At 52.0% G+C, this 125,666-nt stretch overlaps 3 protein-coding genes across 8 annotated transcripts; 2 read left to right on the forward strand and 1 right to left on the reverse strand.

The window, feature by feature from the left end:
• The first annotated feature begins 11,464 nt into the window (after positions 1-11,464).
• ARRB1 (arrestin beta 1) lies at positions 11,465-90,793 on the forward strand. 6 transcript variants are annotated; one of them, XM_036860320.1, is made up of 16 exons: positions 11,472-11,878; positions 63,940-63,970; positions 65,713-65,773; positions 68,823-68,867; positions 69,618-69,814; positions 71,174-71,233; positions 72,025-72,092; positions 74,277-74,412; positions 75,279-75,363; positions 75,792-75,864; positions 76,881-77,018; positions 78,209-78,292; positions 79,529-79,552; positions 82,269-82,339; positions 83,136-83,187; positions 84,538-90,793. In XM_036860320.1, exons 1-16 carry the CDS (start codon positions 11,859-11,861, stop codon positions 84,647-84,649), a joined length of 1,257 nt encoding a protein of 418 aa, XP_036716215.1. In that variant the 5' UTR covers positions 11,472-11,858; the 3' UTR covers positions 84,650-90,793. The 6 variants fall into 6 exon arrangements, with proteins under 6 accessions (XP_036716221.1, XP_036716219.1, XP_036716215.1 ...); XM_036860325.1 differs by having other exon boundaries at positions 69,659-69,814; XM_036860323.1 differs by lacking the exon at positions 11,472-11,878 and adding an exon at positions 49,169-49,265.
• A 7,624-nt stretch (positions 90,794-98,417) lies between these two features.
• On the reverse strand, positions 98,418-103,695 carry TPBGL (trophoblast glycoprotein like). Its single transcript, XM_036859784.1, has one exon. It carries the CDS (start codon positions 102,681-102,683, stop codon positions 101,505-101,507), a length of 1,179 nt encoding a protein of 392 aa, XP_036715679.1. The 5' UTR covers positions 102,684-103,695; the 3' UTR covers positions 98,418-101,504.
• On the forward strand, positions 99,656-112,958 carry LOC118899509. Its single transcript, XM_036861292.1, has 6 exons — positions 99,656-99,670; positions 101,910-102,461; positions 102,592-102,727; positions 112,068-112,286; positions 112,444-112,501; positions 112,589-112,958. The coding sequence occupies exons 1-6, from the start codon at positions 99,656-99,658 to the stop codon at positions 112,854-112,856; spliced, it is 1,248 nt and encodes a 415-aa protein (XP_036717187.1). The 3' UTR covers positions 112,857-112,958.
• Positions 112,959-125,666: the final 12,708 nt, after the last annotated feature.

The raw sequence follows: 125,666 nt of genomic DNA on the forward strand, positions 1-125,666 counted from the left end.
GATTTGAGTCCTCTCCCTCTTTTTCTTGATGAGTCTGGCTAATGGTTTATCAATTTTGTTTATCTTCTCAAAGAACCAGCTTTTAGTTTTATTGATCTTTGCTATTGTTTTCTTTGTTTCTATTTCATTTATTTCTGCTCTGATCTTTATGATTTCTTTCCTTCTGCTAACTTTGGGTTTTGTTTGTTCTTCTTTCTCTAGTTCCTTTAGGTGTAAGTTTAGATTGTTTATTTGAGATTTTTCTTGTTTCTTGAGGTAGGCTTGTATAGCTATAAACTTCCCTCTTAGAACTGCTTTTGCTGCACCCCATAGGTTTAGGATCATCCTGTTTTCATCATCATTTGTCTCTATGTATTTTTTTATTTACTCTTTGATTTCTTCAGTGATCTCTTGGTTATTTAGTAACGTATTGTTTAGCCTCCATGTGTTTGTGTATTTTACATTTTTTTCCTTGTAATTCATTTCTAATCTCATAGCGTTGTGGTCAGAAAAGATGCTTGATATGATTTCAATTTTCTTAAATTTACTGAGGCTTGATTTGTGACCTAGGATGTGATCTATCCTGGAGAATGTTCCATGCACACTTGAGAAGAAAGTGTAATCTGCTGTTTTTGGATGGAATGTCCTATAAATATCAATTAAATCTATCTGGTCTATTGTGCCATTTAAAGCTTGTGTTTCCTTATTAATTTTCTGTTTGGATGATCTGTCCATTGGTGTAAGTGAGATGTTAAAGTCCCCCACTATTATTGTGTTACTGTCGGTTTCCTCTTTTATAGCTGTTAGCAGTTGCCTTATGTATTGAGGTGCTCCTATGTTGGGTGCATATATATTTTAATTGTTATCTTCTTCTTGGATTGATCCCTTGATCATTATGTAGTGTCCTTCCTTGTCTCTTGTAACATTCTTTATTTTAAAGTCTATTTTATCTGATATGAGTATTGCTACTCCAGCTTTCTTTTGATTTCCATTTGCATGGAATATCTTTTTCCATCCCCTCACTTTCAGTCTGTATGTGTCCCTACGTCTGAAGCGGGTCTCTTGTAGACAGCATATATATGGATCTTGTTTTTGTATCCATTCAGCAAGCCTGTGTCTTTTGGTTGGAGCATTTAATCCATTCACGTTTAAGGTAATTATTGATATATATGTTCCTATGACCATTTTCTTAATTGTTCTGGGTTTGTTTTTGTAGGTCCTTTTCTTCTCTTGTGTTTCCCACTTAGAGAAGTTCCTTTAGCATTTGTTGTAGAGCTGGTTTTGTGGTGCTGAATTCTCTTAGCTTTTGCTTGTCTGTAAGCTTTTGATTTCTCCATGGAATCTGAATGAGATCCTTGCTGAGTAGAGTAATCTTGGTTGTAGGTTCTTCCCTTTCATCACTTTAAGTATATCATGCCACTCCCTTCTGGCTTGTAGAATTTCTGCTGAGAAAGCAGCTGTTAATCTTATGGGAGTTCCCCTGTATGTTATTTGTCTTTTTTCCCTTGCTGCTTTCAATAATTTTTCTTTGTCTTTAATTTTTGCCAATTTGATTACTATGTGTCTCGACGTGTTTCTCCTTGGGTTTATCCTGTATGAGACTTTCTGTGCTTCCTGGACTTGGGTGGCTATTTCCTTTCCCATGTTAGGGAAGTTTTCAACTATAATCTCTTCAAATATTTTCTCTGGTCCTCTTTTTCTCTCTTCTCCTTCTGGGACCCTTATAATGTGAATGTTGTTGCATATAATGTTGTTCCAGAGGTCTCTTAGGCTGTCTTCATTTCTTTTCATTCTTTTTTCTTTATTCTGTTCCACAACAGTGAATTCCACCATTCTGTCTTCCAGGTTACTTATCCGTTCTTCTGTCTCAGTTATTCTGTTATTGATGCCTTCTAGTGTAGTTTTCATTTCAGTTATTGTGCTGTTCATCTCTGTTTGTTTGTTCTGTAATTCTTCTAGGTCTTTGTTAAACATTCCTTGCATCTTCTCGATCTTTGCCTCCATTCTTTTTCCGAGGTCCTGGATCATCTTCACTATCATTATTCTGAATTGTTTTTCTGGAAAGTTGCCTATCTCCACTTCATTTAGTTGTTTTTCTGGGGTTTTATCTTGTTTCTCATCTGGTACATAGTAGCCCTCTGCCTTTTCATCTTGTCTATCTTTCTGTGAATGTGGTTTTTGTTCCACAGGCTGCAGGATTGTAGTTCTTCTTGCTTCTGCTGTCTGCTCTCTGGTGGATGAGGTTATCTAAGAGGCTTGTGCAAGTTTCCTGATGGGAGGGACTGGTGGTGGGTAGAGCTGGCTGTTGCTCTGGTGGGCAGAGCTCAGTAAAACTTTAATCTGCTTGACTGCTGATGGGTAGGGCTGGGTTCCCTCCCTGTTGGTTGTTTGGCCTGAGGCAACCCAACACTGGAGCCTACCTGGGCTCTTTGGTGGGGCTAATGGCGGACTCTGGGAGGGCTCACGCCAAGGAGTACTTCCCAGAACTTCTGCTGCCAGTGTCCTTGTCCTCACAGTGAGACAGAGCCACCCCCCACCTCTTCAGGAGACCCTCCAACACTAGCAGGTAGGTCTGGTTCAGTCTCCCTAGGGTCACTGCTCTTTCCCCTGGGTCCCGATGCACACACTACTTTGTGTGTGCCCTCCAAGAGTGGAGTCTCTGTTTCCCCCAGTCCTGTTGAAGTCCTACAATCAAATCCCGCTAGCCTTCAAAGTATGATTATCTAGCAATTCTTCCTCCCATTGCTGGACCCTCAGGTTGGGAAGCCTGAGGTGGGGCTCAGAATCTTCACTCCACTGGGTGGACTTCTGTGGTATAAGTGTTATCCAGTTTGTGAGTCACCCACCCAGCAGTTATGGGATTTGATTTTATTGTGATTGCGCTCCTCCTACCTTCTCATTGAGGCTTCTCCTTTGTCTTTGGATGTGGAGTATTTGTTTTGGTGAGTTCCAGTGTCTTCCTGTTGATGATTGTTCAGCAGTTAGTTGTGATTCTGGTGTTCTCACAAGAGGGAGTGAGAGCACGTCCTTCTACTCCACCGTCTTTGTCTTTTTCTTTCCTGTTTTCTGATTGATTCTTTTTACCAGGAGTCCTTTCTTGTTGTATGGATCCAATATAATGTCAAATTAGAATTTATTTCTAATCATAAGGTTGTAAATGCTGTTTATTGGATTTAAATGATCAGAATTACTCTCTAAATAAAGCACAAAAGACTTAATTACGGTTACAGAGTATATGTAAATATTAGAACTCTTGGCAATGTAAAAGTAACAGTATAGCTGTCAGAGTCAGAAGGTTGGGGTGGAGGAGAGATGGAACAGAGTACAGGGGCTAATTTCTTCATTTTATACAGTAGAAATCACAAGATATTGCTAAAGCAGATGAAAGTGGAAATAAAGGTTCATTGAGCTTGAAGTAGTAATGAACAGAATAAACTAACACTATAACTACCACAATGTGGAAGAAATTGGAAGATGAGCAGTAGTGTAAGTGAGCAGATGTCTTCATTTTTTTCATGAGGGGAGTCACTAAATATTAATCCAGTTGATAAATCAAGAAATGGAGGTATATGCATATTCGCCAGATTTGATCAATCTGATGATGGTAAAAGCCATCACATCTCAAATCAGAAAAGCTTACTGGTTTCCTTTAAAGAGGGGGCCTAGAGCAGGGTGGGATGGGGTGGAGTAAGACTGACTTTTTCCTTAGTAACATTCTGTATTAAAGCATTTAAAAATATATATTACGTTTTTAAAGTAATATTTTATAAAAATAATTTAAATGTATGTAAATGTTGAACACTGGTTCAAAAGCTAGTGCTTGATAGAATGCGCAAGGTGGGAATGGCAATGACAGGGCTGGATGAGGCTGAGGGTGTGTAAGCTTGTGGCTGCAGAACACAGCCCTGCTTGGGTTAGAGGTGTTCCCAGAGGCAGGGCCCCTTCCCTCTGCTCCTTTAGCATGTTCATTCATCCAACAGCTTACCTAGCACTTGCTGAGCTTCAGATCCTGTTTTGGAGCTGGGGATAGGGAGCCATCTTTGCCCTTGAAATTGAAATCAATCCCTTACAAAAGACTGCTCACCTTAGAGCTGGCACTCCCCACCATGGGAAGGGTCTAGTCCATTTGACTTTCCTTTTCAGGACAAGGGAGGTGGAGGTAGGATTCCTGGGAGGTATGGTGATCAACCCTCCTGGTTTGCCCGCCATTATACTGGTTTTATAACTGAAAGTCCTTTATCTCAGGAAACCCCTCTGTCCTGGGCAAACCTGGGCACTTGGTCACCCTTTCTGAGGGGACAATTGCTAGCTCCATCTGTCACTTCTCCTCAGTCTTTGTTCTGCTGGAGGAGATCAAGGAACCCACGGCTCGTGGGAGTCATCTCTAGAGTTGACAGCATGCTCTGCTTTCTGAATTTTGGAGGGTCTGCAGTAGTAGGGTAGTCAGGGTGAAGATCAGGGAGCTGGTGATTCTGATTTCTGGATGGCTAAGGTGAAGGGAGAGAGGACTCCAAGGAATGGAGCTAGGAGAGGTGGCGTGGGGTAGATTAAGGTAGGGTGGTTTCTTTGCCTCTAAAATTGCGTGTCTGAGGGGCATACAGTTTCTTGTTTTGTTTTTTTCTTGAATTTTTGAATTTTATTTTATTTATTTTTTATACAGCAGGTTCTTATTATTTATCTATTCTATACATATTAGTGTATATATGTCAATCCCAATCTCCCAATTCATCCCATCACCTCCCACCCCCCACCCCCCGCCACTTTCCACCCTTGGTGTCCATACGTTTGTTCTCTACATCTATGTCTCTATTTCTGCTGAGGGGCATACAGTTTGACCTTGGGAGGAGACCAGATTGTTAGGCCCACTTCATTCCTTAAAATGCACTTATTTAATAAGTATTTATTGGGCACCTACTATGTACTGCGCACTTGATTATTGTTACATTACACTTCTTCATTAATTCAGCCCTGTTTAGACTCTGGGGATGCAGCAAGGGACCAAACAGATTCACATACAAAAATGGAGTTTACAATATAGAAGGGAATGTTGACAATTGACCTGTGGGCCTCTTTCCCTTCCATTAATCTATTTGTCTATTCTTACACCAGTACTGTTCTGTCTTCTTCTTTTTTAAAAAAAAAATATTTATTTATTTATTTATTTTGGGTGCCAGGTCTTAGTTGCAGCACGCAGGATCTCCGTTGAGGCATGAGGGATCTTTTAGCTGCAGCGTAAGGACTTCTTAGTTGCAGCATGCATGCGGGATCTAGTTTCCCGACCAGGGATCGAACCCGGCACCCCTGCATTGGGAATGTGGAGACTTACCCACTGGACCACCAGGGAAGTCCCTGTCTTCATTATTATAGCTTGATTTTATGTTTTTAAATCATGTAGTGTGGGTTCTCCAACTTTGTCTCTTTTTTTCCCCAAGATTGATTTAGCTTTTTCCACATAAATTTCTCATATAAAGGTCTACTAAAGAAAAAGCTTATTGGGATTTTGATTGGGATTGTATTGAATTTACAGATTGATTTTTTAAAAGTAATTAATTTATTTTTGGCTGTGTTAGGTCTTTGTTGCTGTGCGAGGGCTTTCTCTAGTTGTGGTGAGCGGGGGCTACTCTTCGTTGCTGTGCACGGGCTTCTCATTGTGGTGGCTTCTCTTGTTGCGGAGCCCAGGCTCTAGGCATGCGAGCTTCAGTAGTTGTGGCACATGGGCTCAGCAGTTGTGGCTCGTGGGCTCTAGAGAGCGGGCTCTGTAGTTATGGTGCACGGGCTTAGTTGCTCCACAGCATGTGGGATCTTCCTGGACCAGGGCTCGAACCCATGTCCCCTGCATTGGCAGGCGGATTCTTAACCACTGAGCCACCAGGGAAGCCCTATAGAATGATTTTTTTGGAAAATAACAGCCTAATACTGAGTCTTCTAAACCATAAATTTGGTATATGTCTTCATTTATTTAGATCTCCTTTGATTTCTCTCAACATTTTGTAATTTTCAGTGTGTAAAGCAAAGGTCTTGCATGTCTTGTTAAATTTATTCCTAAGGATTTTATGTTTTTTGATGCTCTTGTAAACAGAATTTTAAATTTCATTTTCAGTTCTTTTCTGCAAGTATTATATATGGAAACGCAACTGATTTTTACATATTGACTTCATTTATTAATTCTAGTAGTTGTTTGTACATTCCTTAGTATTTTCTGTGTTAACAATCATGTCATCTGCAAATATAGACAGCTCCACTTATTTCCTTCCAATCTTTGTGCCTTTTATTTCTTTTTATTTCTTATTGCAATGGCTAGGATCTCTTGTATCAAATTAAATATAAGTGGTGGGGCTTCCCTGGTGGTGCAGTGGTTAAGAATCCACCTGCCATTGCAGGGGACATGGGTTCAAGCCCTGGTCTGGGAAGATCCCACATGCCATGGAGCAACTAAGCCCATGCGCCACAACTACTGAGCCTGCTCTCAAGAGCCCACAAGCCACAACTACTGAGCCCACGTGCCACAGCTACTGAAGCCTGCGTGCCTACAGCCCATGCTCCGCAACAAGAGAAGCCACTGCAATGAGAAACCCGCGCACCGCAATGAAGAGTAGCCCCCACTCACCACAACTAGAGAAAGCCCGCACACAGCAACGATGACCCAACACAGCCAAAAAACAAAAAACAAAACAAACAAATAAATAAATTTATTAAAAAAAAATAAATATAAGTGGTGAGGACTGAAAGCCTGGCCTTATTCCTGATCTTACGGGGAAATCATTCAGTACTTCAACTTTAAGTGTCATGTTAGCTGTAGGCTTTTTATAGTTTCTCTTTATTAAGTTGAGGAAGTTCCCTTCTACTGCATTTCACAGTAAAGGGGATATTTGTCTTTTTTTTTTTTTGCTACTCAGCCTTTAAACTCCTTACTCATGTTTGGGGAATCCTCCACCCTTTGAGTCTTGGAGTAAGTTAAAGCCTGCCTTGCAGTATGGTAATCACAAATGCCAACCACACAGATTCTCAGTGTCCTTGCAGCACATGGACACTGAGAATCTGTGTGGTTGGCATTTGTGATTCCATACTGCAAGGGTAGGATCACATGACCTAGGGCAAGGGCACATGACTAGGCTCAGCCAATCAGATGCATAGGGGACTTTGACTCAAAGATGTAGAGCCAGCAAAGAATCCATTCTGGTGACAGAGGTGACAGTGGCCATATCTTGTTTCTGGGGTAGCAATAGGGCTAGGTTTGGTTCTGGCAATAGTGGGGGTATGAGTTGTGGTATCCATCGTTCAGCAGTAGTAGCTACATGACTATCTTGCCAATACGTTCTTTGTATGATTAAGTCAGCCAGAACTGGTTTCTGTTGATTACAAATAAGAACCTTGAATTGTCCACCTAGTTAAATACCAGTAAGCCCACCATAAAGAAATCTTGTTAGACAAACTGGAGATCTTGTTAGACAAATGTAAAACAGCCCCTGCCATACTGGGGAGCTGACCCATCTGTGAGCCTTCTTCCTCAGGATATGGCTCTCATCCTCCTTTCCAGCTCCTCCCCTCCCCTCTCTGTGCTTTGGCCACAGATCCATCTGAATCCTTCCGAAGTGTCATGCCCTTTCCTTCCTCCCTGGCTTTGCAGCTGTTGAGTATCTTCTCCCTGGAATGCAGTTACCATCCCTCCCTAAACTGCTGACACTGCCTCCTAATTGGTCTCCCCCTCCACACCCCCTCAGGCCCATGTCCAGTCCACATTTCATACAACGGCCAGAGCTGTCTTCCCAAAATATATGTCTGAGCATGTCACCACTCTGTTTAAAATCTTTCAAAGCTTCTTTATTGATCTTTGGATAAAGACTAAATTCCTTAACACGACCCTCCAGGCTCAGCATGGTCTGGTTCCTACCTACCTCTCCAGCTTACTGGAAGACACTTAGAGGCAGAAGCAGGGGACTGGATTGAGATGGAATGAGGGGGGCAAAGGAGGAGTCAAGGAGGACACCCAGATTTCTGGTTGGGGCAGAGGCAGGGAAGCTCCTTAGTTTATTCACCTTTAAGATCTCAAAGGTGTGTACTAGTCAGCCTCACATCTTTTGCTGAACAGGGAGCTGAAAACTCATCCACCCACCCACCCACTCACTCACACTTCAGTCTGACAGTCAACTACCTGAGCAGCCAAGCAGAGGCTTTAGGAGTGAGCTGCAGCTCTTTTATTTTTATGTCTTTGGCTTAGGCACTTTCCCTCCCAGTGTCTTCCTTTTCTCATCTATAAAGCAGGAATAATATCAGTAACTTTCTCTCTTCCCTTCCCTTCCCTTTCCTTCTCTCTCCTTCCCTCCCTCTCTCCTTGATAAAAAATTACTGTAAGTGGTAAATTTCAGGCATGTGACTGGCCCAAGTTGGGACATAGCTGGAGATGACCATCTCCTATGGGCCTCAGTAATAGAATCTATTTGTCTTTTAGAAAAATCACTCTGGTTTTCAGGTGGAGGATGTATTGCAATTAAGTTGAGACAGGAAAGAAGGGGTCTCCAGTCTTCTCAACCCTTGGAGAAATGTGTGGGGATGTGGGCTGCATGGAGGGTGGAACAAACAGACCTGCCCCAAAACCCAGGGTAATCCTGGATCCTCCACTGTGCACAGTCCGTCCCTCAGCACGTGCTGTCGGCTCTACCTCCAAATATAGATGAACCCCTTTACTTCTCTTATTTTTTTTGGCCATGCTACATGGCTTGTGGGATCTTAGTTCCCCGACCAGGGATCGAACCTGGGCCTCCTGCAGTGGAAGTGTGGAATCCTAACCACTGGACCACCAGGGAAGTCCCACACCTTTACTTCTCTTCATTTCTGCTGCCATCACCTTAGTCCAACCACCATCCGTTCTCTCTGACCTACTCCAATAATGGGATGCCCCGCCTCTGCTCCTGTCTCGCTCCAAAACAACTCCATCCAACAGCCAGTGACCTTTAAAAATGTAAAGTAGGTACTGTTACTCATTTCCTAAGTCCTCCGCCGGCTCCCCAAACTCCTCAGCCTTAGCCACAAGCCTGCACGGTCCGCACCACTCCTTCCCTGTTCACCCAAACCCAGGCACCCTGTCCTTCCTTGCTCCTGTGCTTCAGGAAGGCCCAGCTTCTGTCCTCGCCGCCCCCTCTGCCTGGGTGGCCCTTCCCCTGGCTCTCCCCGCACACCGCACACCGCACATCGCTGAGTCCTCCCCTGCAGGTCTCTGCCCAGAGGTCGTCTCCTTGAAGAGCCTCTTTCTAAGTACACTTGCCCCCATCACTCTTTGTTCCATCACTTTTATTTCCTTCATAACACTTATCACTGCCTGAAATTAGACTTTTTATATTTATAGAGGTCTCCTCAACATTACTACTTTTACATTTTTATTAATTTTAATTCTACTAGGAATACATAACTATGTTGCCCAAAGAGCCTGACAGGTAAACTCCTCTTCTCCCAGTGAGATCCCTCACTGAAATGACAGCTCCATTTGTCCTATTGACCATGATTTGTAAGTTCCTAGAACCATGCATGCATGGCACATTCCACAAACAGTTAATGAATGAAGAGTGAATCAAGGGCCACACTCTCGCTCTACCACATATTAGCTTCCCTTTGGGGAGGGCTGGAGGAGGAGGAATCAGAGGCCAAAGTCCAGAGGAGGCAACGGATTTGGGCAAACTACTTAGTTTCTCCAACTATCAGTTTGCTCATTTATTTAAAAAAAAAAAGGGAAAAGAGCATTTATCTCATAGAATTGTGAGCATCAAGTAGTGCCAGGCACACCATACACCCCCTCATGAAGTTTATAGTCTAGTGGGGGGGGGCAGTGGGGACGTACTTGAAATGCTGCATGTTGATTCCGTAGTTTACCAATCTGTTCAGTGGCCCTAGAATGTTAGAGCCTCGCTTTCCAAACTGGGCTGGAAAGAGGTATGTGGGAACAGGGGTTACCCTGAAACCATCTGATGCATCTTCCTGGACTGTTTGTTTTACTTGAAAGTAATTTACAGCATTATGTTTTATAGTAAACTAAACACAAAGACTTATTGAGTCAAATGCAGAATTTGCCTGAATTTTAAAATCCAGGTGCTTTGGGCATCATCATGAGGAGAGGCACTGGAGATCATGTGGGAGGGTTGAACCCCTGTTTTCTAGGTGGGGAAATGGATGCAGAGAGTGGCCAGATCCGGCCTCTCCATCCTGGTTAGCGTCCTCTCCGGCTCACTCGGTAAGCCTCCTGTCATCATGCAGGACGCTGGTGTGCTCCTCTCAAGTCCCTGACCTCAGCAGAAACAGCAGGTAGCTTCCTCTCCTTCCCCTGTGGGAGTGAGGGTGAAGCCCAGAGGCCAAGGCCAGGAGGAAGGTTCTGGGCCCTAATCCAACTCTCCTAATTCCTAACATTGTCCAGACCTTGGACCACCCTGCCTGCCCATCAACACTTCCTCTTCTCAACCATCCACCGATCTGGACATAATTATAGTAATTATACTGGGATATCCTTTCCCAATTATGTAAAACCAGCGTAGGTAACTGCTTCTGAGCATAATTACAGGAGATGTTTACAGACTCACAATCACATCAGAGTAAATGACAGCTTCCTTTCCTCCCATTAATACACCAATATTAGGGCCCTATCAGGGCCAATTAGTCAAATCCCAGCAGTGAGGGGGTGGGAAAGACCTCACACTCTCCCACCACCTGCAAAGCAGGAAGGGATCTCAGGGTCCCAGCCAGGATTTTACAGGACACCCAGAAGCCTGCAGAAGTATGGGCTAACATTCACTGGACACCTACTGTGTGTCAGGCACTCAGGGTAGGCCAGCAAACACCTAGGAACAATTCTGCACGCTGGTGTTAATATCCCACTTTACATGTTTGTAGACTGGTTCTGAGAGGGCTGGTGTCCAGGGTCACCCACAACAGACCATGAAGCTAGGAGGGGGCTTTTCCATTATGCAACTCAACCGGCCAGACTCCCAGGCCACAGCGCCGCCAGCTCTATGCCCCCTTCCTTATCTCCTCTTTTCAATGCTTCCTCTTCCGTGGCAGTCACCAAAGCTACCCCTGCTCGCCTCCGGTCCCCCTCCCACCCTCATCAGTTCCCCAGCGTTGACACTGCCTTCTCTGGCCCCCTCCGCCCCTTCTTCCTGTCCCTGTGGGGTTGTAATCTCTCCAGAAGGGCGGGGAGGTGGGGTGGGGATAGGGTGGGGCATAGGGCGAAGGCCACAGCTGGCACCCAAAGTTTCCCACCGACCCCCACCAGGGGCTCCGCCCGGAGCTCTGCCCTGGGGTCGCGGGCACACCTTCGGCGTCCATGCTCCCGCACACGCAAAGGCCGCCCCCCGGCGTGCGCAGGGGAGCGCGCCTGCACACACGCACACCGCACAAATACGTGCACCCCGCTCCAGCCAGGCAAACGCACCCCCAATCGGTAGAGCACGCAGCGGTGCACACGCACCCTCGCGTGCACACACGCGCACGTATACCCACCCCAGCGTGCGCCCTCACGTACACACACACACGCACGCACACACAAGCCGGACAGCATCCTTGTGGACCCCTAATGCCGACCTCAGGGCCCTGACGCGTCCGGGCCCTGCCCAGCGGCTGGCTCGGCGGCGCGCACACACGCGCACACGGGCCCACGCGCGCCCTCCCAGCTCGGCTGCTCGGCTCCCCAGCTCCCCGGCTCCCCGCCCCGGCCGCGGCGGTCGCTGTGCGGCGGGCGCTGTGCGGCGCGGCGGGACCGGGCGGGGGCGGCGGCCGGGAGCGCGGAGGAGGCGGAGCAGGAGCCGGGAACCGGCTGGCTCGCGCCCCTCCTGCCGGCCGGGGATTTTCCAGCCTGGGCGCTGACGCCGCGGACCTCCCTGCGGCCGCCGCGGACCATGGGCGACAAAGGGACGCGGTGAGTGCGGGCGGCGGCCGGTCCGCGGCGCGTGGGGCGACCCGGGCGAGGACGCGGGCAGGGGTTCTAGTCCGTGTCCCGGCTGTGCGTGCGCAGCCACCCCGGCACCGCCGGCGCCTGCTCCGCGGCGGCTCTCGGCTCTCCTCCACCCGAGGTCTCCCGTGTGGTCGCCAGCAGGGCCAGGGGCGCGGGGACGGAGCGATGAGGACCTGGCCGCGGAGACACACTCACACGCACTCACTCGCTGACACCCAGCACTGGCCAGCCGGCACAGGGACGCAGGGGGCACGTTGACACACAAAGGCACACGCTTATGTGGACACACGGGCACACTCATACATGGGCGCGCTCATGCTGGCACACACACTGACATTCACTGCCACATGTCAGCACATCCAGTGACACACTGTCACACACTCACTGGTACACATTCATCAACACGTTCTTGCTGACATTCATGTTGGCATACACAGGTCACACTTCAACACATACCAGTGCTAACGCACCTTCATGCTGGCGCACACATGTTGGCCGACCCTGATACATACACTGTCACTTGCACTGACCTTAACAAACACTCTCACTGAGACACACACGTTCTTACCCTTACCAATAGGAATGCTTATGTTGGCATGTCTCTCACCAACACAGTGTTCAACAGGCTACACCAACGCTGACCCCCACAGACACACATCAGACTAATGCCCACACCGACACCCCAGGTCACATGCCAACAGCCCCTGGCCGCTGATACACTCCAGGTCCCTGCAGGTGAAGAAGTGGAAACACACGCACCACACAGGGTGGGAGGCCCCCTGGAGCCTGGGAAAATGCCTCCCATCCACATTTCCTTTCCCTCTGACCTCCCCAAGGCCTGCGGTGGTGGCCGGGATCTGCTTGAGCTGGGGGTGGGGAGGGCCCTCCTGTCTCCTTAGGAGCCTGCCCTGCTCAGAAAGAGAGAGGGATGCCTCTGAAATGGGAAACTGGGACAGAAAGGGGAGGGGGCTGGGGCCCAAGACAAGCCCCGGTCAGGCACTCAGCTTTGTCACCCTAGTTCTACCCCGTCCCTCAGCCAACTCCCTTAAGTTCTGATACAAGCTTCTCCCTTAGCTCCTCTTACCCCTTCTGCAACCCCCTTATTCATTCTTTTCTTTCTTTACCCTCTTCTGTCCTTGTGCCCCACTTCCCCCTCCTCTCTTCCCTCTCTCCACCCTCCCTTACTCTCTCCTTGCTTCCAGTAATTATTTATTGAGTGCCTGGGGTGTACAAGGTATAGTGTGGGGATCAAAGATGTCCAAAACCTGTTCCTTCCCCAAAGGAGCTAATAGACTAGAGAGAAACGGCCCCCGTGGTCATCATGTTTCGGGACCACTGACAAAGCAACGTACCACTCACTGCCATCTGACACTGTCTCTCAACAACCTGAGAAAAGTCTTTTTTTTTTTTTTAACACATTTAAAAATTTTATTTATTTATTTTCGGCTGTGTTGGGCTTTGTTGCTGTGCACGGGCTTTCTTTAGTTGCGGCGAGCGGGGACTACTCTTCGTTGCGGTGCGTGGGCTTCTCATGGCGGTGGCTTCTTTTGTTGCAGAGCAAGGGCTCTAGACGCATGGCCTTCAGTAGTCGTGGCACATGGGCTCAGCAGTTGTGGCTCGTGGGCTCTAGAGCGCAGGCTCAGTAGTTGTGACGCGTGGGCTTAGTTGCTCCGCGGCATGCGAGATCTTCCGGGACCAGGGCTCAAACCCGTGTCCCCTGCATTGGCAGTGGATTCTTAGCCACTGTGCCACCAGGGAAGCCCCAACCTGAGAAAAGTCTTTCAGAGATTATTTCCATTTTCCAGAAGAAGAAACTGAGGCTCAGAGATAACTTGTGCTCCTAAGTTTTAGAAACTGCTTCCCAGCCATCCTCCTGACGGCTCTGCAAGGAGGTTAGCTTTCCTCTTCCTGTTTTCCAGAGGAGGAACCAGAGCTTAGAGAGGTTACCTGACTTGCTTAAGGTCAAGAGGGGTCAGAGACAGGACAGAGGCTGGAGTTTACTTGGTCCATTTCTCTGTGGCCCACCCTTGGGCACTGTCACGCCCCTCGTGGGCCCTGGCTTGAGGCCCAAGAGGGATGGCCTGCTCTGTGTGTGGAGGCCCAGCTGGTGGTGGAGGCTGCAGAAGATCGTGAGGCATCTGCATTCCCCTTGACGGCTAGTCCCCACTGCTGAGCTGGTGACTCATGTCTCTGTCCTCAGCAGGAGCATGTGTGACCCTCTCCTCCACCACATCCATGTCCCCCATTGCCAAGATCCTCCTGACGGCTGAGGTCAGACTCTTCTCCCTGCAGGGAGTCAGGAGCCCTTCTTCCTCTCTCATTCCTCACGTGCTACTTCACCATCAGGGTGACTCAGCCCCTCTTGGGCCTTGGTTAGCCTCACTGTGACTTGGGGGAAAGTGTCATTGTTCTCCTGCTGGCATAGGTTGTCAGCAGGATGGGACACCATGAGCAGCCGGGTACCTGTTGGAGACCCAATCTTTGGGGCCAAGCATTTTCCAAGACTCCCCCTTCTCTGCCTCTGGCTCACTGGGGCAGCTTGAGGACCTTGGACAATGGTCCTCACCTCTCTGGACCTTAGTGTTCCTGTCTGTAAACTGTAGCTATCAATACCTACCATTTTCAGGGCTCTCCCTGTGTTTTCTGAATATACTGGGCAGGGGAGGAAGCGCTGCCAGAAGGCTGGTGCCCAGGCCTGGCTATGGTCCATGTGACGGTGGCCCTGCTCTCTCTTCCGGTCTCCCCTGTAGTCCCAGGAGGCCTCCCTCTCCCTTCCAGACAGGTTTCCTGAGTAATTTGGAAGAGAAAGGCAAAATCAGTAATGGGCTGTACCTTGCCTTGTTCTGTAAACCATGGGATTCTACTTTATCTCTGACTTAAAAGAAGAGGCTTGCAAGTATCCAATACTCTAAGGATCAAGAGTCGTTGCGTCCATCCTGCACCTGGATTTTCAACCCCCACGTGAAAGTGACAATGAGAATTAATCAGAAACTGTCACTGCCCTCTAGGGAGTCCCAGGGTCAAGGGGGAAAGAGGGCATGAGACGAATACCTGGATAGGACTAATTACAGGTAGTGTGATGACTGCTCTAACAAGTGCTCTAGGAGCAATCATACAGCCATTCAACAAACGTTGACTGAGTGCCGGGGCTGGCGGTTCAGAGATGAATGGCTCTACTCTGTTTCCAAAAGACTGAGAGCAGAGCAGATGATTATGATGCAGGGTGACATGTGCTGTGGGAGGCTGAAGGAGGAGTCCCCCGCCCAGTCTTGGCAGGGGGCATGGTGAGGGAAGCTTTCCTGGGAAGGAGGTGGCATTGGAGCAAGGGGGTGGGACTGGGGACGTCATTCCTGGCCAGGGGTGCAGAATGTGACAAGGCTTGGAGGCATGAAGCAGCCTGCGGGTTGGGCTGGGGTGATGGGTGCGAGTGAACACGGGCCAGTTATCAACAGGCTGGGATGTCAAGCTAAGGAGAGAAGATTTTCTCCCTAACTCCCTGGTGACTCAGAGAGGACTGCGGGGAGGGGAGGGACGGGAGCAGATTTTTGTTTTAGAGGGATGCCTTTGGCAGTGGCAAGGAGGGGCAGGCCTGGATGCAGGGAGACCAGTGAGGAGGCTGAGGAGGAGCCTGAGAGAAGGCGAGATCCGAGCTAAGGCTTTGGCAAGGATGGAACCGAGAAAGATGAACAAGGAGCTGGAGTCCCTTAGCCTTACTGCCTGGATGCCTGGTATGTGTCAGGTTTACGTGCATGATCTCATTTGGTTCTCCCTATGATCCTATTAGCATAAGGATTGCTGTTCCCATTTTACAGACCAGGAAACAGACTAGGAGAGATTCAGTAATTTGTCCACTGCCATTCAGCCAACGAGCTTCTGAACCCAGGCCCGTCTGTCCTGCTGCTCCTTGCTTTCACTCAGAGGGACGGGGTTGTCTGGCTCATAGGTGGCCTCCCCCATCTCCCTGGCGGCCTCATTCTCAAGTTTTGCGTCCCTTCTGGTTCTTGCTGTTGCCACTAATTCAACTGGCAATATACAGGATCAAAGTTAAACAACAGGAGGGACTTCCTGAGAGGTGATGGGATGGAGTGGCATTTCGTTTCCTACAGATGTTTATGAACTCTTCTTTTTTGGCACAGAAGGAAGATGGGTGTGATGGGGACACGTAATCACCAGCTCTCTATGAACCTTGGCTGTTGTCTCTCTTGGTGGTTAAGCTCTGTGTGATCCATCTTGGCTGGAACATGGGGGAAGTCCTGTGGCTTTGGCCAGGGGTGCTTATGGGGCTGCTGGGAGTGGAAGCATTGAGCTTGACCCATCTTCTCTGATCCTTGACTCCGGGCTGGCCTCTGGGCTTCACACGTCTCCCCAGCTCTCTTCCTTCCGAGTCTGGGCCTCCTTGCCCAGGGTTGAAACCTCCCACTGGCATGGGTTCAGGGGTCCTGAGTCATGTGTGTGCCATACCTCGGGGCTGTGGCAATGGAAGAACAATAGCCTGGGAGTCAGCACGCCCCAAGTGGCCTCCTGGTCTCTGCCAGGCCATCCTCCACAGCGACCATGCTGACCATATCTTGAGGCCTGCAGGGGGTGGCAGCTTCACAGGGAGTCAGGCTGGAAGTTGAGGAAGATGTAGGGAGGCTTCTGCATAGATAGGTCCGGATCTTGGGGCAGGGATGGACGTGGGAGGCAGGGATTTGAAAGTCTTCCGGTTAGAGATGGTGTTTGACTTGGGGATTATGGATGACATGGTACAGGGAGAGGGAGAAGATAGAGCGTATGAAGAGAGGATGGCTGGGGGCATTTGAGGCTTTGGAGAGCACCCATGCCTGGGGGTGGAGAGAGGAGGAGGGAGAGAATAGGGGAGGCTGTGTCTTGGGAGCCAAAGGTCAGGGAAGGACCAACAGAGGATGAGCTTGGGAAAGACCCCTGGGATTTAGGCAGAAGGCAGTGGCTGGTGACTTGGTGAGAGGGGTTTTGATGGAGCCATGAGGGCAAAGCTGGGCTACAGCGGGCAGAGGAGAGAAGAGAAGGACCTTGATTTTCCCGTGCCTGGAGCTGGGGGGGGAGCCTCTCGGAAGAAGGGTATGAGGCCCTGGGCTGGGGGTGGTGGGGTTTCCGGGTGTGGGGACCTGGGGGGTGAGGCTCAGCTGGGGACTGGGGGGAACATTGCAGAGGCGTCAGCTGGTCACAGGGGGGCATGTCTGTGCTGGCTCCTGAAAGAGGGGCCGCTGACTCAGGCAGGGGGTCTTGAGAAAGGCTTCCTGGAGAAGGTGCCCCCTGAGCTGGGTCCTGGGGCACAAGGAAGGCTTAGGTGTTCTAGACAGAAGGAAGAGCCTAGGCCAACGTGCAGGTGCGCGAGTGTGAGGGGTGAGGCTGCCGAGGGAGGTGGCAGCCCTGGTGAGCAGGCTTTGGGTGCTGGGGTGGGTGGGTTTCAAGGTACTTTCTACTCAGGTATTCACACCTCAGGTGTCTTTGTTTCCCAGGTGGTGAGCTCCTTGTGATTTGGGGCTACCTCTGTTTCCTGTTTGCTGGTCCATTATCCAGCTCTGGGTCTGGTTCACAGGAGATGCCTGGCAGGGATTTGTTGACAGGACTGAACTCCTTCCTCCCTTCTTGCCTCTGCTGTCAGCCCAGGGCTCAGGGCTCCCTGAGTGCTGAAATTAGCTCTTTCCCATTAGGGAATCCTAAGGATGGAAGCCATGCTTCCCACATTAGACCGGCTGGTGGGGGTGGTCTCCTCCATCAGACTGGGAAGTCGTGAGGGAGAAGATTACCACCCCTATCAGAACGGGCTTCCTGCAAGTGAAGCCTGTTTCTCCCCCATCAGATAGGCTTCTGCAGGTGGGAGCCATGTCTCCTACATCAGGCGGGGGGCTCCTGGGGGTGGAGCATGTCTCCAGGACAAGCCCTGGAATTAGAACAGGGCACCCTTATGGTTCCTGGGCACCCTCCTTCCCTCCTGTGTGCAGGATGGGTCCTGCCCCAGGGGTGGCTTGAGTCCTAGTAGGGGGATATAGATCAGAGGGGGTGGGACAGGGCAGGGTGGCTGCTTTTGAGAGGGGAACAAAGGACACTGTTGTCCCAGCCCCCTCCCTCCCTCCCTCCCTCCCAAGGGGCCCTGGCAGGGTCATCACTCTGGAGACGCACCTCCTCCTTCCTGGGCCTGGCCCCATCTTTAGTCCCACTTGAGAGGAACTGCTTGTTCCTTCCCAAGAGACCCGGTGCCAGATGAGGCCCCCAGGGGGCCAGACCCCAGGGACCGGACCAGACAGGTCCCTGGAGTTCTGTGTGATTGAAGTCACCGCAACCACTGAGCTGCTTTCCCTCTGCCTGGGGCTGGGCCTGTCCTGGCTGAGACCATAGCCAGTGGGTCCTTCTGTAACTGGAGAGGGATCTGGAGCAGGTAGGGTGTTGTGGTCCATGTCAGGCCAGCGGGAGGCAGGACTCCTCACTCAAGGTCTGAGGGGTTCAGTGTCCGTGCAGGGTGCAGCCTCTCTCCAGGGTGTACTCAGAAGCCCAGAAGCTGAATGAGTATGGACCCACACAAGGCAGGGGCTCCCTCGCATCCTGGCCGTGGGCCTCTGGCCCCACAACTGGTTCTCCTGGTCCTTTTGCAGCCTCACCCCCTTCCCCCAGCCTGTGCAGTCAGTGGGCATGGATGCATTTTGGCAGAGGACCAGGGAGGGGGCGGGGAGTGGACTGCTGGGATGTGCCATCCCCGGAGGGTCCCAGAGATACGCTCTAATGCTTGCTCAGTGCTGGAGGGGAGAAATGGGGGATTGGGCAGCTCAGGCCTCTGCCCCACACTGGTGGGACTGAGACTGCTGGGTGGCTGAGGGTTGTGTTCTTTCCTGTGAGACCAGGTCCTCACCTGGGCAGCCTTCTGCCTCCCAAAGCACCTGCAGGAACCGGCAGGCAGGCAGGTCCTGGAAAGTTTCATTTTCTCTGCCCAGGCTGTGCCCTCCTTTAGGTGCTCCCAGTGCCCTCTGTGATCTGATTAGCATGTATTAGAGGCTGATTCGTATAGTGGTTAGGCTCTAGGAAGAACCAGGTTTCCTGGTTTCAAATGCCAGCTCTGCCACTTACCAGCCTGGCAACCTCTGCTGATTATTTAACCCATTCTCTGCTGCAGCTCCCTCATCTGTAAAATGGGTTAGCAATAGCGCCTGCATGATACGTTGTTTTGAGGATTAAATGAGTTAAAATAGGTACAGCTCGGGGACAAGTCCATGGAACAAGTGCCGTGTTACATGCGGTTAGTTCACGACACCCTTCCTGTCCTTCAAGACCTGGATCACACATGGCCTCCTTCTCTGGGAAGCCCTCACTGATCTCCAAGTGCCTTGTGACTTTTTTTTTTTCACCATATATTCATTCTCTCTCTCTTCTCTTTCTGTTGGCACTCATCCCTCTGTCTCTTCGTGGGTCCTGGTTATTTGCACACTTGTGATGTCCTCTGTGTGAGGCCAAGGGCACCTGTCCTGGGTCTGTTGTCCCTTTGCACCTGTGCAGACCTGGCATGGCACTGAGCTCCATAAATATTTGTTCAGTGAAGGAAGCTAATGTAGGTGTTTCACTGGGAAACAATATACTTGGGGATGGGCAGTGTGGTGGGTGAGGACAATGGGACACCATTGCTGATTCTGAAACGTCTACAAGTCACCCTGAGCCACAGGCATTAGATTATTCTCTGTGATCCAAAGGGCGGAGGTCACAGGATGACTTGCTTTACCTTTGCTAGGAGAATGTGTTTTCAGGCAACCAGAGCTACCTGGCGAGGGGCTTGGTGGCTCATTCCAGCCTCTGTGCCTTTGTTCTTCCTGCTCCCACCATCCAGAATGCCATCCTTTCTTCTCTCTGCTGGTCCAAATTCTACGTCCTAAATACGTGCCCAGCCATGGTGCCATCACTTCCTGGCCCCCAGAGGGTGGGCTCCATTCATCACACCCATCCTCAGACATCTACTGAGCCTTTCCTGGGTCTGGGCGGTGACATGGGAAAGTAGGGAGTTCCCCTTTGGGTTGGACATCTGGATCTGGCTATAGTATATCCAGTGTGGTTTGACCTGACCCGAGGAGGGGACCGTGGCTTCCGATGATCCACCGGTGATCAGGGAGCTCTTTATGCAGCTGGAGAGCCCTCCCTCGGCCTGCTGGCAGAGCACAGAACTCCCCAGTGGCTTCCCACTGGGCAAGTACTCAGAACCCACCTAATTACTGGGGACAGAGTTCTGGGCACTGGATCCAGCAGGCTGCGGTCCAGTAATAATCAGCTAATTAAACCACCCAAGAATTGCTCCTTGGCCCAGAGGAGTGGAGGGAAGGGGGTGGTGAGGCTCAGAAGAGTCGTGGGAAGGAGAGGGCTGCTATATGCAGGGAGAGTTCAGACGCTGGGCCTGCTGAGCAGAGCTGGGAAAGGGAAGCAGGAAATGGGGAGAGAGGGTGGAGGGGGGCAGGGCAGGGAGAGAGACAGCTGGATGAGAGAGGGTGTTATCTGGGGACAGCACTCAAGTGAGATGAATCAGGGCAAGGATCTGGTCTGGGAGGCAGGGACCCCGTTTGTTCACTGTCCCTGTGACATCATGGATGAACTGCTTTTCCTCTGTGGACCTCAGTTTCTGCACATGTCAAGCAGCACAGGGGAAAGGGGTTGGCCTGGGAGGTCCCTAGGACCCTTTGCTTTGGTTCAGCAGCTAGCAGGGGAGGGGGGCATGAACAGCAGGCTGTGTTTCCGCCCGATAGCTTGGCCTCTAGCAGCCCTGTCTTCTGGAAGCGGCAGACGGTGCTTGGGTCTGATCCAGCCTGAGATTGAGTTGCCGTAGGTTAATCAGAAGTGAAGACTGTAGGTGGCAGCAGGCACACCCTCGGCCTCTGGTGTGCCCTTAGCCCTGCCCTGTCCTCGTGACTGTCCTGTGGTTCCCAAACCAAGTGTCCTCAGCGAGTGACCGCTTAAGGCTCTGCAGTGTCTTTTCCACCAGTCTAGAAATTTCCCAAGTAGCATCCCCAGGTGTGTGGGGATGGGGTTCCCCGAAGGTAAAGCCACAAGGTTTGGAGTTTGGATTTCAGAATCACACAGACTCGGCTTTGCTGTCCAGCAATATTGCGCACTAGCTCCATTCCCTTGGCTGAGGGTCTTAAACTCTCTGGGCATCAGTTTTTGCATTTATGAACTAAGGATAATAATATCCCCTATTGCGTGTGGTTGCTATGGGCACAGAGGGTAGGGATTTGATAACAGTCATTGTTACTCTTCGGGACTGGCAGTGGACCTCAGCTTTTCTCTCCGCCCCCTCTCTCCTGCATCCCCTCCCTCCTCCCGTCCTGCCCAGGACCGTGTGCCCCGCTGGGTGTGTTGGGGTGGGAGCTGTGCTGGGCTGGAGGAGAAGGTCAGATGGTGGCTGGAAAGGGAAGTGAGATTGCCGGGGGAGGGGTGGGGCAGTTGGGGCTGGAGCAGCCGTGGCCCCTTCCCTTTGGGCCCCGCACTTATGGTGGGTTCTCTAGGAGGAAGTGAGGAGAGCGTGGGGGCAGGAAGCTGGGGACAGGGGTGGGCTTTGTGGAGGTCCCAGGCCTCTCTCCTTTAGCCCCCGCCCCCAGGTGCCGGGTGCGGAGCCCAGAGCCTGGTTTTCTGCCAGGGAAGCCAGCAGGCCGCTGTTTCACACACTCAGACAACAAACAGCCCTTCCTGGTTCTCAACCCCTAGTGGGAGGTGCCTGCTTGAAGCTGGGGCACTTGGAAGGCAGCGCCTGCCTGCCACGGAGGTCGGCCGAGGTCTGGAGGAGAGGCCGCAAAGGAGGGGACAAGAGCCGCCTCCCCCTCCCCCAGCCTCTCCCCGCAGTGCTGGGCTGTGGCATGCCAGGGTCTCTGACTCCAAGGAAGCTGATTACATAACGCAGCCGGACTCCCTACTGGCTGCTTCCATTCCTCCCCAGAGCGGCCTCAAAGGAGGTGCTGCTGTGCTTTGATTCCCGGGCCCAAGAGGTCATTGTGACCATCCCCCTGCTTAGGGCGCTGGTATGTGCTGCCCACACCATCTCGGGAGGAGAGCTGCATGCCCTGCGCTGCCTTCGTGCAGGCACTGGGGTTGCCTCTGCGCACTGACCCCCTTCCCACGCTCCTGGGAGCAGGGCTCCAAAGGGGAGAAGCCTCATTAGAGGAAACAGGCTATGTCCTGAGATAATTTGCCTGCAAAGTGCCCCAGAGGGAAGCTGGCCTCTCTGCAGCCAGAGGGACGGATAACCAGCATCTTCCAGTTTGTTCAACTCAGTTCCACAAACGTTTCTCAAGCACCTGCTGAGTGCCAGGCCCAGACCTCCACTCAAGGCACGTCGCCGAAGCCGGCTGGCTCACCCCCGTGGCGTCTCTCTCCTGGTGGGAAGCTGACTTAAGGAGCAGTTCTGCCCCCCGTCTCCCACCTAAGGCAATAGCCTTTCTCACAGGCAGGGGTCTGGCTGTCCTGTGTTCTGGGGTGGCAGGGACATCACGACAAGGAAGCATGGGGGTTCCTCTGGGCTAGGCTTTTTCAGGCTTGGCTTATACCCTTTCTATTCAGCCACCCTTGCCCTCCCAAGGAGGTTCCCGTGAACAAACCCCTGAGTGTCTGCAACATCGCAGGCCCTGGGCTGGGCACTTGAGGTGTGAAGAGGAAACAGGCAAGTCTCGGCCCTCGTGCTGCTTGTATCTTCTGGGGGAGAGGAAACAGATCATCCCAACATGGCGGGTAATGGGAATTCATTTATACGGGGCACAGAGCAATCCCAGTGGATAAGTGTCACAGGCACACCCTCAGAAGCGGGGGGCAGGGGGATCATTGCAGCAAGCTTTGGAAGGTGAGTTTGACATGAACCAGAGGTGACGCTTGTCTTGGCGGTGCCTGTGACCGATGTTCTCAGCGGGGACTGACTTCCTTCATCAGATACTTGAGAACCCACTATGTGCCAGGCACAGAGTCAGACACTCACTTCATCTGCTGTGAGTCAGGTGTGTCCTGGGACTGTTGGAGGACATAAAATCTAGGGTGAAAAGTGAAGGTTCTGCCACGTGGCATCACAGTGAGTGTTTGGGCCTGAACAGAAGTAATGGGGCAGGTGTAAGAGGAGACACCGGGCTCAGCAACCACTCCGTGGAAACCAGGGGCTGCCTGGGTCTCCCCTGGTGGAGGGCAGCGGGAGCAAAGGCTTCCCTCCAGCCAGGAAGACCTTGCGGAGGTCTGATGACTGTTCCCAGAAAAGTGATGGACATGAAAGAGCTGGGAAACCACGTCTTACGAGAAACAGCTCTAGGCTTGGGGCCGTGGGGCGGGGGTGGGATGAGGGCACACGTCTGCGGCTCCGAGGGCTGGGAACACCGAGGCCAGGCAGTGGCGTGGTAGAAAGAGGGAGCTCATCTGGGGTTCTCACCTCCCCTCTATCAGTAGTTTTGTGTCTGTGGGCTGAGTTTTTCAGCCTCTGGGCATAAAGTTTCCATCCTTTCTGTGTTGTATCTGTGCTAATGAAAGCACTCAGCACATTAGCAGGTTGATTTTATTATAGGTCTCTATAGCTCCAGGGCAGTGGAAGAAACCTGGAAGCATTTTTATACTCAGTAAGGAGAACTTCCTTTTTTCGCAACAGATTTTAATATCCTAAAAAGGACAAAGATGATCACACAGCATAATGGAGTGGTTAATATGCACATATTCATTTCTCGTATTATTTAGAGCGATCACTTCAGCAGCAGCGACTCCCTATGCATACTTGAAACAATCCAGCCATCTCTGATGTTCGCAACTTTGCAGAGTCGACTTTGCCAAAAAAATAAAAAGAAAGAAAGAAAGAAAAATTTTTTAGTAGAACTTTCAAACAAAAAACCACGACCCAGTCTTAGACTGAGCCCTGACCCCAATCAGCTTCCGTCGGATTGTAGAGCTGGGATGGGGGTGGGAGAGGTCCCAAACTCCAGGGAGAAAAGAAACCCTCACCTAACCCTCGGGGGGGCATTTAACCTGATGCTGATGGATACATGTCCCCATCACCAAAGTGCTTTTCTTCTCCCTATTCCACAGCCACCAGCTCAGTCCAGGCCCCACTTCTGGCCTGGACTTATTGCAGTAGTCTTCTGGCTGCTCAGTCTAAACCCCCCAAATCCTCCTCTTACTCTGAAATTCACATCTGACCCTGTCCTTCCGCAGCTTAAAAACTGATCAGTTTCCCCTGTTTCCTATGAGACAGTTCACATTCTTCTGGTGGCACTGGAGGCCCTTCCCTCCCATGCTCCTTTCCCAGTTCTCCCCACCACACAGCCAACATTCTGGCTCCACTGACTTTTTTGTATGTTCCTCCACAGTCTTCGTACTTTCCACACGTCTGTGTCTGTTCAAGCCAGTCTCTTTGTCCGGAATGCCTTCCTCCTCTGCCTGGTGAAATCTCCCTTGTATTTTAAGGTTGAACCTAAGCTCAGTGCAGTTCAATCGAACGCCACGCGGTTGAACTGCATTGGACACGTACTATGTGCTTGGGCATGACGCCTTCCCTTGACTCTGTGTTCCCTGCCCAGGCAGAGTCGATGCGCTCCTCCATGCTCCCTTGGCGCCTTGCAGGCTTCCGCGATGGCACGTTGTATCAGAATTGGCTGCTGTCATGTCAGTTTCCTGTGCTAGAGGGCAGGCGTGTGTATGGTACCTCTTGGATCCCCAGTTCCTGATAGGGGCTGGCCGAGCTGGGCGAGGTCCAGGTTTGCAGAAGTGCACTGAAGCAGGAGTACAAGCAGCGTGCACACACACACACACACAGCTGTTGTACTCAAATAAGCGGGGGCCAGAATTGGGTATTGTGTTGGGGAGTAAGTCAGGGAAGGTTCTCTGGAGGAAGTGAGGCCTGAGCTGCTGACCCAAAGGAGAAGCACTCTTTCCTTCTTCTCACTTGCTTCCTGGCCCTGGCTGAAAGAAAACAGCTGAAACTGACTGTGAAAAGGGAAATGTATACGTTTTGAACTGGGGGTTGGGATCTTCTAGCCTGGAGATGATTAAATAAGGCGTATACCTCCTCCCTCCCTTCCTTCCACACACATTTTCTGGACCTCTAGGACATGCCAAACACTGGGGCTACAAAAATTGATTAAATAAAACAGGTCTTAACATATTTTTCTGTCTTAATGTTCATGCTGGAACCTGCCCTTTCCTTTATTTGTCTCATTGGAGTCTAAGTCTTGGCATGTCTCTTACAGCTCTGTGACTTGGGATGGGTCATGTATACCATGGAGGTGATAATATGCTCCTCATAAGGTTGTGCTTGATAATGTGTGTGAGGTGCTGCACAGGTGCCTTTGACAGTGGGTCCCTCATGGAGTGAGAGCTCCTCTCAGACTGCAAGCTTCCTGAGGGGGGGCGGGGACCGTGTCCAATGTGTCCTCAGTGCCCAGTGCAGGGCCAGGCACACAGTACACTAGGGTGGTCAAGCGTCCCAGTTTTCCTGGTCTGTCTCAGTCCCACATTTTGGGAGAACCCTCCGTCCTGGGTGAATGGGGACAGTTAGTTGGTCACCCTACACCATGTTCTCCATAAGGGTTTGTAGAATGGATATATGGATGAATGAATCATGAGCGACAGACAGCAGTGGGACTTGGACGAGCAAGAGCCAGCGCTGGGCGGCTGGCTTGTGGGGTGAGAAGTGATCTTGTGAAGGGTCTGGAAGGCCCAGCAGGTAGAAGGCGGGAGGCAGGCATGGGGCCCTCTGCTCCTCGGCAGGGAAGACACGAGGCCCTGAGTCTTTAAGACTGTTGCTTTCAAGCAGGTTTCAGGCTTCCAAGGCCCATGTGCTCTTCCTCGGACTCATCCAGGGAGAAGGCAGTCATTGAGGTCCACTTTCGCTGGGAGGGCCTGTAATGAGCCCCCAGTTGCTCGTCTGCCTCGGAAGCTGGAGGCCTCTGGCCCCTCCACCTGCTATGTTCCGGCAAGCCTGCCCACTGCCTTCTGAGCTGTCCACTCCAGACGTGGTGGAGGCCTGGGCCGCGAGGTGGGAGAGCAGGGCTGCAGCCCAGGCCCAGAGACTGAGTGGAGCCTGTTTCCCCACCTGTTCCGTGGGGATACAGCCCCTCCTGCCAGGGCGTCTGTGAGATGCCACTGGTGGAAGTCTCCTTGGCATGTCTAGCACTAGTATGTGCATAACTAGTGTCATTTGTTGTCTGCTTCTGTAAATGGGGACAATAAAACTTGCTCTGCCTACCTCCAGGGGCTGTTGTGTGGGCCCAATGGGATGTGGGAACACATGGTCAGCCACGTCATAGCCTTCAAATATTTGGGGAGGGGGGCCTCAGAAGAGCTTCTCAGGCTGGCCCAAGGTTCCAGGCACAGGTAGAGGTGGACCCTGCCCACCAGGCGTGAAGGATCCTGTGGGGTGGGCTCCAGAACTGCTGTCCGTGAGAGCACGCAGACCCTATGAGCAGGCCCTGTGCTCAGGTGAGCTCTGCTGCTTCTGAAACCATGGCAAGAGAGAGACGTGAGAGGGTTTAGTAGCAGCAGGACACGTGACAAGAAGAAGGAATGTTCCAGAGCCTCGTCTGTCTGTTGGGCCGGAGGCAGGGCCTTTGTGAAGGCGGGTTGTGCTCAGATCGCCTCTGGGCCCTTCCTCCAGCTCAGAGGCGGATTCACCGGGAGGCTGGTGCCGCTTCAGCTTCAGGCCTTCACACTCCAGGGCCGTTTCCAAGGCCTAGCAGTGTGTCCACGGGCTCAGGGGGTTTGTGAAACGTGCAAAAGGAAGAAGATATTTTTGTACTCTTTTTTTCTTTTTTTTTTTTTTAAAAGAGGTTTTCCAAACTACATGAGTTTCAGGCCCATCCAAGCCTGGATCTGCCCCTGCTCTAACCAGGAGTCCTTTGTGCCAGGAGGTTGGTGCCATGTCGCTGCATGTCCTCAGGGAGTTCTCATCCCATCGTGGACCTGGTCATCAGTTAGAACCCTCCCTGTTGAGGCAGGAGCTGAAAGGCATCTAGGGGAGCGAGTTCTGGGCCAGGCCAAGCCCACAGTTCCTGCTTGCTGTGTCAGTAAGAGACTGGAAAGGCCTCTTTGCCCTCAGTCTTACTCATCCGTGAAAGGGACATAAAACCTACCTTAAAGGCTGTGGAAAGGTTTAAAAAATGTACCACTGCCTGGTGCTGCAGGTACCCAGTACCTGATGAAACTGCCTGGGAGAGCCCAAGGCTTGTCATGGGAGCTCAGTAAACGGTGGTGGAAGCTGGATGGACGTGGCGCAGGGACCCCACCCCTTCTTTTTTTTTAATTTATTTTTGGCTGTGTTGGGTCTTTGTTGCTGCGCGCGGGCTTTCTCTAGTTGCGGCGAGCGGGGGCTACTCTTCGTTGTGGTGCGCGGGCTTTTTATTGCGGTGGCTTCTCTTGTTGCGGAGCACAGGCTCTAGGTGTGTGGGCTTCAGTAGTTGTGCACGTGGGCTCAGTAGTTGTGGCTCGCGGGCTCTAGAGCGCAGGCTCAGTAGTTGTGGCGCACGGGCTTAGCTGCTCCGCAGCATGTGGGATCTTCCCAGACCAGGGCTCGAACCCGTGTCCCCTGCATTGGCAGGCGGATTCTTAACCACTGCGCCACCAGGGAAGTCCAGGGCGCACCCCTTCTGTTAGGATGGAGCCAGTTCTGCTGACTCTGATTCACCTGCACTGTGCTCTGCCTGATGCTGGGCGCTAGGGATGTGGGCTGCTGGGGTGGGGTGGTGGCAGTCAGATGAGCTAAGAGGGTGAAAGTGTTTATCAGCTGTGAAGTACAGCTCCCCGGGAAGGAGGGGCCGTTGTCAACGGAGTAGCCCTTTTGTGGGGAGGGGAAGGGTGGAAGTCTGGACTGTCCTTTCCTGCTCGTGGAGGGGAGGAGGTGGTGGTGGTGGTGAGGAGCCTGGCCGGGTTTGTGTCTGAGAAGAGCTGCCTGTGCGGGCTGGGCTGACCTTTCCTGCTCAGAAAGGAAGCCAGGCCGGCAGGGTGCGCTGCTTCCTCCTGCACCTTCGGGGAAGGGTGGCTTAGTGGTGGTTGCCTCCTGTGGCTCCCAACTTCAAACCACAGTGCCCTCTTCAGGGAGGGGAGGGAGGAGGAAACTAGGGCGGGGGCTATGAGGAAAGAACATGGGCTTTCGTGTCAGGCCACGTTTCAGATCCCACCTCTATTGCTTGTTAATGTCTATGACCTTGAGACAGTTATACATAATCTACCTTTTTTTTTTTTTGGCCTTGGCAGTGAAAGCGCGGAGTCCTAACCACTGGACCTCCAGGGAATTCCTTTTTTATATATATATATACATATACATTATATATATGTGTATATATAGTCTTTCTGAACCTCAGTTTTCTCATCTTCAAAATGGGGGTTTATCCAGGGAATTCCCTGGAGGTCCAGTGGTTGGGACTCTGCACTTTCACTGCTGGGGGCCGGGTTCGATCCCTGATTGGCGAACTAAGATCCCGCAAGTGGCGTGGTGCGGCCAAAAAATGAAAATGGGGGTGATAATATCTTCCCCCAACACCCCAGTGTTGTGGTAAGCTTAAATGAGATAACGTAGGGCTTAGCATAGTTCCTGGCACACAGTAGGTGCTCAGTAAATGCTGATTGTCCCTCTCTCCTGCCCCATGACCCTCATCAACCTGTCTTCCACTCCATCCTTTACCCATTTGTGAGTGCCCTCAGTTGGACTGCAAGCTCCCTGGCGGCAGGGGTTGTGTTTTGTTTGTCCATCATTATACTCCAGCCCTGGCACAGTACTTTCAATACACCTTGAATTGGTTGGCGAGAAGTTGCACTGGCCCAAAGAAAAGAGCACTAAGTTTTAGCCAGCAACTCACTGCGAACCTACTATGTGCTCCTGCCCGAGGCCTACTGTGTGGTCTCTGCCCTACAGAGCTTGAGCAGCCACTTATAACTTGCTGGGACCCTCTGCACCAGCGGCTTTGTTTTCTTTTCTTCCGAGCACTTAGCACTCATGTAATCAAATCACTCTTTGCTCAGCCTTTAAGATCCGCCTCTCCCCACTGGAACGCAAGGGCCACAGGAGCTGTGTCCCCAGGTCCCAGTGCCTGGCACAGGGCACACGCATACATTTTTGTTGGCTGTCCTTTTTTTTCCCTTCTCTGAGGTCAGGCCTGGTGTCCCTCCCAGCTCAGCCCCTTTCTAGCTGGGACAAATCACCCTGCCTCTGTCAGGTTCAGTTTCCTCATCTTTAAAGTGGGCATAATGTTGGTCCCAAATAATCAAGTGCTCAGCTGTGCCTGGAACAAGGTAAGCAGCCCATCATGTCAGCTCCTATTTTTTTTTTTTTTTAATTTTTTATTTTATTTTATTTATTTATTTTCTATGGCTGTATTGGGTCTTCGTTTATGTGTGAGGGCTTTCTCTAGTTGTGGCAAGCGGGGGCCACTCTTCATCGCGGTGCGCGGGCCTCTCACTATCGCGGCCTCTCTTGTTGCGAAGCACAGGCTCCAGACGCGCAGGCTCAGTTGTTGTGGCTCATGGGCCCAGTTGCTCCACGGCATGTGGGATCTTCCCAGACCAGGGCTCGAACCCGTGTCCCCTGCATTGGCAGGCAGATTCTCAACCACTGCGCCACCAGGGAAGCCCAGCTCCTATTTTTTAAATGATCTTCAAGGGTCCTTCTGGTTCTGACCTTCAGTGACCTCACTGCCTCTGGCTGGGAGGAGACTGGGGAGAACATTCCATTCCTCGCAGACCCTCTCTGCTGGTCTCACAATGGATTTGGAGCTCTGTGCAAATTGTTTATGTTTCCCGGCAGAGTTTATTACCCAACTGGGCCTTCTGCAATTAATTACAAGCAGAGCAAATAACTTGTCCCTGGGAGGCTGGGCTTGGCATAAACATTTACATCCAGCCAGGGGCCGGCCCAGGGGCTAGGCTCTTTCCTCCAGACTTTGGAACAGAGAAGGATTAGAGGATTAGGGCTGGGAGGGGTGGGATGGGGTGGGGGCCCAAAGAGAGAACTTTAATTCAACATCTTTTCCTGGACCCCTCCTTAGCCCCTGAGATGCTGGGCGTATCCTTTCTCTTTTACTCCTCCTCTGTACCCTGCCAGTAGAGTCCCTGTTTGCAGATGAGGAAATTGAGGCTCATCTAAATTAAGGAATTTGCCCAAGGACACACAGCTTGCAGGAGTGGCAGGATCTTAGGGTTCACATGGCAGCTGCGTAGAACAATAGACTAGAAAAGAGAGGACAGACGTTAGGAAATCACCGAGGGAGTGTTTGTTTGATCGTTCATTCATTCATCACGTATGTGTCAGGCCCCTGTTGTGTGAAGGGATCGCGAGGAGACAGTGATGACTGTTAGTGACTGAGCTGAGACTGTGTGTCTCCACACTGAATGCTGAGAACTCCCTCAGGATAGTCCCGTTTACAGGCTAACGTTGGCAGAAAGAGGTTTCCTGGAGGGCTAGGAAGGGGGCGGCTTTCTCTGGGTCTCTAGTGGTCATAACCATCTCATCTTACACAAAGAGGTGCCTCCAATGGAAGTAGTCTTCAACAGGAAGGGGCCTCTAAGGTCAGCCTACTCATCCCAACCTAGAATCTGGAATTCTAGGTCCTCGGGCCCCTGCCTTTGCGCTGAGAAGCCTCAGAGAAGGTTTGGCTCCAGGCTATGCAGCCGGAGGGCATAGTGGGGCCCCTGGCAAAGTGTTTCTTCTAATGCATTTATGTCTGAGAGGGAGGTGACTGGCAGGGGGAACCCTCACTGCTGTCCGGATGCCCCGCCCCTGCCCCGCTGCGGGGCTGTGAGTTTTCTGAAGGCCCTTCCAGCCCAGCAGTTCCTGCTCCCCTCCACAGTCCCGCTGTGCAGATCTCTGGAGCCTTCTGCTGGGGGCCATCTTCCGTCTTTGCAGAGAGAAAAGCTGAGACCAGGGAGGAAAGGGTACATGTTTTGGACATGGTGTGCCTGGATCCTGGAACACCTGGGCGAGGCAGGAGCTCAGGCCTGAGGCTTCAGGCCTTCTGGCTTCAGGCCCCAGGAGACTGGGGCTCAGCCTGAGCTGTCCACTCCGTGTTGCCAGCTCCCAGCCCAGAGCCTGGAGTGTGATAACTGATGCCCGAGAAAAGTGTGACCTGGGGGGAGGAGTGACTGGCTGATGGGACACATAGGAAGGACACTCTAGCCTGGGAGGCAGGGGGCTTCAGTCCAAGTCACTGTCTCTACCATGAATGGACCTTAGTGTTGCCTTCTGGGAACTGAGACAGAACAATAGTCCTCACCCACAGGGTCATGGTGAGGATCAAAAGGCAGCAAGTGACTATTCACAGTGGACAAAAAGTGGAAACAAATGGCCCAAATGTCTATCAATGGATGCATGGGTAAACAAATTGTGGTCTATCTATACGGTGGAGTATTATTCAGTCATAAAAAGGAGTGAAGTACTGACGCATGCTATGACATGGATGAACCTTAGGAACATTGTGTTAAGTGAAAGAAGCCAGACACACAGGTCATGTATTGTATGATTCCATTTATATGAAATGTCCAGAATAGATATGTCCATAGACCCAGAAAGCTGACACTGGTGGTTGCTGGGGGCTGGAAGGGAGGGGAGGGTGGGAGAAGAAACTGCTTAGGAGGAATGGATTTTATTTTATTTTATTATTTTTTTAATTTTAATTTTATTTATTTATTTATTTATTTGGTTGTGTTGGGTCTTCATTGCTACACGCGGGCTTTCTCTAGTTGCATCCAGCGGGGGCTACTCTTCGTTGTGGTGCACAGGCTTCTCATTGCAGTGGTTTCTCTTGTCGCGGAGCTCGGGCCTTAGGCACGCGGGCTCAGTAGTTGTGGCTCACGGGCTCTAGAGTGCAGGCTCAGTAGTTGTGGTGCACAGGCTTAGTTGCTCCGTGGCATGTGGGATCTTCCCGGACCAGGGCTCGAACCCGTGTTCCCTGCATTGGCAGGCGGATCCTTAACCACTGTGCCGCCAGGGAAGTCCCGAGGGACGGATTTTACTGTGGAGTGATGGAACTGTTTTGGATCTAGATAGATGTGGTGGTTTTGCGCAACATTGTGAATGTAATAAATGCTAATTGTTCACTTTAAACTGGTAAATTTTATGTTATGTGAATTTCACCTCAATAAATTATTTTTTTAATTGCTAATAAAAGAAGGCAGCATCGTGAGGAGGAGGTACTGGAAATGAGATACAGGTGCTGGGGTGAGGCTACTGGAGAAAGAACGAGCAGAGCGAGCAGCTCTGACAGGGTAAAGGTGTCCAGTGGGTGGCACTTTGGGAGCCTGGTTAAGACCAGGGGTTCTAGAACAATAATGCCTAGGGGGCAAAGCTGTGTGGCCTTGGGTAGATTATTCAACCCCTCTTTGTTTCAGTTTCCCCATCTGTAAAATGGGAATAGGAAAGTTTTTTATTATGGGAACCTAAATCTTTTGTGATGGAAATCTTAAAAGTTTTCTTGAGGATTAAGCGAGTTAATATTTGTAAAGGGCTTAGAATAGTGCTTGGCACAAAGTAAGTACTGCGTAAGTGTTAGCTACTGTTATTATCGCTCATTCACACTGTTATTTATTTGTTCATTTACTGAGCACCTCCTCTGAGCCAGGCCACGGGCTGCCTTCTGGGGACACAGCTGTGAGCGTGACTCAGGGCCGGCTCTCAGGAGCTCCCTCACATCCTGGTACCCCCCTCCCCTTGCCGCCCCTGCAGCTTCAGCTGTTAATGAAAATTGTTCATCGCCTTCTGCTTCTCCAGAGCTGCCTGAGCAGGCACCGTCTCCCCTGGGATCAGACAGGCCTCCTTTTGAAAACTCCCTGGGTTTGTGGGCTGGTGCCTTGGGCTTGGAGGGAGGGCATGCCTGGGTCTCAGTTTCCCTACCTGTCAAGGGAGAGGGCAGGCTGGCTGTGCCCTGGGGTCCTTCTCAGCCTTTTCTGGCCTCCAGACCTCTGAGCCACATAGTTCACTAGCCTATGTTTGGGATGGGCCTGAGGAGTCACATCTGCTGATATTTAATTTATAAAGAGCAGGCAGTTGGGCTTCCCTGGTGGCACAGTGGTTAAGAATCCGCCTGCCAATTCAGGGGACACGGGTTCGATCCCTGGCCCGGGAAGATCCCACATGCCACGGAGCAATTAAGCCTGTGCACCACAACTACTGAGCCTGCGCTCTAGAGCCCATGAGCCACAGCTACTGAGCCTGCGTGCCACAACTACTGAAGCCCGCATGCCTAGAGCCTGTGCTCCGCAACAAGAGAAGCCACCACAATGAGAAGCCTGCGCCCGGCAACGAAGAGTAGCCCCCGCTCACCTCAACTAGAGAAAGCCCGCGTGCAGCAACGAAGACCCGACACAGTGGGGGAAAAAAAAAAGTAAGCAGTCTTTTGGGGGCTGGCATTTGGGACAGTAGGGGTTGGGGGGATCCTGCCTGAGCTCCAGCCTTCAAGGACTGGGCTTCTCCCCTCTTTCGAGTACGGCCAGCCCCTGTCAGTCTCCCTGCCGACCAATAATCATTCAGGCTGAGTCTGACTGCAGCTCTCCTAGACTGAAACAATCGAATTCTAGCTGCTGCCCCTGCCCACTCTGTAACCCCCTCCATGTGAGCACCTCTTCCACTGCCATCCTCAGTCTGTCACCTCTGCACGGTCATATGCCCCACCCTCTCACTGTGACAACCAACACACACACACATTATCACCTGGCCACTTTCACTCCCATTCACACCCCAGCGAAGTCTTGCTGAGCTCTTGTACCCTCCTCCCACCCTCCAACACCTGCATTCCCCACCTCACACTCCAGCCACCTGCCCATCTCCCTGCCCTGCTCCCCTCCCTGACCCCCGCCCTGATCCCAGCTCAGTCTCCACCTGCTGGCTTCCCTCCCAGATGCTTGTCACAGAGGTTGTCCCAGGGTGAAAGGGCAGAGAAGTCTTTCCAGGAAGGAGCTTGCTGTCTCTCGTCTCCTTTTAAAAACAAACTTACGTCTTGAGTAGCTTGAGTCAGGCCTTCCAGACGTCCTCCCCGGTGGTGGTGGAAGGAGAGACCAAAGGGGCAGCTGAACAGGGAGGGCCTGAGGAGGCAGGGAGGGGCAGAGTCAGGCCAGGCCGGGCTCTCTGGGTTCTCAGAAAGCCCCGATATATTCACATCCCCCTTCTTTCTCGCAGACACAGGCACCTCGCTGTCACAGACACGGATCTTGGCCCTGGAGAGCTCGGCACACTGTGATCAGGGAGGCTTTCTTTGCCAGATATTCATTTATTCAGCCCTTCATTCATTCATCGGTCTTGGCTCTGTGCCAGGCCTTGTGCTGAACCCTGGGGACACAGAGTGGGGCGGGACCTGGTCCCTTCGCGAGGGCTGATGAGGGAGGTTGCCGTGTATTCACAGGGACACAGTACATCTGATATGCGCCATTCATTCATTCCCTCGTTCAGCACATGCTGGCTGAGCACCTGCCTTGTCCCAGACACCATTCTAGCATCGGGGCACCAGCTGTGACCAAAGCAGGTGACAAACCTTACCCTCGCCAGGCTGAATTCTAGTGCTGTCATCCTAGAGACAGGAGTGACCAAAGTTCTGAGGGGACATTTGAAAGAACTGACATTTATCATTCAATAATTATTTTAAAAACACAAAACCCTTCACATCTGGACAAGGAGAAGATAGCTCTCATCCATAATCTTATCACTTAGAAAGAACGTTAAAAAAATTTTTTGGGGGGTCTTTGCGCTCCTTGCTATTGTGTGTGTAAGTGGATGTGTGTGCATGCATGTGCCTGTGTATTCAAACACAACTGTGCTTAAACTGTTCGTGACATTTGGTTAACTGCTTTTTTCCTTCAGCATTTCCCATGTCATTAACTTATCCTAGTATCCGTGTTTGTTAATGACACATAAGAGTTCCTCGTGTGACTGCTCGGCAGTTTATTGAACCATCCACTTGTTTGGCATTTACGTTATTTCCAGTTTTTTGCTATTGTAAATAATGCTGGAATGATTGATTAGCTTTGAAGCCATCTGATCACTTCTGGAGGGCAGCATCCTAGAGGTCGCAGAGGTCCCAGGCTCGCACACCCCCCTGCCCCTTTCTTGCCCCTCAGGGGCACCTTCTTCCCTGTGGAGGAGAGGAGCTTCTCTCCAGGTAACTCTCAATATGAGCTGTTCGGTTACCTTTTGGGGCATAACCAATCACCCGATAACTTAGTAGCTCAAAACAACAAACATTCATCTCCTTATCTCCTGGTTTCCATGGGTCGGGAATGTGGGAAGAGGTCAGCTGGGCAGTTCTGGCTCAGGGCCTCTCCTGTGGTTGCAGCTGGCATGGGGCTGCAGCAGCTGGGTGCTTCCAACAAGCCCTGGTGATATTATCCCTGGCATCTGGACTCGTCCCTCTCTTTCTCTCTCATGGCCACCTCTCTAATCTGGGCCACCTTCATTTCTCACCGGGGTGAGTAATATCAGCTAAGCACACCGCACTCTCCACGGGCCAGGTATCGTCCCAGGCTCTTGACACACAAGAAGTTGCTCATTTAATCCTCACAGCAACCCAAGATGGCAGGTGCCGTCATGATCTCTCTTCTAGCAAATAAATGGCAGATCCTGGATCTGAACCCCAGGCAGCCTTGTTGTTAATCCTGCCCCTAACTGGTCTCCCTGTGTCCGCTGTAGCCTCTGCCCACCCATTCTCCAGCCAGCGGCCCAAGTGAGCGTATTAAAGTACAGCTACGTCTCATCCATTCCCCACTGTAACCCTGCCACCATCTCATCACAGTGACAGTAAAATCCGACTCCTGACCAAGGCTGCCTGGTGACCAGGGCCTGCTGCCTTGACCCTGCTGGCCTCGCCTACCCATCTCCCTCAGCGCCTTCCTCCCCCAGAGCCTTCCCACTGCAGGTTTTGTTTCCTTTTTGCTTCAATGCAGCATCCCCATCCCAGCCCCCTTCAGAGTCACGTTACTACCTCTTCTTCAGCTCCTAGCTCAGATGTCACTTCCTGGGGAAGCCTTGACTTTCTCAGGCTGGTCAGTCACCCATCGTGTGCTCGTGGAGCACTGCCCTTGACAGCCTGTAGCCTGAGAGTCACTGTGTAATGTTTGCTCACTTGTTTGCTGTCTGTCTTGCAGGGCTGTTGTGTTGCACACGTGCAGGGGACATGGTGGTGCCAGTGGGCACTGTGGTCTGTGCCATGCACCCGCCAGAGTTGGGCAACGCAAGGCCCTGCTGTCTTCCCCGCCGGAAGGGAAACTTCAGACAGGCAGGGGCCATCGCATGGATCTGCTCTGGTCGCCGTGTGTCCCTGGTGGCCAACAGCATGTGACACACGATAGGCACTTGATAAATATTTGTTGACTATTATAGAGCTAATATGTGTTCCTGGGTGGCCAGCACCACGCACGTTTATCCCTCAGAACAACCCTTTGGGGTAGGCTCTATTGTAGTCCCCTCTTTTTAGAAGAGGAAACAGGCTGAGGGAGGGGGGAGTCCCTTGACTGGTGTCCCCTAGCGAGTGGAGGTTTCATCTGAGGCAGACTGGTTCGCTGTGATAAAAAAAAAATGAATGAAAGAAGGACCCCTGTATTGCAGCAGCTTAGAGCCAATCATATGAGGGGAAGCTCAGACACAGGTCATCGCAGTGCTGGCAAGGATGTGTGTGGGGAGGGGGTTTTTCCTCCAGTCGGGAGAGAGGAAGGAGAGAAAAGGCCCCCAGACAGGAAGTGGATCTGCTCTGGGGCCACTCTCCCCCTTGGGTGCCAGGACTGGCTGCCTTCTCTCCTGACTGCAGCTTCTGTCTCCCAGGCTCTGTACCGTGATGGAGGCCTGAGGAACGAGGGTGCCCGCGGGGCAGGGATGGGGTGGGCATGGGAGTGGCGGTGAGATTCTCTCCCGTGTGCGAAAGTCATACCAGAGGACTTCGTTCTCACCTACTTGGAGGTCTGTCCTTCCTGTCATGCCTCCCCTGGGAGGAAGGTGGGCACAGGAGAGCCCCCACTGTACAGGTGAGGGAGTGGAGAAACCAGGAGACATCAAGGGATTTGTCCAAGTCCCAGAGCCTAGGTCCCTGGAAGCCCCTCAGCCCCCGGCGCTGAGTGTGTGTGTGTGTGTGTGTGTGTGTGTGTGTGTGTGTGTGTGTGTGTGTGTGTGTAATGGGGGTGGGGGATGCCCCCAGGAGAAGATGCCTCCCTCTTCCTCAATCCTGACTCCTGTCCCAGCAGCGTGTCCTGTTGAAACTGTGCACCTCAGATTGGGACTCGAACCCACGTCCCGGGACTCGAACCCGGCCAAAACCCTCATTGGGACTCGAACCCATGCTGCCGGGACTCGAACCCGGCCAAAACCCTTATTGGGACTCGAACCCACGCTGCCGGGACTCGAACCCGGCCAAAACCCTGCTTGGGACTTGAACCCACACGGCCAGGACTCAAACCCGGCCAGAACCCTGATTGGGACTCAAACCCACGCTGCCAGGACTCAAACCCGGCCAAAATCCAGTCTTCCAACTGAGATCACACACCTGGTTTCAGGACTTAATGAAGCTCAGGTTCTTGATGTCTCACCGCAGAAAGAATTCAGTGAGAGACAAAGTGATAGGTAAGAAGTGGAGTTATTTAGAGACAAACACTCCACAGACAGAGCGTGGGCCATCTCAGAAGGTGAGAAAGGCACCAGGGTATGGGGTTGTCAGTTTTTATAGGGGTGGGTAATTTCATAGGCTAATGAGTGGGAGGAGTATTCCAGCTATTTTGGGGAGGGGTGGGGATTTCCAGGAATTGGGCCACTGCCCACTTTTTGATCCTTATGGTTGGTCTTGGAACTGTCATGGCGCCTGTGGGTGTGTCATTTAGCTTGCTGATGCGTTACAGTGAGCATATACTGAGGCTCAAGGTCTAGTGGAAGTTGACTTGTCTGCCATCTTGGACCCATTTGGTTCTAATCAGTTTCTGTCGTGTCCTTGGGCTATGTCATTCTTTCAGAGATTGTGACCTGCCGCCTTCCCTCCTGTTCCACTATCAGAGGAAAATGCCTCCCGTGGGCTTTGTGGACTGGCCCCAAGTGCCTGCCAGTCCCTGGTTGTCGGGGAGTCCAGAGCCACCTCAGTGCCCGCGCTGCCTCCTTTGAATTCCTTGGGTTTCCCACCAGCCTGTGGGCTTTCTAAGGGCTGGGCCTGGACTCCCCCATCAGATCAGTTTTGCTGCACAGTATTTTCTGAGTTTGTGCTAACTCTGGTGTTGGAGCCCAGCCCAGCCCAGAGGTTGGGCCCAGGGGCTTGGGGAAGAGCTGGTACCTGAGTGGGTCTTGAAGGAGCTGTAGGAGTGACCATATGGAGTCCACATCCCCTGCCTCCCTGAGCCTCGGCCCCCGTGGGACAGAGCTGGGCGGGCCCCGGTGATGGATGGGGCCTCCCCACCACCCCCATGCCTGGCAGGGCTACCCAGCTTCCAGAGGCTCCAGCCCTGGGCTCCTTCCCAGCCACCCGCCCCTCTGAGGCCCCGGCTTCATTCCCTGTCTCCTTCCCCACAGGTCTCAGTCTGCTGGGGATTCTGTTTTGGTTGGAAAGAGGAGGCGGAGGTGTTTGCGTGTCTGGCTGTTTCCTCCTTTCTCATTCCTCCTCCCTGCCTCCCTCCTGCCTCTCAAGATGTTTCCTCTGCCAGCCTGGCTCCACTCCAGCCTCTCCCCTCCCAGGGCAGACAGCAGCCATCCTCTCCTGCCTGGGGCTTCTACGGGCTGTGGCTTTCCAGAGTGGGCTGTGGCTTTCCAGAGTGCGCTCTTAATGCCTTCCACCCCCGGGAGGGGTCCACAGGGCATGTACTTCAGGGTAGGGGCACACTGCCTCCTCCTTCCTCCACTGTTTAAATCTCCTGGGAGAGGAGGCCAAGGGCCCACTCCAGGGCTGCCTCCTGCTTGGGGTTCGTCCCTTTCCCCCTCTGGGCCTCGGTTTCATGGGGAGCCTACAGCCAGCACGGCCCCTTGGCACAGAGACACATAGTGTGTCTTGTGTTCATTTGGTAGTAGTTTTGTGTTACTTTGCCAAAGGCATTGGGGGGCTGCTCCCCACAACTTGGCAGGGCCCTGGAATGTAGAATTTGTACTACTACTCCTCACATCCCCACCTTTTCAAATATCCAGCTGAGGTCTCATCACTTCCTGGGGACCCTCCCTGGCCCCCCTCTCTGTCTGCCCTCCTGGCAGAGGCTCATAGGGTGAAGCAGACCCATACCCTGGCCTGATGGAGCTCGGTCTGGGCTTTGCCTCCCCATCACCTGCACTGTGCCTGCAGCAGGGCAGATGCTCAGTAAATATTTGTAGAATGAATGGTTGGAGAGCAGCTAGGGAAGCAGAGGTTGGCATGATGGAGCAATGAAGACAGACAAGGTGCTGAGGGAGGACTTCTCAGAGGAGGTAGAGCTGACCTGGGGTTTTGAAGGATGGAAAAGAGTTGGACAAATAGGCAGGGTAGGAAGGGCATTCCAGGAAGGAGGAACAGCCTGTGCAAACCCTGAAACAGATGGTGTGTGATCTGGGGCTTAGGGTATGTGTGAGTAAGTGGCTGGAGGGGAGGCTGTAGAGAAGGGCCAGGATATGGGAGGAACCTCCAGTCTGGGGGTGGGCACCCTGGCCTGCTGGAATGATGCCAGCAATTAGCCCCTTCAGTTGGGTCCCAGGTCTTTGGGCTGCAGGCCTGGCCTTGGAGGGCAGGCAGGCGGTGTGGGGAGGGCCCTGGAGGTTTGCCAAGGCTTGTCAGAGCTTGTCAGGGTTTGGGACTATGTGAATCCAACCCAAGGCTATGGCTCTGCTCCCCTGGGCCGAGCAGGTCGTGGGATTAGAACCTATCAGGGCCAGCTGGTTGAAGCAGGCTTTGTGACAACACGTAAGATAGAACCAGGTTCAGTTGTGGTCTCCGTAATTTCCTGGCTGTGATCCTGGGCAAATCATTGATTTATGCTGCGTTTTCCTCTACAGTAAAGATAATAGAAGCTACCTCTCAAGATTGTTCCAAAAATTAACAAGGTAACTTGTTGTACAGTTGTCCTTTTTCCTCCTTGCTTCCTCTCCCTGTCCTCCCCCACCCTCCTTTCCTTCTTAGCAGAGCTGGCCTTTTGCACTGAGGCCTGAGTATGATTTGAAGGATGCTGGGCATCCTCAGCCCTGATAGCCCACCTGCAATCTCTCCTTCCTGGAGGCCCTGGATTCAGAATGACCTGCTAAATATGCATTCCTTAGGGCAGTGGTTGTGTGTCTCAGCCCAAGGCACCAGTATCAGCATCACCTCTAGAAATGCAGCAGTTAGAAATGCAAATTCCCACTGGGTAGGTGAGAGGCCCACCTCTCACCTACTGAGTGGGAATTCTGGGGGTGGGTGCCCAGCAAGCTGGGTTTTAACAGGCCTCCTGGTGATTCTGACCTGGGCTTAAGTGTGAAAACCACTGCCTGAGGGGACCCGATGCTCAAGGGCCTCTCAGTGGGAGAAGCCTGGCTTTGGGCCTGGAGTCAGAGCACATGGGTGCCCAGGGGGCCGGCTTCAGGGGTGTGTAACCTGTGAAGTCACTCAGGGCCCCAAGTTCAGAAGGATTTGGTTTAATGCGCGTCTGTCTCTGTCTTGAATTCTGAACAAGGGGCCCCACGTTTTCATTTTGCACTTGGGCGCACAGATTATTATAGCTGGTCCTGGGTGCTGGTCCCAGCGTGTTCCCGGTTAGCTGGGTATCCTTGAGGAAGTCGCTTTCTCCTTGAGTCTCACTGTCCTCATCTGTGCAGGGGGGTGATAATCCCCACCTCCTAGAGGGATCGTGAAGATTAAATGTGATGAGTGGGTTCAGCAGCTGGAGTGGGGCCTGGCCCAGGCGAGTGTATAGTGGCTTCCAGAGGCCATGTGCCAGCACTGGGCACACCTCTGGGGATGCCATGGCAGCAGACAGACACTGTCCTTGGCTTAATGGGGCTTCTGGTCTGGAACAGGGACACAGATGGCAAGAGATGCACACTGTGAGAAGTGCTCTTAGGGCGCCTAATGGAGGGATCTGCCCTAGTTGGGGGTCACCAAAGACTTTCTGAGAAAGTGCCAAATGAGCAAAAATCTGAGCTGGAGTAAATGTGAACTTGGTGTGGGGCTGGACAGCATTGTCCAGATGGAGGCAACAGCATTACGGGTGGTATTTTCATAGTTATTTATTATTTATTTTTTTTAATAAATTTATTTATTTTATTTATTTTATTTTTGGCTGTGTTGGGTCTTTGTTGCTGCGTGCGGGCTTTCTCTAGTTGCGGCAAGCAGGGGCTACTCTTCGTTGCAGTGCGCAGGGTTCTCATTGTGGTGGCTTCTCTTGTTGCGGAGCATGGGCTCTAGGCATGTGGGCTCAGTAGTTGTGGCGTGCAGGCTCAGTAGTTGTGGCGCACGGGCTTAGTTGCTTCGTGGCATGTGGGATCTTCCCAGACCAGGGCTCGAACCTGTGACCCCTGCATTGGCAGGCAGATTCTTAACCACTGCGCCACCAGGGAAGTCCCTTCATAGTTATTAATAACAGATCTCTGGGAAGGCTGAGGTGAGGTGAGGTGCGAGGGCCTGGAGGGAGGAGATGGGCCACAGGGGCCGCAGGTGGGTCAGGAGGCTGCGTTGGGGCCTCAGCGTCCAGTCTGGGTTCCTTCCCTTCAAAAAGGCCTTAGACCGCAATAATTTGGAATAGAAACGGACCCTTGCCCAGAGGCCTCCTGGAGCAGGATAGGAACATGGCTTTGCCAGCTGGTGCCACAGGCAAGTTCTTCACCCTCTGGAAACCTTGGACTTCTCTTCAGCACATGGGCCTCCTAATCCCCTCTGGGTGGGCGGTGGTGACATTCAAGTGAGATGAGTGCATGGAAGCCCCAGCACAGTGCCACCTGCAGGAAGTGCTCGGTACGAAGAGTCGATTCCTGTTTCCCTCTGTTGAAGTGGGAGTGGGAGCCCAGATTTTGATCAGGAGTCCCTCTAGCCCAGGCTAGCTCCCTTGGGGGAATCCTTTCTTTAACTGTAAGGCAAATGAGGCTGACAAGCCCTTTCCTAGAGATGATCAAGGACTGACCAGCACTGGGGGCCCAGAAGCAGTGGCTTTGGAGACAGCTGAGTGCCCACCTCTCCAGGTGCTTCCCCAGGTTAAATTAAACCCACCAGCTATGTCACAGAGAGGGGGTGAACTCCCCCATGGGCGTCCTGAGTCCAGCCCCTGCTCTCTCAATGGTGAGAACAACTTTCATTTATCGCAGGCCTCACTGTACCGGGTGCTTCTCATGCATTCATGGAGAAAGGCACTATTATTCCTATTTTAGAGGTAAGGATCAGAACAACTCTCTCCTTGCCCAAGGTCACCCAGCTAGTGAGTGGCAGACCCCAAAGCCTTACCTACTGCCCCAAATTGGCTCCCATAGTGACACACCGTGGAGCCAGGGGCAAGTCCAGACCTTTCTGGGCCTCAGTATCACCATGTGTGCCCTGAGGGGCGGGACTCGACATTCTTCAAGGCCCCTTCAGCTCCAGTGTCGTAGGGTCTGTGTATCTGGGAGGGCCCGTCCCCTGGGGAGTTCCGCCACCACACCTCCAGGCTGCTATTGTCTTTACTGTGTAGAAAATGACCAGCTTACCCAGGCCCTCTCAGCTCCAGCCTCCCAGGCCTGCCATCTAGGGCTGACCCCTGGCCCTGCTCCCTCTCTCTTAACCCCCAAGTAGGAGCAGGAATGGCCAGGACCCATGGTTTCTGCACCACAAGTGGTCTGGGGCTGGGGTGGGGGGCAGTGAGGGCAGAACCCTGTGGGAGATTCCAAAGTGGGAAAGAGTTTGATGGCTCCAGGGAACTGACCAAGGTCAGTGTGGCTGGAAGATATGGAGGTGCAGGAGACTGTGGTGGAGGGGAGGTTGGAGGGGTGAGTAGGAGCCAGATTGCGAAGGGCTTGTGGGCAGCAGTTAAAGAGCTTGAGGCAGAGAAAGGACTTGATCAGGTCTGTCTAGAATGACTGAGAAAATGCCAGCGACAGTTAACACAGTGTCAGGCACGGAGCATTCAAAGCCGTTCATTATGGTTTGATGCTTTTCGTTATATCGATCATTATGAATACCCAGATTCCACTCTTACCAGCTGTGAGAACTTGGGCCAGTCACTAACCCCTGGGACCTCATTTTTCACACCAGTAATGCAGGAAGAAGGGTAAGGAGCCTTCCTCCCAGGGATTTTATCAGGATCAAAAAGAGAGAATGGGGGGATTTCATCTCATCTCCGTTAATCCTGAAAACACTCAGCCCCCTGAGCCCAGCTGTACAGCCAGGGCCCTTCCTCTGTGTCACATGCATCCCTGCTTCCCAGTTTGGGGCAGAGTAGGACTCAGCCACTGGCTCCAGAAGCCCCTAGCCACAATACAGCCCCTTTCAGGGAGGACTTCACCTTCCCCAGATCCCTTCTCTGTCCTCAACCTCGGTCCTACAAGCAGCAGACCTCTTCCTCCTCCTCAGACTCTCCCCTAGCCTTGAAGCCCTGGCCAAGGGGCTCCCAGCCTTAAGAACTCGTGGAGATTCCCAGTAAGCCAGTGTGGTGTGGAGGGGAGTGTGCAGAACCTGAGAACATCACGTGCCTTCTCTGAGCCTCACTTTCCTCATCTGCAAAATGGGAATGGAAATACCTACTTTATTAGTCTCCTATTGCTCCTGTAACAAATTACCACAAATTTAGTGGCCAAATACAACACACAATACATTTTCTTATAGTTCTGGATGTCAGAGTCCTAACATAGGTTGGCAGGGCTGCGTTCCTTCTGGAGGCTCTAAGGGAGAATCCATTCCTTTACCTTTTCTAGCTTCTGGAAGTTGCCTGCATTTCTTGGCTCCTGGCCCCATCCTCCATCTCAAAGCCGTCAGCACAACATCTTCCAATTTCTCTCTCAGTGCTTCCGTCGTCCTCACATCGCCTTTTCTCTCTCTGGCCCTCCTGCCTCCTGCTTATAAGGACCTTCGTGATTGCACTGGGTCCGCCCAGATAATGCAGGGTTATCTCCCCATCTCCAGATCCTTAACTAACATCGCAGCTGCAAAGTTCCTTTTACCACATAAGGTAACAGATTCACCGTTCCAAGGATTAGGATGTGAGCATCTCAGGGGGTCGTGATTCAGCCTGTCACACACTCTTTGCAGGGTGGTTGTGAGGATTAAATGAGACAAGAAATGTGAAAGCCTCAAACAGTACCTGGGACGTGGCAGTCAGTCCCTCGGCACATTTTCTTTTTGTCCTCTCTCTGGGCCTTTGTCTCCCCATCCATAAAAAGAGGCCTATTCTAGCTCTAGCAGTTGGATCCCACCTTATCTGGAGCGTGTCATATGGTCAGGCAGACCATGCCCTTAGCACGGAATTCATAGGAAGCAGCAGAATTGAGCCCAGGATGCCCCCAGCGGCCCTCGGAAAAGCCCCCCTTCTCCTCCTCCCTCTTGGGGGTAGGCCTCCTGTTAGTTCCTGGCCAGCCGAGCATTTCCCATCATTCCCAGGGATGGCTGATGGGAAAGGCTGAGCTCACTGCTCCCTGGGGAGGGCGAGGGGTGGAGGGAGGAGAGGGAGAGGCTGGCGGCAGCTGCTTCAAGAGGCGGGGAGAGGAGAGGCCAGGAGAGGAGATTTACAGTGGGAGAGGTGGAGGTTATCAGCGCTCAGGGTGAGTGGGAGGGGATGAGGCGGGGCCTCTAAGCTGGGCCTTGGAGAATGGTCAGCTCTTCCTTGGCATTCTCAGCCCAGCCCTGGCCATGCTGCTCTGTCCCTCTGTCCCTTCTGAGAGGCCCAGGGGTCTGGAAGAGTGTGTATGTGCGCTGGGGATGGGAGGGGGGTGTCACAGGCCAGCAGGGGCTGGAAGTGAGAGATTGCTGCCAGAGAGGAGTACCGTCCCCTTCGTGAGAAGAGAGCCATCTCAGCCAGCATACATGGCCCGCCCAGGAACCAGTCACCATGTGCCCTTTGGCTCATCATCTGCCTTCACTGTACCCTACTTTTCTTATTTGCATGTGTGTGGGGGGAGGGAGGGGGTAGGTAATAACACCATTACCGCATTTGAGAGAATCAAGTGAGATAGTGATTTTGCAGCGTATACTCTGCTATATAAGGATGTGTGAGTCCACGCTTATGCACGTCACTTTGATGTTCTCTCTTCTGCACCTTGACTACCTGGCAAACTTAATCACCCTTCAAGTCCCAGCTCAGATGTCGCCTGCTCTGTGTAACTCCCTCAGGAGCCCGTTGTCCATCTGGGAAGAATGGAGCTGCTCCCGCCCCCGAGTTGTCCTCTTTATAACCCTCTCTCGGTGCCTTTTGCAGGATAGCTGTTGGTTTGTGCATCTGCCTCCCCAGCCATATGTGGGCAGTGCATTCACCTCAGATCCCTCTGCTTCTCAAGGTCCCAGTGGTTGTGGTAGAACAGAGGCAGGATGATAAAGGCCTGGGGGAGCTGGCCTCCTGGCCTGGGCAAGGTCCCCACTTGGCAGCCCAGCCCTTAGAATCGAGCAGACCTCCATGATGGACTCAGTCAGATTCAGAGACCCCACTCAAAACAGGTGGGCAGTCATCCAGGTACAAGAACCCTTCACTTTCTGTGATGCAAATGCTCATGCCCACTGCCCAGGACCTCCTGCGCATGATCAGGACACCAAGGGGGACATGTTGGTAATGAGGTTTCCTGATGAGGGTGAAACCTGAGCCAAGGGACGGGGAGAGTGTTTCGGGAGGGGCTGTCTAGGCCCTAAAGAGTGTATTCCATAAACTCATCCACCACACTCCAGGGACCCCCAGGAGGCCCATATCCCAGTGCCTCAGGCCCACTAGATACACAGAGAGGGCCAAATAAATGTTGGGGGATTTGGCCTCCCACGCCTTGCTATGTGTTCTCACCTGTGATTATTTGTCTCCCCCGCATCTCTCCAGGGTCCTGTATAGCCAGCCTTGTTCATCCTGGCACTTCCGGTGCCTCTCAGTGCCCTAATCCTACCGTATATTGAACTTGGATTATGTTCCAGGCCTAGGCAGACATCAGCCCATTCATTCCCCTCCACGCCCTGGAGGTGGTCATATGATCCCACTATCCAGGTGAGGACAGGTGAGGTGAGGAGCCATTAAGTGCCAGGGTAGAGATCTGGACCCTGTTCCCAGTTGCTCTTTTCCATTTCCTTCACCGTTTGCATGGTCTCTCTGAGGTTCGAGGAAAGATGGCCTGAGCGTCTCGGTTGGGGCAGGTGGAGCTGGTACTGAGTTGTCACTTCAGACAGTTTGGTAGCTAAGGCCCAGCGCTGTTCCTCCCGGCAGGTTTCTCATACCCCGCCCCCGCCCCCAAATCCGTGTGAGGAGCAGGTGGAAGGTAGATTGCCAAGCCCCAGGGTGTGCTTTGGCGAGAGGTTCAGACATGCCCTGGAATGCCCTTCCCTGCTCGCTGTCTCACTGAAGGCGGCTGCTCTTGGCTGGCTTCACTGTGCTCACCTCATCTGCAAGCCTGTATGTTTCTGGAAGTAATGGAAATGCATTTCTTAAAAATGCTCGATAATTCAGCCTTGTCGGCCTTGGTCTCTGCCCAGCACTCTGGCCTCCCAGGAACTCCTCATACCCATCACCTCCTCTCAGCGGCCCAGGCCCATACGAGGTGACGTGACCCTCACGGAGAGCTGGTGAACCCGCTGAACCCTGTCCAGCAGGGACCTGCCCAGGGCCACCCAGCGAGTCTGTTTCTTGGGGGATGGTGGTGACGGTTAGTATTTTCACCACTTACAGAGTTCTAACTGTGTGCCAGGGCCTCACTGAACACTGTAGATGGCTGAAGTGCAGGCTGATGCAGCAGCAGGCCTGCCTCACCCCAGCCCTTAACTCCTTTGTGTTGCACCTTGTCTGAGCCTAGCACAGTCCCTGCAGCTCCCATCCTGGGGGGCAAACCCCCGCTGGATTACACCCACCAAGGAGGTGTATGAGATAGGTACCCTCAGCCTGGAGGCTCAGTGAAGCCCCCTGAGGGAATAATGCCTCTTTTTTCCCCTTCAGTTGTCCTCAAGATTAAACAGGAGGAATAGGTCAAATACTTAGCATATGACAAATAAATGATAAATCTTAAAATAATTGTTATTGTGGTTTTGTGGGTTTGTTTTCTAAAGTTTAATAAAACTACTCAAAGTTTCAGAAGAAAACTATGATTTTGAGATGACTGACAAGCACATATTGTACATTTGTAATATTCCTCTTTCAGAGAACCTTTTACATCGGAACTATACCACAGGATGTCCAATAATGAAAGTATTTGGTTTGGAACACACTTAGGATAAATTGTACCTTTCAACAGTATCTCATTCTTGTAAAACCCAGAAGCGTCGTTACTATATTTTTACTTCCTAATTTATCAGGCATTTGGTTTGAACTGCTTACATTTCTTATTTCTACTCTGTGACTTTGAGCAAGTTACTTAATTTCTCTTTGTTTCCTCATATATAGAGTGGCGATAATAAGAGTATCTACCTTACAGGGTTCTTGTGAGGATAAATGAGTTAAATACAGTGTTTAGAATAGTGCCTGACACTTAATAAACATCATTTATCATAATAATTATTATTACTATTTCTTAATAAGAAAATACACCCAGATTAGTTACCAAATCTGGTCAGGTTGCCTTTCAGTGACTAAGCCCAGGCCCATGGGCTTCCTGCTCGGTTTCTGCTTCGTGCGACTAGCCCCCAGGGCCCCGGGTGAGGCTGAGCTCATAAAAAGTGTCGGCAAAGCACTTTGTGGATCAATGCTAACTAATAGCAGCTCCCTGGAGCTGGCGCATGTAGGGAAGACTCTCGTGGAGGCAGCTTGAACCAGGCTCAGGGGCGGCCCCTGGGGAAGGCCAGTGATGTCCTCAAGGCGGGACCTGGGAAGGGCCCTGCCTTCCCTCCTCCCTGTCGCCTCCTGCCACTTTAACCAGCAGTGGGTGCTGACAAAGTTTGGAGATGGGTGGGGGGTGTTAGTGGCCACACGGGGAAGAGGTTTGCCCATTTAGTGACAGAGTCAGGAGCAGAGACCCATCTAGCCCACACACCCGGTCACTTCCAGGCCAGAGCTGGGTGCACGGCCTGTCCTGGGCATCCTCTTGTCAGGGATCTCCCAGTCATCCCCATTGCTGTCTCTCAAGAGGTCAACATTCCTGGCTGACAAAGACAGCTGCTGGCCTTTGCCCAGACACATGCCTGTCTTAAGAATGGCAAAGCAGCTTCTGTTCAGTTGCGGGCATGAATGGGAAGTTGGCATGGGACCTTGTGCAAGGGAGGTTGTGGGCAAGACTTCCCCTAGTTCTGCCCCAGGGGGAAGTCCTTCTTTGAGCCTCAGACAGAACTGAAGTCTGTTTTGGGAACTGCTGAGGAGGCAGCAGACAGGAATGTGCCCTCTGGGAGCTCATGGTCTGATGGAGGGGGCATGGTCCTATTCTCCAGGAGAGAGACTCCGGTCTGCTGGTGGGGGCAGGGAGGGGGGATGTGGCTCCTGTTTCCTGGGACTTCCGATCCAGTGGAGGGGACATAGCCCTCTTGTCCTCTAGTAGCTCCTTGTCTGAGGAAGGAAGCATGAACTTTGTCTGCAGCAGCCTACTATCTGATGGAGAAGTCATGGCCACTTCGCTCAGGGAATTCTTATCTGATAGAGGAGATATGACCTCTGCCCTCAGGAAGGCCCCCTGTCTCCCTGTTTGATGGGGGAGGCTCATCTCCTTCTCTCACTTAAGAAGCCCCATTTGATGTCCTCTGCCTTTGCTCCCTGCCTCCCTGGCCTGATTCATGGGGAGCTCTGGTCTACAGGCAATAGCCACAGAGAGCTGGGCAGAGTAAGGGGCTAGGCTGCCGTGGGGCAGGGCGGAAGGGAAGAAGGGGGCGCTTTAGAGGGGCTCCCGTAGCGAGTAAGGGTGACAGGAAAGGCTTCCCAGTCGAGGTGCCTTTATGGAACTGTCTGATGGAAGGAGGTGCCTGGCTGTGATGAGTACCCACTGGGGATCAGGGGGTGCTCCTCCAGGCTGGGAAGGGTAACTTTGGGAGCCTGTCTCCACGCAGGCCAAACTGCTGGAGTGGAAAGGGTCCCTGGAGACTCTCACCTTCTGCCTGTCCGTGCACAGGCCGAGTACTGCCAGCCCAGAGACATCCGCCCTCCAAGGCCTGAGAAGCCCAGAGGAGGAGAGGAAACAGGACGCGTATCAGGAACGCCTTTTCCTTTTGTTTGTAACTAACCCCCTCACTCGGGGCTGGGGAGAGCTGATTCTGCAGGGCCTGCCCTGGCCTGACTGCTGCTGCCCGCAGCCCCCAGCACTGGGTCTTCCACGGCCTCCCTCCTTCCCACACAGCCCCCCACCCCGCCTCAGCTACTGCTCCTGGGCTGGTCCCTTAATTTCACCGAGACTCAGGGCTCTCATCTGTAAAATGGGGTAAGACTTCCTATCTGCCTCATAAGGAAGTTTGTTTTTTCCTTTCTTTATAGGATTTACATAATTTATTCCTTTATCCAGGAGATGTGCCTGGAGCACTTCCTGTGTGCTGACCTCTGGGGTGGGCAGGGGCAGAGAGTGTAGGCGAGGAACAGGTGTGGGCAGACAGGAAGTCTGTCTGGGACTTGTGTGAGGAGTCTGGGGACATCCGAGTGCACATGTCCCAAGGCTAGTGGGTATGGGGTCAGAGAGGGTCTGGCTGGAGATGGAGGTTTGGCTTACCAGCATCTGGTGGCAGCTAAAGAGGCCGGGTGGGTGGGGTCACCAAGGGAACTGCCTGTCATGGGTCCTGGGAAGGGGTGGAGGCCAGGCCCTGGAGGTCACAGGGAGCCGGGCTCTGCTCTGGAGCCTACAGACAGCTGGGCACAGGGCAGGGATGGGGGACCACTGAGTCAGGGCTCCAGTGGCTAAGAGGAACGGGCCTGGGATGGGGTCACAGGATGGTGCTCCTGGGGGGTGTCGAGACCTTCGCTTTGGCAAGCTGGGTGCAGGGGTGTGTGGGAAGGATGGTCCTTGGGTTGAGGAGACAGTAAATTATGGCAGAGGTGCTCAGACATCAAAAGAAGGTGGTCAGGCAGATTGGCATTCTCTTTTTGTTTTGGCCGCACCGTGTGGCATGCAGGATCTTAGTTCCCCAACCAGGGATCGAACCCGTGTCCCCTGCAGTGGAAGCGCGGAGTCTTAACCACTGGACCGCCAGGGAAGTCCCGGATTGGCATTCTCTTATTCTCATGATTTCAGTTAGTCTTCTGCTGGCTGGAGGGCTGCTGTGGGAGCACGTGTGTTTACGTGGTGTGTGTATGGTGTACGTCGGGGGAGCTGTAGGTGAGATGTGTGTGGGGTGTGTGATGCAGGTGTGCGCATGGAGTGTGCTTAGTATTTGTGTGTGTGGTCTGTGTATGTGGTGTGTATAAGTGTAAGTGGTATATATGTGGTGTGAGATGTGAAGCATACGTGGTATGTGTGTGGTGCAAGTGTGCACGATGTGTGTGCTGTGGTATGTGGTGTGTTTTGTACATGTGTGGTGTGTGTTGTGCCTGTAGGTACATGTGTAGGGCGTGTAGGGTATGTGTGGTGTGTGTTGTGTGTGTGTGGTGTTTGTGGGTATGTGTCAGGTGTGTGTGTCTCTGTGTGTGTGCATGGTGTGTGTGTGTGTGTGAGGTGTGTAGAGTTTGTGACTGCATACAGCAGGCTGGTGCTGAGCCATTTGCCTGGGCTGGAAACTTAGAAGCATCCACCAGGCTTCCGAATTTCCCTTCTCTATTTAGGGTCACATCCAATCGTCCACTGGTAACAGCTGGCTATCCAGAAAAAAAAGGGGGGGTGGGGTTGTAGTATTTGCCGATTTCTGTGGTGTAAATTCTTCCACCGAGGATTTCACCCTACTAACGTCATGTCATTGAACATGGAGTTGGGAAGAGATGCACAGTAGGGCACCATCTTTATAGTGAAATTTAGTAAAAAAATAGTAAGTGGTAAGTTTTGAGTATGTATTCCCTTTGTTTGTTTTTCTTAAATGAGTGTTGATAGTTTTTTTAAAATAAATTTATTTATTTATTTTATTTTTGACTGCGTTGGGTCTTCGTTGCTGCGCATGGGCTTTCTCTAGTTGTGGCGAGCGGGGGCTACTCTTTGTTGCGGTGCATGGGCTTCTCATTGCGGTGGCTTCTCTTGTTGCGGAGCATGGGCTGTAGGCACATGGGCTTCAGTAGTTGTGGTGCAGGGCTCAGTAGTTGTGGCTTGCGGGCTCAGTAGTTGTGGCTCCTGGGCTTAGTTGCTCTGCAGCATGTGGGATCTTCCTGGACCAGGGCTCAAACCCATGTCCCCTGCATTGGCAGGCGGGTTCTTAACCACTGCACCACCAGGGAAGCCCTCCCTTTGTTTTTATTTTTTTACTTTTAAAAAAATTTTATTTATTTATTTATTTATTTATTTATTTTTGGCTGCGTTGGGTCTTTTTTGCTGCATGAGGGCTTTCTCTAGTTGCGGCGAGTGGTGGCTACTCTTCATTGCAGTGGCCTCTTGTTGCAGAGCACGGGCTCTAGGTGTGTGGGCTTCAGTAGTTGTGGCACTAGGGCTCAGTAGTTGTGGCTCGCAGGCTCTAGAGCACAGGCTCAGTAGTTGCGGCGCATGGGCTTAGTTGCTCTTCGGCATGTGGGATCTTCCCGGACCAGGGCTCAAACCCGCGTCCCCTGCATTGGCAGGCAAATTCTCAACCACTGCATCACCAGGGAAGTCCCCCTCCCTTTGTTTTTAATATAATTTATTTAATTGTGATTTTGGATCAGGATTTCTCACCATCAGCACTGTTAACATTTGGGCTCGAGTTTTTTTGTTGGGAGCAGGGAGGGGGCTGGCCTACACATTGTGCAGGCAGCACCCGTGACCTCCGCCCACTAGATGCCAGTAGCAGCCCTCCCCCAAGTCGTGATCACCCAAATGTCTCTAGACATTGCCAAATGTCCCCCAGGGGGCTGATTTACCCCAGTAGACAGCCATTTCACCCCCAGTAGAGAGCCATTGGCAATGGCTGTGTTTAACAACTAGCTCACAAAATTCCTACAAGTGTGACAGTCGGCTCTATGAGCCTGTACAAGCCAGTTCCAGCACATCGTGGGCACTGTATCTAGCTAAATATAAGACATGGGTTTTTCTCCCCAAAATTCTTTCTCAAGAAAGAGCCACTACCCTAGGCCATACCTTTCAATCTGGACAGAGCTCCTGACCACAGAAGGCTCTCAGCCCCTGACTGGTCCCCAGAGTGGTTGAAGCAAAGTTGGAGATGCACTGCCCTACTGATCTGTTCTGATATTTTATGAAATGTGACAATGGAGAAAAAAGTAACACTTCTGAATTAATATCTTATTTTATTATATGTTCTTCTGTATCCCTAAAAGTTTATACGTGCAAATTGGCAAAAACAAAAACAAAAAAACCATACACACAGACACACACACACACATACACACACACACACACACACACACACACAAGCAAGTAAAACTTTAAATAAAGTCTTCCCACTGGGAAAACCATGGCTGCCGCGTGTCTGGGGCTGCCCTGTGTGTAACGTGCTCCTGCTGAGGCTGCACACACCCGTGTCTTATCCTGGCGGCCAGGCGGCCCGCCTCTGATTCGCCTCTTGGCCCAGGTCCTATTTTTCCCCATCTTCAAGCTCAGGGTTTGGCCCTTGTTTATTCATTTATTTATTCATTCGAAATATTTACTAAGCACCCACTATATACCAAGGAAGATGACTGAAGGAAGACAGGGTTCCTGCTCTCTGGAGCTTGTCAGTATTTCACTCCACGCCATCCACTGGGGAGCAGAGATGTGCAGGCTCGTGTGGATGCTGAGGGGACATGGGGCAGGATAGAGGCGAGGAAGGGAGAAGTGCATGTGTGGGTGGCTATTGTGTGCCTGAAGCTGAGCTGGGCACATAATACATCGTATCATCCCACCCTCCTGCTGTGCTTCTGAGGGAGGGTTTTGTTTATTTGTGGAGTATCTCTCTCTCTCCCTGCTCCAGAGTGCAGGTGTCCTGGTGACAGGGCACAGGGGCCTCTATCTTCTGGAGGTAAGAACAGTGTCAAGCCCAGAGATTGGAAAAAAAGGAAGAAAAGCAAGGAGGGGAGTAGCAAAGATGGATGGAGAGAGGGAAGGAGGAAGGGGTCAGGGCAAGGACACTTTAAGCTGAAGCAGTCAGGGAAGGCTTCTTGGATGAGGTGACATTGGGAAGGAAGGATGGGAGGGATTGCAGTGGGAGAACCGATAGACATCTCCCTGGAGATTTCTGGAATGTGAGGGTCTAAACTAGGAAGAGAATATCATAAACTGGTGTTTTCTACCCAAGACTGAGAGAGAGACAGACAGCTAAAAAACTTGTTTGTCTCCAGTGGAGTTAATATAACCATCCCCTCCCACCTGAGGGACAGCTGGGCAAGAACTCTCCCCTGGGCGCTGGAGGGAAGGCAGAGTGTTGGCTCAGGGAATGAGGATAATAGCAATAATAATTACAGTACCAATGATGTCTGCTTCCCTCTATCATTCCCTACTAGGTACCAAGCCTTTATATATGCCTTCACCTATGGGGTAGATATCAACCCCACTTTCCAGATGATGGAAAGTATGCCTCAGAGAGGAAGCAAAACTCAAGGTCACACAGGACTCAGGCGGGGTCTGCTTGCTTCAGCGTCTGCACTGTTTCCTCTGCCAGCACCCTTCCCTTCCTGCCTCTCAACCCTCGAGAAGGCTGGAGAGCATTCAGGTGCAGTCTGTGGGCTCTTTGGGATCCAGCTGCCAGCCTGCTTGGTGAAATTATTAGCTTTCGATTTCAGATGTCCAGTTTCGTGGGTTACTAGAAAATGGGCCAGGCTCCTTTAAGAAACTCTCCCCTCTGTCCATGGCCACCTGGTGGCTCCCCTCCTCCCTCACTCTGCACCCCCTGGAAATCTTCACATATATGGATCATGGCTAGAAAAGTGAACACATGAATGTGGACAAGAGGCTGGAGCAATTGCTGTCTGCCTAGACGCCTGTGAGGAGTCTGGAGCCCTGGAGCTTGCTTGACTTGGCCAGACCCCCATCCACCACCCCTCACCCCTCAGGCCTGTGCCCAAGGAAGCCGTGCAGGATTCTGAGCAGGGGTGTGACAGGAGCACCAGAAGCCTGGGGCTCTCCTCCCAGTCTGTGACTGGACACACCCCAGAGTCTCTCTGGGCCTTAGTTTCCTGGCCCGGGTGCAAGATTCTTCTCTCCCTTGGGTGTTGATTTCTCTGTCTGGGAAATAAAGCAGGCTGCACTGTGATCCCTCATGCTCCCCAAATCTGTGAAACAGGGGTGACATCTCCTGTCTTCTTGCCTCCTCCCCCTGTCCTGGGCTGTCCCGAGAAGCAGGTGCACTAATGGTGGGTAAACAGGCAGGCAATGTTCTGACACAGGGAGGGCTGTTCAGTTCTGGCAGAGCAGACAAGCCTGCACACAAATAACTCTGCTACCAGGGAGAGTGTGATAAGGGCTCTAGAAACCTCTTTGCTGCCACAGCTACCTGCTCCTCACACCTCCCGGCTCCCTGATGGCTGTTCTCACACCCAGGAAAGTGGGTCAGAATGTAGGGCGGGTGTACCTGAGGGTGAATGCCCCCTTGCAGGTCCCCACCCTACCCAGCTGAGCTATGACTGCTATCAGGGGCAGGGATGGGGGAAAGGTATGGGGTGACAGCATCTCTGTGTCCAAGGTACAGTCCTGGCCATTCTCCTTCCCCCTAAGTGCCTATGGCTCCCCATTGCCTTCTGGATATGGTCTGAGGTCCTTAGTCTGGCATTTGAGACCCTTTATACCTAGCCCAGGGCCTGGGGCATGGAGGTGCTCCGTGACTATCAGGGAAGTGAGTGGACCTTCTCTGGCCCATCCTCCTCCCTGGTGCTCCTCCCAGGCACTTGGGACATACTGCAGATTGCCGACTGTCTCCCAAACGCACAGTGGACTCAGTTGTGAGGCCCCCACCTGCAGTGCTGTCACCCCTTCCACACCTCTGTGTGTTCTTCAAGATCCCCCTCGTTGCTACTTCCTCCCTTGAAGCCTTTCCTGACCCCCTCAGACAGAACCACACAATCCTACCTGTAAGGTAGTATTGTGAGTGGTGAAAAGTGTCATCCCTGCAGCTAGACTGCCTGGGTTCCAATATCAAGCTGTGCACCTTACTAGCTGTGTGACCTTGGGCAAATGACTTAGACTCTCTGTGCCTCAGTTTCCTCATCTGAGAAAGTGGGATAGTAGTACCTCCTCGTATGTTGTTGGAGGAACAAATGACACAATATTTATCAAAAACAAATATTTATGGCACACTTAGAGCAGTAACTGGCACCTGGTTTCTCTCCTGGATGAGTTTTCTGTTGTTGATTGAGCTTAACATCTGAAGGTCTCCCCACATTCACTGTATTCATAGCATTTTTATCTAACATGAATTTTCTGATGCTCACAAAGGATTGAATTGTTGCCAGTGCTCTCTCAACTCACTGGTAGTGAATCTGCATTTGTGGATAAGCTCTACAAGATGAGTTTTCTGATGCTGAGTAAGACATGTTTGGCTAAATGATTTCCCATAGGCGGCCCATTCATGGGCTTCCTCTCCTGTATGAGTTTTCTGATGCTGGCTTTGAGACTTTGATTAAGTTATTCAGGGTCTCTGAATCTCAGGTTCCTCCTTTGAAAAATGGGAATGTTTAGATGGCATAATATACTATCTTAATGTGTGTGAAGTTCTTAGCACAGCACCTGGATTATAGGGAAAGCTTAACGCACGGTGACTGACGTGGTTGGTGGGTTTATCTCACTTGGCTATACTGTGTTTTTTTGTCAGCAGGAACTATGAATTATTCATCTTAGTGCCCGCAGAGCCTGGCAGTGGTAGGAGTGTGTGAATGTTTACTCGGTAAGTGAATGATAAATGGGAGAGTCATTGGTCAAAGCTGAGCAGAGGCCCGTGTGGGTGTATCAGTTGTATACCTGGCTCAGCCTGATGGTGGCTGGGACCCCGCCCCTATGAAGTATTTTCTAAGCCCAGTGCCTATTGATCCTGACAGCTGAAGAGAAGCATAGATAGAAGAAGAAATCCCTGGAGTCCACTCACCCAGAGCAAAGGACCATCCCCACCATCTTTTTAAACTTCATCCATCCTCACTATTGACTAATTCTCTCTTAGGGCATTCATTCAACAGCATTCCACCTGTTTTTATTTACTGAGCACCTACTGTGGCCCAGGCACCGTGCTGTGCCCCAGGGATCCAGTGTTAAAAATACAAATAAGATCTCTACTCTCATATAAGTTATGAAAGAGAAGCAGAGAGTGAGTAAACAGACTTTTACAAAGTGTGGTAAATGTTGTGACGGAGACACACTGGGTGTGGGAGTTGGGGGGCATCTAATCCAGACTTGGGGGGAGTCAGGGAAAGCTTCCTGGAGAAAGAGAGTGCTAAGCAGAAGACCCAGCACGCAGTTCTAGCAGTTGACACAGCAGGCTTGGGGAAGGGTCTGAGGAATCACAGAGACGTAGACTCTGGATTGTAAAATTGCAGTATCAGAGATTCTAGCATCAAAGGATCCGAATGATAGGATCCATATTTTCTCTACTGTGCTTACAATATTTTTTTCACTAAGACTTGAGACATACCTTGTTAGGGAAGCCCTGGCGTCTTTATGAAGTAATTTGTGCTCATTGTACAACATGGAAAAATAAGGGCTATAAAGGAATGAATGGGTGGGTGGACGGAGTTTCCTTCAACCCCTGTTAACATTTAGGCACATTTCCTTTCCTTTCTTTCATTTTTTGGGGTTGTTTTTAGTTTTAGTTTTTAAAACTGAGATATCATTTACATACCATAATATTAGCAGTTTTAGTGTTTTTTAGTATTTTCACAAGGTTGTATAACCATCACCACTATCTAATTCCAGAATATTTTCATCACCCCATTAGCAATCACTTCCCATTTCCCCCTCCCACCAGCCCCTGGCAACCACTGATCTGCTTTCTGTTTCTATGAAGTTGCCTATTCTGGACATTTCATATAAATGGAATCACACAATATATGGCTCTTTGTGTCCAGCTTCTTTCACTTAATATAGTACTTTCAAGGTTCATCCATGTTGTAGCATGAATCAGTGCTTCATCACTTTTTATGGTTGAATAATATTCCATTGAATGTATATGCCACATTTAAAAAAATACATTCATCAATTGATGGACATTTTTTTCACTTTTTGTGACTGTTATGAATAATGCCACTATGAACATTTATGTACAAGTTTTTGTGTGGACATCGTTTTCAGTTCTCTTGGGTATCTACCTAGGAATGGAATTGCTGGGTCATATGTTAACTCTATGTTTGATGTTTAGAGGGACTGCCAGACTGTTTGCCAAAGTGACTGCACTGCTTTACATTACCACCAGCAATGTATGAGGGTTCCTGTTTCTCCACATCCTTGATAACACTTGTTATTGTTCTTCTTTTTCTTTTTTAATTTTATTTACTTATTTTTTTATTTTTGGCTGCGTGGGATCTTCGTTGCTGCGCACGGGCTTTCTCTAGTTGCGACCAATGGGGGCTACTCTTCATTGCGGCGCGCGGGCTTCTCATTGCGGTGGCTTCTCTTGTTGCGGAGCACGGGCTCTAGGCGCGCGGGCTTCAGTAGTTGTGGCACATGGGCTCTAGTTGTGGCTCGCGGGCTCGCGCAGTAGTTGTGGTGCACGGGCTTATTTGCTCAGCGGCATGTGGGATCTTCCTGGATGAGGGCTCGAACCCGTGTCCCCTGCATTGGCAGGCAGATTCTTAACCACTGCACCACCAGGGAAGTCCCTGTCCTTCTTTTTCGCTGAGCTATCCTAGTGGGTGTGAAATATCTCACTGTGGCTCCCCCTGCCCTGCCACATCAATCGGCTTGTGGGATCTTAGTTCCCAGACCAGGGATTGAACCCAGGCCCTTGGCAGTAAAAGCAGAGTCCTAAACCACTGGACGGCGAGGGAATTCCCCTCATTGTGGCTTTAATTTGCATTTCCCCCATGACTAGTGATCTTTTCATGTGCTTATTGGCCACTTGTATATCTTCTTTGAAGAAATGGCTATTCAAATTCATTGCTTGTTTTTAATTGAGTTATTTGCCTGTTTGTTGTTGAATCGTAATAGGGTCTTTATATATCCTGGATACTAGGCTCTTATTAGATACATGATTTGAAAATATTTGCTCCATTTTGTGGATTGTCTTTTTACTTTCTTGATAGTGACTTTTTATTTATTTATTTATTTATTTATTTATTTATTTATTTACTTTTGGCTCTGTTGGGTCTTCGTTTCTGTGCGAGGGCTTTCTCTAATTGTGACAAGCAGGGGCCACTCTTCATCGCGGTGCACGGGCCTCTCACTATCGCGGCCTCTCTTGTTGCGGAGCACAGGCTCCAGACACGCAGGCTCAGTAATTGTGGCTCACGGGCCCAGCTGCTCCGCAGCATGTGGGATCTTCCCAGACCAGGGCTCGAACCTGTGTCCCCTGCATTGGCAGGCAGATTCTCAACCACTGCGCCACCAGGGAAGCCCGATAGTGACTTTTGAACCTCCAAAGTTTTTAATTTTGATAAAGTGCAATTTATCTACTTTTTCCTTTAGTTGCCTGTGCTTTTGGTGTCATATCTAAGAAACCATTGCCTTATCCAAGGTCATGTAGATTCACACTTATGTTTTCTTCTAAGAGTTTTATAGTTGTAGCTCTTACATTTAGATCTTTGGTACATTTTGAGTTAATTTTTGTATATGGTGTGAGGTGGAGGGGGTCTGACTTCATTCTTTTGCATATGGATATCCAGTTGTCCAAGATTCATTTGCTGAAAAGACTATTTCCAAAGACTTGTCTTGGTTCCCTTGTTAAAAATCAATTGACCGTAAATATATGGGTTTATTTCTGGACTCTCAATTTTGTTCCATTGATCTCTATGTCTATCTTTATGCCAGGATCACACATTCTTGATTACTGTAGCTTTGTAGTAAGTTTTGAATTTGGGAAGTCTGAGTCCTCCAACTTTGTTCTTTTTTTTTTTTTTTCAAGATTGTTTTGGCTATTACACTTCCATATGAATTTTATGATTAGCCTGTCAATTAATGCAAAAAATCCAGCTGGGGTTTTTGATAGGGATTGCATTGAATTCATAGATCAGTTTGAGGAGTATTGCCATATTAACAACCTTGTCTTCTCCTTCTTTCTTTTGGGTATTTATTGAGTATAAAGTTGAGCTTATGCCAAACATACTGTTTTGATTCCTGATTTATTCTGCTTAATATTCTATCATAGGCATTTCCCTGTGTTATGAAAGATGCAAACATAATTTCAATGCTATGTAGTATTATTCCATTGTTTGGCTGTACTATACAAAATTATAAACTCTTGGTTGTTGGATAATCTATCTAGGAAGGTACTTTTTTCTGGGTCCCTCATGATATAGGCCTCTCCCTATAGGCACAAAGGGACATTGGGAGGACTGGTGGCACACAGAAAAGCAGCAGAATCAGAAAATAGGATCCAACAGGCTGCACAGACACTGATACAGCATGTTTGTTTTAGGCATGTTCTCTAGAACACTGGACTTGAAACAGTTAAAAATTTGCAGCATGATATTCATTTTACATTGTAACTCAGTTCATCTGAAATGAAATTTTACTAAATAATATTTACTTTTCCTGTTAGCCAGGAGAAGCTGGTCTGCTGCAGTTACAAACAACCCCCAAATCTCAGTGGCTCAAGAGCTTTCTTTCTCTCTCATGCTACATGTGTATCATCTAGCAGGAGAGCCCTGGGATTTCGGTCTCTGAAGGCTTTCCCATCCAGATCATTGCTGATTTCAGTGATAGAGGAAAGAGGGTGTGGTAGGCAGAAGAATGCCCCCCCCCCAACAATGTCTACATCTTAATCCTTGGAACCTTTGAATATGTTATATCACATGGCAAAGGGGAATTATAGTTGCAGATGGAATTAAGTTTCCTAAAATCCGTTGATCTTAAAATAGGGAGCTACATGTATTCATAAAGGTCTTTAAAAGTGAAAGAGGGAGGCAGAAGAGGAGGTCGGAGCGATGCAATGTGATAAGAACCCAACCTGCTGTTGCTGGCTTTGAAGATGGAGGAAGAGGCCTTGAGACATGGAATGTGGGTGGAAGGGGCAAGGAAACAGATTTACCCCTAGAGCCTCTGGAAAGGAACGCAGCCCTGCTAACATCTTGATTTTAACCTACTGAGGTACATTTTGAACTTCTGAACTACAGAACTGCCAGATAATACATTTATGTTGTTTTAAGCCACTAAGTTTGTGACCCTTTGTTATAGCCTCCATTAGAAGACTAATATAAACAGCATGGGGAATCATGCAACAGCCCTTAAATGCTTCTGCCCGGAAGTGACATATGGCACTTCTACTCATGTTTCCTTGGCCAGAGCAAGCTGCATGGGCACGACTAACTTCATAGGACTGGAGAAATTTGATCCACCCATATGCCCAGCCTTAGAGGGCAACAGAATATTGGTAAATATAGTAGTATCTACTATACCTTTGCCATCTGCACCTGATGCTTGTATCTTTCATTCTATTCCATTAAAAAACAACAACAACAAAGTGCTGGTGGCAACTCTGTAAGTTGATTTCATTGTCAACTAATGGGTTGTGACCCCTGGGTTGAAAAACACTGCTCTACAGACCCTCCTCTGCCCATGCCTGATGGACCACATGACACACCCTAAGCCTAGCTGATTGGCCCAGGCATCAGACACCTGACCAAAACTGACCAATGAAATTCCTCTCCTGGGGATTTGGAATTGGGCCATTCAGCCAGTTAACCGTGGGAAGCTGAGCAGAGGCAGAGTAGAAATAGGGTCGGAGTGAGAGCCACATGCAAGCCAAAATGATGGAGGGGCAGAAAAGCCCTGAGTAAGCAGAGAGTTGGTCCACAGAGACAATGTAGCAGCCGCACAGAGAGCAGTGCAGCCGGGAGAACATGCAGCCCCAGGGAGAGAGGTGGAGAGAGAGAGCAGCCGCCTGAGAGGCTGATGGCTTCCCCGTTCCTGGCTCCAGCCCCCGTGCGTCCTGCCTGCATATCCTTCCCGTGAGATTTTTGCCTCCTTATCATACCCTCTCCTTTTCTTGAGCTCTGCTAGGTGGGTTTCTGTTCCTTATCTCCAGAGAGTCTTAATCAGCTAGGACACCAGCGGTATTTCTTGCATGGGACCCAGCTTTGGCTCTGAGGATCAGGCTTATGGGGTACAAACGGGACTTGGGGATGAACTAAACCCAGCCATCCCACAGTCTGGAAGTTTGGCTTTTACCTCAGTTTTGTGTGTTTGTGCTTGCTCTTCAAAGTGGACAGGCAGAAGCCATCTCTGAGGTCCTGCACAGGTGGGGGTCCCGGTGAACTGGAAGCGCCCCTACAGGGGCCTTTTTTCTGACAGCATTGTGGTCAGGAAGCCAGTGGAGTTGTTTCAAGGACCGTTTGGCTGTGGGACAGAGTGGAAAGGACATGGACTCTGGAGACAGGCAGCCATAATTCACCTCTTTGAGCCTCAGTTTTCTCATCTCTGAAATGGGATCGTGGAAGGATCAACAACAGTGTTCTGGGAAAAATACTGAGACATGCTGAGGGCGTACAAGCCTGGAGGGCGCCGGCAGCTGTTGTTGTTGTCTGAGGAAGCCATCAGTGTCCAGCTTCCCGAGGAGGTGGCCCGGCGGCTGGTTGAGTTAGCAGCGGGCCATCTCCCACTGCTGGGCTGGTCGTGCTTCCTGCCCCTCGTCACGCTTACTCTCCTTCTCGCTCCTTCCTCACCCTTTCATTTCTTCCCCCAACTCCTGTCCTCATTTCCCCTCTTTTCTGTTATTCCTGACGTTGATGAAAACACCTGCTTTAGGAAAGCAGCAGGGTTGGACAGAAAATAACCAGCCTCTGGAGGCAGACGGACAGAACTGGGTCTGAATTCTGACTTATTAGCCCCTTGCTTGCTGTATGTTTCTGGGAACGTTACTACATCTCTTTGAACCTCGAGTTCATTATCTGTAAAATGAGGGTTATAATGCTCATTTCACGGTGCTGTTATGAGAAATAATTATTTGGGCACTCAACAAATGCTAGTTCCTACTTTTTAAAAATGTTAGTTGCTTCTTACTTCCTTCCCTCCCTCCCTCTCTCTCTGACTATCACTACTCCCAGCTGGCCCCCCGCACCAGCTTCCTGTGGCCAGGGTGCCACTAGTCCCTCTCAGGGGTCACTGGGATGGCCTCAGGCATTTGTGGCCTCTCCTTTCCATCAGACCCGGGGCTCCTGAGGGGTGGACTGAGGTTTCTGGAAGCAGCTGGGATCTCTGTGGCCTGTCACTTCTCTGGTCTCCTCTGCAGGTCCAGCCTTAGCTTGGGAGCTGCTAGTTCAAATTGTGTGATCTGCATTTTTTTCTCACTTTAGCAATTATTATACCCCAGCTGACTGTGGCATCTTCACACTCTAAACACTGATAAATATTTATGAGGAGGAGAAAAACCCAGAACTCCTAGGGGAGGTGGGGGAGGGATGTGCTAGGCTATTATTTGCCAGCCAAGCTCAGAACCATCAGTGGTCCCTTGGGCCCCAAAAGTAAGGGGTGGGAGTGATGGGGTGTGCTATGGAGGCAGCACAGAGCCACCGCCCCACTCCCCTCCTGGGAGGACCTGCTGTCGCTGGGACACTGTGGGCCTCACCCCGCTTTGCCCTGGATGCCTGCTGGACCTCCTGCCCCTCCAGGATTTGGGCTGCCTGTATCGCTCTCCGCGCATGCAGGTCTGCTCTGTTGCTCTGTGTCTGCTCCATCTCTCTCTGTTTGTGACTGTCTCTCTCTCCCTCTCTTGTTTGTTTGTTTTATCATCTCTCATTCCATCCTTTATTGTCACATCTCCAGGGCCAGCATCCCTCTCCTCTCCCTCCCTCCCTACCCTCCCTCCTCCAATACCTTCTCTGCCTCTGGGTCTCCGTCTCTACCTTTCTTCTGTCCCTCCCAACATTGCTCTGAGCAGTTCTGGGGCTGGATGATGGGGAATAGGTGAGGGGCTTCAGGCTCCCAGACCAGCTGCAGGGAGACAGCAGGAGGAGCTGCTGGGGACCAGGGTGTGCTCTGGAAGGCAGAGGGAGCATTTTACGGGAGTCAGGGACCATGCCTCTGCCTGACCCCCCATCCGTGCTCTGCTGTGTGGCCATGGGCACATCCCCTCCCTTCCTGGCCTCAGTTTCTCAATTGATTCCTTCACTTATTCATTCATTCACCCTCTCAACTAATATTTATTAAGTGCTGGCTGCCTACCATTCATTAACACAGATTTGTTAAACACCTGCTAGATGTGCCGTCCTAGGTGCTTGGGACGCATCAGTGGACGAGAGAGACAAAGATCCCTGCCCTCGTGGAGATGACGTTAGCAGAGTAGACAGGCATAAATGTAATCCGAGAGTCAGTTATGTAGTGGGTTAGGAAGTGGTGAGTGCTGTGGAAAAAGGGAGAGTACAGTGAGAAGACTGGGAACGCTGGGTAGGCACAGGGTGAAGCTTCATCGTATAAAGCGGGCAAGCGGATCTGTGCGGGGAGAACGTCCCAGGGAAGGGACTGTTGAGGCGGGGACCACCCTGGTGTGTTGGAGGAAAGGCAAGCAGGCTTGCGGCTGGAGGATGGGGGAGAGTAGGGGGAGGTGAAGCTGGGAGGTAAAGGGGGAGAGCAAACCACACACACAAGGCCGTGCCTCTGCGTGAGCTGGGAGAACTTTGAGCAAATGAGTGGCAAGGTCTGACCTATCTTGGAAGACTCCCTCCGCCTGCTGGGTGAGGAACAGACTGAGGGGGCTGTCAAGGGAGCCCAGGGGAGCTATAAAGGCAAGCATGGCGTCTCAGGTGGGGGTGGCAGTGGAAGACAGTGAGATCTGATCATACCAGGCACTGTTCTGGCTCCCAGCGCTTGGATGGTGCCTGCAAATCACTCCAGGCCCCTTGTTCTGGTCCTGCCGAGGGATGGCCTGCAGGAGCCTACCCCTGGGCGGGATATGCTAACCTGGCCTTCCCGCTCTTTCTCTCCCCAGGGTGTTCAAGAAGGCGAGCCCCAATGGAAAGGTGAGTCTGTAGCAGCTGCACCCCGGCTCCTCTCTGTCCTCAAACTCTCATCCTCTCTTCGGGCATCTTTACTGCCGCGAAGGACCTGCACACCCTGTCTGAGGGAGAGACACAGCCCTGTCCTTCGGAGCTCTCAACTACAAGGAGAGGGGCCCTGTCAGCAAACTTTCTGTCTCAGGGGGGCAATACAACTCTCCTGGACTTTAGGGAGCCCCTGCCCGGGTGTGGGGAGGCACGGCCTATGACGGAGAGGCTGCACTGTAAGTGCAATAATTAGAGCAAGTGCCAAGGGCCTCAGGGGAGCTGAGTCCTCCGGCATGAGCGGCCCCTGGAGCCTCTCTACTGAACCCTGTTATCCGGGGCAGCTCCCAGTGCCTGCCCTGTTCTCTTTCTTAATACGGCCCCAGGCTCCATCCTGCTTTCCTCTCAGTTCAGCACAAATTACTGACATCACTCTATGTCAGGTATAGGCTGAGCCAGTGGGAATCGGGGTAGGGTGTACTGAGACAAATAAGGCACTGCCCATGCCCCTCACAGCCAGATGCGGGAGGTAGACACAAAAACTGGTAATTTCAATATAAAGTGGCAAGTATAGCTGCAGACCCAGCCTGGGTGGTCAGGGATGGCTTCCGTGAGGAAAGATGCATTCCCAGGCAAGGCAGGGTGGAAAAGGGCATGCAAGGCATGAACATAAGTTGTAGGGAGTCTGGGTGCCAAGAGGGAGGCAGAGGGAGCGGGAGCTGAGAGGGGGAGGTGGCCGGGCTTAGGAGCTTGGACTCCTGGCCTGGGCTGGCAGACGTGCACCCACGTCTCCCTTCTGAGCCCACAGCAGACATCACCAATCACTGTTCACCCTTTCCTGCTGAGCCCATATTCCATCTTGGATTCTTCTCAACCCAGGGCCCCAGGCAGCCCCTACCAATCAATCAGAGTTGGCATTTGGAATGAAACTCATTTGTCATTTTACCTCTGGGCACTGAGGAACCATTAGAGGGTTTCAGACCAGACTACCATGGTTAGATTTGCATTTTAAGATGACCAGTGTGGCTAAGGAGGGGAGAAAGGTCCGAAGAATGGGAGGCTCCAGGCAGCAGACCATCGAGGGGCTGGTGTGTAGTCCAGCCAAGGGTGGCTGTGAGGATGGAGAGATCTGATGGAGGGGGACTCGTCAGGATTTAGGGATTGTGGAGGAGTAGGAAGCAGCCAGGATGACACTCTGGATTCTAGCTCTGGGGTTCTTCCCTGAAGCCTGGTTACCGAGTGGGGCACTCAGTGCCTCGGAAAACAAGTCCTCCTTCGAGTGGATCTCTGCAGGCTGCACAGAGGCCGGGAGCAGTGGAAGGCACAGAGCTCGGTGTTCAGAGCGCCCTCTCGGCACCGCTGGCCCTGCTCTGGGTCCCCCCGTCCTCACAGAGATGCGCCCAGCACCCCCTCTCAGCAGACTCCTTTGCTGCTGCCACTCCACCCTCAGTGGTGCTTGGCATGAAGATCCCTGCAGGCCTCAGTGTCCTCATCTGCAAAATGGGAACAATAACAACTTCTTCACAGGGTTTTAGGATGAACGGGTGCTTTAAAAATTATACAAGGGCTTGTTAGTATTAGGACTGGGACTCAGGTCCAAGTCCAGTTAGGAGTTTGGTGAGGGCTAGGGTTGGGTCCAGGGGTTTCAGGGGCAGCTCCCAGGGTTTCCTCCAGGGCGGGGGCCCACAGCTGCTAACACCCTCTGTGCCTCTCCTCCCCAGCTCACCGTCTATCTGGGAAAGCGGGACTTTGTGGACCACATCGACCTCGTGGACCCCGTGGGTGAGTCCCTGGAGGCCAGAGAGGGAGGGGAGCGGGGAGGCAGGGCTGGCCTGGCTCCTTCCAGAGAAGAGCATGTTGAAGCTGCCCAGGAATAGCCTTCAGGTCTCCAGAGGGGCCTGGTGCCAAGAACAGGACGTGCGTTCAGTCAGCAGACGCGTACCAAGCAGCTACTTTCCTCTTCTACTGAGGGGCCTGTGAGAGGAAATTGTGGGAAGGATGGAGGTAAGAAGCAGGGCAGGTGTCCTGATGAGGAGGAGGAGGAGGAGGAGGAGGAGGAGGATGACAACAGCCACCACTTATCGTGAGCCGCCTTATGCACCCAACACTGAGGGTAACTACTGTTATTACCATCCCTGCTTTACCGAGGAGAACAGGGCACCGGGAGGTTACGTGACTTCCTCCAGGTCACAGAGCTAGTAGATCGAGGAGCCTGGATTCAAACCCAGGCAGTCTGGCTTCGCAGAACCTTTGTTCTGCTCCCTCCTAATGGCAAAGGGTGGGAGGTGGAAGGAAAACCTAGGGGCTTGTGAAATGGAGGCTGTCCTCGCTGACATGGGGTTCTTACCGGAGGTTGGGCTGTGGCTGAAGGCACCTTCCAAGGACTTTTTCTTGTTCAGGGTTTCTCAACCTCAGCACTCTTGACATTTTGGATTGGATAATTCTTTGCTGGCGGGGGCCATCCTCTCTGCTGAAGGATGCTTATCAGCCTTCCTGGCCTCTACCCTTTAGACACCAGCAGTCCCCCCATCCCAGTATGACAATCAAAAATGTTGTTAGACCTTGCGAATATCCCCTCGTGGGGCAGAATCACCCCCAGTTGGGATTCTAAGAACCAAAGCTCTCCTTAAGGAACCTCAATCTCATTGCCTCTTCCCACAGCTGTTTGAGGGAGGGAGGCCCAGGATGACCCCTATTTTACAAATGTGCACAGTGAGGCCCAGAGAGGTTACATGATTAAAGAGGGACTTGAACAAACCCGAGTGAGGCCAAAGAAGGTGACAGGTTGGGAGGATGGGCCCTGGAAACTGCATGAGGCCAAGTCCGGGTGAAGAAAGCAGGATGTGTTGCTTGGGGGAAAATTCACAGAGAACGTGGCCTGTCATCACATCCCTGCGGGCTTTGCTGGGGCCAAGAGGGCAGGTTCCAGAGCCCAGGTGGGAGCAGAGAGAGCAGAGTGGCAGGTTTCAGCTCGCTGAGAGGAAGGCCTTTGCGACGTTAGGGAAGGACACCTGGGGAGTCCCTGGGGTCCCTGAGCAGGCTGTGGGCTGGAGTCCAGCTCTACTCCAGGCCCCTCCCTTCCTGGCCTGGAGCACCACGACCCCACCCCACTTCTTCTCCCCAGCCCCGTCTGGTGTCCTCTGAAGCTCACTGCCCCCTCTGCCATTTCCATCTCCTCCCTGAACTTGGAGGCAGGGAGCAAGGATCCCTGTGTTCGCCTGTGGCCTGCTCCAAGGCAAAGTTTCCTACGGGCTGTCTGAGGCCAGGGCTGTTCACACCCCTTGGCCTTTAAGGATAGCAGCGGGGTCACGGGGACTGGGGAGAGGGGCAGGTGGGATCTGGCTCCCCTAACACACACAGGCACCCTGAGAACTGTTGGACAAGTGTTCCTAGAGCACCTGCTTCATGCCAAGCCCTGTGCTGGGCCCTGCAGATCCCAGAGAGTGCTGGGGCGTCGTCCAGAGTTGCTCAAATGACCCACAGTGAGAAAATCTTGTTCCCTCACAACGTTGAGCTGATTATGTCTTCCCGATGTTTAACTATACCCCTGGTTACCCTGCAAACTCAGGGGCAAGTCCGAGCCCCCTGACCTCACAGACGGGACGTTTAAGGTCAAGCCCGGCCCTCCTTCCTCCTACGCCTCCGGGATCTGCTCTCCCAAGCCTCAGAGCCATGCTCTTCCCACTGCCCACCTTGGGCTGTCCCTTGGTCACCTAAATGATGACCTTTACTTGCCCTTAAGACCTGGCTCCCGCTCCGCCTCCCCCAGGGAGCGTTCCCTGACACCCCTGGTTCGGGGAGTGCCCTTGCTGGGATGCCCTCTGCATTGAATTTCCACTCAGCCCCTGGTGCCCAGGCCTAGAGGAAACCTCACGGTAAAAGGAGGGAAGATGCACGTCAGGCTCTGGGCATGGGGTGGGCACCCCCTGACCAGCTGTCCCTTGGACCTGCCCAGCACCGGGAGAGGACCAGGAGCCCTCCGGGCACTCACTTTCTAATGTGGCCTCTGAGGGGTCAGCTCTGGGGGTCAGTGTGGGGTGGGGGTGGGGGCTGTGGGTTAGATTGGGGAGGTCAGGTGACGGGGTGATCCCTGAGCCGATCTTTCTGGCCTCCTGGGGTCTGGGCAGAGAAAACATCCTTTGTCTTCAGCTGGACTCTGTACTCCCAAGGCCAGGCCTTGGGACATTCTCCATGGTGTCACATGTGCCAGGCACTGTCTAACACTTTACACATACTGACTCATTTCGTCCTCACAGGAGCCCTATGAGGTACGTACTACAGGATCTGTTAATCCCAAATCCAAAAGCTCTGCAAGCCCCAAACTGTTCATGAGTTTGACACAAAATTCAATTAGTGGCAAACCTGACCTGAACTGATGGGAGGCCACTGATACCTTAGTGAGCCTCTTGGTGAAAATATTCGTGTTTCCCTGCAGAGGTATTAATGAGTTTGACAAGGGGTGCTGCCCCAGAGCTGGCAGAAGACGTTAGAGAATATGTGGAAGATGGACCATATGGCCTTTCTACAATTCAAAACTTCTGAATTCCAGAGTATACCTGATATTGGGGTTTTGGACCCATCTTATTATTCTGACTAACAGATGAAGAAACAGAAGTTAAATAACCTGCCCAAAGTCATGAGCTGGGTCTGTCAGGCCAGCCTGGGTGGGTGTGTAAGGGGGGACATGGTGGTACCATCCACTGGGCGCTGGCCTCCTCATTTCACTCATGATGCTTTTGGACAGACAAATGGTTGAGTTTAAATTTAACTTGGTGTTTGGGGCTCAGAAGTTGGAGCGGTCAAGTCTACTCACCCTCTGTCCTTCCTCCAGATGGTGTGGTCCTGGTGGATCCTGAGTATCTCAAGGAGAGGAGAGGTGAGCTGTGGCCCTTACCCCCAGCCTGTCAGGGGCCTCCTTTTCCTCCATGACCTCCAGCCGAGGGCCTTCCTGACTCGCAGGCAGAACGTCAGCAGTAAGAGAGGCAACAAGCCTGTCCTTGCCCCTCCCCGCTGGTACTTCCCTCGACAGCTGCAGTCAACGTCAGAGCAGGTGCCTTGGCCTCCCCTGGCCTGGGGCGACCCTGCCTGTGCCCATTTTGGGAGAACCTTTTAATGCCCTGAGCCCTTTTACATCAATCCATCATGACTGTTGCAAGGCTGGGGATGCAAACAGAGCAGGAGTTAGGGTCTCATTGTACAGAAGAGAAGATTGATTCCTGGGGAGGTCAAGGGATTGTCTAAGGTCAGCAGGAGGACAGGAGGCGGGGGGTGAGTGGGACAAGACTCTGAGCCTTCCGGACACCACCCAGCACTTGTTTCCCCTCCCACTACTCTTTCCCACTGTGCTCCTTCCCAGCCCCTATCAACCCTGTCAGACCCTCTCCACACATGCCCTGGGCTGCAGTGGGGGGTGGAGAAGAACAGAACCGATCCAGCAGTCAGCCCCGCTTCCTCCCAGGGGCCAGGCACCTGACACCCCATCCCAAGGGCAGCGCAGCCCTCCCCGCAGGAGCTCTGGGACAGACCCGTGCCTCCAGTGGGGCCAGTCCCAGGGCTGCGGCTCACGCTCTGGGGGGCGTGTTTGCTGCCCTCCCAGGCCCCTCCTTAGTGCCCCCTGCTCCCACAGTCTATGTGACACTGACCTGCGCCTTCCGCTACGGCCGGGAGGACCTGGATGTCCTGGGCCTGACCTTTCGCAAGGACCTGTTTGTGGCCAACGTGCAGTCCTTCCCGCCAGCCCCTGAGGACAAGAAGCCCCTGACTCGGCTGCAGGAGCGCCTCATCAAGAAGCTGGGCGAGCACGCCTACCCTTTCACCTTTGAGGTCAGGGACTGTCAGCCCCTGGGGCCCCATTCCAGAAGCATCCCTCTAGCAAGCCCTCTGGGCAGGCATATGGGGGCAGCTGGGGCAGCAGCTCCATGCCACCCAGTTTCCCAGTGTACGCTGGGACCAGGGCATTGGCACTTACGTTGCCTGGTAAGTGTCTCTGGCCACTGCCAGGGGCATCACCCTTACCTCTGTGCTACTCCCCAGACCCTCCTGAGTCCGGGTCATTGGTGGGAGAAAGGGGGGTCGAGGCGGCTGCTGCAGAGAAAGAAGGAGCCCTTTCTGGCCCCTGGGTCACCACAAGGCTGTCTCCTCCCTCAGACCGGCTGCCCACTAGCCCTGCTTCAACCCAGCTCACAAACGAGGATGGCAAGTAGTGGATTTCCCTGCTCGGCCATCTTTTCACTCCAAGACCCCAAGATTCTGGATTTTCAAATTAACTGTTTCTCAGACTCCGATTCTGTGATTCAGTGAAATCCCCTGGCTTTCTGTGAGGGTCAGAGAAAGGGAGAGGATACAGAGCCATCCTCTCTGTTATAGATGTATTAGCTTCTTGTGGCTGCTATAATGAACCATTGCAAACTTGGTAGTAATTAAACCTGCTAATTAAAACACGAATGTGTTATCTTACAGTTCTGGAGGTCAGAAATCAAAATCAGGTCTCACGGGGCTAAAATCAAGTGTCAGCAGGGCTGCATTCTTTCTGGAGGCTCTAGGAGGGAAACTGTTTCCTTGCCTTTTCCTGCTTCTGGAAACCACTCACACTCTTTGGTCCCTAGCCTACCCCTCCTCCATCTTCAAAGACAGCAATGGCTGGTCCAATCTTTCTCAAATCCCATCACTCTGATGCTGTCTTTTCTGCTTCCTGCTTTCACTGTTAAGGACCCTGTGATAAGGCCCATCTGGATAATCCAGGATAATCTCCCCATCTCAGGATCCTTAACTGAATCACACTGTAAAGTTCCTTTTGCCACTTAAGGTAACATTATCACAGGTTTTGGAGATTAGGATGTGGACATCTTTGGGGGGCCATTATTCTGCCTACCACAGTGGACATCATGGAAAGACCTTTTCAACTCTTGTTCTGTGGGGACTGTGTTGGGTTAAACCCTTAGATAAAGGAAAACACTGAAATCCTTGGTTTTACTGAAGGGGCCTCTGGTCTAACATGGGGCGTGGCTTGGCATGGTCTGATGGGGGAAACGTGGTCTGTCCCCTGAATTCCCTAGTCTGATGGCAGGGACATGGCCTGTCCTCAGGGTCCCCTGGTCTGATGAATGTGTGTATGGGTGCCTGGGGTGGGAGACACAGAGGGGTCAGTGGTGAATGTGACAGGTCTGTCCGTCCTCTTAACAGATCCCTCCGAACCTCCCATGCTCTGTGACGTTGCAGCCGGGGCCTGAAGACACAGGGAAGGTGGGTCACCCCCAAGGGAGCATCTCTCTGGGCCCAGGACACTGTCTCCAGTTCCCTGGCTTTCTCTCTGGGAGGGCGCTGGAACCCTCCCTGTAGAAGCCTCCTTGCCACTAGGCCAGGCTGATCCCACCTCAGATAAGCAGTCTTTTCAGACAGGGCAGCAGATATGGGATCACTCAGTTATGTGCCCAGGGTCACTCTCGCTGGCCTCGGTGTTGTCTGCAGAATGTTCTCTGGAAAACCAGCTGGCCTCACAACCCTGTGTGGAGGTGCAGTCATCACTGTTTCACAGGTGGGGAAACTGAGGCTCAGAGAGGAGTGACACCATGAGTGGCCCAGGCCTCAGATCTCTGAGCCTGTTTCCTCATCTGCGAAATGGAGGTGGTAGGATGTGCCTCGTCGTGTGGTCGAGAGGGTGGAGTGAGACGCTGCAGGGGCACGCCCAGTGCAGGGTCTGTGCACCGGAGGTCGGGGGGAGCTCTCTAAACAGGGCTGCTGAGGTGCCTGTTGTTGTTTCTGGGCGGCTGCCTCGCCGAGTGATGAGGACAGCCCCCCAGACAGGCAGGAGTCTGGACCGGAGCCCGGTCAGGGAGCAGCTCTGCGGGAAGGTCGGATGGGGGAGGCAGCCCCGCCGCTGGCTGAGCGCAGGGCTCCGAGTCACACGAGGGGGGTCAGGCCGTGGGAACGTGGTGTTCCCATCCAGCGGCCTCGTTAAATGAGAGGGTGGGCAGGCTGTGCTCACGGGAGCCGGTCCTCTCCAAGGCTCTGCGGTCAGTGACCCTTCCCCACAGGCCTGCGGTGTGGACTATGAAGTGAAAGCCTTCTGCGCCGAGAACCTGGAGGAGAAGATCCACAAGCGGTGAGAAGGGTGCAGCTTCCGCCTGCCTGGGCGTGGGCTGCCTGCTGGCAGAGGGAGGGAGACAGGATGGGCCGAAGTCCGAAGAAGACAGAAGTCACAATGCCTGGAAGTGTGCGAGGAGGGGCCTCACGTTCCAGCCTTGGGAGCTCTGCAAAGGGCACTCGGGAAGGCTGGCAGGTTGTGAGGGCTTCCTGGGGGAGGTGGCTCAGTTGCCTTGGCTCAGGCCTCAGCGCTTTTCCCTTTGCACCACTGTACCCGCTTCCCTTATCTCCCTGCCTCTAATCTCTTCCTCTCCAGACGGCGTGTCCTTTAATTTTGTTTTGGAAAAAAAACGAAAAACGAAAATCAGATTGTTTTAAACAGTGAGCAAGATGTTTCCCACCAGCTTGGACCCCCATCTCCCAGTTCTCCTGGGAGGCCATCAGCAGGAGGTTGTGGCGGCGGGTTAGGGGGGTGTCAATGGAGGCTTCGAAACAAGGCAGGGAAGGGGAGAACGTGAACCCACCCAGGGCAGAGGGAGGAGGTCAGCCATATGTCAGAGAGGGGAAGCATTTTCCTGGAGAGGCACAGCCCTGGGCAGACAGAGAGCCCAAGCTAGCAGCCAGAAATAGCTGGCCCTGACTTCTGGGGTGAGCTGCCCAGCCCCGCGCTCACACCTGCCCCTCCTGGGGTCGGGCTCTGCTCTGGCTCCTGGCGAGGCTGGCCTCAGCCCCCAGCTCTGATGCACCCTGCTTCCTGAGGGCGCTGCAGCCTCTTAGGGAGCGGGCTGAGTTTGCCACCTGGTGGTCGCAGGATGCATTGCACATCTCCAGCTCCAGCCTGGCAGCTTATGTGTGTGGGGAGATGGGATCCTTCTCCCTTGCTTCTCTGTCCCCCTTTTCTTCTTAAGCCCTGAGATCAGGAGAAAGGAAGGGGGTTGTAGGTTGTGGTAGGTGGCCTAACCAGAGCAGGGAAGAGGAGGCAGCGTTGAGAGCCATCACTCTCAACCTACCACCAATAGGACATTTTAAGTCCACGCCGGAGTTACTAATAATGATATAGCAACTATCACTTATCAAGAGCTTATTAGACACCAGACACAGTTCAAAGTGACGGACATGTATGAACTAATTCGATCCTCACAGCAACCCTAAGAAGTGGGTCCTGCTGTTGTCACCATTTTACAGATGAGGAGACTGAGGCACGGAGGTTAATTTACTCAAGGTCATATAGTTAGTATGGGGAGAGCTAGGACTTTAACCCTGGCTATCCAGCTCAGGGAATGGAGGTGGCTTATCTGAGAAAGAGGGATGCCGGGATACCTAGCACACCTGACAGTCAGGAGACTGCCTGACTGAGTCCCCATCCCCTCACCAAATCTTCGTGTCCTTGTTTCCTCCCTGAGTCCATCACCTTCATTGAGCCCCATCCCATCTCTGGGCCTCCATCCTCTCACTGAGTCTTTATCCTCTTTACTCCCCCTGACTGAATCCACACCTCCTCACTGAACTCCATCACCTCTCTGAACCCTGTTTCTTCATGGGGCCCTTGTCCCCTGTGTATATTTTTATTTAATAGATATTTAGCAGGTATTTATTATATGGCAGCAGGCACTGTCACAAATACTGAGAATACAGTAGTGAACAATTTAGCCAAAAACTTCTGTCCTTAAAGAGCTCACACTATTAGGTGACATCGGGGATGCAGGAAGTGAAACAATAGTCCCTTTCTTAGCGTCCCGCTGGCTACCAACACACAGATCCGCATAAAGTGCTGCCATGGGATGGTTCGGCCTCTGATGTGGTGGGAGTTCAGACCAGGAGAAGATCAGAGTGGGCGGATCTAGGGAGTTTCCTGGTAGAGCAGGTGTTTGGCTGGGCCTTGAGGAAGGAAGCAAATGAGGGCAGAAGCTGGAAGAGAGTGTTATAAGCTGGGACCCAGTATAAGCAGAGCTTCAGAAATAGGACTAGATAGACCATCGAGAATGATAGTGAGGAAGTGGAGGAGGCTGGGGACAGGATGGAGGAGGTTGGAGTGGGACCAGATGGTGACAAGGCCCTATGGCAAACTCTGCAGTTTGGACTGGAGTCCAAGGTCATGGGAACCATGGCAGTCTCTTGAGCAAGAGAAGGATGTGAGGGTCGCAAGGAAAGAGGATGGAGGCAGGTGACTCTGGTCATCTTTTGCTCTACCCATCTCCACTAGGAATTCTGTGCGCCTGGTCATCAGGAAGGTGCAATACGCCCCGGAGAGGCCCGGCCCCCAGCCCACAGCCGAGACCACCAGGCAGTTCCTCATGTCGGATAAGCCCTTGCATCTGGAGGCCTCCCTGGATAAGGAGGTAGGAGGCTTGGGCTTGGCAGGGGGTGGGGGCCACTCCCCCAGGGCTGGAGCCTCAGATCCCAGCTCTCTCATGCCCTCCGGTCCTCCTCGGCTGGGAGCTTCTGCCTCCAGCCCAAGGATCACAGGGCTCAGGGAATCTGAGACCTCTGTTGGAGGATTTGGAGAAGCTTCTTGGGGACTAAAGGCGTGGCAGAGGTGGGGCATGAGCTCAAAGGGTGCGATTGACTTCAGAAGTCAGCGTACCTCCTGAAGGGTCCTGGGTCCTGGCCATCTCCCTGCACCCCCGTCCCCCTTTGAAGTGTGAGCACCTCCTCTCCCTCTTGGGGGGCAGCTGAAGGCAAGTGCTTGGGCCAAGATGCAAGTTGAGGCCCTTCAATGAGGATTCAGAGCAGGTTCCCTCAGTGAGTGCATCAGCCCTTCCCCACCTTTCTCCTGCTTCTTCCAGACCCTCCTGGGTCTAAATTCCAGGCAGCCAGAGCCACCAGGGACTTGATATATCACCTACTCCAGTCCCTCCATGGTACAGAGGGGGAAACTGAGGCTTAGATAACCTGTTCAAGGTCACACCGCTCTCACCGTCATTACCGTTATTATTACTGTTATCGTTACTTCTGGTGACCAACCCCGGAGTGGAACACAGGAGTATCACCTTCTAACTTAATTATCTTTCAAGGTCCCACAAGGAACTTAAGTTTAACGTGCCCAGTGGCATCAGTGGGAAGTGGCTGATGAACTTGGGGCCAATGTCAGAGTGGCCAAGGCCTGGGGAACCCCAGGAGATGTGTGTGGGGCCTCTTTTCCCTCCCCATCATCTAAAGCTTTGGAGTCTTCCCATCCATCCCTCTCCCTTCTTACACCTCCCAGATCTACTACCATGGAGAACCCATCAGTGTCAACGTCCATGTCACCAACAACACCAACAAGACAGTGAAGAAGATCAAGATCTCGGGTACTTGGGCAGAGGGCCGGCCCAGGGGGCGGCAAGGGGACTCCTCCCAGGGGTTGGGGTAGCTGAAGGCTCTCCCCTCACTAACAGCCTTGTAAATCACTACTGGCCCACAGAGAAGCCCAAGGCCTGCTAAGCCAAAGGGTAAGGCTTTTGAGGCTGGTAACACAGGCTGCTTATTGGCGGGGTGATGAGTTTACTATTGAAGCCCCCTCTTCTCTTAGGTTCCCTGGGTTCTGGCCAGGGCTGTCCTTCAGGGGGAGATTTTTGTTTATGGAAGGAGTGGGCATGTTTGAGCTGCCATGTAGAGGATGGGTCCATCTCCTGCAGAAGCTTCTGGTGGACTGGCTGTTGCCTGGGGCTGAACATCCCCAACTCGGGGAGCCTGGGACCCCTGGCTCACCCCACCTTGTTTCCCTCTTCCTCCCCAGTGCGCCAATATGCAGACATCTGCCTTTTCAACACAGCGCAGTACAAGTGCCCCGTGGCCATGGAAGAGGCTGAGTAAGTGAGCACAAGGCCAGCTTTGGACGTGTGGGGTCCAGTGGGGAAAAGAGAAGCCCTGGGTCTGGTCACAGGTCCAGGTGGCTCTTCTCCACCTGGCAGAGGGCCTGGCCTCAGATTTCCCTGCCGCTCAGTGTAAATGACCCTGAACAGCCTTTTAGAAACCATCCACTTGGTTTAGCTATAAGGAAATGCATGCTACAGTCAGGGAAAAGACCCACTAAAACTAGAATGACAAAATAAGAGCTAGTGAATCTAAGAGGACTGGGGTTATGGAGGGAAGAGAATAATTACACTGTACTGGAAACCTAGATTGCACAAAGCCCTCTGAGTTCGGGTTGCTGCTGACCCCAGTACGTAGGGAAGGAAATGGGGCCAGAGAGATGTGACTTGCTCAGCCTCACGGGGCTGGCCAGCGGCAGAGCTGGGGCTCCTCTGACTCCGAGGGTTGCTGCACCCCAGCTCGCTCATTGTTGAGAAGGGGGATGGCGGATGGAGCAAAAGCAGGCCAAAACTGAACAATCCAAACACCTTACACATGATGGATGGAGATGAAATAAAGCAAATAAGGTCTTCACTGTAGAACCTAGGGGGTGGGTATATGGGTGTTCACTGCACAATTCTTTCAGTTTTCCTGTATGTTTGAAATTCTTTCATAATAATATGTTAGGGAAAGAAAAAGTCCATGCTGTCTCCACTAAAAAATTATCCTAGCCAAACAGCACAGGGCCAAGCAGTACACTGAATTTTTAAAACCTTGCAGCTGCTTACAAACCAAGAATGAAGTTGTTGAATCACCCCAGGGTCACTGCTGTTTGCACGTGGAGCAGAGATGTGCCCCTTTTGGGTGGCAGTGGCCTCCCTGCCAGAGCTGGGCCTGGCCCATGTGGCCCCTTCGTGGGGGAGGGCGACTTGGAGCGGGGGAGGGGGACTTGGAGCAGGGCCGGGCTCTGTGACCTGGCTGGGCTGGGGTTGGCTCTGGGGGCCATCTCCACATCGGTCCCCCTTCTTCCCAGTGACACAGTGGCGCCCAGCTCGACATTCTGCAAGGTCTACACGCTGACCCCCTTCCTGGCCAACAACCGAGAGAAGCGGGGCCTCGCCCTGGACGGGAAGCTCAAACATGAGGACACGAACCTGGCCTCCAGCACCCTGTGAGGACCCACCCTCCCCAGTCCCAGGCTCTGGGATGCGCCCCCTCCCCCGGCTCCCCTGCCCTTCCCCCAGACAGGTCCACACCCACCTTGGTCCCACCAGTGCCAGCGTGGGCTCAGGCTACCCGCTCCCCAGGCGTTGTCCAGGGCCTGTCCTCATGAGCTTGAACTGCCAGGGAAGCTGTCCCCCAATCCCACCCCTCTCCAGGGGTGCCCCAGAGAGCAAGATGGACCACTCGACCAGCCTCTCGTAGTCAGTGCTGGGCTCTGCTGGCTTGCCTAGGGGAGGGCAACCTGGAAAGGCTTCGTGCAAGAGGCAGGAGCTTCTGACGTCATGTCTTCTGTTGGATGGAGTGTGACCCTGAGGCAGAGCAAGGCTGGAAGGAAGGAAGGAAGGAAGGGAGTGGCTTCTGGAAGGGTCCTAGCAGGAGAGGATGAATCAGGACAAGCCTGGGGAGTCTGGAGGGATGAGGGTGGTGAGCTGGGCTAAACCACACGTGGGGGTGTCCCCGGAGGGCAGAGATCCCAGGGCCATAACATAGGCTCACTCCTGTCCCATGGTCACCACTGACTCTCTGAGGCCACCCTCCTCTAGTGGAGACCTGGGGGTGTGGGGACCCATCTTGTCCTGCCCGCTGAGGTCTGGCCGTTCCTGGGGGTTTGACCCACCTCTGCAGCACCGCTGCCCGCCACTCCAGCCCAAACGCTGTCTCACCCGCCCCTTCGTATGCTACCATCTCCCCTCGGAGTGTTTGCTCTCTTCTTCCCTGGCTCAAATCCTACCTGCTTTCAAGACCTAATTAAAGCATCACTTCCTGCAGGGTCTTCCCTGGTACCCACTCCCCTCCTCTCCCCCGCCAACTGCCCTCTCCTCTCTGGCCCAGCAGTGAGAGAAAGGGAATCCACCTGAGAGCAGGAAGAGCCGCTCCGCACAGCACTGGGACTCAGGCCCCTGGAGGGAAGCAGGGGTTGAACCCCCAGGGCCGCAAAGCCAGACTCGGAAGCCAGGGCTCTGGGTTCCCGCTCCCTGAGAGCAGACCTCGCCTTTCTCACACACTGGGCTCTGCCTGTACCTGGCGGCTGAGTGGCCAGGAAAGGGACCGATGGCCGCTGGCCCCACCGCACCCCACCCTGCCGGGTCTTGCCCACCAGCAAGCCCTGTGAACCGGCTTCCCTGTGTCGCCTCGCAGGTTGAGGGAAGGAGCCAACCGGGAGATCCTGGGCATCATTGTTTCCTACAAAGTGAAGGTGAAGCTGGTGGTGTCTCGGGGCGGGTAAGTGCTCCAGCCCAGCCCAGACCCAGACCCCGAAGTGCAGCGGGGAGGTCCCTGATGGCCACACCGGCTGCCCCATTCTGCCTGTTTGCTGGGCCTTTTAGCTGCATCCTGTTCCTTCTCTTTCTCCTCCTCCACCCCTCTCCCTCTTCTACTTCAGAGGCCTTCGGCCCCTCTCTTGCCCCTCCCCTCTTTCTCTCCTCCCCCCTTCTCCTCTTCTTCCTCTTTTTCCTCCTCCTCCTCTTCCCCATCGCTAGTCTGGGCACATGGGAGGTGGGGGGAAGCTTCCTCAGAGTCTGTGCTGTGGGGTCTACAAGGGGTGCCGTGTCCGTCATCACATCTCAGGGCACAGCACCCACCCCGACTCATGCCCAGGCTGATCTGCTGGGGAAATGGCTCAAGGAGCTCAGAATTCCAGAGTTGGATTGGGGATGCTCCGACTCTCCCATTTTACAGATGGGGAAACAGAGGCCCAGACAATTCCCCACACATTTCCTGACATCTCCTCCCTTAATCTCAGGTCACGGGCTGGGTGCTGGGGTCATGGCAGTAGACCAAACGTATTCCCTGACCTGGAGCATAGTCTGGTGGAAGCTCAGAAAGAATTCCCACTTTTCTCCATATGTTGGGCCTACATGTTGCTATAAACCTAGAATTAGGATTTCTAATTTGTCAGAGGGATTTTTTTTAATTCATAAATTTCTATGAAAAGGTTGGAAAGCTAATAGCATTAGACATCGAGTATCCTTTATTCTTAGAATAATGCCTCGTGCAGGTGACAGTGTGTAATACGGACCATATATTATAGGACATCTCAGAATCACAAATCTCAAATCCCGTGTCCTGTGACTCTTGCAGGACCCACAGTCTGCCTCAGGCTCCTTCTTGAGGAACCCTGGGGGAATCCTGAAGTGCTTCCTTCTGCCATTGGATAGTCCCAGCCTCCCCAGGGCAGGCAGCACAGGGCTTAACTTTTATGTCTCCTTTACAGATAATGACCCTGGGGCTCCCCTCACAGGGAGTTTGGTTTAGCCAGGCCTGGGTTTCAGTTCCCCATGCAGGGCTCACATCTCTGTATGTCCCCGAACGAGCAGTTACAACTGGGGTGGGTAGAGTGTGTCCCAGGATCTAATCTACCCCAAAGGGGAACAGAGGTGGTAAATGAATGTGCTTTCTGTTTTCTTCCTCTCTGAACTCTCTCCTGACCACTTCTCCCGCCTCCTCTGACCCACCCAGCCTGCTGGGAGATCTTGCATCCAGGTAAAGTCCCTTCCTTCGACCTGATCAACTCAGCTTCCTGGAGGGCCCAGAGACCATTGTCCTGATTGTTCAGAATCACGGGCACTAGGTTGGAAGGAATCTTAGCAGTCCCTTTTGATTGCCAGGCTCAGGCCTGTGCCGGGACTAGGACCCTCTCCAGAGGGACTGGGGAGGTGCAGTTTCTCCTTTCAAACCCATCCCTGCTCTTCCATCCTACCCAAGTGACAAGGACCTCTGCAGACAGCAAAGTTGGCTCCATTTACCTGGGGAGTGGCCCCCAATCAGTCTGTTTTACAGGATGTTTTGGAGAAATGCAGGCTTTGTGGCTTTCAAACTTCTACACTAATGAGAACTAACTGCTGGCTGAGTGTTGTTAAGGAGAGGTCCTGAGATCTGCCTTTGTAGACAAGGCTTCTTGGAGCCAACTGGATCCACGTGCATTCCAAAAATACCTGTGCTCCAAACCCAGTGCTTTTGCTTCCTCCTGTCACAAGGTGCCACTATTGCTCATCCCAAGAAAACTTAGTCCATTTGGCGAGGTGAAATTCAATTCAGTGTAATTCAGTAAGAATTCCCTGAACCCATACTTGAGCCCAGCCTTGTGAGGGGGACTGAGGTCTCAGAGAGGAATCAGATACACCCCCTGCCCTTGATTGCACATAGCCTGGTGGAAGGTTAAGGTCCAGAATCTTCCATCTGTATTCTGGATGGCTTTAGTGAAGGTTGGCAGTCTTAGTCTTCCACCAGCTTCCATTTTGATAGCTCACTTTTCCAAGTGAACCTGGAGAAGCAATCCCCTTTGGAAGCAAAAAGCCAAAAAAAAAAAAAAAAAAAGCCAAATTGTTTCAATAGCCTTATGAAACCCCCATGTTCCTACTGAGGGGAAGTAATAATTCTAGCAGGCACAAGCTTCACAGTTTAACCAAGCCTTTTACCTACATCACCTCCTGGAAGTGGCTCTAGAAGGTAGGTATAGTTAGCTCCGTTTTCCAGATGAGCTCAGTGAGACTTAAAGATGTGAAGTGCTCCTCAGTGAGTGGTGGGGCTGGCGGAACAGCCCTTTCTGGTTGCGTAGTTTATACCCCTGACCTCTCCGTCCCCTGCCCCATCCTCCTCTCAACCGGCCCCTGGCAGCAAAGTCAGTAAGATGATGTGCCTTTAGGCGCTCACAGTAGACAGGGCCTTGTAGGGTGATACCACCTAAGTGGAGTGGAGGAGATTTTAGGGCTGCTTTTGTCTGGAGTGGAGAAAGAGGGTGGGTGGAATCACCTTCTCAATTCTGAGATGTTATCACACAGGGTTAAGGGTGTGAATTAGGGAGTCAGAATCCTCAGTCTGTAACTTTTTTTTTTTAATTTCTCTCTTTAATTAATTAATTAATTAAATTTTTGGCTGCGTTGGGTCTTTGTTGCTGCGCGCGGGCTTTTCTCTAGTTGCGGTGAGCTCGGGCCACTCTTTGTTGCGGTGCGCGGGCTTCTCATTGGGTGGCTTCTCTTGTTGCGGAGCACGGGCTCTAGGCGCGCGGGCTTCAGTGCTTGTGGCACACGGGCTCAGTAGTTGTGTCACACGGGCTCAGTAGTTGTGGCTCATGGGCTCTAGAGCACAGGCTCAGTAGTGGTGGCGCATGGGCTTAGTTTCTCTGCGGCATGTGGGATCTTCCCAGACCAGGGCTTGAACCGTGTCCCCTGCATTGGCAGGTGGATTCTTAACCACTGTGCCACCAGGGAAGCCCTGTCACTTTCTTTTAATAGCCGTACGGCCTTGGATAAGCTGCGTTTTCTCCTTGGTCTCAATTTCCCAGCCTGTACATTGGGTTGTTGTGAAGGTTAAATGAGTGACTCTAGACTACTCCTTGGCGGAATGCCCTGGCGGTCCAGTGGTTAGGACTCTGCGCTTCCACTGCAGGGAGCACAGGTTCGATCCCTGGTCAAGGAACTAAGATCCCGCAAGCTGAGCAGCAAGGCCGAAAAAAAACTCTGTGCCTCCTTGGCACAGAGTCAGTACCATGTGAGTGTCTGCTCTTGTTATTATTCTGTCCATCAGGGCTAAGGGGAGAGAAGGCCCAGTCAGAAGCATTAGCCAGTAGCAGCACCGCTCCCATCCTTCCGTCCCCACACGGCTTCAAGGCTCTGTGCACAATGTAGACAGTGCTGGGGCCTGGGTCCCATCTAGCTTGAATTTGATTAAGCCGACCTCAGCAGTGCATCATCTAGATTGCAGGGGGCTAGGGCCACCTGAGCACTTTCACAGGAGCCCCCTGGAGATGTTGGGAGATAGGACAGAGTGAGGGTGGGAGGAGTTCCAACCAGGAAGTTGGGAAGGGCAGTGTCAGGGGAGGCTGGGCTGGCTGTGGCCATTTGAGGCCAGCAGGGACTCAGGGCACCTCTGGAGCCACTCAGTGAGCAAGATGCACACTCACTGCCCGGGTCAACCCTTTTCCCACCCCTATGCCTCCTCCCAGCTCTTGGGAATCCAGGGATCCTTCTCAGGAAAGGGGAAGTTTCCATGTTTTTTGGAGCCGGGAGAAGAAGTCTCCCAGTTCAACTCCCAGGTAGACTGATGCTCAGGGAGTGCTGGAACTGGGTCTTGGGTCCAGATTTCCTGCCTCTTGGCCCAGAGCTACCATAAAACCCTCCCCAATCCTCAAAGTGACAGGGCATTGAGACTCACAGCCTGGGACTGGATTCAAGGCTCAACTGGTCTGGGTCTGTTTCAGTGACGTGGCTGTGGAGCTGCCCTTCACCCTAATGCACCCCAAGCCCAAAGAGGAACCCCCGCATCGGGAAGGTGAGCAGAATCTGTGGGTCACTGGGATGGGGTTTCCCTATCACCCCACCTACCTCTGGGTCAGCCTTCAGCCCAGGGTCACCCCTCTTCCCCAGCTCACAGGATCTTTTGTGAGGCCCACCCATGCTCCTATTTGCATCTGACTCCTCAGGAGACAGAGAGGTCTGGCTCTGTTCTCTCTGGGCTGGGGGTGGTGGTGGGAGCGGCACGGGCCATGCTTGGAGCCCTTGTCTGGCATCCAGGCATAGCGGAAGGGGCTGCATGGATAAGATGATCCCTGGACACTCCACCCCCATAATTTTTCCAAGTGATACCGGATTGGTCATATTTCATTAAACCTAAGACTGTTTCAGTTGAAAGAAACATTGTAGTAGGTACCACAAAGAAAGAAAAGTGTTCCCACAATTAAACTTTGAAATGCCATTGATTGTAAACATACCCCAAGTTCAGAGATGTGAAAATGTGAATAAATGGTTGTATTAGAGTTAGTGACAGTCATGCATGCAACAAATGAATCTAAGTCGTGTTGGAGACATGCCAAAAGAAGCAGGGTCCAGAGATTTTTCTGTTCCCCTGGGCCTGCTGTGGGCCTCCCTGGCCCTCCCTGGACCCTCTTCCCTGCATTTAAGGTGATTCGAGGTGTTTCCAAGACCAAGGACCAGCTCCCCCTTCTCTACTCCCCTCCCTTCTTTCCCTCCCCATCTTAGCTTAGTTGTCCCGGGGTGGGGACCTGTGCCCACCTGCCCGCTTGCCCACTCACCAATAACCCATGGGCACTCGTCTGCCCTGTGTTTAGTTCCAGAGAATGAGGCTCCAGTGGATACCAATCTCATAGAACTTGACACCACGTAAGCCGAACCCTGCCTGCAGACATATTGGGGGGGGGGGGCGGGGGCGGGCCTTGGGAGGTGGGTGGGGCTACCTGTTTATTTGCATTTATGCTAATTAACCCCCTGAGGAGCAGCTGGTCTAACCCGTCTGCTGAGAGCCGCCTCTGCTCGCCTCTTCAGCAACCCGCTTGCCTGCATGTGACTTGAAGGACCCTCGGTGCCTGTTCCTCTTCCTCCTGCCTTGGTGGGGTCTGTCTTCCTCCCTCGTCCTTGCACGTCCGTCAGTCCGTCAGTCCGTTCGTCCATCCACAGCACCTGCTCGGCTGTCACAGGGCTGGTTTGTGGCCCTGGGCTGGGGCTCTCTTGCCTGGCCTTCCCCCAACCAGTGGAATCAGGCCTTAGGGTGGGGAAGTTTCTGGGGATCTTGTTGCTTCTGACTCCCAAGAGGACCAATGTGGATTCCCCTGCGGTCGAAGGCTGTCGTGTCACCGGACAGTGGCCAGAGGGGGAGGACCTGGGCGAACATCACGGACCACCTCCAGGGCCAAGCAGCTTTCTCGCTCCAGCTCCAAATCCACACTTCCTTTGTCCCCCAGGAGATATTTGGGATATGGGGTTTTAAGTCACCCCATGAGGACACCCCATGCAGCTGGCTGAATTCTATGGGGCTGGGGCCTTGGGTGGGCCTATGTGGACATGTTTTATAGTAGAAGGGAACTTGCTGTCCTTAGAAGCAGCCCTTAGCCCTGAAACCCCCTCAGACACCCTCTTTTCCCACCCACATTTTCTCTGCCCCCCTATTTAGATTGGCCTACCCCCCTCCCTGCCCCCCACAGACACTGTCTTATCCAAGGTCCCTCAGGGTAGAATGTGAGCTCACACTTCCCTGGAGAAAAGGGGTTTTCTCTTCCAAGCCAAGCCCACCACTTCCTGTGCAGAAAACAGGAATGCTTTCTTTGGGTGGTTGAATGGGGTTTCTTGGGCCTGTTCTTGGGGGATTCAGAATATGCTGTGAAACTACTGGTGGCCTGGCCTCTTTGTGGGAATAAGTTCCTCCTCTGGCCCTAACCCAGCCACACTGACCCCCCCCCCCAATTTTTTGTGTCCCTTGACCCCAACTCCTCAAGAACCAGGTCAATTTCCAGCCCTTAGGCAAACTCATGCCTCCCTCTGGTATTTCCACAACTGGCTGGTCCCACTGTCATTGATGGGCATCCAGATGTGCCAGCCTGGCAGGCCTTTCTATCCGAGGCCAGTCCCAGAGGCCAGCCTCTGGGTCCCACCTGGCTGTGCAGGCTCTCCAACCCCTGGATAAGCCTGCTCTCCCTGCCCTGCAAACACACCCGTTTTCCTTGTCTTTCCCACCAGCGATGACGACATTGTGTTTGAGGACTTTGCTCGCCAGAGACTGAAAGGCATGAAGGATGACAAAGAGGAAGAGGAGGATGGTACCGGCTCTCCACAGCTCAACGACAGATAGACTGGGGCCGGCCCTCCCTCCGGGCAGCTCCAGGTCCACTCTCATGCACTAGGATGCTTGTTTGTCTTCTTCCTGCCCTGGTTCCCCCTCCCCTTTGTTCTTCCAGCTTCTACCGGGGGCCCCAGTGGTCTTTCAGGTCACGGTGGTGAACCTCTGGCCTCAGGATTGGCCCCGTCACCATGCCGACAGGGCCACGTGCACCACCTTCACCACTCTCGCTGCAGTCACCTCTCCATCCCTCCCTCTTTTCCTGTTGACCCCCAGAAAGGCCAACATGGCTCTGGTCTTGGAATTTGACTTGGGATGGGAGCAGAAAGGGGAAGATGGGGCACAAGGGCTTGGAGGGGTGGGGAAGGGGGCTCAAGACACATGAGAGGATGTCCACTGTCCCTGGTGATTAACACAGTTTTGGCAGCTACAACATGACCGAATCGAAGGCCAACCTCTGGCTGGGAGGGGCAGACCGGTGGATAGATTCTCCATGCAGTTCTTTTCGCAGTTTGGACCCACCAAACACCTCTCCCCTTCCTCCCCCATCCCCCCCATGCCCCTCTGTGACTGACAGTGACATTAGTGAAGGTTTGTGGACCCCAGGAATGGAGCAAAGTAGCTGGACTGACTTTCTTACCAGCAGTTACCTAGTCTAAGGCAAGTTGTGTGAAGTAGCCCAAGCCTATTTCAGTATCATCAGGATGTAATATCTTAACTGCCTTGTATCTTGTGTGTGTGTCCTATCTACAAATATGCACAGAGAAAGAGAGAGAGAAGGGAGGGGTCTTCAGAAAGCACCAAGGTCCTGAGGAGGTTTCCTGAAGGGTGACTCTGAGAGATGGGGGCGGGGTGGGAAGATGAGAGTCTGCCCAGCTCCCTTCCTTTGTAGACCTAAGAGGGATCAGTGATCCCATGGGAAGTGAGGGCCACCAGTGTCCTCCTGCCCTGCAGTTCTCCAGGGCCGGGCTGGGCTGCCCCTGCAGGCTAGGAGAGAGCACCTGAGGTCACTGTGCCCACAGTCAAAGAGGATCCTTCCCCAGAAGGTGGCAGGGTCCATCAGGATGCCCTCAGCTAAAAGGAAGGGGGGGACTCCTTTGTTTCCTTGGGGAGTTGATGGACCCCCCCCCCAGTAGTTCCCAGTGTCATGGGTACCCAGTACCCATTGGCTAGTGTTGGTGTGATTGGGACATGGGGCATTTCCAGGGCAACAGGGCAGGCAGACAATGAGGCAGAAAGTGTTAAAAGGTATCTGTTTTTGTCTGACCTTTGCTGCTCACTTACTGTGTGACCTTGGGCAAGTTCCTTTCCATCTCTGGGCCTCAGTTCTTCACCTAGAAAACCAAGGGGTTTGACCAGATGATCACAAAGGGCCCTCCCAGCTCTGCCTCCAAGAATTCGTGAACATTAGAGCTTCTGGTCTGGTGGGTGGAGCCAGAGCCACTGACTCTGATCTGTCTGCCACCAGCGAGGATTCATTGGACCCCAGAGGTGGCAGGGCCATGGAGAGCACCTAGCATCAGCACCCCACACCCACTCCAGGCCTGAGAAAGGCCCTTCTTGGGCTCCTGAGGGGTTGCGTGATGTCAAGCTGTGGCCATAGCTAGCATGAACTGCTTGGCCTTAGGGCCCGAGTGTTACAGAAGGACAGAGCTTGTATTTGCTGAGGTGGGTGGGGGAAGAGCTTGTGATAAGCCCGCCAGTACTTCACACCCCCTTTGAATGTCCTGAAGTTTACCTTATTCCCAAGCAAATATATTGATTAGCAGGGCAAGGGGATCTCTTGCTCCTTTCTATCCCTGTCCCATACTTGTGAAAAGGGAGACGGCAAAATTTTATTGTACAAGTTGCATCTCAACCCTTTTCAGTCCAGCCCCTCCTGGGGTGGACTGAGCAACCATTTTCCATGGTGAAATTACCCAGTTCACATGCCTGGCACTGTACCCCAGCCCTTCCCTTCTGAATCTCATGAAGACTCGACCCTAGGGACCCCTACTCCAGGTCAGAACCGAGTCAGCTTGGGGCAGTCACACTCCCATGGCCAGTTCTGGAGTCCCAGCTGCATCCAGCCCCTCCCAGAACTTGCTGGGCAGTCTGTACCTCATTTGGGCAGCTGGAGAGTTAATGAATTGTTGGAACAATGCATGGCAAGCATATGCTCTTCAGGGTTGTCTTCTGGAACCTTTGGGGCTGGTATAAGACCCTTTAGGATTTGGGGTGATCACTTGCCTACAAATAGACCTCTTCCCCCATCCCTAACCCGGTCACACAAAAGCTTTGTCAGGCTGGTTTCTTGACCTCCTTCCACCTCAAAATCACACTCACCATTTTGGGTTTATCCCAGTGTTGAACTGAAATTTCTCCAGCTGCAAGAAACATCGTGGGCCCATTTAGCCTTTTATTTACTCTCTGGGCCCAGGGCTGCAGAAGGGCAGTGGTCAAGTTCATTTGAATTTGGCTTAACCATCCTTGGTTGACAACCTCTCCGCTTGGTGCTGAGCACTGGAGACACAGAGTTGGGTCAGTCCCAGCCCCTGTCCTCAGGAAGCTCATGGTCAAGGGAAAGTTTTACGGGAAGTAGTGAGGGGGCCATTGCATTCAGGGCTCCATGATTGCTGCTAGTCTGTATAGTGCCTTGATGTGAATTAGAAATGGTGTCCCTTCCAGGTGGATTCAACCCACATTGGAATGCACAGCTGCTTGAGTGGTCACAGGCTGGAGTTTAGCCCCACTTGCCCCTGGGCTGGGCGCCCTCCTGCACCGTCATGCACTGCAGCCCAGTGGGACACTCAGGCTTCTTCCTGAGAGAAAGAACATCCAGATCATCTTTCCAAGTTTCTGGTTGGCTCCAGACCCCGCTCCTCCTGCAGCCCCCAAGCATGACTGAGTTCTTCTCTGCAGGGCCCCTCTCCATCTGGAGTCAGCCTGTCCAGGGGAACCCTTGGAGTGAAACTGGGGATGGGGGAGCCCCACTGGGCTCCAGGCACCAGCCCACAGTACTGGCTCTCTCTGTCCACGCGTTTGGAGCCTGCGCTGACCATGCCCCTCCACTCTGAGACTTTGCAGCGGGCCATGCGGGTGGCATGTAGGTAGCAGTCTGGGCAGCAAGGAAGAGCATGGCCGGGGGTGAAAGTCTGCAGGCAGAGGGCCAGCTGGACTTCCTCAGCCTTCCAACCGAGAGAAGAGTTCAGTCCCCGTGAAGATAAGGACAGAGTTCTTTGGCTGGACCCCCCGGGCCTCCTCAGTCTCAGAGCCCAGACAAACCGAGAGTGGGCTCACTTGGGGTCTTGGTTCAGCTGGGGGAGTTGCTGACAAGCTGGCCCCACGTGGTGCAGTGAAGAGCACCCTGGCCTGCAAGTCCACGATGCCTCTCCGTGTTGGCTGTTACCACCCAGCTGAGGAGCTTGAGCAGCTCATTCAACCTCTTGGGATTGGTTTCCCTAACTGTAAAATGAGACAGCCATCCCTTTCCCGCCCGACTCAAGGAACTTGTGAGGCCCAGAGGAGATGAAAGTCAGCTCTGTAAGTTGCACATGGCTGCCCAGGCTGTGGCCCTGCCACTGCCGGGGAGTAGCCCAGGGTCACACAGGAAGTTTGCCGCTGGCTGAGCCCTCCCACCCATCTTCATCTCTTGCTCCCGTCTCACTTAGGCAGAGGTCAACCAGGATGAGATGAGGCCAGTTTGAGGGGTGACCCAGCCGAGAGGGAAATTCAGATACTATTCAGGAATGCTGTGTCTCCAGGCGGTGGTCCCAGCAACCAAGACAGAGAGACTGGACATGGGTTGTGTCAGTGATTGGGGGGGCGGGGGCACACCTTGGTGTCAGAGGCCAGGAAGCGTTGGATCTGACCCCAGGTTAGGGAGAGCCTTGTCCCCCAAGCCCAGGGGTGCTAACCCCCCCACTACCCCACTAGAGAACCCCAAGGGTGAAGTGGAATAGAAATTGCCTGCCCCTTCCCTTCAAAGTGTAAGACCCCCTCCAGGATCAACCGGAGCTGCCAATTGTCACTTCTTGGTGACACTTGGGAGGGATTTGGGTCTGGGAAAAACCCAGGCCTCTTACGCTGAGATCTGAGCCCTGGCTGACGCATCCCCCATGGTTTCAGCAGCCCACAAAGGCAGCTTCCCTCCTGCCAGCGACTGGGGGCTGGATATCCTCCACCCATCCCAGAGGAAGGCATTAGGCCCCAATCTTGAGCTCTTATAGGGTCTCATGGACATAGGCCTATACCTGTTCTGGTTTTTAAAGTCAACAAGGACCAAAAGAGACTCCCCCAGCTCTCGTGCATAAGCCTGCATTGGGCCTGGCATTTTGCTTTCCTGGCCCAGGCAGCTCCATCACTTTTGTTCTTCCAGGACTGGAATGGCCTACCCATGGGGCAGGATCCCCACGTCTACCACTCTCCTGCAGGCTCACTGCACAGTGGCTTCAAAGGGAGGCCCGTTGAAGGGGGGAGCATCCTCCCCCCATCACTCTCTCCCAACTCTTCACCCCGAAAGGGAAGTCAAAGCACAGGTCCCCAGGACCCATGACCCGTAGACTCTGACACACTGGTTTTCAAACCAGGTGCTGTGGAACCCCTGGGGTGCCACAGAGCTTCGTCAGGGGCTGCTAAGGTGGGAGAACGGGGGTGGAGGCAAAGGATAGGTCTCCAGCCCTCCCCCCCACTCCCACTTCCACCAGAACAACTCTGCTTTTATCTGTCTTGCCTATTGAGGTTTCACCTGTAAACTTTCCTTTGAAGAAAAACTTCTTCAAACCACCATTCTGAGGTTTGATCTTAGACCAGCAAGCCCAGTTTCTATTCTTGCTTTTCCTGTTGGAATGACTCTAGCATTCCAATACAAAGTATCGTTGTATTGGAACTTGGGTCACAGACCCAGGCCCAAGCATTTGCTTATTAGCACACACACACACACAAACACATACTTGATGGTTTTGTAGCCCACCCCCACTGAAGCTCCGGCCTGGGTTTCATTTGGGCGGGGGCCTGGTGCTGTGAGGATGGGTCTTGGCCCTGATATTGGCCCAGGCATTGTGGGGGACCATGGAGGAAGCAAAGAGGCCCAGCCCCACCCCAGGACTTGTGTCTGTGCCCCAGTGTGACACCCCACTTCCCTGGCCCAGGCCCATGAGATGGCAGAGGGACAGCGTGGTGGGAAGAGAAACTAGAGTTAGGTTCCTCTTTATATACAGCCAGCTTTAGTAAAAGAAATGCCAAGGGAGGACTTTATGACAAAAGTCCCTCCTATGAAGGCAGGATTCCTCCAGAGACCCTTTAAGCAGCAAATTTCCCTCGAGCAATTCTAATAGGTTTCCATTCCCACATCTGCGGTCAACTGAACGTGTGGGCAACAGACGGGTGTCTGAAGAGAGGCTGGTTCCCTACCTCCAGTCCCCCAAATTCTCTTCCTGCTGGTCTGCTCCTCTGCCCAGATCCCTCACCGGGGCTGACTAAGAGGTGGGCACTTTGGGGAGACCTGGACCAGCCCTTGGCACAGCATCCTGCCTGGCCCCCACCCAGGGCATCCAGGTAGAAATGTGAGACTTGGGGCACAACAAGCCATGTGGCATGGGAGAAAGAGTGCCCAATGCTATTCTGTGTTCAGTCCGAGTGTGCCCTTGGGAACCTGACCTCAGTTTCCCCTTGTGTAAGATGGAGATAGTGGCCGGCTCTGCCCACCTCAAAGGGATTACTGCAAGGGTCATGGGAGAGGTGGGTATGAAGGGGGGCTCACAAATTCGGGGTGTGGTCATGGCCTGCCCTGGAGATCCAGGAGCACTCGGGGGATGATTGTTGGATGGACCGTCTTCCTAGGACATCTCTGCTCAGTGTTAGGGTCTAGCCACAGATGCCGGGGGAGGGGGCTGCATCTTCCTTTCCATTGGGAGCCGGCACTTAGCCTGGTACTGTGTGTGGATCCTGGGTGTGAGGAGTGACAGGTGGCGGAGACTGGTCTCCAGGTCTGTGGCCCTTCTGTTAAGTGATTCTTTTGTGACACCCTTATTCCTGGGTCACCTGCCAGGTTTATGTGTTGTACCTGTGGCATTCCTTATTATGTCAGATAAGTTATTACGGTTTATTCAACTCTAACAGGACAAATGAAAAAAAGAACCATAAATAGGAGCCCATTAAAGGTCTTTTATGACAGATGCTGGCTGTGCTTTTATTTCTGTCTCCTAAGCCCATGGCAGGACACAGACCAGCAGAAGCTGTCCCTGCTGCCCTGGACCAGCGGGGTCAGGTGTTGGCCCCGACTCCAACCTGGCTGCTCACCCCCTTCTCCTCCCCTCGCTGCCATTTACCAGCCTTTGGGCCTGGGGAAGTTGCCAAGCCTCTGATCCCTCTCAGACACCACTGGGTCCCATGACCCCTGGTTTGCTCCTGGGGTGAAGCCATCCCATCTTCCCTTTGGCACCACTGACCACTTCAGCTGGAGTCCTGTCCCAGTCCCAGCCCTGGTTCTTACTCAGTTCTCCTCTCCTGCTCTGCTGGGTCTCCCCGAAGTCACTTCAGTTTTCCATGACTTACCCACTGCCTGTTCCAAAAGAACATATGGGAGGAGTGGGGATATAGGTGAGGAAGATTCAGAGTCCTAAATGACAGTGTATCGTATGAACACGAAAAGGAAGATGCTGCTGAATGTAAGATGGCTTTTCCTAGAAAATTGGTCATATATGTGAAACCATTTTTTTTTTTTTTACATTCCTGTAGAATAATGTGCAACTTAGATCAGTGCATTGCCCTCCCGGTCGGCCAGAAGGTGGTCTCTTTCCTCTGATGCTCCCAGCCAGAGAAGGGTAATGGGCAGACACTGACATTTGAATCAGGAGACATGAGCTAGAGCTTTGATTCTGCCCTCCCACGTGGACTGTATCAGCCCAAGTCCAGATAAACAGAGCCTATGCCAGTATTTCAGTAGCAGGAATTTAATCAAAGAAACTGGTTATGAAAATGTTGCAAGAGGTGAAAGGGCAAATGGGATGTAAGGCAACCCAGGTACAATAGGACATCACTACCACCTGTAGGGTGGAAGGACAAGGGAGAGGAGGTGGTGTTACGGAGCTGAGGACCAGGGAAGCCCAGTAGGGCTGTTGAGGGAGAGAGTATCTGAAGAATCCAGACCATAGAAGAAAAACCTCTGTTCCTGGGATGCTGCCCAAAGCAAGAGGGTGGGAGAAATACTCTGATTTCTCCTTTCCTTCTGCCCTCCTAATGGCAGACTCGAATTAAAAGTTAATTTTCAAGGAATCTTGGGGAATGTAGTTTGCAATGGTCAGTGCCCTGCAATACAGAGCAGGAGAAGGTCAGGGGATTAGATCTGAGACCAAATAGGCAAATCACCAGCTCTTCCTTAATCTTCTCATCCAAAAAACAGAAATAATCCTATTGGCCTGGATACCACAATTTAGAAGGAGTATCCTGACACCTAAACAAGGCTCTAAACATGGAAGAGGTCTTTGCGGTTACCTCTTAGCTTTGAGCTTTTCTCCTGTCACTGTCTTCACGGTGTTCTGAGACTTCATTTGTCTTAGCTTTTAAAAATTTCAGCAAATCAAAATAAATTGTGTAGGAGTTTCAAATTCTGGCCAAAACAGAGTAAGTCAACTACAGCCTATCTCTCCTACTGATTACATAAAAACCCTGGACAAAAATACAAAACACAACTACCTAATGACTCTGAAAATTAAACAAAAGCAGGCAAATGGTCCAGGGAGTAAAAATTTGGAGAAGTAACCTGCATGGGGTAGACTTCCCTTTTATTTCTCTTTTCTCTTGTGGATTTGTGCTGCGATTAGAACCACCCACCACCCAACAGACAACTTTGGGTCTGAAACTAAATCAGTTGATAACCTCTTGAAACAACGACAACGACAACTACAAAATCAACGTTCTATCAAGGATTATAACAGGACCCAGAGTCTACACAACATAACATTCACAGTGTCCAGGATACAGTCTGAAATAACTCAACATACAAAGAACCAGAAGAAGAGGATGATCAATGAGGATGCATGATCAGTATACAAAAATCAATTATACTTCTGTATAGTAACATCAAACAACTGGATCTTGAAATTTAAAAGACAATGCCAAATAAAAAAATAATACCACCTACAATAGCACCAAAATGGAAATATACTTAGGTATAAATAACAAAATATGTGCATAATCTCTATGTACATCTCTAAAGCACAAAATACTGATGAAAGAAATCAAAGAAGACCTAAACAAATTGAGACATGTACTATGTTCATGGATTGGAAGATTCAATATTGAATATGGATTCAATATGGATTAGAAGATGTCAATTCCCTACAAACTAATTATAGATTCAGTGCAGTCCAAATCAAGATCTCTGCAGGATTTTTTCTTTTCTTTTATATGTGTAGACAAGCTGATCCTAAACATTATATGGAAAGGTAAAGGAACTAGAATAGCCAAGCAACTTTTAAAAGGAAGAACAACATTGGAGTTGCCTACTAACTGATCTCAAGACTTACTATGAAGCTACAATAATGAAGACAGTGTGGTAGTGGTGAAAGAATAGACACCTATATCAATGGAATGAACTCCAGAATCCAGAAATAGACCTGTATATATCAACTGATTTTCCAAAAAGGTGCAAAGGCTATCCAATTGTTCTTCCCAAAAAATAGTGCTGGTGAGGGTGTGGAGGAACTGGAACACTCACACACTGCTGGTGGGCATACCAAATGGCACAGACACTTTGGAAAACAGTTTGGCAGTTTCTTATAAGTTTAAAGATACTTACTATAAGACTTAGAAGTTCCAGTCCCAAAAGAAATGAAAAGTTATGTCCTCACAAAAACCTGTATGTGAACGTTAATAATGGATGCATTCATAATTCAAAAACTGGAAACAACTCAAATGCTCTTCAGCTAGTGTGAATGGATAAACTATTGTACAGCCATACAATGGAATACTACTCAGCAACAAAAATGAACAAACTAGTGGTACCTACAACACGAATGAATCTCAAATGCATCATGCTAAGTGAAAGAAGCTAGACTTAAAAGGATAAATATGTATGCATCTATTTATAGGACATTCTGGAAAAGGCAAAACTATGGGGATGGGAAACAGACCCCTAGTTGCCAGTGACTGGAGTTGAGGAAGGGTTGGCTACAGAGGGGCAGCAGGAGGTATTTTGGGGGGTGATGGAACTGTTCCATATCTTGATTGTCAAAATAAACTGTATGCCAAAAAAGAGTGGGTTTTTACTCTATGCAAATATGTATCTCAATAAAAAAAAAAAAAAAAAAAAAAAAAGGTAAAAAAGAAACTAAACAATCTATAGCTCACAAACTGCAAACTATTTACTGGGCATGTACCATTTGCTGAGGCTTACGCTGGACCTTGAAGACACAAAGATTAATAAGACAATCCCTTCCTTCAAGGAGCTCACGAATTCACAGGAATGTAAGGCATGATGAAAAAGATTTGGACTTGATGTTGAGGGATACTGGAGATGGGGGCTGACACATACTCATGGCGTGCCATGGGAGCACTAAAGAGGGGTGGGTGGGATAGGAAATAAGGCAAGCTTCCTAGAAAGGGAATTGCTTCAACTGAGTTTTGAAGGATGAGAAGCAGTTAAGCAGGTGAGGAGAGGCTATGGGCATTCCAGATAGAAGGGGTGGCTCATGGGAAGCCCCAGGTGGTGAGACAACCTGGGACCTTCAAGGAATTGTAAGGACTTCGGTTTGGCTAGAATGAAGGGAACCAGAAGAGCTAACAGGAGATGGGAGCAGACCATAGCCATGGGGAGGAAGGTTAAAGATAATCAGTCCAAAGAGCTTTTTATCCAGAAGACGGTGGGACAGGTTTTAAGCAGGGAAGTGAGATGGATCAGATTCATGCATTTTTAGGATCACTCTGGCTGCATTGCAGAAGATGGACCGGAGGGGAAGGCTGGAGGCAAAGGGATCAAGAAGGAAGCTGGGACAGGGATCCGGCTGAGAGATGTAGAGGCTGGGACCAGGTGGGGAAGCAGAAGAAGGACTGATTGGAGAGGTATTTAGGGTAGAATGGTCATAACTGGCCTCCCTCTCAATATTTAAATATTCAGTCTCAGCACCTTTGCACTCGCTGTTTCTTCTGCCTGGATTCATCTTACCTAGGCGGTTTGCAGAGCTCCTTCCTTCCCATTCTTCAGGGTAAGCCACCTTCTCAGAGGAGCCTGCCTGACTACCCCATTCAAAGGACAACCTTTCCTATCACTCTTACGACACTCTGTTTATTTCCCTCATAAGAGGTATCTTACTTGTTTATTTACTTGTTCTTGGTGCAAGCACATGGGCTCTGAGTTCTAACCCCAACTTGACCCCTTTATTAGCAGTGAGCAAATTATTCATCTTTGTCTTAGTTCATTTGTAAAGTAGGAATAATAACACCTACTTCATAGAATTGTCATCAGGCTAAAATCGGTTAATGTATGTAAAGTGCCTAGAACAACTGCCAGCTTCTTCCTGGCATAGTGCTTGGCGCATAGTAGGCACTTTATAAAATATTTGCTGAACGGATTTGATTAAATGAAAGAAGGAACATTCCCATGTTCACCAGCAGATGGCGCATGTATGGAAAAAAGTTAAAACTGGTTCCACTCCCACAAATTGGCCAATAGATGTCACTATAGCTCCCTGGGTCAAGGAACCAAGGCTGAGGCAGGCTGAGCCAGTGGCAGATGTTGCCCAGATAGGACGCTGGACAAGAATCCCAAATGGAGGGCCAGAAAGCTATAATTGTATTAAAAAGTCAAAGTCTAAAAGCTAAAGCTAAATTATGTTTTACATGATTACATATTCTAAAGCTGCATTTTCTTTCTATTCTCTCACTTTATCGAATAGTAACAAGGAGCTGACCATGCAGGCATCTTCTATAACTGCAGCCTCAGTTCAACAAGGTGAGAGGTTGTGGGACTTAAAGGGAGTGGGCATCAGACGTGCAGCAGAGGGAGGCCACGAGCCCTGCGTGGTGCCTCTTCCTCTGCACTTTGGATTTCTGTGGGGCGCAGTGCTCACAAATCTCTGTGCACCAGGGTCAGGCACCCAAAAGGGAACTGGGCCCAGCCCCTGCAGGGAGTGTCTGGTCTGGTGCAGACAATGGGCCAGAAAACAAATCAGTCCAAATGAAGGTCTGGGGGTGTCCAGCGACAGGAGGAAGAGGGTGAGGTCAGGAAAGCAGAGGGGACCATTGAGCTGTCGTGCTGCTCTCTGTTGGGGGTAAGGCATCCCAGGCAGAGGGTACTGTGTGAGCAAAGGTATGGGGCCTGAAATAGCTAGCTGGGCTCTGTTACTAAAATCTGAGTAGTCTGGTGTGGCTAGAGAATAGCATTCAGGAAGTTGTTCAGCATGGCTGGAGGACAGGGGCAAGGACAGGGAGTGTATTAGTTATCTAGTGCTGGCAGACTAGCTAGTCTAGCAGTCTGGCACTTTTTCTTTTCCCCTCCAAGTCTTATCAAAAGTCACTGTAGTCCAGGGCCCAACAGCCTGGTACCGTCCTAGTTTATTCTTGTCCCAGTGTAATTATTAATAGAGGTCCCTTTCACTCTCCAAAGTTTCCTAGTTTGGATGGTCACCTTAGTTTGGGGCCCCCATGCCTCCATTATCACAGTGACCCCATCTTTACTGAGCACAGGAGCCGGATGTGGTCCATCTCAGCAGGTGCTCGGCAGAGAGGAGAGGCTCAGGAAGGATGAGCTTCATGCAGGGGGACCTCAGAGCCTGCGGGTCCAGAACAAGCCCCTTTCTCCTCTCAGAGAGGGGTAGAGATGCCCCTTCCCTTGAAAAGGAGCCCCCATCAGAGTTTCTGCCTGCAAGAGGCTGGAGCAGGTTTCTGAGGCCTCCTGGAAGCTGCTGATGGAGGCTGAAGAGAGCTTTCCACCCCTTCCTTGCTGGCTTTTTGCTTATCTCCAGGCCTGGCCGCAGGAGGCAATGACCACAGGGGTGGAGATACAGAGTTTGGAGATGGGGCAGCACTGCCAGATACTCAGACCCAGAGCAGGGCAGGGCTGGCCCCAGGGGGCACCCTGAGCTCTGGATCTGCTCTGCTCCTGACACCCTGTGTGACCTGGATGGGCTCCTGCACTCGCTGGGCCTCAACTTCCCCAGCAGTACACTGAAGGGTTAGTTGAGGTGGTCTCCATGGGACTGGCCATCCCCGGGCAAATCGCTGTGAGGCAGGGCTGAGGGAAGAGGGTGGAGGCGGAGAGGGAGGGGTGGGGGGCAAAGAAGGGGACTCTGAAGGCAGCCAAGTTCATTACCACAGGAATATTAACTGCCCCTGTCACTTCTCCCAGTCCGGGAAAGGCCATGCCTGTAAATTAGGGCCATGAGTCTGCCAGGCAGAGACTTAATGAAGAAGGAGATGGACTTCAGTGAGAGCAGGCAGTGCCTCTGGAGGTCACAAGTCCAGCCCTGGCCTGACAGAAGGAACCTGGAGCCAGGGAGGGGCAGGGGGTGTCCACAGTCCGGGTCGGACTGAACCAGAAAGGCACGAGCCGGCTCTGCTGTGTTCACTGCTGAATCCCCAGCACCCAGCACACAGTAGGGCCTAACCAATGTTTCTGACTGACTAGGGTCCAGATGACGTGGCAAGTCATGCTGAGCTCAGACTGAAACCCAGTCCTCTGGACTCCAGCTGGGCCCTCACTTATTCCCACCCCAGACCTGAGGGGCCTGGGTAGGAAAGGGGTCGCAGAAGTAAAAGGTTTCTCAAGGAGATGGTGATCGTGGCTTCCCTTTGTGTTTGAGAGGAAATTTCAGTTTTTACAGGGTCACAGAACCCCAGGAAGTCTGACGTGTTTCTCGGTGCAGAGCTGCCTTGATGTGTATCACATTTCTGGCAGTAACACACCTTTTCTCTCCTTCTCTACCTGCTCTCTATCCCACCTGCTCTTTGAGGGCACATCCTGGATGGAGCTTTCCCCCCTGGCACTTGGCCGCTGCAGTCACCTGCCCACCTCAAACTTCCAGCAGCATTCACAGCATCTGATTAGAGGGGGAGGTTAACCATTCAGTGGGTCCCTGGCACTGCTGAGAGAGGGTCTGCAGTGAGTGGGTGACATCAGGGTGTCAGGGGAGGGCCAGCCAGACCTCTCCATCTCACCTTTTCCTGCAAGACCTCTTTGTGGCCCCTTCCCTTACCTCCCTGCCCCTCTGGCTTCCCATGGGCACGGCTTAGCTGACTCCTCTCTCTGTCTCCTGTGCCCAGCATGAGGCCTGGCACAAAAAGGATGGGCAGAAGGAAGGAACAAGTAAGAGAACCACGCAGTTTTCCTGACCCACACAGCACATCTCCCCACTTCCCTGACTTCTCCTCTGAGGGTGGAAGTCCCTCTAGCTCCTCCCAGTGGAGAATGAAGGGAACGCAGAACCATCTTACCCACACACATCGTCCTAGCTACCCCCAGCCATTAATGGTCTTCTTGAATTATCAGACGAACAGATCTTCCTGCATCTAGGCCTTTGTACAAGCTGATACTTCTGATCTTTCTCTGTTCTGCAAACTCCTACTCATCCCTCAAAACCCTGCTCAAATGTGACTTTAAGAAATTTCCCTAGGCTGGGTACAGGGGCCCTTACTCTGAGTTCTCATGGTTTCCTGGGACTTCTTTTCTCTAGAACTTGATTGAATAGAATTTCTCCCCTGGGTCATTAGCTTTTCTAGGACTGGCAAAGTTGTATTTAGTTGAGACTAAGAAAATGGCTGGATTTGCAGAGGAGGCTGGGGCCCTGGGGCCCTGCTGATAGTTCCATAAAGCCAAAGGCCACTGACAGGCTACAAGAAGGGAAGCTGCTCAGAGACAACATTTAATGGGAGTCAGTGAATGGCACTAAGGTTAAATGTCAATTGGCATACATTAGGTACTCAATTAGTTGATTTTTGACAACTATTGACTTGATATTTAGCTTAGCATCAGCTCTCACCTAAAACCCTCAAAGATTTTTGCTGACAGTGTACCACAGCTACCAGCATGTTTTATTTGTCAGGACTTACTGTAGTCTTAGGCTACATTACATTACATCTTTGGAACTGGGGGGTGGGGGTGGGGGGTGGGGGGTGGGGGTTGGGCAGGGTGCCCTGTTAGAGACACAGTTCTCTAACCTGTGTTAGAGAGAACATCACTATTTTCTCCTGCGGGACTGGCAAAGCACCCTTTGAAGGTCACTGACGGATGGGAATGCTTCAAGAGAATTTAACCCCTTCTCACGAGGAATGACTGGGAGGAGGGGTAGGGAATTTGCTGGGAGAAGATAAGGAGGCTCGTGCACTGCCAACCACTCTGTGAAGAGCTGTCCTGGGGTGAGGTGTGCTCCTGGCCTCAAGGCAAAGCTGGGACTGTCAGGGAGCCCCAGGCAGACTTCTCTGGCACTGAAAGGGATGCTCCCAGGAGGTGGGGGGGAAGCGAGCTCCTCGAGAGAGGGAGCTCCTTGTTGACACAGTTTATGAGGCTTCCCACGTTACCTCTGAGGTCCCTTTCAATGGTTAGAAGACACAAATTCTAGAATTATACAACCCTAAGATTCTAAAATGCCAGAATTCTAGGCTTCTGCCATGTGGTTCTAGGGCTCTGAGACCCTGAATGTAAAATAATCCAGCCTGGGGACCTTGAGGTAGGAGACAGCCTCTTATCCTGGCCCTACTGGCCCAGAACCCACCTGTCTCCTTGTTCCACATATCTCAAGGGGCTATTTTATCCACGCCCCCCACTGCTAGGCTACCTCTCCTCTCAGCCTCTCACATATCCAAGGTGCAGGTCTTAACCCTCTAGCCAGGAGAGCGTGGCGTGACACAGGACATAAGGGAGTACCAGGTAGTTCAACAGAGGGGATGATGCCGAAGCAGCAAATAATGATTCCTCCTCTTTTCCGTCTGAATTAACTGCCTCTGATTCTCTGCAGCTGGATTTTCTCCCTGATAGCCTCGTCTGATGCTAGTGTTTGTCAGTCCAACTACATCTCCCCCGTGACCCTCCACCCCACCGCAGTGATGAGGAACCGAAGGGTAAGAGGTTGTAGAGGAAGTGCAGGATCCCACCCTGGCTGCGGATAACACTATCTCAGCATAAAAAGTGAACTGACTTGGAGAGCAATGCCATCTCAATGGGAAGTCCCTCCATGTGTCTAGCCTCAAGCTTACTATGTACAGTCAGAGCCCTTTTCTTCTCCCACAGTCCAGGAGAAGACATCAAGAGCCACTGCTTCACCTCAGGAAGGTCTAAACTGCTCTAAGTGTCCCCTCCCACCCCCTTTAATGACCCAAGGTCAGCAGGAATGACATGGCACCGTTTACAAGAGCAGAGTATCTGAGATTATTGCAGACTTTATAGAAAACTGCCCAAGGGAGATCCAGATTTCCAGGGTGGGGTGGGAAGGCAGGCCTCAAGGCAATATGTTGAAGGAGGGTGACTTCCTGTGTGCAGAGGCAGCACAGGCCAGCCATTCTGCCAGACCCAGGGGGTGGGAGTCAGGGAGAGGCGGCCCCCTCCCACTCACCAGTTGTGCTTTGGGATCATGCAGAAGGCAGGGCGCTGAGGCTCTGACCCTGTATCGGAGGGCTTTTCCCTTCCTCTTCCAGAAGGCATACGGGGGGGTGGGGCCGGGGTGAGGAGGTGGCAGAGAGGACTCTCCAAGGGAGAAGAGTCACATGGGTGGGAAAGAGCATGTGGCCAGCAGCTCCCAGCCCTTCAGAGCCCCTCCCCCACCCCTCTCTGTGGCACAATGGTCAGGTGACCCTGGTTGTGAGGCCAGACCATCTACTTTGCACCCCCAGGACTCTCTCCTCCAGGATCTCCCATGGGGATCTGCTAGTATGGCTGCGGGGTGCCTCGCATCTGCGCCTGTTTTGCAGGGCTAGAGAGCTCATCCTAAGAGGAAAGGGGGCTGGGCATATCCCAGGGATGGATTCCTCACTGGACCCTGACCCAGTGAGTGGCAGTGTGGGTTCTGAGTGCAAGCGATGGATGTAGGAGGAATTGAGAGCCTAAGACTTGGGCCGGGGGAAGAAACTCAGATCGGGGTGAAGAGCTGAGAGTTTGAGATTGGGGACAAGGACTGAGTATTAGGGTATCAGAGCCAAAAGTGGGGAAGGCTGAGGATCAGCTCCACGTGAAGGCTATAAAGGGGTGTGCCCGTCCCTGGGATGGGAGAGACAGAGAAGAGCTGAATCCCAAGCCTGGGCCAAGGAAGGGAGGGGCCTGAGCAAGAGCTGGGGTGGTGGGTGGTATGAAATACATCCTCAGATTGGGGGAGGGTGCCCAACCCTCAGACTCCTGGGATGCAGGTCTCTATGCAGGATGGAGAGTTAAGAGCTCCGAAACGAGAAAAAAGGCTCAAAGTCCACAGAAACCTTCTGGTGGGGTTGCTCTGCTTCTGAGACCAGAATGGGATGTGAGGGTCCCCGAGCCCTCGAAGGGAGCCGAGGGTTGCAAGCTGGAGTGTAGTCTAGGGGGATGTTTCCTGCTGAGAGGTCTGGGTTCAAAGCACAGGGTAGTGGAAGCAGTCCCAGGGCCTTCGGATTGAAGGACAGGGTCTCTGGGTGAGTGCTGAAAGGGGGGGTGGTGCTTCTGGTGGTTCAGGAGGGCTGTCAGAGCTTGGGATGGGTGGACGGGGTTTCTGGAATCAGAAGTGTCTCTGGGTCTTTGATGGTGACAGCTCTCAGAGGCTGGGGAGGCGGGTACAGCTTGGGGCCTCCAGGTGGGGGAGATGCCATAATCCAAAGGTCTCAGATCGGTCAGGGGTAGGTCTCAAAGCCCCAAGCTCGCGGGTGTCTCATACCCACGGCCTCGGGACAGGTCATCAGCTGGCAGGGGTGGCCCCCAAGTCCCATCAAGCGAAGCTCAGAGGCCCGAACCGGGGGAAGTGGCCCCAGAACCGGCGGGGGCGGCCGGGGCGGGAGCGCGGCGCGGGTCTGCGTCCTGCTCGTAGCGGTAGTGGTAGCCCTCCATCTGGTCCCGGCACGCCTCGCGCAAGTTGCGCATCCAGCGCTGGATGCCACGGCGGTTTAGGTAGAGCACCATTAGGAAGATGAGGCCGATGAGCGCCAGAACCAGCCCGAAGAAGACGTAGGAGGCTTCCAGCTCTGGGCCGGCAAGTTCCACTTCTTCCCCGCGACCGTCGGCGTCGCCTTCGGCGCAGCGCAGCCCCGCCTCGTCCAGGTCCAGGAAAGGCCGGTCGTACAGCGCTCGCGGGGAGGCGCAGCGTAGGCGCCGCGCGTCGGGTACGCGCTCCGTGGCGTTGCGCAGCCAGGCCAGCAGGGGGCGCGCAGCGCAGCCGCAACGCAGGGGGTTGTCGGCGAGCAGCAGGCGCGGCGCGGGGAGGTCGCCATCGCGCTCGAGCGCGCGCAGCTCGTCGGGGCCCAGGCCGGCCAACGCGTTGAGGCGCGCGTCCAGCTGCTCCAGGCGCGGCCGGCGCAGCGCGGCGGACGGCAAGCGGCTAAGCGCGTTGCCCGACAGGCCCAGGAGGCGCAGCTCGTCGAGCGGGGCGAGCGCGGCGTCCAGCGCGGCCAACAGCGCGGGGCCGCCCCGCGCCAGCGCGTGGTTAAGCTGCAGCGAGCGCAGCGCGGGCAGCCCGCGGAAGGCGTCGCCGCCCAGGGCGCGCAGCGGGTTGTGGCTCAGGTCGAGCGCCGCCAGGCTGGGCAGCCCGTCGAAGGCGCCGTCCTCCACCATCTCGATGTTGTTGTGCGTGAGGCGCAGAGCGGTCAGGAGCGGCAGGCGCACGCCGCCCGCCGCCTCCGCCTCCGCCTCCTCCCCGTCCGCGTCCCCGCCGGCGAAGGCGGCCGCGCGCAGCACAGTCAGGTTGGCGCCCACGATGGTGAGGTTGCGCGCGTCGGGTGGCACGTCCCGCGGCGGCTGCCGGAGCTCGGCGCCCGACGCGCAGCGCAACATCAGCTTGGGGCCGCCGAAGCAGTAGCACTGGAAGGGACAGGGCGCGGCGGGTCGGCTCAGCGCCGCCGCCACGAGCAGCAGCCCCGGCAGCAGCGGGCCCCAGTGCTCCGGCTGTCCCGCGCGCGGGGCCATCACGGCTGCCCCCGCATCCAGCGCCCGGGCCGCCGCGCTCACCAGTGAGTTCGGAGCCCCTTGGGGGCGGGGAGGGGGGCGGGTGGGGCAAGTCCTCGATCGGGAGCGCCCGGCGGCTGTGGTCGGTCCTTCCGCTGGCTCTATAGTCCGAGGAGCCTTCACTTTCCTGGCTGGGGCGAGAGGGGTCAGGCGGGGAGCGGAGCCCCCCGCCCCCGGTGCCCTCTTCGCCCTGCGCACCGGCCTCCGGCTTCCGCGGCCGTTCTGGGCTCGGAGCCGAGTGGGCAGGGTTTGCCTCCCCCCTCCCCGCCTCCCGGCCTCCTCCTCCGCCCCCGGCGGTGTCTCCGCGCCCTCCTTGCGGAGAGGCGGGGTGGGAGGCTCCCGAGAACCAGGGCTTTCGGCTGCTGCTCTTTCTCTTCCCCCCTCTCGGCTCCCGGACCGCTGAGAAGTTTGGCTCTCCGAGGTTCTGACTTATTTGCCTCTCATCTCCCCCTACCCGCCGCGTTTGGGCTGGTACCTTCCCCCTCCCTCTCTGGGACGTGTCGGGTAGGGTGGGGCCGGGCTCGGGAGAGCAGGCAGGTGGGTCAGCATCACCGGCCGAGAATTTGGGGGGAGGACTTTAAGGCTCCTCCTACCAGCGCAGGCAGGGATGAGGGGTGGGCTGGGAAAGTTCCTCATTTTTCAGCCTCTTCCTTATCCTTGTGATCAAGGAGAGGGCTGTGCTAGGAGTGAGGAAAATCCCCAGCCTCAGCCCCCTCCTCTGCCACCCCAGTTACATCAGGCCTGGCTCGGCCAACACCCCTGCAAGTCCCGGGAGACTAACGTCTTCTCCACCCCACCCCATCCACCCAGAGGAAGTCAGCGACATCCCCTCCTCCTTCCACCCCTCCTCCCCCCAAGTCACTGGCTGCTCTGCCGGGAGTTCTTCCATCTGATTTCCTCCACCAGGCTGGACTTTTCCCCCAGGCACTTTCCTAGGCCGGGGGACCCGGTGGGTGTGGTGATTCAGCTCTTTGCTGTACCCTCCCTGCCCCAGCACCTTGGTAACCCCGCTAGGCTATTCTGGGTCTCAGGGACCTTAGGGTTGTTGGATACCATCAGCTGCCCCTCCTCCCCTCCAGGGTACCTCATCTGTAAATATTGAATGGGTAGGAGGGTTTGTGAGACCAGGAGCAGATTTTGCAGCAGGGAGTGGGGGTCTCAGAAGGGGCCAGGGCTGAGCTGTTTATAGGTTTGTTTTGTTCTGGATTTTTTTTTTTTTTTTTCCAGAACTGGGAAGCTCCAGACCTGATTTAAAGGGACAGACTCCTGAGAAGGGAGCACTCCTTGCCTTGGCATGAATTATTCAGGCTGGAGAGGCTGACACTTGATCCGAAAGCCCTTCTGGTATCAGCAGAGCTGGTTAGGATAGAGGCTCCCCCCAACCTAAGAGTCATTCTCTTTCACCCGAATTAGGGATTGTTGGGTTGACTCCTTCCCTGAGGTTATATTTAACTGATCAACCAACAGATCAACACCACTTAAGGAGAAGAGGTAGGAGAAGACGTAGACCCTGCAGTGGCCTGGGTCTCAGACAAGGGCCATTGTTAAGGCCCAGGGCTGTTGATGCTGGGGGTGGGGGGGTGGCCTCCCCTTCCCCTTCCCCTTTCTCTCCCCTGTCCCCATTGTCACTCCCAAGTATTGGCGGATGAGAATAGTAACTTGCACAAGCATGTTGGACATGTCTGTACAGATGTACATGTGCGGTTGTACATTCACATGTACACATAGAAGCAAGCTTAGCACGTAAACAGACCTAGGTGTGTTCACATGTAAGCACACACACACACATGCTCACTTGGGTGTGCATACACATGCATAGGAAGGCTTGCATAAGCTTGTGCACAGCTCCAGGCAGCCTCAGATGTGCCTCTTGCAAGTACATTCAGGCTCATTCGTACGTGTGCACATATAAACATAGGTTTGAGTGCATCCTGGCTTGTGTCCGTAGATTCATAATCACATACATATTTGAACCTTCCTACCTCTGGGGCCATGCAAGTGCCTGGGTGTGTTCTCAGAGGGGCAAGCTTACAGACTCATGCGTGCAAGCACATGTATCCAGAGGTCGGCCAACACACTCTGAGCCCACGTCTGCCCTCCACCATGCCCTCGTTCTGTGGAATTAACAGGGTGTGGTGTCTTTTCTCATATGGGCACAAGAGCTCAAACAGATGCCACTGAGGCTGGGCCCTCAGCTCTTGCACTCACCCCAGTCCTGGCTCACATCAGCTCCAAGCCCCAGCCATGACATCTCCCCCAGTGGGAGACACTGGCTCTTCTTCACTATTGTGTTTCCAATACAGGGACTAGCACAAGAGACTGTGCAGTAAATGTTTGTAAATGAATGAAAAGGTCTTTGCTTTTCTGTCCTGCTGCATAGAGCCCCTTCTGCCTCCAGCCACTAAGAAATCACAGACCAACTGCCAAGGCCAGATCTCCCTCCCCAGGTCCCATGACGGCTGGTTTCTGATGGGCTGATGCCTGCTGAGTAGCAGGCAGCTTTGGTGGTAGGGGGTTGGGGTGTGTGTGCAGGTGCTAGACACCTCAGTTGGGGAAAGGAGGACCAGAGGGAACCTAGGACCATCAGGTGGCAGAGAACAAGGCAATGACTGTGTTTTATAAATGAGGAGGTGAGGCCAGAGGGCCAGGGACTTGCCACAAAGCCTGTGGTCCTCAGGGCTTTGCCTAGAAACCTGGCCCCAGGGTCCTTGCCCAGGGCTTTGTCCAAGGTAGTAGCTGCAGCTGAGAGGGGCCAGCACCACAGGGAAATTTCATCCTGACCCCAGGAATCTGAGGCCAAGAACAGATGCCAGGGTGGGTCTGGTGTGACCTTGGACGTCTCTCCACCTCTGGGCTGTCAGCTTCTACTTCTGCAAAGTAGGTGGGCTTTTGAATTCCTGTCATTCCTGGTCCTTTCAGAGCTATTGTGATAACATGAAGGGAAAAGGTTTTGAAACAAGAAAAGCCATATCATTAGGGTCTGGGCACCTAGCATCCATGTGACTGTAGATGAGGCATTGCCCTTTTCTGAGAGTAATTAGTTCCCATGTCGTTTTGCTCTGTTCCATCTTCCTTCATCTCCCAATACCTCAAGTTCATGGTAGATAGTAAAAGGAGTGAGTCTCCACTTGCTGTCTCCGTATATGCCTCTACCCTGCCTTCTCCCCACCCTCCATTTTGTGCAGGTGTTCCTTTTCTCTGTCCAGGTTCCCCCAGAACCAAGTCTGTGAGCCATTTGGGGGTCTCTGTTCTCTGGAGGAACAGCCCTCTCCATCTTGGCATTGTCAGTGTTCAGTATGCAGTAGGTGTTCAATAAATGTATGTCCAGTTGCGTCTGAGGCTGTGTGTTTATTCTCTGATGCATCGAGTGGATTGCTCACTGTTTGCCCCACATGAGGTGCTCTCTCCCCTTGATTCTATTTCTCCAGTCCAGCCTACTGTCCCTCAGGGCTCAGCTTGAGTTCTGTCCCCTCCAGGAAGCCTTCATGGCTTCCTTCTCTCTCCTTTGAACTTCATTGAGTGATCAGAGGGCTAGAGCTCTCCTGAGCCCCCTGACTGTCAGCAATTGGGGCTCAGAACTGTCTGATTTCTTGTGTTGTCAGCACACAGCTCAGAGTTCCAGCATGGAGAAGGCACCAGGGAACATTTACTAAATGAAATAATGATTTAAAAATCTCTGGCTCGATCTACCCTTGTGAAGCAAGCTAGGTGAAGATCCTCCATCTACACTTTACACCAGTAGACAGCCTCCCAGAAAGGTCAAGTGCTTTCCTCAAGGTTGCACAGCTAACTGGGACCCGAGCCTGACAGGAGCTCAGGTTTCCTGCTCATCTCCTTTGCCGCAGCCCTCCCCATCCTAGGTTCTCTCTCTAGGGAGTGTGACTGGGTCAGATCCCAGGGGAGCCTGTGGGCAAAGAGTGCAGGCACTCAGGGTTTCCTTAGGACTCAGCAAATGAATCACCCCAGCCCCACCCAGGCAGAATGATCCTGTCTGCCCTGTGCCAGGTTGAGAATCCCCCATGTCAGCCACGCTGGACCCCAATTCTTGAGTTTATTACCCCACTAGGTCCCAGAGCCCCTCTCAGCCTTTCAAGGAGCTGTTCCGTCCCCTAAACCCCAGCTCCTACACCCTTTTCTCCCTGCAAAGGCCCTACCCTCTATAAGCTCCACTAAGCCTTGGTAGGGAGCCTGGAGAGGTTTTCAACTTCCCTGAGGTCACCCAGCAGGTAGCCCTTCGCCGTCTGCCTCCAGCTCCATTTTGTCCATTAGGGGCAACTCAATGTTACTGGAGCCCGCAGACAAGTCTGCCTTTCCAGCTCTGTTTCCCTCTCTTCAAAGGTGTGTGTGTGCACGGGCTGATCTCGGAGGGCGTTTGAATCCTGTGCCCCTTGGCCTTTTAGGGATGAGGGTCATGGAGGGGAAGGTGATGCTGTGATTTGCCCAAGTTGGTGCCCCCACCTTCTTAACATGTGACCTTGAACTTGCCCCCGCCCCCAAATTATAAAGCAGTGGTAGGATGGTCTGTGGGTCCTCCTAAGTCTGATGCTGTAGCAGCCTGCAATCCAGGCTCCCTTTATCCTGGCGGCCCTCACGCTGGCCTCCCTTTCCCTCTGCCCCCTCTTTCTCTGAGGCAAGTGGAGGAGCAGCCCCGCAGGCCTGACATGATGAAGCTCAGGCACTAGGTAGTGGGGGAGGCCCCAGGTTCTCTCGTGTAGCTTCTGCGCTGGTGGGGAGGGGAACACTCCACTGCAGGCTCTGCTGCTCCCATTTCTCATTCCCCCCTCCCCCCACTGCCATGAGACACAGGAAAATCCATAGACCCGAGATTCATTTTCTCCATTGAGTCAGCAGAGGCCACACTCTGCTTCTGAGGGGCGGGCAACCAGCTTTTAAATAACTCTCCGATATTTAATACCCTCCTCCTCCACTCTGTGGCCTGGGCCTCTGGGGAAAGGCTAGACTAAATGAGTTGGATGAATCCTCTGAAAGTCGTAAGTGCTGCCTGCCTGCGCCTCAACCCACCCTCCTCCACCCAGACTTCCAGGCCATGGGGAAAAAACCCGATTTCTTACTACCTTTGCACCGTGCTTTACAGTTTCTAAGTGGTGCCCCAGGTTGGGTTTGTTATCCCCAGTTTAGAATTGGAAACTGAAGTTTAGAAAAGAGGATGACCCCATCTGGCTTTTGGTCTTCGTCTGCTGCTGGCTGGCTGTGGGACTTCGAGCAGGTCCCTATCCCTCTCTGGGCTTCTATTTCCTCACCTGTGCTACAAGGTGGTTCAGCCTGTGGGTTGCCACTAGTCCCTCTAGCTGTTACATTTCATGAGCTGCTGCCCTGGTCTAGGTCTAGGTCTCCTCTCACGGAGCTGCTTTTTGCCTCCATCCTCTTCTTGGGGAGGCTAAAGGGCAGAGCAGACTGAGGCTCAAGGCCAGGCAGGGTCTGGCCCCAGGATTCCAGTGTAAGTCAGGGACAGGAGTGGGTGGGGGAAAGGGAAAGGAGCTGAGCTGGATTCTTTTTTCCCCTCCTCCCCAACCCCCTTCCTTTCTTCTGCAGGTAGAGGTTAGGACAGACAAAGGGCAATAACATATTTAAAGCTTGGCTTCCTTAAAACTCAGGGTTTCAGCAGCTGCAGATATAATTTGAGAAGTTGGGAGCAAAACCCTCTTCCTAAGCTGTGTCAGGGTCAGGCTCCTGATGATGGAAGTTCGTGGGCCCAGTTCTCCTGGCTTCACCACTGTTCTGTGTCATTTGGAAGACAGGGATTGATATCTCTATTGGTTATATGAGAACACTGGGCAGTTAAGAGCTGTGCTTGGGGTCACCTCAGACTAATGATGGAACAAGGTCTATAATCTAGGATTTCTGATTCCCAGCTCATCCCACTGCCTGCTGTAGCGGGAAATTGGGGGCTGAGGGACGGGAATGGAAGAGGCCTGTGGGTTCCTGCTTAGTCTGGGAGTGACCTTACTTTGCTCGACTTCCCTACCATCCTCTTGGGTCCTCATGAGCCTCCTGAGCTGTACCAAACCTTCTACTTCTAAAATTACAGAATCTTAGAATCAAAACATTGAATTCTAAGAACCACAGACTCCGAGAGCTGTAGAGCCATGGTCTGTTTGAATCAGAACATAAGACTCTTATGGTGTTGGTAATATGAATGGTGGTGAAGCACTTAGAGCCTGCGGTAGGTTGTTATATTAATGTTCCCCAATGCAACCTGCCTATCTGTATCCATACTTTTATGCTGTCCCTTGCCACACTGACTTTGGTTTGGCCATGTGAATTCCTTTGGCTATTGAGACATCAGCAAATGTAATGCAAGCAGAGGGTTAAAAAGTGATTGTGGGGGCTTCCCTGGTGGCGCAGTGGTTGAGAATCTGCCTGCTAATGCAGGGGACACGGGTTCGAGCCCTGGTCTGGGAGGATCCCACATGCCACGGAGCGGCTGGGCCCGTGAGCCACAACTACTGAGCCTGCGCGTCTGGAGCCTGTGCCCCGCAACGGGAGGGGCCGCGATAGTGAAAGGCCCGCGCACCGCGATGAAGAGCGGTCCCCGCACCGCGATGAAGAGTGGCCCCCACTTGCCGCAACTAGAGAAAGCCCTCGCACGAACCGAAGACCCAGCACAACCAAAAATAAATAAATAAATAAAAAAAATAAAAGTAGCTAAAAGGAGGAGGAAATTATTAAAAAAAAAAAAAAAAAAAAAAGTGATTGTGCCTGGGGGCTCCCCTCTTCCTGCTCCCCTGAGATGTCCATGTATAGAAACCAAAGTAAGCCTCTTGGAGGAAGAGACCAGCAGTGAGCCATCCTGCTGAAACCCTCTAGACCAACCAGCTCCCAGATGATCTTCCAGCTGATTCCAGCTGCCTGAGTGACCCTAGATAAGACCAAGAGAACTAGCTGGCCTGAGCCCAAATTGCTGACTCACAGAATTGTGAACAGATAAAGTGGTTGCTGTTTTAAGCCATTAAGTTTTGGGGGGCGGTTTGTTACACAGCAGTAGATAACTGGCTCAGAGCCTTAGAATTAGAATTGTAGAATCTTAATCATAGATTCCACATACCCCTCAATCACAGTATCATAGATTTCTCAGACCAGAAACTGGAATCTTTGATGCAGTACCTGAGGAATCGAAGGGTCCTGAGAACTCACTTCTTTAACTCTCACCCAATGCTGAACTCTCCTTTAATTCACAGAACAATTGACCCACTCTCTTCCAACCTGTAACCCCCTGCTCGAGGGTCCCTGATCCTTCAGTATCTGTCCATCCTGTCATGCAGTCTTCTTGTTCCACCCCTCAACTGGTTTATCAGTTCTTCCTTCTTTAGCAAGCCTTCCCGTGTTGATTTACTTGCTCTGGTCTGGGGAGCTAAATGTGGCCTTGGTGGAAATTTGTCCTGGAACAGTTCCTGGCACAGTGCCTGGTGCAGAGTGGGTGTTAATGAACATACCTTGAGGGAAAACAACCATTACCACCACCACAAAACTCTTCTCATCTTTTCCTGCTCTGTCCCCTCATTACTGAGTTCCGTGATCTGTCCATGGTGCTGAATGCCTATCCTTGCTACTGTCTGCCTCAGAATGGCTACTTCCCAAGGGTCGGAATCACTCCCATGTCCTGGAATTCACTCATTCTCCCTCCCTCCCTCCTTCCCTCCCTCCCTCCCTCCCTCCCTCCTTCCCTCTCTTCCTCCTCGCTCTCTCTTTCTTCCTTCCTCCTTCTCTCTCTTTGCCCCACCCCTCATGGCCTAGCTCCCTCACCCCCCACCCCATCCTCCATATACAGATCATTGGCCTGAACTATTTAATGCAAACTGATATGAGGTGATGTGGACTAATTAGGATTAGGTTTAGCTGTATGCACCAGAATGCCCAAAACAATAATCTCTTAAATGATAAAGAAATAGAAGTTCATTTTTTTTCTTTCATAAAAGAAAGTCCAGACATAGCAGTCCAGAGTCTGAATGGTTTCTCCACAGTTATAGAAAACCAACACTCCTTCCAGCCTCCCACATTGCCTTCCCCAGGGTGTAGTCCTCATTCTTGTGGTACAAAATAGCTGCTAGGGTACCAGCCATCATATCAGGTAGCAGATGGAGGCAAAAGATAAATAAGGGTGCCCCTTCCCTTTATGGGCACTTCCCATAATTTCATCCAACATGTTCACTTGCATGGCCACATCTAACTAGCTTCAAGGGGCCTGGAAACTATAGTCTTTTAACTGGGGGACAATTTTTCGAGCAAAAAGTTGTGGTCCTTACTGCTGAGGAAGAAGGAGAAATAGTTATTGAAATGTAACTAGAAATCTCTGACATTAGTAATGGAACAGTGTTGTTGATGGTGACAGTGACTGTGGTATACTACTTGTGTGGATGATGACAGCAATGGTAATGGTGGTGGTGATGGCAGAGGGAGTGATAGTGGTAATGGTGGTGTTGATAGTAGTGGTGGTGATGAAGAAGGAGGTAATGGTGAGGAGGGTGATGATAAAGCTGGTGGTCAATATAAGCTCTGGTCCAGGAGCACAGACTCACTCAAGCATCAGCCTGGACCAGGAGAATACCAGAAGATAGACCCAGTGACTACAAGGTGTCTGGAGCTTGGGGCCTGCTCCAAGCCACAGGGGAGTGATTTCTGGCACCCTTGCTGCTTTGCAGTTCATCAGTCATGAGCCTCTTACCTTCCTGAGTCCAAATAACCCCCAGAAGAGCATGAATCAGATTTTCCCCCACACCCCATTTAGGCTGGAAATAACTCTGGAATGAAAATTTAAGGCCTTAGGGAGGTGAAGCAGGAAGGACGATATTGGACTTCCATTTTATTAGACAATAAACGTTGGTGGAATTTATTTCACTCAAGGAAATCTTTGCTGTGAAATACACAGAGAAACACACAGACACAGCCTCAGACATAGAGACAAATGGTTACAAAGACAGACATGCAAAGAGAGTTACAGATGTGCAGAAACAGGCCCATAGTCATGGAGACCCATAGGCACAGACACACTTAGTTTCACAAGGAGGCACCAGGCCAACCCCTCTCCCCAAAGAGATGCAGCCCATGCAGCCATCTTATTCCATAGGACAAATTTCATGTTATCCCTGGGTCCCATGCACTGAAGGCACCAAGGAGCCAGAAGTGACAATGAAGAGGGGGGCTCAGAAATCAGTAGCCAATCAGAGAAGGAGGCAGTCTGACCTTTGATACCCCTCCCACCTGGGATGAGATTGCGCCAGTGCACCGTGGCCTGCCCCAGGCCAGCCCAGGTTCTGTGGCTGAAGGTGACCAGAGGGGTGGGAATTGGGTAGGAGGGGGTGTGTCCTCCGTGACGTCTCCCCCCAGGGGCCCAAGGACACACCTGGAGGCCATTAGCAGAGGAGCCATCAGGCAGCCGGCTCCGGCTGCAGGTGAGAAGGCGTGATGAGAACATGTGGCAGCCTCCACCAGCTGGAGCTGGAGCATGGAGGACACCTTGGTCTGAGCGGCTCCAGCATCACTCCCCCAGCACCACCTGGAATGCAGAGGTAACCACAGCACAGGCTCTGACACTCAAGACTGTTGGTGAGCCCACCTCCAGTTTACCTCCCAAACTTTTTTGACATCAGATTTCCTGACCTTCATAGTGACCTTCTTCTTCTAGGAAACCTTCCTGATGACTCCACTGCCCCCCTTACCCATCACCCCACCCCTGTCTCTTTCTTTCTCTGCTTCTGCTCAGAGTTCCTATATGGCCTTGTCCTGACCTGCCTACCCTTTCCATTGATCTGTGCTTCTTGGTAAGTGACAGCCCTTCCTGGCTCCAGCCCCTGCCACCCTCCTCCTCTCTAACCAGCTGGAGCAGGTTTATTTCACTGCAGTTTCAGTTCTTTCTTAGTGACTGAAGATGTTTGGGTCCCACCTTGGCTCTCAGTGCCCTCTGCTGCCGATCCTTGGCCCTGGGACTCATGGCTGACTCATTTCTCACCACTGGAGTGCTGGAGCGCCCAGCTCATGAAGGAGCCCCCAGAGAGCGCCGCTCTTTGCAGACAGATCATCAATTGCCACACCGGCCTAGGCCTGGCTGTTTCCTGCTGCCCCAGAGCCTCTGCTACCTTTCCAGCTTCATGTTGGCCATTTACCAGGATGACTTAGTGCTAGTTTCCCCCAGTGGGTCACGTTCGAGGTCCCTAGACTTCCCCAACTGTATCCCAAAATGGTAGAGAAAGCATTCAGCCTCAGGTGTGGTTGCGGTAGTTTTCCCCAATCCTAATAAAGGCCTGATTTCCCTGGGGATCTCTGTGAGCTCATCACGTTATGGAAGGCTGCAGGTGGGCAGGAAGACCTTGAAGGCTGGCCAGAACATTAATAATTGGCTGCCCCACATGTACCTGGACTTAGAACAGGAACCTCGGTACAATAGACAGCAGCCCGAGCAGTCAAGAAGCTGTTCCCTGTTGAGGCAACGCTGCACTCTGTACCTCGGCCGCCCCCGTGGCACACCCCTGGTGGACACACAGGGCCCGGCTGTGGCGGGGATTCAGCTTGGCCCTGCCAGTGTTGTCTCCAGCCCTGCCCTGGGGAAGGAAAAAAGAAGCCAGTTGGAAGTTCAGAAAAAGAAAGGCTAAAAAGGAGCCCACAATCGGCCCTAATTAGCCACTGGGAGAGAGAAAAGGAGGTCAGAGGACTGAGTCTACTTCTGAAAGAAAGCACCTGGCAGGCAGAGCTCTGGCTGGTCTGTGCTACACACCACCGGCACAGGGCTGGGCCCTGCATGCAGGGGCCCATCTGATCCTGGAGTCTTCGGCTCCCCAGCTGGGGAAGGGCTCCACGTCTACGCACAGGCTCCGTCATGGCCCTCTCCTCTGGAAGAGGCAGCTGGGTTGAGGGAGGGAGGGAGGGAGGGAGGGAAGGCAGGCTGACTTGACTGAGGGCCCGCTGTACCCAGTGCACTAAAGTTGAGAGCTTTACATACATGGTTGTATTTAATTCTCACAGTGGCCCTGAAATGGAGGTACTTTGGCCCCAGTTGTTAAATAAAGAAGTGGACACTCAGGTTAAGTAGTTGACCCAAGATCACACAACTTAAAAGGGGCCGAGTGGAGAGTCCAGCTCAGGCTGTGGGCTCTGCAGCCGGTGCTCTGGGTGCTATAAAATGAGCACTCAGAGGGCAGAGCCCTGGTCTGCGTCATCTCTGTGCCCCCAGCGCCCAGCCTGGGGAGGGGCAGGCAAGTGGCAAGTGCTGAGAAGAGCTGTTGAACTCCACAGGCAGGACAGGCTGAACCAGGGAAGGACATAAAAAGAGAGGGACAGCTGGAGGGATGGCGGAGGCGCTGCAGAGACAGAGAGGCAGATGGCTTCCGTGCCCTGGGATACCATGCAGGGGACCCTCGGGGTGGGGGGCTTTCCTGGGACAGTGCTGGACTGAGCACAGCTTGTACCCTGCCAAGGGGGAGACGGGGAGGAAGAAGTGCATTTCTTCTCCCCACTTCACCACTCCTCCTACCCCGCAACCCACCCCAGGTGGTTAAGCTGAAGCAGGAAACAAAATGAGGAACCTTTAGCCCTTGTTGGAGCCAAGCCACCCCTGCTTAGCCTGGGCAGATCACCAGCAGGCCAACTGGGCCAGGGCCAGGCCATGGTCCAGAGTGGGGGGTAGGAGGAGCATTGGGCCTCGGGGCAGGGCCACTGTGGGCACGGCGCCCCTCCATGCAGGCTGCGTCTTCTGGCAGGGGCCGAGAGAGGCGGCAGGATGGGGAAGGGTGTGGCGATCCTCCTTTGGCACTGCCTCTGAGCACCCCAGTAGCAACTGAGGAATAGGAGAGATATATTTTGGGTCAGGCTGACTTCACATAGCTGCTGGTTCAGTCTTCACAACCACCACTCTGAAAGGTAGTGATTCTCAATCCTGATTTTAAAGATGAGGCACAGAGAGGGCAAGTAACTTGCCTAAGGTCACAGAGTGAGTAGGAGAAGGGCTGGGATTCCACCCCAGGCTCTTTGGCTCCAGGCCTGCTCTTAATCGTCATGATCTCCTGAGAGGAGCAGCAAGAAGCTTGTCTGCACCCACCAGCAATTAGGGGCTCCTCGGTATTGTGAAAAGTGTCAGTGGAGTGTGTCTGATTAGCCTCATCAGTGCCCAGCATGGGACACATGTGTTTTCAAGATGGATCACCATTATCCCTGGCTGAAGAATTGCGTGGGGTTTTCTAATTGCAAATTATTCCTGCTGGATTTCATTATGCTCCCTCTTGTACTGGCTTTTTGTGTTCTCAATAATCTTACAAAACTTTGAAAACCATAGTCAGCCCAGCTTTTTTTCTAGGACTTAAAATATACAGCTAAGCTTTTATTAAGACACAATGTTGTTACATTTTTAACAAGTGAATGTTTGACTCAATATTACAAGAAGACAGTGATTATTTGAATTTTACCATTCCACATTTATAATGAGTCAGAAGAGCAGGACGGAAATTTACCTTCCTATAGAAAACCTTCATTCATTCAGAAAGCAAATTTCCTGTGGTAGAGGGAAGTTCTCATTTAAGTGTTTTGAGCTGTTTTCAGCCAATAGTCAACTGTTGTAGGCAAGTAGCCTGGGTTAATTTGATCATTTCTAAGTGAGACTTTTCACTGAGGACTGAAAATTCTTCAGATTTAACAACACTAACAGAGACAGCAGAAGAAGAATGCTTTATATCATTAAAAAATGAAGAAGAAAATGCAGTCGTCATCAGGACCCAGCATAGGTTTACTTAAGGAAGTCAGGCTAATCTCCTATCTCCTCCTTTGGGAGAACCTGAGACCAGGGGTCGGTCAGAGTCTTGAAAATCTTGATTTCAAAAAGACATTTGACTATATGATGTCACTTATATGTGGAGTCTAAAATATGACACAAATGAACCTACCTATGAAACAGAAAGAGAATCACGGACATAGAGAACAGACTGGTGGTTGCCAAAGGGGAGGGGATTGGGGGAGGGATGGATTGGGAGGTTGGGGTGAGCAGATGTGAGCTTTTATATATAGAGTGGATAAACAACAAGGTCCTACTGTATAGCACAGAGAACTAGATTCAATATCCTATGATAAAACATATAGAAAAGAGTATATAAAAAAGCATGTATATATATGCATAACTGAATTAATTTGCTGTACAGCAGAAATTGACACAACTTTGTAAATCAGCTAGACTTCAATAAAAAAATATTAAAACTGAAAAAACAAAAAAAACCAAAAAAACCCCAAAAGGCATTTGGAACATCTCCCAAGGTATTTTTATGGCAAGATGAGGGGCAGGATCAAATAGTGATACTCTAGGGGAATGCCTAGCTGCCTGGCTAGCTGGTGGAGGAGAACGGATTAATGGATCAATGGCAGCCTGCAGGGCAGACTAGAGCCCTGCTCAGGCTCTGTCCTCCATGCTGACTTGTGGGTCTGATATATTTTTGGAAGGACTTGGACGAGGCCAAATAAAATGTGTATCTAATCTGGGGCGGGAGAGTGACTGTGTCAGATGGCCAGACTGGGTTTCAAAATGATCTGAATTGACTTGACCTATAGGTGACAACCATAGGTTCAAGTTCATCCAGGTAAATGCCAAGTCCCCTATCGGGGAAAAGTTTGGGTGAGGGAGAGGGGAAGGAATTATTGAGCGCACGCTACCTGCCATACCCTCTGCATAAGGTCACTCACTTAATTATGAACCCCCTAAGAGGGGGGCGTTGCTCTCATTTTATAGGGGAAGCAACTGAGGCCCTGAGAAGCTAAGCACTTGCTCTAGGTCACGGCTAGAAACAGGTGGAGCTGGCATCAAAACCAAGGCTGGTCAGATGCCTAGGTCCACCTTCTCACCAAATGTTTAGGACGAAGGACAGCTGAACAGCAGTTTATGTGAGAAGAAGGCAAAAACACACATTTCTGTGATGTTAGTCCCAAATTCTAATGCTGAGGCTTTTCTGAGCCTCTCTTTTGAGACCACCCTGGAGTTAGGCTCAGGGTGCAGAGATGAAAACACCCAGCCCCTGAGCAAGCTGAGCACCTGGTCTGGGCAGAGAAACCAACACAGCCACAGGCGAATTGACAGTCCTGGGCGTACTGAGTGCTGCGGGAGCCCAGTGAAGACAGGCCCCCTGCCTTGGGAAGTCCTGGCCGACTGCACAGGAGGCAGTACGTGGCCTGAGGCCTGAGTACGGCTGGCTGATCTGGGAGCCCAGGGAGCACACGGGGTGCAGGTCCAGGCAGAGGGCACCAGCCCAGGCACTTCATTTCTGCCCCTCTGGGCTCACTATAAGGCCCAGGAAGTGTCTGGGCTGAGGGGATGGGGAGGTTTGCCAACCTTCCACTCCCAGCCCCCAGCCCAGAAATGAAAGAAGAGAGCAGGGACAGAGTAGGGGTTCTGGAAGGCATCTGGGAGCCAGAGTCAGGGCTGCGCTTCTGGGAATGCTGTGAGGTTCTGAGACCTTGGGCTCCAAGTCTGCTGGTTACTTTGTAACCATCGGCTATCTCCTGAAGCTGTTCTTTCAAGTGAGAAGGGCCAGAGACTGGTGTTCGGGGGCAGTGAACAGGCAAAGAACAGACATCCTGGGAGTCAATTTGGAAGAGGAAAGGAAGGCAGACCATGTCTTTGTGCTCAGGGGGGAGACAATGTGAATAACATGTACAGAGGTCTCTGTGGTGCAGGGATAAGCTAGGTGGGCCAGAGACAAGAGGTCAAGAGATGGAGGAGGGCGTTGCTGAGACACAATTGGCGAGGTCTGCAAAGGCCAGGCCAGGTGGGCCTTGCGGGCCTTGTTCAAGGTCTTAAACTTTATCCCAAAGGCAAGGAGAAGCCACTGAAGGCTTTTAAGCAGAGGTGACAATTTTATGTGCTTTTTGGAAAGATCGCTGTCACTGCAGGATTGAAGGGGGCTGAGTGCAAGAAGACAACTGAGGAGATGCTGGAAGGCGGAGTGCAGGTAGAAGAGGCCAGCGCTTGGGCTGGGTGGTGGCGTGGAGTTGGGGAGAAGTGGTGGGTTTATCACTCGGGGCCTGGTGACAGACTGGATATGGGGTGAGGGGGAGGGATGGCTCTGGGGTGTCTGGCTTGTGAATGATGGGATCATTCATTGAGAGAGGGAAGACCAGGTCCGGGGTGGGCAGAGAGGGTGAACTCTGCCTCGATCCTAGTGAGTTTGAGATGCCAAGACATCCAAGTGGAGAGGCTGAATGGGCAGTTGGATATTTAAGTCTGGAATTCAGGAGCCGTGTCAAGGCTGGAGCTGCAGAGCTGGGACTTGTTGGCATTTAGGTGGTAATTGAAGCTGCTTATTCAAGGCCCCCTGGGATCCATTGCCTGCCCTGGGAAGCAGTTCCTGACCCCCACCCTGCCCTGACGCTGGCTCTGGGCTGGCTCTGGGCTCCCTCAGCTCCCCCATCACTGTGTGTGGTCAGTGTCTGTCTCCCTCCTTATATGGAGAGCTCCTTGAAGGCAGGGACCACATTCATCTCTGCATCCTCACGGTCCAGCCCAGGTCCTGGCACAGAGGAGTCATTGGTGGCAGTCTGGTAACTGAACATGAACCGGCTCTCAGTGGAATGGGCTGCCGTAGAAGGGAATGAGCTTCCCGCCCCAGAAGGCTCATTGGTAGGGCTCTACAGCCCATCAGGGAGTAGAGGAGATTCCTATACCCAGCAGGTATCCTCTGGGGACCCTCTCAGCCCTGGATTCTAGATTTCCAGGACGTAAGTCACATTCCCTAGGGAGGAGGAAGTGTCATTTCCTCTCATCCCTGAGTCCAGAGTTTGGGCTGGGACTCTCTGTGGCCTCCTCATCCTCTGGAGAGGTTTCTGGAGGCTGTGCCGACCTCAGCAGATGCTCCCCTCCCCACGAGCCTCTCAGCTCTGGGGCTGCCACCCAAGCGTAGATGCCTTGCTAGAGTTTAGCTGAAGCTGCTGAGCTAGCTTTGGCCTGGGCTGCTGGGGCTGGCTGCCTGCCCTGCCCAGCCTCTTTGACCTCAGCCTTGGCCTGGGCCCTTCTCTCTGCCAGCCACCTCCACTCTACCCCACTGCATCCCTTACTGCAGCAGCCAAAGTGGGCCTCCACCTGGAGATTCTGGGGGCTTGGCAGGAAGGGGGTGTACATGGACGGAGAAGGAGAGGGAGCAGACTGGTGAAGAAGCTGAGAAGGAAGAGGAATGGGAGGGGTCTGGGAAGGGGCAATGAGATACAGAATGTCCCCACTGAGATGGAGGACCTGTAAGATTATCTAGCTCCCTTGCCTTGCCTGGGGAGAAACTGAGGAGCAAGAAGGGAGAAGTGGGAGTGGAGGGGAGTGGGGGTAGTGGTGGAGGATGCCAGAGGATGCACTGGGCATAAGAAACCTCCCTGTGCTTGGGGAGGTGGAGGAGGGGAGAGACCAGAGGGCCCAGGAGGCTATGACCGTGACTGTCCCACCTGGAGGAGGGGGTAGGGAGGTAGCGGGGTCCTAAGGCAGAAGCTTTAGGAGTCAGGGTTGGCTGAGACAATTGTCTTCCCATATGAATCAACCCCTGCTCTCTCCTGTCTTGTCGCCGCGTTACACTGGGAACTCCTGGAAAATAGGAACTGCGTCTTCCATCTGATTGGGACATTCCTAAAGCAGTGAATAATCTAGAGTCTCCCTGAGATTGGAAGACTGACTCCTCCACCAGACAGGGGCCAGACAGGACCAAGCCTCCATCCTCTGTCCATCCACAGCACTTGGCATTGTGCAGGGCAGGAAGGAGAGGTGATGGGGGACCAGCAGCTTGGACAAGAAGACACAGAAGGCACCTCCGAGGGGCCTAAACGTCACAGGACTGAGCAGCCCCGCCCCATTTGTAGGCGGGAAGGCGAACCTTGAAGCCTGGGAAATGAGAGATAAAACCAGCAGAGAGGAAGATTCCAACCCCCGGAGCTGAATCCTCACAGTTTAGCAGAGGCTGATAGCATGTACATTGTTACAAGAGGTGGGAATGCTGGGTTATTCCCACCCTGGCTCAGAGTGTTCAGCCTGAGATAACTGGTGACAGTGGTGCACACCAGCTTTGCCAGCTCTGGTAGCAAACACTGCAAGGGATGCCAGGCTGCCCCAGAAAACCCAGAACCACCTTGGTTTCCAAACCACTATAGGACGTGACTATGGGAACTTAAAAGGACTAAGGCATGGCTGTACCATCGCTTTGTTAATATCATTTTTATGCTTGGTTTTAAAAATAAAACTTATTTTACATTTGTTTCAGAGCGCTCACTATAGAAAATTTGGAAAGTAGAAGTTGAAAGAAAAATAAGCAGACCCATAATCCCACTATCCAGAGACTTTTTGGACACATTTCCTTCCAGTCTTTTTTCTATGCATATTTTCTCCATGATTGGGTTAACACTGTCATAATCTTTAAAACTGTTTTTTTACTTTATTTTTTCTTATAATTATTAAGGTAAAGCATACTCTTTTTTTTAAAGGAAAGTACAGAAGAACATAAAAAAGCAGGAAAAAATTACTCATAATCCCATTATCCCATCAATCATCGTGTGAAGATATTGGAACATTTACTTCTAGCCATTTTTCTGTGCCCCACACGTTAAATAAAATGTTGGCAATGGTAAGTACAAATTCTCTGTGTTTATAATTTGGGAGACAGCATAGTGTATTTGTAACAACAAAACCACCCACCTGTATTGGAATCCTGGCTCCATCACTTACCAGCTGAGTGACTTTGGGAAACTTACTTCACCTCTGGAATCTCAATTTCCTCAGCTATAAAATGGGATCAACCATTATCCAGTTAAAAAAGAGAGTCTGCTTTGCTGATTTGTTTACATAAAACTCCTGGAATGCATCCAGCATTTAGTGACTCCTCAATAAAGGTGTAGTGGACATCTGTCACAGTTTTTGCTGCCTAAAACCAATCCGTTGCTTTGTATTTTGAGTAAATCCCCCACTAAGTGAGTCCTTATGGAAACGAGGACCCAATCTTCCATTTCAAAGCCAAAAGGGGCCAGATACTCTACCACTACCACCCCCTGCCAATTTGGCCAGTTGTTCCTGGCTCAGGACCTTGATGTGACAATTGGTGAGGAGGCTGGGAAGAAGATTCGTTAGCATTCATTTGTGCTTACATCATGTAGCAGTGCCATGTCTGGGTGGGCAGTATGGTGGAGATGTTCAAAGGTCGGGCTAGTGGAGGCATTGGGGCCAGCTGTTCCTATGGTATGACCTTGGCTGTGAATCCAGCTGCCCACTCAGTTGGTTCTCCAGCTTTCTCATCCATTCCGAGCTGCCCAGTGGAACAGCTAATAATTTTTTTTTCCGTTTTGCTTAGTCTGAGTCAGTTTCTGTTGCTTGCAATCACAAAGGTTACTTCCTAAATCTTTCCAACAGTAGAATAAATTTCAGGCCCTAGCTTCAATTCCCAGCCAACATTTTAATGCAAACAAGTCCTGGATATGCTAGAATGTTGTGCTTGATGCTGGTCCTTTGGACAGAGAACAGGGTGACCCTAGATCTGTGCCTTGTTGCTCAGCCCAGAGCCTGCTTGGATAGAAGAGGTACTGAGAGCTGCTGAAGGAAAGAATGAAGGAAGGGAGAGAACAGGTGAGGGAGGGATTTCCACATGCCTGCTTCCTACAGGCAGCTTGTGTGTGGTCCACTTGAATTCCTAAGGTTCCATGGGCCTCCACCTGACGAATCCTATAACTTGAGGAGCCTGAAACCATTGCAACTCCTCTTGTTCTCCTCCTGACCTTACATCCTCCTGTTTCCCATAGGATGGCATGACCCGAGATAACAACCCTGAGTGTCTCCCAAGACCCTTCCAGTACAACTCCTAAGCGTTTCTCGACCCATGCCTTGCCTCCCTCGCTAGCATACCAGCTCAGGGTGTCACTTTCTCGCATCTATCTGGATTTGCTCATGGGGACCTTGTTTGCCACAGGACTGGTCTTCAGGAGTTAGGTGGTAGGAGCAGGCCCCCAGAGGCCAGATCACTATTTTTTTTAATTTTTATTTATTTATTTAGGCTGCACTGGGTCTTTGTTGTGGCACATGGGCTCTCTAGTTGCCATATGTGGGATCTTCGTTCCCTGATCAGGGATCGAACCTGGGGACCCTGCATTGGGAGCACGGAGTCTTAACCTCTGGACCACCAGGGAAGTCCCAAGGCCAGGTCACGTTTGACCAGCAAGACTGCTTGCCTGGGCATCTCAGTCCTTAGGCAAGGGGCTGCGGGTAGACCCAGCCAATAAGCAGAGCTCCAGAGACACCAGCCAGGCCTGAATCCCACCTGGAGCCAAGCTGGGACTATCCGCTTGGAAACGGAAAATATTTGTGTGCCCTTCTAGAACTCCTGGAGGACAGGGCCTGAGTCTCATTCACCTCTTTATCCCCCACTTCCATCTGCCCCCAGTCCCAGCACAGGGCTTGGCATATTGTCAGTGCTCAGGAAGCATAGATTGATCAGAGACTCCAGGGTCATTGCCTCAGTGCCTTCTTGGCATGTCATCAGAAGCGAGACCTGGACTGGCTACCTCTCCTGCTCATTTCCCCCATTCCTAACTCATGCTCTAAGCTCCAGCCACATCAACTAGTTCCCTGAATGTGTGCCAAGCTGTTTTACTGCCATGCCTTTGTACATGCTGTTCCCTCCACCCAAGGCCCTCCCTCAACCAGGTCAGCCCAATGAACTCCCACTCATCCATCCTTCCTTTAAGGCTCAGTGAGACTGCCTTCCCTGGGGAGCCTTCTGGAACTGGCCCCAGGAGGCCTCCCTTATTTGTGACCCTTCTGGGTCCTGCCCATGCAGGCCTCTGTTTTACCACTTGGCACACAGCGTTGTGGGTATGTGTCCCCCCACTAGGCCATGCTTCTGAGGGAACTAGGTCTGTTTCTCTCTGTACTTCCAGTGCCTAGCTAGAACCTGGCACAGAGGGAAAACCAGGAGGTGTTTGCTGCCTCTCTACCCACCCGCACCCCTTGGAGGCAGGAGATGCCCCAGGGAAGTTTGCAGGGCCTCGAATGCCAGGCTAAGGAGAGAGGCTTGGTCAGATTTTCATTTATGAATAATTTTGGTGGCTGGGACCCCCTCACTTGGGGGAAAGAAGAGTGATTTTTCAATTTGTCCCTCTCTCAGCCCAGAGAACAGGGGATTTGTTCTCAGCAAGAAGAGGGAATATGGGCCTCCGCCTGGGGTCATAGCTGCCCCTTCCCCTGGACCCCCTTTATTTCCCTCTGCCTTTACTCCCGACTCCTGAAGTCTCTTCCCAAAAGCTGGGGTCTGGGATCCACTGCCACTACTCAAAGGCCAAGTCCAAACCTCAATACTCTGTTATGTAAGTGAATTATCTGCTGTTCCCAACCAGCGCCAGCCAGATCTCCTCCTCCTCCTAATTGATTTAATCTTCTCATACCAGAGAGCTGGGCGGGGTTGGGGAGACAGTGTTGATCAGAATCCAACACGTCAGTGACATAGGCTCATTAATTACAGAGAATCTAGGTCACGATTGGCTCTGAGTGGCTCTGACTCTCTCCCTCCTCTGTCATTTGGGCCTCTGAAAGGACATTTTCAGTTTCTCTTCATTCCTCAACCCCAGACCTCCACAGAAAGTTGAGGGTCCCCTTAGACCACATTTCTGTCTCCCAAATCTCTCCAAACCCTCAGCTCTGGATGGAAATTCCCTACATTCCAATATGAACTCAGGGCACAGCTGAACCTAATTGTTGAGGATTGAAGAGATGAACAGATGTTTTAATTTGGGGGTGGGAAGAGATTTCAGAGTTGCCCTTATTTCCACATCAAGCAAGTCTCCACTTTGTAGATTCTCTCATAGAAGATGTCCAGATCCTACTTGTGCAGCCCCAGAGATGGGAAGCTCACTACCCCAAGAAAGTCTTTCTCTTGTATGATGGCCTTTCTCACATGAGGCTGAGACCTCAGCCTTGTGACTTCCTCTGGGAGCTAGATTTGCCTCTGGGGCCATAGGGCATGCCCCAGGATAGCCAGTCAGATCCTGAGCCATGATGATTATCACCCCTGACTTTTCTCTTCTCCAGGCTGAACACTCCTGGTTCTTTCACCAGTTCCTCATTTGGTAGGCTTTACAGATTACTCCTCGCTGTATCTCCTATGTGGACAAGCCATGGCTGTCATCATCCCTCCAGATGCACAGAGCAGAACACAGGCTCCAGGGCAGTGTGAACAGTTCAGGTCAAGGCAGGACCACTACCTTTTTTGATCGTGATATTAGACTTTCATTGATACCAGGCTGAGCTCTTTTGCAACCTTAGCACACTTTTGACTCAGCTTAAGCACAGAGTCAGCTCACCCCCATAGTCATTTTTCTGACATTAGCAATGGAAAGTCTCCATGAAAATGATCTTTGTGATACTAGGAATATCTCCGTGTTTCCCATAATTCTTCTTTCTACATATCCTGATATTTATCTTTCCATATAATGATGTAATTATACATCCACTCATTCACCCACACAACTATCTAAGTATATATTAATCCATCCATTCACCAACCACATTATCCACCTACATACACTTCCATTCAGCTGTCCATAGAATCATTCTTGTACTCCTTCACCTTTCCATCTTCCCACCTACCTACCAACCCAGTTGCCCATTTATCCATTTTCTTCCCACCTATATGGTCATGTACTTATCTGTCCATCCATACATTCACCCACCATCCACCCATATACCCACTCACCCATCCACACATCCATCCCTTCATCTACTCTCTCTCCCAGTCACCCATACATCTATATTCATCATCCATCCATCTATCTATTCAGCCATCCAATACTTACTGAGATTCTATTACATTTCAAATCTTGTGTTGAGTGTTCTGAGTGATTCAAAGTTGAATAAAATGCAGGCTCTCTCTCTCTTCACTCATTATGGGAGAGGATGGGAGCAGATAAGGCAGACGATGCTGAGTACTATAAAACAGGACCAAAGAAAATGCTTTGGGGATTCAGAGGAGAGAGAAGTGGCATCTGGATACGGTTATGGATGCTTTCCCACCAGGGGAGATTTTGGTTTGAGCCTTGATGGAACAGCAGTACTTGGACATACATAGAGGCATTGGAAGTAATTCCAAGTAGAAGAAGCCGCACATCAAAGATGGAGAAAGCAGAATTCATGTCTTATTCTGTATGTTCCTGCCAAGGTGTTTAGTGCAGATCTGGGCACACTTTAGTACCTAATACATACTTCCTGATTTATATTTTTTCTTCTCTTCTCTGACATGGGCACCACCCAACACTTGATCAAGATAAGAGTTCACTCTTTCTCTTTAAGAGGATTCTACAGTTGCCTTGCTGGATGGCCTTGGGCAAGTCACAAAACCTTTCCAGGGTTTCTCTGAGTTTAGGGTTGAATTTCTGTCTCTACGAAGTCGTCCTTTCCCCCTAATCTTCATTATTTCTACTATGCTTTCTGCATAGAGATCAGCATTTCCACATATCTTAAAATTTTATTCCCTTTTGTTGGCACCAATGAACTCTATCTCACCTGTCTTCAACTTCTTCAGCTCTGTCCCCAGGCAAAAAGTCTGCGATGTGGACTAAGGGGGAAGTTCTGTGCAAGTGAAATAACACTGAAGTAGAAACCAGGAGCCATGAATTCAGACCCACATTTGCCATGAGCTTGCCGTATGACCTTGGGCAAATCTCTTTCCTTATCTGTTTTAAATGTTCCTATAGAATTTTAGCACTGAACACAACATTTGAGATTGTCTAATCCAACATCCTCATCTTACAAATGGAAAAACAGGCTCATAATGGGTGTGCCACTTGCTCTAGATCATATCTAGATTAGTGGTAAAGCTTATTCAGAACTAAGCTTCAAATTTCTTGAGTTTCAGTTCAGGATTTTCTTTACCCAAACACCACATTTCACGTCCATTCACAGCCCCTATACATCTCAGGGAGAGCTTCCTCTCCCACCTCCATTATCCAGGA

This window comes from Balaenoptera musculus, chromosome 8, assembly GCF_009873245.2.
Source record: "Balaenoptera musculus isolate JJ_BM4_2016_0621 chromosome 8, mBalMus1.pri.v3, whole genome shotgun sequence".
NCBI classification, from domain to species: Eukaryota; Metazoa; Chordata; class Mammalia; order Artiodactyla; family Balaenopteridae; genus Balaenoptera; species Balaenoptera musculus.

Coding starts and splice junctions, on each gene's coding strand:
- ARRB1 (XM_036860320.1), top strand. CDS start 11,859: ATGGGCGACAAAGGGACGCG. Junction 69,815..71,173: donor CCTACCCTTTCACCTTTGAG/GTCAGGGACTGT, acceptor TCCTCTTAACAG/ATCCCTCCGAACCTCCCATG. Junction 71,234..72,024: donor GGCCTGAAGACACAGGGAAG/GTGGGTCACCCC, acceptor CCTTCCCCACAG/GCCTGCGGTGTGGACTATGA.
- TPBGL (XM_036859784.1), bottom strand. CDS start 102,683: ATGGCCCCGCGCGCGGGACAGCCGGAGCACTGGGGCCCGCTGCTGCCG.
- LOC118899509 (XM_036861292.1), top strand. Junction 102,462..102,591: donor GCCGCGCGCAGCACAGTCAG/GTTGGCGCCCAC, acceptor TGGAAGGGACAG/GGCGCGGCGGGTCGGCTCAG. Junction 112,502..112,588: donor CCATTGATCTGTGCTTCTTG/GTAAGTGACAGC, acceptor CTGCAGTTTCAG/TTCTTTCTTAGTGACTGAAG.